General features: G+C 41.2%; 1 long non-coding RNA gene and 1 other non-coding gene across 2 annotated transcripts; both read left to right on the top strand.

Annotated features, from left to right (window-relative positions):
- Positions 1–32,877: 32,877 nt before the first annotated feature.
- Positions 32,878–32,951, top strand: TRNAI-AAU (transfer RNA isoleucine (anticodon AAU)). The gene has a single exon. It is a non-coding gene; the product is annotated as a tRNA-Ile (tRNA).
- Positions 32,952–41,579: 8,628 nt separating this feature from the next.
- On the top strand, positions 41,580–111,489 carry LOC138442472 (uncharacterized). Its single transcript, XR_011257696.1, has 4 exons — positions 41,580–41,656; positions 103,650–103,796; positions 108,082–108,226; positions 111,151–111,489. It is a non-coding gene; the product is annotated as an uncharacterized lncRNA (long non-coding RNA).
- The last annotated feature ends 5,926 nt before the right edge of the window (positions 111,490–117,415 follow it).

The following is a 117,415-nucleotide window of genomic DNA, read 5'->3' as shown; positions in this document are numbered from 1 at the left end:
ACGGTGCCGCGTCTCCAAGGTCATTCGCCATCCTCCAGCGCGCTTTCTTTGTGCCCGGGGCGCCAGGTCCCCCTTGTCGTCCGCCCCGGGGGGGAGGTGCGGCCCGGCCGGTGGCGCCCCCGCCTCCCGGGGACTTTTCTTTGAGGGCCCGAATACCCCCGAGCAAACTTCCCACGGCCGGGCCTGCAGCTGGAGCGAAACGGCGACCGGGCGCAGAGGCGTTTGCTCAGCCGGGCTTGTCGAAAAACTTGGCAAACTTCAGATCCTCCCGCTTCGAGGGAGACCTTGGGGCGAGCCGAGGGCTAAGAGTGGCGACATTTCCTTACAAGTCGCCTCCCCAGGACCGAGGGCGAGCGTTCTCGGGGGCCTTCCCAGGAGCCAGGCCCCCCGGGAGGACTTTGCAGAGCTTGGTACCCAAGTTTAATGCTTTTTGAGTTTCTTTTTAAACAGTATTAATGTAATAAAGAATGCAATAAAAAAAGAACAAAAGACAAATTGGTTCAATTGTTTTAGTCCTGTGCACTGTTTAAAAACGCCCCTGCTGCAGTCTATGGCTTGTTATTGCTTCAAGATGTTTTAAAGGCCCTTAAAGTTCATCATTTTCACTTTGATGCTTCATCCAGGCATGGTACTACTTAAAACATAGAGATACCGTATATTCGGAACCCCAGCGTGTAACTACACAATATTATAAAATTAGTACCGGGAAACCTCAAGTAGTGAAATTGCTTATTGTAAAAAAAAAAAATGCATATACATGAAAGACCACGTGGAAAATACCCAGAACTGACCCCAGTTCATGTGCCATCCTACTGTCCCATAAAATTAATCTTTAAAATGTAAAAGGATGAGGGTTTTTGTTTTGTTTTTCTTAGTGAATAAAGACATGTGCAAGGAAAAAAGTTGGCTTTGTGTCAGTTACTAATCGCAACTTATTGATCATTGACATCATTAAAAGTCTGATCAGATGCCTTAGATTTGTATTAGCTGAAAAAACATTAGTGACGACTGATGAACTTGTTTTGCATTTCCATGCCTGGTTCATAGTTGAGACTCAAAAAACACAGGCTTCACTCAAGGGACAGAGAATGATGAAAACCTGGAGTGAAGTAGTCTTATCTGAAAAAAAAGCGTTATTCAAGATTAAGTAGGGAGTGTCTTTGATGTGAAAGATGCAAGAGGGAAGAGAAAGTTGTAAAAAAGGTTAATTAATGAACACACCATGCTCAGTGCCCTGTGGGAGACTGCTCAAACATAACTTGCACAAAAATGAATCCATCCAGTGACTGACACCACCATCTCTCCAGGTGCCCAAACCAGAGCTGCCTGAAGTCATCCTTAACTCCTCTCCTCCCTTGCTGGCCACAGCCCTGCGGTTCACTCAATCCCAGACCTCCTCAGTCCCCACCCACTCCTTGGCTACCACCCAGTCCAACCCATTCCCACAGTGTCTTGTTGGTCATCCTGTTTGCAGCGTGGCTGAACTTTTAAGTTAGGGATTGGAGCAAAGGATTAAGACTGCCTTTTTCTAAAAGGCAAACCTAAACATGTCAAACCCTTCAGTGGCTTCTCTGCTGATAAAATCTGAGTTTAGCCTCCATATTGACCTGGCCTCCACTTACTATTGTAAACTCATTTCTCCCTGTTCTCCCCTTCCACTCTTTTCTCCAACACTTTCCTTTCTTCCAGCTCACTCTCTCCACCTCTGGCCCTTTGCATATGCTCATTTTTTTCTAGATGGACTAGCCTCAGCTTCTCCCGGACTCCTTACCTCCACTCTCGTTTCTCTACATTTCTATTCATCCTCTAAATAAATATTAAATTTATTTAGTTATTTAGTTAAATTTATTATTTAATAGATAAATATTAAATGACATTTTCAATAGCATGTCTTTTCTTACTGCTATCCCTTTGGACAAGTGGAGGCGGCTCCTTAGTGCTCTGAGAGCACCCAGGCTTCACCTCTTGTTAACGCTTTTTATTCTTTCTTGTAATTGACTATTTAACTCTTTACAGCACTGAACTAGAAACTCTGTGAGGGCATGGGCCGTGTCTTTTTAACAAAATTGTATCCCAATGACTCAGATGCTCGATGAATATTTGTAAAATGAATAAATGTGAGGCATGAATTGAGAAGTCATTCAGGCTGAAAAGATGAGAGGAGGCTTCAGGGTGGCAAGTGGCCATGTACCTCGGAAATAGTAAGGGGGAGGGTAAGGGAAGTAGAGTGAGATGGTGCAAGTGGTGTCTAAGTCTTCTTTTTATTCCTAACACTAGCACAATGACTTACACAAGCTGAGGCGCTGGATGAACCCATAAATCCTAGGTAAATGAAATATCCTGTGCGTGGTCCTTACAGTAGCTACTTCACTGTTGCTCTTTGAGGACAGCAGGCCAGTTTGGTTTAGGTTTGGGGCAGCATGTGCTCAGGGAAGGATACCCCTCCCTAGCCACAGCATTCTTGCTCCCAGCCAATCATTGATGTCTTTTGGGGGAGTGACTGTTCGGAGAGTAGACATGTGACCTTGTTCTAGCCACCAGTGGGACCTGAAGGGAAGTGTGCTGGGGCTTATGGGAAGTATGTTTCTTCCTGATGAAAGGAAACTCTTGCAAGGATAAACCATCAGACCTACTTTGGAAATTATGTGAGGATGTGATGCTTGAAGCTATGGCACCCATCTCGTATTAATAAGGAAAAGGCATGGTTTCAGATTTCCATACGGATAGCTTTCTTCAATATTAGTTTTCAGCTCAAATATAACCCCTTTAGGAATGACCACACAATCTAAAATAGCCCTCCTTTCCTCATTCGATGTCTAGCTGTCCTTGCTTCAAGCAAACAAACAAAAAAACAACCCAACTTCTTCCCCATTAGAACCGGGGATCCATGAGAGCAAGGACATTGTCTTCTTCACTTCTGTTTCCCAAACTTCTGGAACAGTTTCTGGCAAATATAAGTTTTCCAAAAGTATTTGTTCATTAATGGATGACAACTAAACAATAACACTACGTTGAGACTGATTCAGAGCCTAATGGATACAAGCCACAGTAAACCTCCACTTTCTCTTTCAGGGCTTGTATCACAGTTCTGTTTCAGGCAATCTCTTTCTGACACACAAACACATATTCTCGAGATTCTTTCTTCCTCCTCCACTCTCTTTCAGAGCTTTTCCATGTTCCTCCCAGGAAAGTTTCTTCTCCTTGTGTGATGATGGACCAAATTATGAAGGCAGAAAAGTGTCATGTGCTTGTGAAATTATGAGCAACACAGACACATCTACCCTAAAGGAAAACATGTTTTCTTGCTTGTTTCTTTGTATTCCAGCTTTATTGAGATGTTATTGGTTTATAACACATGTAAGTTTAAGCTGTACAGTATGGTGATTAGATAGACCTGTGTATTGCAAAACAGTACAACAATTACAATAAGTTAGTTAACACCTCCATCCTTTCACACTTTTTTTAAGGGGGATGGTGGTGATGGTGATAACATTTAAAACTTACTCTTAACAACTTTTAAGTATAGAATCAGTTCAGTTCAGTCGCTCAGTCATGTCTGACTCTGCGACCCCATGAATCGCAGCACACCAGGCCTCCATGTCCATCACCATCTCCCGGAGTTCACTCAGATTCACATCCATCGAGTCAGTGATGCCATCCAGCCATCTCATCCTCTGTCGTCCCCTTCTCCTCCTGCCCCCAATCCCTCCCAGCATCAAAGTCTTTTCCAATGAGTCAACTCTTTGCATGAGGTGGCCAAAGTACTGGAGTTTCAGCTTCAGCATCATTCCTTCCAAAGAAATCCCAGGGCTGATCTCCTTCAGAATGGACTGGTTGGATCTCCTTGCAGTCCAAGGGACTCTCAAGAGTCTTCTCCAACACCACAGTTCAAACGCATCAATTCTTCGGCACTCAGCCTTCTTCACAGCCCAACTCTCACATCCATACATGACCACAGGAAAAACCATAGCCTTGACTAGACGGACCTTAGTCGGCAAAGTAATGTCTCTGCTTTGAATATGCTATCTAGGTTGGTCATAACTTTTCTTCCAAGGAGTATAGAATACAATTTGTTTATTGTCTACACCATGCTGTACCTTCAGTCCCCAGACCTTCTTCATCTTAGAGCTGGAAGTTTTTATCCTTTGACCAGCATCTTTCCATTTCCCCCATCTCCCAGCTCCAGGCAACCACCACTCTACTGTTTTTGTGAGTTTGGCTTTTTCAGATTTCATGTGTAAGTGAGATTATACGGTATTTGTCTTTCTCTGTCTGACATTTTGCTTAGCATAATGCCCTCGGAATCCATCCATGTTGTTGCAAAAGGCAGAATTTCCTTTTCTTTGCCTGCATGGGGTCCTAGTTGCAGCACATAGGATCTTCTCTGTGTTATATGGGATCCCCCGCTGTGTCGAATAGACTCTTCAGTTGCGGTACATGGGCTTACTTGCTCTGAGGGCTGTGGGATCCTGGTTTCCTGACCAGGGAATGAACCTGTGTCTCCTGCATTGCAAGGCAGACTTCCAACCACTGGACCAGTAGTGAAGTCCCCAGAATTTCCTTCTTTTAAAGGGCTGAGTGATATTCTAGTGTGTGTGTGTGTGTGTGTGTATGTATCACATTTTCTTTACCCATGCATCTACTAATGGATACTTGAGTTGTTTCTATATCTTGCCTATTATAAATAATGATGCAGTGAGCATGGGAGTACAAATATCTCTTTGAGAAAGTGATTTCATTTCCCTTGGATGTACACCCAAAAGTGAGATTACTGAATAATATGGTAGTTCTATCTTTAGCTTTCTGAGAAATTTCCACACTGTTTTTCATAGTGGTTGTGTCAATTTACATCCTCATGAACAGCATACAAGGGTTCTCGTCTCTCTAGTCTTCACCAACACTTGTTATTCTTGTGTTTTTTTATAATAACCATTCTGACAGGTGTGAGGTGATACTCATTGTGGTTTTGATTTGTATTTCCCTATGATTAGTGATGTTGAGCACCTTTTCATGCACTTGTTGGCTATTTGTGTATCCTTTTTGGAAAAATGTTTATTCAAGTGCTTTGCCCACTTTAAAATTTATTTTTTGTTTGTTTTTGTTTTTTACTATTGAGTTATGTGAATTCCTTATATAATTTGGATATGAACCCATTATCAAATAGATAGTTTGCAAATGTTTTCTTCTCTTCTATAGGTTGCTTTTTCATTTTGTTGATTGTTTCCTTTGGTGTGGGAATCTTTTTAGTTTGATGCAGTCCTTCTTGTAAATTTTTTTCTTTTTTCGCTTGTGCTTTTGATGTCATAGCCAAAAAAATCGTTGCCAAGACCAGTGTCAAGGAGTTTTTCTCTTATGTTTTCTTCTAGTAGTTTTATGTTTTCATGTCTTATATTTAAGTCTTTAATCCATGTAGAGTTAACTTTTGTGAGGGATATAAAATAGGAGGCCAGGCTATTCTTTTGCATGTATGTATCCAGCTTTTCTAATACTTTTATTTAAGAGACTGTACTTTCTCCACTGAGTGTACTTGACTCCTTTGTCAAATATTACTTGACTGTATATTGTGAATTTATTTCTGGCTTTTCATTTCTGTTCCATGGTTCTATATATCTGTTTTTATGCCAGTGCCATATTATTTTGATTACTATGGCTTTGTAATATACTTTGAAACCAGGAGTTGTGATGCCTCCAACTTTTTTCTCTCTCAAAATTGCAAATCCACATGTTTTGAAGTAAAATTAGAAATGCTAAACTAAGGGTCACTCATCTTGAAAGCATCGCAAAGGTTGCAAAGTTTCTCTTTAGCATCTCTACAAGTTTTCACCTACATTATCCATCCAACCATCCAATTTAGGAATGCCAGGAAATACTGAGGTTGAGTTAGGTGACCATGACTTTTAATGAAGATCAAACTTGACATATGTCCTGGACTCCCACCCCAGGAACTCTCAGCATTTCTTGTGTCGGTGGACAATTGAAATTGTCCTGGATTATGTTTGTCAAAGCAATATAATTGAAGGACAGTAGTACCAATGGCAACCCACTCCAGTACTCTTGCCTGGAAAATCCCATGGATGGAGGAGCCTGGTGGGCTGCAGTCCATGGGGTCGCAAAGAGTCGGACACAACTGAGTGACTTCACTTTCACTTTTCACTTTCATGCATTGAAGAAGGCAATGGCAACCCACTCCAGTGTTCTTGCCTGGAGAATGCCAGGGACGGCAGAGCCTGGTGGGCTGCCATCTATGGGGTCGCACAGAGTCGGGCATGACTAAAGTGACTTAGCAGCAGCAGTAGCAGTACAAAAATAGTTGAAATGTTGGATCTTGGAATCTAAGTTGGAGAGATAAAACAGGAGGAGACTGTGGAGATCTGGTCAAAGGATCAGTGAACTGAACATTTCAAATAAGTTGAAGAGTGGATGTGTTGGGAATAATGAAGTCTGGAAGGTTAGGTGGTAAGTAACCAGAGAGTAGGGATATATGAGTCTAACATTTAAAATTGTTGCAGTCCCTGGGGATAGCATGGGTCAGGGTGTGCCTGTGGGAGTGGAGGGTGAGAAATGGGTGGAGGATATACCTGGAAATGAGGAGAAGAGGGAAAGAATGAATGGGATATTAAACATGGTTCCATGTGGGATCTTGAACTTACTCAGAATTGAGGCCAGACTTGAGAATCAAGATCAAGACCCAGGTCCTTGGGCCACATCTTCATTTCCCAAAAGACTGGTGAATATCAGCAACCAGGAGAGAATGATTCGATAGATTGTCCATTTCATATAGTTAAATTTACTTTCCTTGAATCATGATTATTCAAGTTAAAAATAATCACTTATATTTGGTTGTTTTTATTAGTTATTGTACTGATGAAATATGTAAGTAATTTTTTTACTTTCTCTTGCAGCATACTATTTCTGCTTCATTGAGAGTTGAATTTGGCTTTGGGAGACTTATTGGGGGTCTTAAACATTATTTATAATATGATTTCCTCCTTTTTAAATATTTATTTATTTGACTGCACCAAGTCTTAGTTGTGACATATGGGATCTTTAATTGTAGCATGTGAATTCTTAGTTGTGGCATGTGGCATATACTTCTGCAACCAGGGATTGAACTTGGGCCCTTTGCATTGGGAGCATGGAATCTTAGCCACCGGACCACCAGGAAAGTCCCTATAATACTATTTCAAAAGGAAATCCATTGTATTTTCCAAATCAGTGACCTACACATACAAAGGTGTAGAATGTAACTTATTTTTATTTTGGGGAATATTTAGATTTCTCTGTTCTAGGAGGCAGAGATTAGAGAATGGGAGACACGCAAAGTAAGATAAACTACTTCCCATTTTTCAGCTTGTTTTGGAATGAGGCTATGTTTCCAATCCTCTCCTTTGCATTGTGGAAATTTTATTGGCCTTTAAATCCTGGATGGAAGTTAGCTTGGTAAGTATTGGTGGAACATTCATGATCTGAGGTGGATATAGAAGAGCTAGAAAGATATATATGATCTCTGTATTCAAGGGATTTGAGATAATATATATATTTGCTTAATTATTACACAGTGTAGAATATAATGAGTAAACTTTAGAAACGAATCATGATATGGGCCCTAAAAGGATAAAAAGGTAAATTGCTTCATTCAAAAGCTATGAGTATTCTTGCATGGTTTGGGCCCTGTCTTCAAGGAGCTTATAGGTTTGCAAAAGAAATCACATTGGTCAGGAAATTCCCAAAAATCTTCATGGAGGAGGTGATAACAGTGCTATAACTTCATTACTGGAGTTAGAGGGGGGCTCCACACTGCATTTTGGAGTCTGCAGAGGGGCCCAGGGGCCTGGGGTGGGATGTGTGGAACACTCAGGTGTGGTGTAAGGCAAGCTAACTAAGGTCAGCTGAGGCCGCAGGGGTGGGGAAATGCAATGCCAAGTAGGTGCAACTTTTTCCAGCAGACTTTGGGAAACCATGGAAGGTTTCTAAACAAGGGAGTTACATGATAGCATATAAAGTGACATTAAATACAACTCTAATGGAAAGTTCCAACAGTGCAGTGCAGGAGGCAGCAACTATGGTACAAGTACCATGGGGAGAAATATATATATACACACATATATACGTACACCATCTCTTTGTCTCTCACTCTACACACACACGTTTTCTCCCTTCAGTAACCAAGCCAGCAGAGGGATGGTGTGCGAATTATACTCTTGGGAAGAGGCCTTGCTGCCTTCCTTTTTCAGCTGATGCAATTGTGTGTTGCATACTTACACCCAAACCCTGAACTGTGACATGTGAAGCATTTATCTCCATGTGAAAGCCCAGTTGCACCAGTTTCCCTGGTACTTATTGAGGAAGAAGGTTTCAACTTTCATTCCTTAGTTTCCCAACCTGGCAAGCCTATCCACACTCACAAATGCTTTAGAAGTTTGCTGATATGTCTAGAAAAATAATAAGCATATGGTAGAACCACATGAAGAGTAGAAAATTCTTCATTGCCCTTGTAATACAAAAAGACTTGCAAACAGCAGATGATATTAAAACCATAATATCATATCAAAGTGATAAGAGTGAGGGTAATTTTTTTTGTTTTTTGTTTTGCCTTTCAGTGCTCTTCTCTGTTTTTTTCTTTAGTGAGCATGTATTTGTGTGTGTGTGTGTGTGTGTGTGTGCTCAATTGCCTCTGACTCTGAGTATGTATTACTTTTGTAAAAAGTGTGCTTTTTCAAATAGCTAAGAAAGTAATGTGCACGCTATGTGTCATTAATTAAATGTAGGGCTTGAAGCACAGTTTTACAAGGTGGCCCCTTGAAGGCACCCAGACCCAGAGGTGTGGTTCTGTGCCTTGGAGTTTTAGGGGGGTGGTGGTGGAAGAGGAGGGGCTCTAGGAGGTGAGGCTGTGAGAGAGGGTGACCATCTCCCTTTATTGACTCTTTGTCTTTTTAACTACTGCTTGAATAGCTGGACCTGTGCAAGTTCTTGGAACCGAAGTTCTTCCTCAAAATCACATGTATTTACTTTAAAAGCTGCTCCAAAGAGCAAAAGTTAAAAAACAAAACCAAACCAAAAAACCAGAAAACCCAGCACACTGGACTGAATAGAGCCGAAGTTCCTATTTCTCAAGAGATAGAAATATACTTCCTGGAGCACAAAGTCCACTCAACCTCTCCCTGTGGCCTTGCACCAGGATCTGTTGATTCAGCGGGAAACAGACGTGTCAGCAGTTGCACTGGGTGTGAATATGTGGGAGATTATCTTCACCTCCCCAAGCTCCATTGATACAGGGGGCTGTGCGGTCCCAGCCAGCCGAGGGTAGCTTCTCTTGGGTTTCTTTAAGCTCCGTTTGTTTGTCTGTTATTGTTCTTAAAGTTTTCTGGGTAACTATAAGCAACAGACCTTGTTAGTTCCTCTTGAGATTGCCCACTACTCCCCACCCTTATTTCTCACCTCCTGGCATCCTGTTTGTCTCCCTGACTCTGTCCCCCGCCCCATCTCCACCCCAACTCAGTTACCAACCCTTTTAGCCATGTTTTTCTTCCCTCAGTTAGTTACTTTTGAATTTCTGTTTTTATGTGTTCTCATACCAAAGGAGGTATGCCATACCTTTAATTTTTAATTCATTGCTTTGTACTTTCTTCTATCATGAATACCTCTAAATTATGTCTCAGCGTGTATTCCAAGGTTCATCTCCCCTCACCCCTTTTCTTGAAGACACTGTATTTCCAGGAGGGGATATTCTTGCCTGGAGAATTCCATGGACAGAGGAGCCTGGCAGGTTACAGTTCATAGGGTCGCGAAGAGTGGAGTGCGACTGTAGCGACTTAGCATGCATGCACACGTAGAAGGAAATATGGAGAACTTTGAACTGTGTACAGGACTTTTGGGTGATCTTTGTCTATTTAAAGTTACTTACTTATGATAGAGACAAAAAAGATATAAAAATGTATGTTGTGTTCATGCTTGTATCAGTATAATATTTAGTTATATTTTAAAGAATATTTCAGCCACTCAGTTCTATATGAACTGCTTAGATTTACATTTCAATTTTGTTCTTTATTGTTGCAAATGAATCTGTTGCTTACTGAACGTTATGGATTCTCAGTTGTGTCCTAGTCTTTGTGACCCCATGGACTGTAGCCTGCCAGGCTCCTCCATCCATGGGATTTTCCAGGCAAGAATACTGGAGTGGATTTCCATTTACTTCTTGAGGGGATCTTCCCAACCCAGGGATTGGACTCGGGTCTCCCACGCTGCAGGCAGATTCTTTATCGTCTGAGCCACCAGGGAAGCCCAGTATGGAGTCTAGCACCTCTTGAGTTTAGCAGGTTTATGAGAAATATTGAAAAACTTTGAAGGACTTCCTTAGTGGTCCAGTGGTTAAGACCCTGCCTACCAACGTAGGGGGTTCAGTTAGATCCCTGCTCTGGGAGGATTCACTATGCCTCGGGGCAACTAAGCCTATGCGCCACATCTACTGAGCCCATGCTTTAGAGCCCAGGAACCACATCTACTGAGCCCGTGTGCCCTAGAGCCTGTGCTCTGCAACAAGAGAAGCAGAAGTGTTAGTCACTCCGTCGTGTTCAACTCTCTGTGACCCCGTGGACTGTAGCCTGCCAGGCTCTTCTGTCCTTGGAATTCTCCAGGCAAGAATACTGGAGTAGGTTGTCATTCCCTTCTCCAGGAGATCTTTCTGACCCAGGGATTGAACCTGGGTCTCCTGCAGTGCAGGCAGATTCTTTACTGTCTGAGCTACTGGGGAAACCCATCATTAATGTGTGCTGCAACTATGGAAGCCCATACGTCCTACAGCCCATGCTCTGCAACAAGAGAAACCACCACAATGAGAAGCCTGTACACCGCAGCTAGAGAGTAGCCCCTGTTCTCTGCAACTAGAGAAAGCCCACATGAACCAATGAAGACCCAGTGCAGTCAAAAATAAATGAATAGAACTTTAAAAGATTTTATTTGCAATACCATCATAAAGCAAGCCATCAGTACCAGTGAATATGTAAGTCTGCCTTGTAGTCACAATATCTTCTAGGAGAGGAAACTTACTTTCCGAAAAAAAGAGGGAAACATTTTCAAAACTCATGGAATACAATTTTTGCTACACAGTAATTTATCTGATCAGTTTCCTTTTCTGTGCTGGAGATAAGAAAGATGAAGATTTAAAAGAAGCTGAAATTAACAACAGTTGCATCCTAAACTCATTTCCCTAAATATTTTGTGGATTTATGAAAAATTATTTCTTCCAGAGTCACGGAAATTTTTCTCCTTTCCCATATGTTCATTTGGCAAAATTTTCAAATACATTTCACTATATTTCACTTAGTCCTGAGAAGATGAAAGCATGTTATAGAAGTTCCCAGATTCAAGAGGAGACAAAAAAGGTCCTGATGAGGATTTATTTACCATGTTTTAAGGAATCAAGATTGCCAGGAGAAATATCAATAACCTCAGATATGCAGATGACACCACCCTTATGGCAGAAAGTGAAGAGGAACTAAAAAGCCTCTTGATGAAAGTGAAAGAGGAGAGTGAAAAAGCTGGCTTAAAGCTCAACATTCAGAAAACGAAGATCATGGCATCTGGTCCCATCACTTCATGGAAAATAGATGGGGAAACAGTGTAAGACTTTATTTTTTGGGGCTCCAAAATCACTGCAGATGGTGATTGCAGCCATGAAATTAAAAGACACTTACTCCTTGGAAGGAAAGTTATGACCAACCTAAATAGCATATTGAAAAGCAGAGACATTACTTTGCCAACAAAGGTCCATCTATTTAAGGCTATGGTTTTTCCAGTAGTCATATATGGATGTGAGAGTTGGACTGTGAAGAAGGCTGAGCGCCGAAGAATTGATGCTTTTGAACTGTGGTGTTGGAGAAGACTCTTGCGAGTCCCTTGGACTGCAAGGAGATCCAACCAGTCCATTCTAAAGGAGATCAGTCCTGGGTGTTCTTTGGAAGGAAGGATGCTAAAGCTGAAACTCCAGTACTTTGGCCACTTCTTGCGAAGAGTTGACTCATTGGAAAAGACTCTGATGCTGGGAGGGATTGAGGGCAGGAGGAGAAGGGGACGACAGAGGATGAGATGGCTGGTTGGCATCACCGACTCAATGGACGTAAGTTTGAGTGAACTCTGGGAGATGGTGATGGACAGGGAGGCCTGGCGTGCTACGATTCATGGGGTCGCAAAGAGTCGGACACAACTGAGCAACTGAACTAAACTGAACTGCAGTTGCTTCAGTCGTGTCTAACTTTTTGCAGTCCTATGGACTGAAGCCCACCAGACTCCTCTGTCTATGGGAATTCTTCAGGCTTGAATACTGGAGGGGGTTGCCATGCCCTTCTCCAGAGGATCTTCCCAACCCAGGGACTGGTTTCGAGTCTCTTAACATCTCCTGCATTGGCAGCTCAGTTCAATTCAGTTGCTCAGTTGTGTCCAACTCTTTGTGACCCCATCGACTGCAGCATGCCAGGCTTCCTTGTTTATCACCAAATTCAGGAGCTTGCTCAAATTCATGTCCATCGAGTTGGTGATGCCATCCAACCATTTCATCCTCTGGCATCCCCTTCTCCTCCTGCCTTCAATCTTTCTCAGCATCAGGGTCTTTTCCAATGAGTCAATTCTTTGCATCAGGTGACCAAAGTATTGGAGCTTCAGTTTCAGCATTAGTTCTTCCAATGAATATTCAGGACTGATTTCCTTTAGAATTGACTGGTTGGATCTCCTTGCAGTTTAAAGGCCTCTCAAGAGTCTTCTCCAGCACCACAGTTCAGAAGCATCAATTCTTTGGCGCTTACTTTCTTTATGGTCCAACTCTCATATACATACATGACTACTGGTAAAAACCATAGCTTTGACTAGACAAACCTTTGTTGGCAAAGTACTGTCTCTGCTTTTTAATATGGCATTGAACAGGTGGGTTCTTTACCATTAGCACCACCCAGGAATCTCATTATATTTGCTTAGTTGCTCAGTCGTGTCTGATTCTTTGCAACCCCACAGACTGCAATGCCAGAGGAGCCTGCCAGGCTCTTCTGTCCATGGCAATTTCCCAGGCAAGAATACTGGAGTGGGTTGCCATGACCTCCTCCAGCAGATCTTCCCAATCCAGGGATCGATCCCAGGTCTCTCGCACTGCAGGTGCATTCTTTACTGTCTGAGCCACCTGGGAAGCCCATTATACTTATTAGAAAATTCTATATTATTCCAACAAATTTCCTTGATCATGTAAATGATCTTTTTATGTTTGAACTTATTATCTATAATAGGATGTCAATACTCTGATTTATATGGTATTGATTTTTATTTTGATATTTTATACATTATTGCATATCACTTGCTTTAGTATCTCTGAGTTATACTCCTGAAAATACAAGCTTTACTCAAAACAGTGTTATTAGAGTCTAATTCCCCAAAGAAAATATTGTAATTAAACATTATATTTAAACTGTTATAAATAAAAATTCCATTCAGAATGTCCTCTTATATCACATAAAAATGGAGAGAAAGTTAGACTGGGAATTAAGTGAGCAAAACATTGAAATAGTGGAAGATAGTGACATCCATACTTACCTGTGAGGTTAGGACCCTGCTTTCTCCTATTATCTTTATTTGTCATTATTGCCTGGTTCTATTTAAATGAAAAGAAGTATAGCAGCAGGATTCTGTAAAGGTCATATGAAGATGAGATCAAGTGGTCTGGAAACAAATTAAGGAATATCACACTCATTTTTCCTAGAAGTTTTGTGTTAAATCAAGACCTTTCCTTACATTGGGTCATGTTTCATATTAATATCATATCATATCATGTTTTCATGCCAGAAAACTGACTGATAGTATTTAATTCTGTGCAGGGTTTCTTTTGCCTATGATTGCCATAAACACATTCTAGTTGCTTCCCAAGCCCACAGAGGCAGAGATCAACCGTATTTCCACATCATGCTGCTGATTTGGTTATCTAAGGTGTCTAGTCGATCCAAAAAAGACAGTCAGATGAAAGAATAGTAATAATCCTTGGAAAGGAAACTACCAGCATTAATCAAATAGACATTATTCAAAAATAGGTTCTGATCCATGTTTATTAGAGTGGTGTTAATGGTGACATTAATGGCACCACCGTTCTCCATTAATAACTACAATTCTCTATTTCCCACTTTTAGGAGGACTTGTGCCCAAGTTGTTAAAGAGACTCGAAATTGCCACTGCCTTCTCTGGCTCTTTGTACTCAAGTTTGGGCTTCTGTGTAAGTGCTGACGATGCTGTTTTCCAGTGATTTAATTTAAAAATCTACAATATTTGCTGGACCTCTTAGATAGGAGCAGAATTAAGTAATTTACAACATCCTTGTTCTCAGAGACTTTCAATCTAAAATGGAAACCAGAAACAACTCTTCATGCAAAGATAACTGACGGTATGAGGAAATAGAAGATGTGTTTTTTTAAGCAGGTAGTCCAAGTAAAGAGCGGTATCACTTTGGCTTCATAGGGTCAGAAGAGGCTTCATGTGTGAGGAGGGGTTTGAACTGAGCAGGGTGTATCTAGAAGGGATGCAGAGAACACAGTTCAGTTCAGTTCAGTCGCTCAGTCTCTTTGCAACCCCATGGACTGCAGCACACCAGACCTCCCTGTCCATCACCATCTCTCAGAGTTTACCCACTGATGTCCATTGAGTCGGTGATGCCATCTACCCATCTCATCGTCTGTCGTCTCCTTCTCCTCCTGCCTTCAATCTTGCACAGCATCAGGGTCTTTTCAAATGACTCAGCTCTTTGCATCAGGTGGCCAAAATATTGGAGTTTCAGCTTCAACATCAGTCCTTCCAATGAACACAGTCGTTCCAACAAAATGTGGAAGAGAGAGGCTGGAAAAGCAATCGATAGCTTTAAGTACAGTACTTTAATTTAGGTCAAGGAGTAGGGGCATCAAACAGTTGGCAACTTATTCAAGCAAAGCTAGATTTTCCTAGACCGGCTTGAATTTCATGACATTTGCCCTTTTCAATTGAGGTGATTGTTAAGTGTGATTTCATATTAAACGTTTTACACTGCTTATACAAATATACTTACATAGCTTTTTTTTATCAGCCTATGTCCTGGTTTGATCTTTGGGAAATAGAATCATTTATTCAGTCTTCAAATATTTGCTCAATATTTTGTGCAGGTTCAGGAATGAACATTCGTGTAAAAGTTCAAAAATTACTTATTAGGTGCTTGCTATGTGTTAGGCTCTGTTCTAGGCACTGAGGGTACATCACTGAACAAATGGAAAAGAGAAATCTCTGCTCTCATGGAGTTTTTATTTCAGTGATATGTTAGTTTTCTAGAACCGCCATAGACTAAGTGTCTTGCATGTGTGTGTGTGTGTGAGCTCAATCATGTCCGACTCTTGGTGACCTCATGGACTGTAGCCTTCCAGGCTACTCTGTCCATGAGATTTCCCAGGCAGGAATACTGGAGTAGGTTGCCATTCCCTTCTCTAGAGGATCTTCCCAACTCAGGGATTGAACCTGTGTCTCCTGCATTGGCAAATGGATTCTTTATCACTGAGCCACCTGGGAAGCCTAAGTGTCTTAAACAACAGAAATTTATTTTCTGACGTATCTGGAGGCTGGAAGTATGAGATCAAGTGGTCAGTAGAATCCGTTCCTTGTTAGGGCCATGATCTATTCCAGACCTGGATCCTTGTCTCGGAGGATGGTTTCTCCTCATGTCTTAACATTGGTTTCCCTCTTTCCTTGTCTGTGTTTAGATTTCCCCTTCCTATAATGACAATACAAGGATATAATATGTAGGAATATCCTTATATTAGATAAGGGTCCACCCTAATCCTCATTTTAACTTAATTACTTCATTAAAGATCCCATCTCCTAATATGGTCATATTCTGAAGTAGGACTTCAGCATATCGATTTGGCCAGGGGGATGGCCATGGGACACAATCTGGCCCATCACAGGTGAGCACTGATGCAAAGCAGTGAATGATGCCTAGAACTCAGGTGTTCCTTATTGCTGTGTGCCAGGCACTGTACCTGGCACAGTCATACACATCATTGCATTTGGTGCTGTAGCCACCCCGTGAAGTAAGTATTGCTAGCCCCACTTTACAATGAGGAAACTGAGGGCACACCGCATTTAGTTTGTATGGGGGTTTGCTTCAGTGATACTGTGTTTAATGTTTTCACTAGGTTAAAACCTTAGAAATGGAAAGTGAGCCCTGGCTAAAAGTATAGAGTATGTATTTATGGCCTATTCAGATGCAGAACTGACAATTTCTGGGTGTGAGTATAGAGAGTGGAAATTGTTTTTTTGTTTTGTTTTGTCTTTTTGTATTGGATTCTAACAATAAAACCAAAAATAAGAGCAATCTTTGATAATTATCTTTTCTCTCTGTAGATAGTTCAATAAGTTGTATTACATAATAACATTATAGTATTACAAATAAATATAATTATTTATAGTATACATAAACACTAGATAATTACATATATATATATATATATATATATATATCTCCATCCATCCATCCATCATCCATCCACCCAACCTTCATTGAACATCACCCATGTCCTTGGCACTATTGTGCCCTGAATCGTTTACTTTTCTATCTTCTCTTTCCTCTCCTTCTCTCTCCTTTGACCTCCTTAACTTCTGCCCCTTTACTTGATTCTTGGATCTCCAATTTTTGATCCACATCTTCAATATTATGCCTTTCTCAATTCCTTTCAGTTATTTCCTTATCTCTGGCTAAACTATCACTTCTCATCTTATTTTCAACAAACAGATTGTTTCTCCACATTCTTTTGAAAATTTTCTAATCAGGTTCAAGAAAATGAGTTTTTTGGTGTGTGTGAGTGTGTGTAGTCAACTGATTATAGTTTCATGCTTTAACACATAAATGCTGCTAATATAAAACAAAATCTAAATATTTATCTGCATCTATCACCTATCTGTATTTTGGATCATTTCTTTCTTTTAATTATAAACTCCTGGAGAAAGTCAGTTCGATCTGTTTAATTTACTATAGCATCTGGCACTTGTGGTAATCACTTCCTAAATTTTAAAAGAGTCAGTCCTTTTTGGGTCTTCTAATAGAAGGCGACGACAGAGGATGAGATGACTGGATGGCATCACTGACTCGATGGACATGAGTCTGAGTGAACTCCGGGAGTTGGTGATGGACAGGGAGGCCTGGCATGCTGCGATTCATGGGGTCGCAAATAGTCAGACATGACTGAGTGACTGAACTGAACTGAATGTATTTGTTGCACCTCTGATATAAATGCAGAAATGAATTCAGAAATGCACAGCCCAAGATTAATGTGGTTTCAGATAACTGCTATAAAGTTATCTCTGTCCTTTCTGTCATAACCTGGACATGAGAAATCCAAGTCAGCAATAATACAGTAAATTATTGACTACTTAGGCAGACCCATCAGGAAAGGGTTTGTATTTACCCCGCTGTTTCCACACAAGTCAGTTCATTCAGTCACTCAGTCGTGTCCGAATCTTTGTGACCCCATAAATTGCAGCACGCCAGGCCTCTCTGTCCATCACCAACTCCTGGAGTTCACCCAAACTCATGTCCTTTGAGTCGGTGATGCCATCCAGCCATCTCATCCTCTGTCATCCCCTTCTCTTGCCCTCAATCTTTCTCAGCATCTGGGTCGTTTCCACTGAGTCAGCTCTTCACATCAGGTGGCCAAAGTGTTGGAGTTTCAACTTCAACATCAGTCCTTCCAAAGGACACCCAGGACTGATCTCTTTTAGAATGGACTGGTTGGATCTCCTTGCAGTTCAAGGGACTTTCAAGAATCTTCTCCAACACCACAGTTCAAAAGCATCAATTCTTTGGCACTCAGCTTTCTTTAATTAGTCCAACTCTCACATCCATACACGACCACTGGAAAAACCATAGCCTTGACTAGATGGACCTTTGTTGGCAAAGTTATATCTCTGCTTTTGAATATGCTACCTAGGTTGGTCATAACTTTCGTTCCAAGGAGTAAGCGTCTTTTAATTTCATGGCTGCAATCACCATCTGCAGTGATTTTGGAGCCCCCCAAAATAAAGTCTGATGCTATTTCCACTGTTTCCCCATCTATTTCCCATGAAGTAATGGGACCAGATGCCATGATCTTCGTTTTCTGAATGTTGAGCTTTAAGCCAACTTTTTCACTTTCCTGTTTCATTTTCATCAAGAGGCTTTTTAGTTCCTCTTCACTTTCTGCCATAAGGGTGGTGTCATCTGCATATCTGAGGTTACTGATAATTCTCCCAGCAATCTTGATTCCAGCTTGTGTTTCTTCCAGCCCAGCGTTTCTTATGATGTACTCTGCATGTAAGTCAAATAAGCTGGGTGACAGTATACAGCCTTGACGGACTCCTTTTCCTGTTTGGAACCAGTCTGTTTTTCCATGTCCAGTTCTAACTGATGCTTTCTGACCTGCATACAGGTTTCTCAAGAGGAAAGTCAGGTGGTCTGATATGCCCATCTCTTTCAGAATTTTCCACAATTTTATTGTGATCCACACAGTCAAAGGCTTTGGCATAGTCAATAAAACAGAAATAGATGTTTTTCTGGAACTCTCTTGTTTTTTCAGTGATCCAATGGATGTTGGCAATTTGATCTCTGGTTCCTCTGCCTTTTCTAAAACCAGCTTGAACATCTGGAAGTTCACTGTTCCTGTATTGCTGAAGCCTGGCTTGGAGAATTTTGAGCATTACTTTACTAGCGTGTGAGATGAATGCAATTGTGCAGTAGTTTGAGCATTCTTTGGCATTGCCTTTCTTTGGGACTGGAATGAAAACTGACCTTTTCTAGTCCTGTGGCCACTGCTGAGTTTTCCAAATTTGCTGGCATATTGAGTGCAGCACTTTCACAGCATCATCATCCAGGATTTGAAATAACTCTACTGGAATTCCATCACCTCCACTAGCTTTGTTGGTAGTGATGCTTCCTAAGGCCCATTTGACTTCACATTCCAGGATGTCTGGCTCTAGGTGAGTGATCACACCATCATGATTATCTGGGTCATGAAGATCTTTTTTGTACAATTCTTCTGTGTATTCTTGCCGCCTCTTCTTAATATCATCTGCTTCTGTTAGGTACGTACTATTTCTGACCTTTATTGAGCTCATCTTTGCATGAAATGTTCCCTTGGTATCTCTAATTTTCTTGAAGAGATCTCTAGTCTTTCCCATTCTATTGTTTTCCTCTATTTCTTTGCATTGATCACTGAGGAAGGCTTTCTTACTTCTCCTTGCTATTCTTTGGAACTCTGCATTCAAATGGGTATATCTTTCCTTTTCTCCTTTGCTTTTTGCTTCTCTTCTTTTCACAGCTATTTGTAGGCCTCCTCAGACAGCCATTTTGCTTTTTTTATATCTCTTTTTCTTGAGGATGGTCTTGATCCCTGTCTCCTGTACAATGTCACAAACCTCCATCCATAGTTCATCAGGCACTCTGTCTACCAGATCTAGTCCCTTAAATCTATTTCTCACTTCCACTGTATAATTATAAGGGATTTGATTTAGGTCATACCTGAGTGGTCTATTGGTTTTTCTCCACTTTCTTCAATTTAAGTCTGAATTTGGCAGTAAGGAGTTCATGATTTGAGCCACAGTCAGCTCCCAGTCTTGTTTTGTTGACTGTATAGAGCGTCTCCATCTTTGGCTGCAAAGAATATAATCAATCTGATTTCAGTGTTGGCCATCTGGTGATGTCCATGTGTAGAGTCTTCTCTTGTGTTGTTGGAAGAGGGTGTTTGCTATGACCAGTGCGTTCTCTTGGCAAAACTCTATTAGCCTTTGCCCTGCTTCATTCTGTACTTCAAGGCCAAATTTGCCTGTTACTCCAGGTGTTTCTTGACTTCCTACTTTTGCATTCCTGTCCCCTATAATGAAAAGGACATCTTTTCTGGGTGTTAGTTCTAAAAGGTCTTGTAGGTCAGTTATATTTAAGAAATATTCTTTGGAAAGTCTGAAGAGCTAGAGTACATTATCTAGAAGATTCCACGTATCAAAAGGTAAGTAGAGGGGATTTCCCCTTCAAGGCCTGTTGGAGCAACAAGGACCAGACCTAACTGCTCACTGTAATTAATGATGGTTGGATAAAATTTGAAACAGTGGTTTTCAAACATTAGACAACAGTCTGCATAAGATTGTGATCCTTGAGAGAAAAGAAACAAAGTGAACGTGATAATTACCCTGGCTTTCTGCCTGGAAGCAATTTCTAGAGTGTAGATTCAGACAGATCCTGGCAGCCTTGCTGAGTTGAGGAGATGGAGGTCAGCGTTTGGGGAGGCTAAGGTGAGTAGAGGTAATGTGGGATGGAATTCTGGGAAGGAGGGAGCGATGCAGAAAAATGTAGTGTCAATGTGTAGTGAAGCGTGTCTTGCTGATACCATGACACAAATGTACAGAATGATACTCCGCAGGGCTGGATAGAAAAGACTTTGAACTGTAAGTTGAATAAATCCCAGGGCATACATGAAATGAGAAAATGTCTGTGGCTTGATGAGCCAAATGGGTAAGTCCTTGTTCATCCTTGGAATATTCAGTGGAGACCCTAAAGTAATTATACGTTAGGAATGAGTCTGAACTATCCTTGGAGTGAAAGATCCTCTAGATCAGGGAAATATTTTCTTAAATTTACAGATAGCAAATATTTTTGGGTTGTGGGTCATATGGTCTCCATCACAACTACTCAGTTCTGCCATTATTATTGCCTGTGAAGGCAGCCACAGGCAATACATTAGTGAATGGGTGTGACTATGTTCCAGTAAAACTTTATTAACAAAAATAGATGGCCAACCTGTGGGTTGTAGTTTGACCTCTGCTCTAGACCAGCATTGACCTATAGAAATATAATTAATGCAAGCCATATATGTAAATTAAAATGTCTAGTAACTGTAGTAAAAAATTAATGATAAATAGGTAAAATTAATTTTAATAATATATTCTATTTAACCCAATATATCCAAAATATCAATTCAACATATAATCAATATAAAAATTATTAATGAGAAAGTTTGCATTCTTTTTCTCGCATTAAGTTTTCAAAATCTGTGTATTATAGATGAAGCAAAACCTTTATATTTTATACCTATAACACATTTTATTTCAGATTAGTCATAGTTCAGTAACCATATAGTAACTGCCATACTGGATAGCACAACGCCAATCTCTTAAAAACAAGTTTTGATGGAATCAAACTGATGAGCAATTAACTTCACCACCTATTGAAACCAAACCCAATGCTCTTTAAAAGAAGACGACACAATGCAGACACTTGCCAGTATAAAGACATGCTAGAAGGTGGACCAAAAAAAAAAATACACACACCAAAACACAAAAACAACCCAATAACAGAGAAGAACTAGCTAAGATAAAAAGAACTAGAAATGACAAGATAGTAGAATTAGCAGACAAGAGGACAAGAGTATTAAAATAGGCTTTATTATTATATAGAAGTATTTAATGGAAAATATTAAAAGAATCAGAAGAAAAATGAAAAATATAGAAAAGAACTAAGTGAAACATCTAGAGATGAAAAAAATACTATCTAAGATGAGGATTTCACTGAATGGGATTAATAGCAGATTAGGCGTAGTAAACCTGCAGACATAACAATTGATTTGATACAAGGTGAACCACAGAAAGAAAAAAAGACTGAAAAAAATAAAGGAAAAGAGGTTCAGTGATCTGTGGGATAATATAAAATGATCTACCGTAAATGGGGAAATGAAAAGGGGACAGAAAAAATATTTGAAGATATAATGCCGTAAACACTTTAAGGTTTGATGAAAACTATATTTCATAAATCCAAAAGCTTAAAAGCTCATTTTAAAAAAAGAAATTAAGACACATAATAGTCAAATTACTAAAAACTAGCATTGAAGAGAAACTTAAAAGCAGTTAGAGAAAAGTCCACCTCACACACAGAAGAACCGACCTGTACATGACAATAGATTTCATTCAGAACCTTTGCAGCCAGAAGACAATGAAATAACATCCTAAAAGTGCTAAAAAAGAAAAAAAAGTCAACTTACAATTCTGTATCCAATGAAAATATCTTGCAGAAACAAAAGTGAAATAAAAACCTTATCAGACAAACAAAATTTCAGGAAATTTGTTGCCAGCAAATATATACTATGAGAAGTATTAAAGAAAATCATTCAGGCTAAAACAAAATGATACCAGATGGAAATTTGGAATACAGTGTGCCAGAGACTAAATATGTGGATAAATAGATAATATTTTCTTTAAAAATTTCTTTAGAAGTTAACCTCATTAAGGAACAAATAATTACAATGCATTCTTGAAATGTATTAAATAATTAGAAGTAAAATATATGACAGTCACTTGAAGAACAGGGTGGGGAAAATGGCAATCCATAGTCGTAATACATGAAATGGCATAATATTATTTGAACATATATTATGAATTAAAAATACATATTGTAAAGTATAGAGCAATCACTAAAAATTTAGTAAGTTAAGAAAAAAAATAACACCAACAGTGCTATGTATAAAGAGAATACTAAGAATGTCAATTAATTTAAAGAACCAAGAAAAAAGGAAAGAGTAACAAGTTGAGACAAATAGAATGCAAATAGTAAATAGCATATTTGAACTTAACCATGCTGATAATTATATTAAATGTAAATATTCTAAATAGTTCAATGAAAAATCAGAGATTGTCAGACTAGATTTAAAGAGTAAGTCTATTACATGCTTTGTGTGAGAAAACCACTTTAAATATATAGACAAAATAGGTTAAAATGAACAGGATGGAAAAAGATGTGCTGTACAAACACTAATTGCAAGAATGCTATAGTGGCTATATTAAAATGTTGTGGACAAGCAACATGTTATTATGTCCTTTGTTCAGTTCAGTTCAGTTGCTCAGTCATGTCTGACTCTTTGCAACCTCATGGACTGCAGCACACCAGGCGTCCCTGTCCATCACCAACTCCCAGAGTTTCCTCAAACTCTTGTCCATTGAGTCAGTGATGCCATCCAACCATCTCATCCTCTGTCATCCCCTTCTCCTTCTGCCTTCAATCTTTCCTAGCATCAGGGTCTTTTCCAATGAGTCATTTCTTGGCATCAGGTGGCCAAAGTATTGGAGTTTCAGCTTCAGCATCAGTCCTTCCAATGAACACCCAGGACTGATTTCCTTTAGGATGGCCTGATTGGATCTCCTTGCAGTCCAAGGGACTCTCAAGAGTCTTCTCCAACACTGCAGTTCAAAAGCACCAATTCTTTGGCACTCAGCTTTCTTTATAGTCCAATTCTCACATCCATACATGACTACTGGAAAAACCATAGCCTTGACTAGACGGACCTTTGTTGGCAAAGTAATGTCTCTGCTTTTTAATAAGCTGTCTAGGTTGGTCATAACTTTTCTTCCAAGGAGTAAGCATTGTTTAATTTCATGACTGCAGTTATCATCTGCAGTGATTTTGGAGCCCCCAAAATAAAGTCTGACACTGTTTCCACTGTTTCCCCATCTATTTGCCATGAAGTGATGGGACTGGATGCCATGATCTTCGTTTTCTGAATGTTGAGGTTTAAGCCAACTTTTTCACTCTCCTCTTACACTTTTATCAAGAAGCTCTTTAGTTCTTCTTCACTTTCTGCCATAAGGGTGGTGTCATCTGCATATCTGAGGTTGTTGATATTTCTCACGGTAATCTTGATTCCAGCTTGTGCTTCATCCAGCCAAGCATTTCTCATGATGTACTCTGTATATAAGTTAAAGAAGCAGGGTGATAATATACAGCCTTGTCGTACTCCTTTCCCAATTTGAAACCAGTCTGTTGTTCCATGTCCAGTTTGAACTGTTGCTTCCTTACCTGCGTACAGATTTCTCAAGAGGCAGGTCAGGTGGTCTGGTATTCCCATCTCTTTCAGAATTTTCCACAGTTTGTGGTGATCCACACAGTCAAAGGCTTTGGCATAGTCAATAAAGCAGAAATAGATATTTTTCTGGAACTCTCTTGCCTTTTATACCCAAACATTATTGACTGGAGTGTTTCAATATTCACTTAGATAACAAATCACTGACCAGAGGCATTAGTTTCTGCAAAATCTCCTGGTCAATAATGTGTTAACATTAGACAAAGCAGACAACATAAAGAAAGAATATTGCTAGAAATGAGAAGGGATCTTTTATAATGATAAAGAGATCAGTTCATCAGGTAGATATGATAACCTTAAATGTAATAGCACTTCAAAATACATGAAGCAAAACCTGATAGAATGAGTCAGAGGTCTGGAAATAATTTAAATTCTTTGAAATTAATCAGTTGTGTGGCACTGGGGAAATTATTTGATCTATGAATGAAAGCTTGCTCCCTTATAAAATAAAAATGATAGCATGTATATCATGAGTATTTTATGAGAATTAGATAAAAGTACATGTGAAACTTTTTAAAAATCCAACTTGATGAACTAAAGGGAAAATTTAAAATCCACAATTACAATTGGATTAGTCAACATTCTTCAGTTAATAAGAAAGAAGACAACATCCACAAGGATATTGAAAACTTGAATGACACCATCAGTGAACTGGATCTAATTGGCATTCATAAAATACTTCGCCCAACAACAGTAGACTACACCTTCTTTTCAAGGTCACATGGAACATTAACCAAAAGAGACCATATGTTAGTCACAAGTGCTAACAAATTTAAAAGTATTGAAATCATAGAATTTGTCCTCTGACAATAGTGCAATTAAATTTGAAATTAATAAGAACTATTTGGGAAATCTCCCAATATTTAGGAATTAAACAGCACACTTCTAAACCACACACAGTTCAAAGAAGAAATCACAAGGAAATATAGAAGTATTTTGAATGAAAATAAAAACACATATCAAAGTTTATGTGATGTTAAAGCAGAATCTTGAGAGAGGTATATAGTTAAATGTTTATACTGGAAAAAAAGAAAGACCTGAAATCAATAATCAAGATTATAACTTTAAAAGAAAGGAAGAACAAATTAAATACAAATAAAGTAGAAGGGAGAAAATAAAGATACAGGCAGAAATTAACAACATATAAGACAAAAATAATAGAGAAAGTCAAAGAAATGAAAAGCTGGTTGGTAAACTTCAATAAACGGTATAAACCTCTAGCTAGACTCATTAAGGGAAAAAAAAAAAAGTAGAAGACACAAACTGTCAATTCAGGAATGAAAATGGGATGTACCGCAGGTGCTGTAGACATCATAAGGGTGATAAATAAATATGTGAATAATTTTATGTAGATAAATTCAACAATCAGAAGAATGGGCAAATACCTTAGAAGATACAATTAACCAGTATGACTGAAGAAGTAGGAAACCTGACTGTCCCAAATCTAGTAAAGAAATTAAATGTGTAAACTAAAAAATTTCCCACAAAGAAAATTGTAGGCCCATATGGCTTCACTTGTGAATTCTAGAAAATATTGTAAAAAGAAACATACCAATGTTTCACAAACTCAGAAAATAAGAAGATGGAATACTTCTGAACTCGTTTCAAGAGACCAGTATCACTTTGATATGAAAATCTGACAGTAACATCACGAGAGAGAGAGAAAGAAAAACAAGTGGAGACCGATATGCCTCATAAATATAACTACAAAAATTCTTAGCAAAATAATAGCAAGTTGAATTCAGCAATCTCTTTAAAAAAAATAATGCCTTGTGACCAAAGAGGTAGGAATTATTTCAGGAACGTAAGAAATTCTAGAGGAAAACCATTGAAGGTGAGGATGTATGACAATGGGAAGTAAAGATAAAAAGGGAATATCACAAGCTCCAATAGTCTTGATTTCCACTCTTATTTATAGCAGCTGACATTTCTGAGCATTTATCACATTCCAGAAAGCACTTTCAGAGTTGTATGTGAATTAATCTCGTTTAATCTTTGCAAGAACCCTATGGGGTAGGTACCATTTTATAAATAAGTAAACTAAAGCACAGAATGTTAAAACAACCTTCAAAAAACTAAGATCATGGCATCCGGTCCCATCACTTCATGGCAAATAGATGGGGAAACAATGGAAACTGTGACAGACTTTATTTTCTTGGGGTTCAAAATCACTGTGGATGGTGATTGCAGTCATGAAATTAAAAGACAGTTACTCCTTGGAAGTAAAGCAATGACAAACATAGACAGTGTATTAAAAAGTGGAGACATAATTTTGCCTACAAGGTCCATATAGTCAAAGCTGTGGTTTTTCCAGTAGTCATGTACTAATGTGAGAACTGGACAATAAAAAGGCTGAGTGCTGAAGAATTGATGCCTTCAAACTGTGATGCTGGAGAAGACGCTTTAGAGTCCCTTGGACTGCAAGGAGATCAAACCAGTCAATCCTAAAGAAATCAACCCTGAATATTCATTAGAAGGACTGATGCTGAGACTAAAGCTCCAATCCTTTGGCCACCTGATGGGAAGCGCCTACTGTTTGGAAAAGACCCTGATACTGGGAAAAACTGAAGGCAGGGGGAGAGGGGAGGACAGAGCATGAGACGGTTGGATGGCATCACCGACTCAATGTACATGAGTTTGAGCAAACTTTGGGAGATGGTGAAGGACAGGGAAGCCTGGTGTACTGCAGTCCATGGGGTCGCAAGGAGTCAGACACAACTGAGCGACTGAACAACAACAAAAAGCACAGAGAAACTTAACTTGTCCACAGTCCCGTAATGTTTGGACCTATAGTATCTGTCTCCAGATCCCTGGTGGCTCAGATGGCAAAGAATCTGCCTGCAATTAGAACCCGGAAGACCTGGGTTCGAATCCCTGGGTCAGGAAGATCCCCTGGAGAAGGGAATGGCTACCCACTCCAGTATTCTTGCCTGGAGAATTCCACAGAGAGTCCATGGGGTTGCAAAGAGTCAGACACGACTGAGAGACTAACACACTTTGCTAATGTACTCTTTATACAGAACTGCTCATTTTCTGTGCTTTTGCCTAGCAAGACTGTTTTCATCATTCCTGAAGTGGCTCATCAGTAAAGAATCTGCCTGCCAATACAAGAGACATACGATATGTGGGTTGGATCCCTGAGTCCAGAAAATCCCCTGGAGGAGGAAATGGCAACCCACTCCAATGTTCTTGCCTAGAGAATTCCATGGACAGAGGAGCCTGGTGGGCTACAGTCCATGGGGTTGCCAAGAGTCAGACATGACTGAACATACATATAGCACAACAAAAACATTTATGTACTTTTTCAGCTCATAGTTAAGAACTGCCTTCTGAGTCAAAGTATTAAGCAAAAAGCAGTTACAAAAGCAAAATATATTTCTAAAATAAAAGTATGTTTATTAAATTATAAACCTCACGATACTAGAGAGGGAGATATGCTACTTTATACCCTCCTAAATGTTTATGTGACTACAAATGTTGCCATCTCCAAGAAGTGGAAAAGATACTTTCCCTTTTTCAGGTGTAGAACAAAATGCTTGTACTTTTCCCCCTGTGTAGACTAGATTTCAGTGCTGGCACTGTGACTTGGGCAAGGTCTTTAAGCCCTGTGGGCTTTAGCTCTCAAATTTACAAAATGGAATGTGAGGATGAGGAAGATATCCAGGTATTCTTTTATTCTCTCTGATTCTCCCTAGCTTTTCTCCTCCACAGTGCTTGAGTTTCAGAAGTTTGACCTTCTCCAGAAAAGCCTTTTTCAAACTTTTTGGGCCATTGTCCACAAGAAATAACTTGACTTCACAAACCAATAGACACATGATGCACATATATATGTATAATGGAAGTGATCACCTAGTTTTTTGTACACATTAGGAAAATTATTACTTTTGAAAGTAACTATGCTGCACGTGGCTTCCCTTGTGGCTCAGACAGTAAAGCGTCTGCCTACAATGCGGGAGACCCGGGTTCGATCCCTGGGTCAGGAAGTTCCCCTGGAGAAGGAAATGGCAACCCACTCCAGTATTCCTGCCTGAAAAATCCCATGGACAGAGGACCCCAGTAGGCTACAGTCCATGGGGTCGCAAAGAGTTGGACACGACTGAGTGACTTCACTTCACTTCATGCTGCACCTATGGATTGAAGTCAATAGCTTTTCCATGGTTTAAATAAATAGATTATGGCTTGTATGTGTAAGTTTTTGAATGTTTCTATGAACCAAAATCACTATGGATTGTGACTGCAGCCACGGAATTAAGACACTTGCTACTTGGAAGAAAAGCTATGACAAACCTAGACAGTTTCTTAAAAAGCAGAGACATCATTTTGCTGACAGAAGTTCATATAGTCAAAGCTATGGTTTTTCCAGTAGTCATGTATGGATATGAGAGATGGACCATAAAGAAGGCTGAATGCCCAAGAAGTGATGCTTTTAAATTGTGGTGCTGAAGAGGAGTCTTGAGAGCTCCTTGGACATCAAGGAGATCAAACCAGTCAGTCCTGAATATTCATTGGAAGCACTGATGCTAAAGCTGAAGCTCCAATACTTTGGCCACCTGGATGCAAAGAGCTGATTAATTGGAAAAGACCTTGATGCTGGGAAAGATTGAAGATAGGAGGAGAAGCGGGAAACAGGGGATGAGATGGTTGGATGGCATCACCAGCTCAATGGACATGAGTTTGAGCAAACTCCGGGAGATAGTGAAGGACAGGGAAGCTTTGGCGTGCTGCAGTCCATGGGGTCACAAAGAGTCGGACATGACTTAGCAACTGAACAGCAACAACAATGAACCAAAATGTAGATAAAGAAGCATCTTGAGTAAACATTCTCTAAGATATGTATACAATATTAGAAAGAAGTAAACCCCATCTACTGTGACCTAGTAGCTCCTGTGCGGCTGGGGTGGAGACTTCCGGGGAGGGAAATGAGTGAGTGTTATTGGAAGGTTGATATTGATGAGGATAAGATAGTAAAAGTTGTGTGTGTGTGCACACTTGGGTATGTGTATATGCACCTAACCAGTCACAGAACCCTGCCATCACCCCTTTCACCTCCTTCCTTCTAGCCCTGCTTATTTCTTTCCACATGTTGCTCTTAGCCTACAGAGTTTAAGATCAGCGGTTCTTAATATTTCTTGGGCCTTATCCTGAAAACAATCCACATCCATTACACACAGAAAATTTCATATATATCAGGGGTTCTGGAACCCTAGATTTAGGAATATCTGACCTGTAGAGTTTGTAAAACAATTAATTCATAGATAAAACTATATTTAGCCAATAAATATATGAAAGATGGTCAAGCTCACTAGCAATGAGTTAAAGAACTCTATTAGAGAACTCATAAAAAGATCTGTGTTACATATAAATGCTTTTGTATATATTTAGAACATATATGCATTTGCCTATTAAGACATCCTCAGCTACCTAACACTCATCCTGTCCTTTAAGACTCAGTTTCAGCATCACCTTTCCCAGAATCTCTGGTCCACTAGCCACCTCCAGGCCAGTGGGTAGGGTGCTGCTGAGGGCTCCGTGTTCCAAGATGTATTTCCCATATTACACCACTTTTTGTGCCCTCCTGCCAGTTTGTTTTAGCATCTGTTTCCTTTAGGTAAGAACACTCTGAAGATAGAAGCAGGGCTTTGTGTCACTGTGTCTCCATTGCATAACCCAGTGCCTGGCCACAGTTGGCACCCACTATGTGGCTGTCTGAGGGTAAAATGGCCCACACTTGCTTCCTGGCATCCTTAAAGAACTATGAGACACTGAATTTTAAAAATTTCTTACCAATTACTTTTTTGCATAGAACCTAGATTGAAATTTCACTTTTCACTTTCATGCATTGGAGAAGGAAATGGCAACCCACTCCAGTATTCTTGCCTGGAGAATCCCAGGGACAGGGGAGCCTGGTGGGCTGCCATCTATGGGGTCACACAGAGTCGGACATGACTGAAGTGACTTAGCAGCAGCAGCAGCAGATTGAAATTTAGAATCACAAAACTACTGTACTTTTTAAGTGGAAATGACTTAGGAGGAGTTGTTTTCAATTAAGTGTCAATGCTACTGCTGCTGCTAAGTGTCAATAGATTAGTGCAAATTCTCACACTCAAAGAAAAAATGATAAAAATATGAGCAATGGAGCAGATTTTTAAAAAATAGGTTAAATGATGCTTTCTTATTCTGATATTATGTTTCCCTCTCATTTTAAGGTTATTTTTAAATTCTAGGCTAGTATTTTTTTAAAAGTTCTATTAAATAAAAAATTCTGAAAACTCCAGCTCTTATGTCGTTCTGCTCAGAACTAAAATCCATAGAGATTGTGACTTTGCCCATGGCCAAACCAAGAAATAAACATTTCAGTCCAGTATCTTTCTGCTATTATGTTTAATGCAATTGTGTACATTTAAAATTTTTACAGATATGTTTGGTGCAATTGGTTTTCTGTTCAGCCTTTTAAATTTAGAAATGAAACAGTCAGTTAACATGTTTGTTGTATTATAGTCAGAAACAGGTTTGCTCTCTGAGAAGTATGTATAACCATATGATATTGCTGACTGTCAGTGTTTGGTGAGGTTTTAAGAAATGTCAGAATCTTCAAATTATATATATATCTAATATTAATATTGGGGCTTCCCTTGTGGCTCAAATGGTAAAGAATCTGCCTGCAGTGCAGGAGACCTGGGTTTCAGGTCTTGGGTCAGGAAGATCCCCTGTAGAAGGAAATAGCAACCCACTCCAATATTTTTGCCTGGGAAATCCCATGGACAGAGGAGCCTGGTAGGCCACAGTCCTTGGGGTTGCAAAGAGTCGTACACAACTCAGCAACTAACACTTTAATATTGACTTTGATATGGAATCAAAAACTGTTTTCTTTCCATTTTTGGATGTGTCTTAATTTTGAAGGTGTTATAAGGACTTAAAAAAAGAATTTGAAGAGATTTTGAATTTGGCTATTGCTTTAATTCTGATTTTAAACATCTGAATACTGTCCATCTAAGAAGTTCCACTTCTAGGAGCTTATTATAAGAAAATAATGAGATGTGCAAAAATGCACGCATAAATGTGTTTATTAAAACATTTATGTTACTAAAGATTAGAAAAAAGCACAAATACCCAATAATAAAGAATTGGTTAAATACTTTGATATAGTCATTTTATGGAAAATGCTTTGGTTATTAAATATGGCTGTATTTTTATCTTCTTCTATATACCTGTATTTCCTGATTTTTATCTATCACAAATATTTTGTACTTATGTAACTTATTTGAAAAGTTGTAAAATTTGCTCAACTCAATATTTTGTCTGAAATTATGTTCCTTACTTGTTTTTTTTATGCTTTTTTCCAATTTGACATTTAATTTGACATTTTAATTGAATAGCCAAAGTTCAGTATAGGTGGACTCTAAGTTTTAATTTTTCAGTTTTACTTTTACATCTTCTGTGTTTATGTAGTTTAGCTTAACTTCAGCATCTGACACTGAGCTGCTTATAGAATAGCACAGAATCCAATGAAAAGCTGTCATTTTTGTCTGAACACTGTGCTCTCCTGCAAACTCATATCTGAGGCCTGTACATTCTAATTCTTGATAATTTAGTATCAAGTTGGACAAGCACAACCATAAACTCAAAGATCTAGAAAATATTTGAAGATGTAATCAGTTCAAATATTCTTTTTTTTCCTTTGTAGTTAGCTGCATCTTAGCTCAGAGTAGAAATTCTGGCTACAATTTTTTTGCCAGGATTGCAGCCTGTTGGCCTAAAAGCCAGTATGTATAGTATCTTTAGTATTTACAGCTCAAAAGTTGCCTCTTTGAAAGAGGAAGACAAGTGGTTCCTGATTACATCATAGCTCTGTATGCCTGTGTGTGCATCTGTGTGCATGTGCGTGTCTGAGGGAGGAGAAGGAGGGCGGGGCGGGGGCGTGGAGGAGAGGGAGAGAGAGTGGGCTGGTGTAAAGGGTTTCTGTTGTCTTTGGCAATAGGTTCATTTGCCCATGTAAAGTTCTTGTAAACTCCAGTAGTTCTTCCTAGTAGTTGTACTACTTTAATTAATTAATTAATGTCTGGCTCTATTTCTAGAAGTCAAGAGACATCAGAGCAGGAACCATGTCTCCACCCACCCCACTCTCTTTTTGCTTAGATTCCAACACAGTGCCTTTTGCATATGTAGTGAGGAGTTATGAATGTTAGTTAAGTAAATGCATGCGTGGGTCTTAGAAAACTTGATTTGTTTATTTTCTACTGTGTGTAACAGCTTCTATGGTTGTTTTAGCTCCTCTCCCCCCTCTTCCAATTGCTTCTTAAAGCCATGTTTAGAATGGGGTGGAGCGGGGGGTACCATTGCCTCAGACTGAAGGAGGTGCCTGCCGACACTCCATCCATTTGTGAGCTTCCAAAGGTGGGACCTGGGCTTCAACCCTGCTAGGATCAGTGTTTGTGCTTCCCTTCCTGGCTCCAGATAGTGTGATAGAAGCCAAGCATCTGTTTTACCATCTGCAGTAATGCAGAGGTGTAGCCTGCATTGGAGAAGGAAATGGCAACCCACTCCAGAGTTCTTGCCTGGAGAACCCCAGGGACGGGGGAGCCTGGTAGGCTGCCGTCTACAGGGTCACACATACACAACTGACGCGACTTAGCAGCAGCAGCAGCAGCCTTTTTAGGACAGCAGATTTGGATGCCAGTGTGACTGTGGGAACTCCAGCTCTCTCATAGACAAAGTGTACAGCATCTTTAATTTGTGCAACATGCTAGGCTTTGCCTCAAGAAGGCTTGGTGAAGGCAGGCATTTCTGTCTGTGTTGTTCATTGCCCCATCTTCATCCCTAAGGACAGGGCTTGAATGCCCACTCTGTGGGCACTCAGTAAATGTTTGTTGAATGAATGATGAATGATGAAATATCCTCATAGCTGATGAATGTCATCTTGTGTTTGATGTGCCATTTTGGCAATAGTTCCAGTTAAGCTGACTGGTTAGCTCAGTTGGTTAGAGTGTGGTACTAATAATGCCAAGGTCATGGGTTCGATCCCCATATGGGCCATTAAGTCTACTTTAGGGCTTCCCAGATGGTGCTAGTAGTAAAGCACCTGCCTGCCAATACAGGAGATGTAAGAGACACAGATTTGATGCCTGGGTCGGGAAGATCCCCTGGAGGAGGGCACTGCAGTCCACTTCAGTATTCTTGCCTGGAGAATCCCATGGACAGAGGAGCGTGGCAGTCTCCAGTCCATAGGATTGCACAGAGTAGGACATGCTTGAAGTGACTTAGCACACCAGTTAAGAACTTAAAATGTGTGCTGTTTATGAAGCGGCAACCTTTTGCTCACCCTTTCCCCCGACTCCCCCGCCCCCACCCATTACTGTTTCCATGCTCCCATACTCTGCTGCATGAGCCTTCTAACAAGATGCCAATTCTTGCATTTTCCTTTATAGGACAGGCCAAACCATTCATGTTGGCAATCATGTGCTAGTGAGTATGTTGTTACAAAATTTCCAAATCTTCTGATCAACCCACTGCTACTGCTGCTGCTAAGTCGCTTCAGTCGTGTCTGACTCTGTGCGACCCCATAGATGGCAGCCCACCAGGCTCCCCGTTCTTGAGATTCTCCAGGCAAGAACATTGGAGTGGGTTGCCACTTCCTTCTCCAATGCATGAAAATGAAAAGTGAAAGTGAAGTCGCTCAGTCGTGCCCAACTCTTAGCGACCCCATGGACTGCAGCCTACCAGGCTCCTCCGTCCATGGGATTTTCCAGGCAACCCACAAACTTTACAAATATAACAAATTCATTTTTTAAAATATAAAATGCATTTTCAAATCAATGTTTTCCATAAGAATACTGATTTTTGTTGTGTGGATTCAGAGAACAAATGGTGATAATATATGCTAAAATTAAAATTGGTCTGCTTCCTTTTATAAACCAGAATCTTGTCACTTCCCAGTTTATCTTGTCTCTCAGGAAGCTCAGAGCTAGGAGTTATGCCCACTTGTGCTTACCCTCAACTTTCTGAAACAGGGGTTTCATCTCTGTTTTCCTTCATTACTTTGTTTCTTGAACATGAAAAATATATATGGTATTATGCCTTGTTGAAAGTAGCCTCAAATTCTTTTTGGTAGATGGAAAATTATAATTAATGAAAAGAAAAATATTTGACTGTTCACAGGTGCTTTTCAAAGCCTGCCTTCCATGATGCTATCAATGCCTCCATCTAACTCACTGGGTATTGACCCTCTTCCTGAGCCCAATTTCTCCAGTGTAGAGGCACTGGGAAATAGAGGCGTTTTATGTTAGAATATTAGCATCCAGCAGAAAGAGTCCTAGGTTTGAAGTCAGCAGAGCTGGGTTCTTATTATAACTCCATGAACTGCTGGAGTGACCTCGGACAAGTCATTTAACCTGTTTCTCTTCTATACATTGAGTATAAGGTCACACGCTGTATCAACTACCTTAGGTTCTCCTGATGTTGAGATAAAACATGTTCGCATGTTTTGTAACGATTACAGTTGTCTACATGTCTGTGGCCCCACAAGTCTATAACATTCTTTAAGATCAGGGACTGCATCTTGTTCATCTTTGTGTCATCAGGGCTTGGCTTGTTGACCTGAAGATGCGGAGGGCATTGAATGTGGGTGACACTAACTTACTCATTGTTTTCTTTCAGCAAAGTTCCTCTGGTGTCTGTTCGTCAATAAACCTTCATTGGTCAGCTAATCTTAACTGAATACTTTCTGCATGCTTTCTACTACCCCTCAGATATTTAACTGTGGAAGAAGTACAGAGGATAAACACAGAATAATGAAAATGCACACATATGCACACATACATACACCTCCCCCCCATTATAGATTCCCAAATGTCAGAGGTCACAAAATAGTGGCTTAAGGGCTAAATCTGCCTTTAAATGTGATTTCTTTGGCTCAAACATGAATTTTTAAAATGTAAACCAATAACTTAAAATCCAGACATGGATTTTGCTTCTTTGTGAAGTTGTGAACAGCTGGTCACACCAGGCCAGCTGCAGTGTTTGCAGGGACAACTGGCAATGCAATGCTGGCCGTTACAGGCATTTCCTTGATGGGCCAGCCCAGATACAGCCCTGTCAGTCCCCATTGTCTCATGAACACCAAGGTAAATAGGAGCTACTATTTTTGATCACATTTATTATGCTTGCGCTTGGGTGGCAGCATTTACTGCGTACCAGGCACTATTCTAAGCTCTTTGCTTACCTATTCATCTTGACTGTTGTTTAGTTACTTAGTTGTGTCTGACTCTTTGAGACCCCATGGACTGTTAGCCTGCCAGGCTCCTCTGTCCATGGAATTCTCCAGGCAAGAATACTGGACTGGGTTGCCATTTCCTTCTCCAGAGGATCTTCCCGACCCAGGGATCGAACCCACATCTCCTGCATTGCAGGCAATCTCCTGTGGTTACAGGTGGATTCTTTCTGACTGAGCCACTTTATACACCTAAGAAGGACAGGTAGGGAGACTGAGGTGCAGTTAGTCTGTGGTGGATCAGGATTCAACCCCAGGCGTTGGGCTCCCAGGTTCTGGCTCTTAATTGCTCAGCTAGCTATATCATATCTTGGTGGGGAGGGAAGGATATAAAAAAAAAATCATACCTAAGAAGTGATTTTGTAGAGTTTCAAAGGTATAAAGAGTCATGAGTCCAGGCAGGTTAAATGTACTGTGCAGAGCCCTGGCTGGAGATCTGAGCACAGTCTTGGTTAACGCCCAGTGCAAGAGGGTGCAGATAGGAGACAGGCAGGAGGTGATGTGTGGCGGCAGGGGACTGGGAGCTTGGGTCACATTCCCTAGGGAAGGGGATGGCCCTCGGCCTCTTAGGGTGGCCTGAGCTAAGGTCAAAGTCCTGTGACCCACGTGGTGTGGGATGAGTCGGCGTTCTTACAGGAGTTCTGCTGAACTTCATTCATTGCTTTCACAATAGAAGAAAGTCGATTTTGAAACCCAGGTGTCCCTATAATACTGGCCTGACTGTTTACTTCTGCTTCGGTCCCTGGGTATATGAGCAAATACTTCAGGCACTACAACGAGCAGAAACTTGAGACAGAGCTTATCTTGTAATGCTGGGTTTTGCATCATATCCAGGGTGTGGTGTTACTTTAGAAGGCAAGTTCAATAATTACGTGTTTACGGATTGAGCAAACACTGCATGTGCCTGGGAGGGCTCAGGATTTATACTTTTAGAGCCTAGGGAACTTATTTAGCTGGTCAGCAGGCTTAGTGCCTGGATATAACAAATGGTCACAATATATTCAACACATTTATGTGTGTGTATGTGTATTTACATTGAATATTTATGTAACACCTGGTATTGAATCATACTTATTTACAAAATAGTCTAGGGAAGCTTGGAGATAAGTGAATCAATTAAAGCTAATCAGGCAAGCCCTGATCATTGACCCACCCCATGTGTCCTCTCTTGTTACATGTGATCTATTAAATAGCACATTTTGTGTTTTTGATGTAGCCTAATGATATAATAAAGGGACAAAAAATGAATGTTAAAAGCATTAGGGTCACCAAAACTGCCTTCTTTAGAAAATAAGGATGGCTATTAAATAGTTAGACTCTTTATTCTCTTGCCCTATTATTATGTCTCTCTTTAGGAGAGAGATTGAAAGCATGTTTATTGCTCTGTTCTTAACCAGGCTTGTCAACTACTGCCATACAGTAAGTGTTTAAAGCATCTGTAACAATGAATTGCAGCCCACACCCCTGCCTCAACTCTGTTTCCCTGCTTTATTGCCCTTTGATAATTTCTTCCATTTCTATTTTTGCATTTTCAAGGACAACACAAGGCAGAATAGTTATATGATTCAGGACTTTTAAACACACTTGAAATATGGCATCACTTGTTATTCTTGATAACAAACCTAAAGGCAAGCTTTCAAGCACTGACTTGTCTTCTCCCTCCTTATTCCAGCTACTCAGACTTAAAGAGAAGGACTTTGAAATTATCTTCTTAATTGGGTTGCATGTCACTGCTGTTGGTAAAAGTGGCTTTGGGATACAGGTGTTGGTTTTGGGGGGAGGGCTTTGCTGTGGTTTTACATGTCTTGTCTTCGTTGCTTTGCTAGCTTCGAGGACCAGGCAACATCCTTGGCTTGTTCTATTCCCTTTGAGGTTGATGCCGTCTGAGTCTGGCCTTTCTTTGCTCTGGCCGTTCAGGTGTTCTGGACTTGATATTCTACTCCTTTTGAAATGGACATCAGAGGTCCACATACAGGCTTTTGGTGCACTTAGAGTTATGCTAGGAGGAGCATGAAATGACTTCCCAAAGGATGTGGTTCCCACCCCCTTAAGAACTGAAAAAGGGAAGGTCATGGTTGGACCAGTAACCCATCCTACTTGACTGTCAGTTTCCTTATTTGTAAAGTGTGAGAGTCAGACAAGATCATCTCTAACATCCTTTTCTGCTCAAATATTCTGAGCCAAAGCAGGTTGAGAACACATCTACACTGAGAATTCTGTAATTTTAATAATTTTCTGGAAAAGCGTGATGGTGGTACCAGCCAACAAGACTGAAACAGAGTTTGCAGTCAAATGGAATTAAGGATAAACCCAGTTTTGCCAGTTTTTTTTGCTCTGTAACCTTTAGCATATCACTTTTCTTTGAGGCTTATGTTTCTCATCTTTAAATGAAAATACGACTACCTACCTAGCAGAGTTGTTGTACAGACTGAATACATACTTTAGCATATTTTTGGCGCTACATGCATAGCCAACACATAGGATTCATTCTGTACATGGTGGAAGTTACTCTAATGACAGTGATCTTATGAGTATGTGGTTTGGGGAATAGTTGAGGGTTTGGAATAGGTTCAGTCTAAGGAAGATGGCATATGGAGAAGTCTTTGAAGTTGAAAGAGTACTAAGAATGATTTTGAGGGTAGGGTAGCTGCTGAAAGAGATAATGCCAAGGATGTGATAAGAAGCAAGTGAAGGGCACTGATGGGCAAGACCATTCATTCACTTAATTCCAGTACTTGCTACAGGTGTAGGTACTTTCAGTGAGATCATTTCCTTGTGATCAGTGTTGTTTTGTGCCTTGTCTAGTATGTTATCTTCCAAACACAGAGTCAACCTTTGTGATTGAAGATGGCGGCACATTGGTGACACGTTGCTCCTCTTGCCATCGGTAATGGATATGGGCATGTCTGAAAAGACCAGCTCAAGATAAAACCCAAATATACTCCAAAACCCACAGATGGAGACTGTTTTTTATTTTGTAGCTACTGTCAATGCATGTAGTGCCTGTCACTTACTATTTCTGCCGACATCTGGATGCTTGAAAATTTCACTTTACTTTAGATCTTAACCTGGGCTTCTCTAGTCCAGCGGATTTTTGAAGTCCTTGAGATTCTTTGCAGAACTGCCTGGATATGAGCATGTGTGCGTTCTGGGAGGGCTCAGACTTGAAAAAGCCAACAAAGCTGCTGAAGGTGTCTTAGACTAAGAAAGAATTAAAATGATTTTACAAGATGAAAAAATGATCTAACACAAACACAGAGAGGTCCCCAATTACTTGTTTGTTTCCATAGCTGTCATAAGTCCACACTTTCTTCTTTCCTCTAACAAACAATGCAACGGATGAGTCTCTTTGGCAAAGTTTGCACATTTTCCGAGCAGCTCTTTACGACATGATCCGGGATCTGGTTGAATGGTTTGAAGGATTTCTGGTGAGTGGATGTGGAGACTTTGCGCTTTCTTCTTTGTTCCTAGAAAGAGCATTAACAAACAAACAAACAAAAAAATTTTTTTTTAAAAATTTCTTTAGGAAGACTAAAGACTCAGAGAATAAAGTTTCCTGGAAAAGAAAATGATTTGGATACCAGCAACCTCAAAGGGTAAAGTAAAAGTGGCAGGGTAATAAGATTTTTAAAGAAAAAGAAGGAATAGTGCTTGTTATCCAGATTTCGTTTACAAAGAGAATTAGTCCTTTGTGCCTGGCTTTGCCTCCAGGCCAGCAGGGCCGACAGGGCCACTCCTCAAAGAGGGTTTGGGAACCTTCTCTCTTCCTCCTCCCCTCCTCTCCCCCTCCCTCTCTTCTCTCCCTGTCTTTTTCTCTCTCTTTCTGTATTTCTGTCTCCATCTCTCTCTCCCCCTCTCTCAAACACACACACACACACACACACACACACACACACTCATCTTTAAAAGGCACAACCTTCATTGTATCACCAGGATTAGGATTTGGAACATCTTAAGGAGATGTTGACCCCCACAAATCTAGATTAGAAAAGGAAGTGAATTTTAGTTGAACCTGCTTTGAAAATACAGAACTTCTCTTTTAAGAAACCGGAGAAGGCAATGGCACCCTACACCAGTACTCCCGCCTGGAAAATCCCATGGACGGAGGAGCCTGGTGGGCTGCTGTCTATGGGGTCACACAGAGTCGGACATGACTGAAGTGACTTAGCAGCAGCAGCTTTTAAGAAACAAGAGGAAATAAATAACTAGATAGAATTTGTTGAGCCTCTGTGAGTCCAGAGCTCCTGTCGAAGCTTTCTGATAGAGTCAAAAGCCCCAAATTCATCATTCACCAAATTGTTACACAGATAAAATGATTCTCTTAGAAGCTGGCTGTAGAAGTTGCTCTTTAGATGTTTACTTTCTAGTCTGGGAGACAGATCTCACAAACATGGAACAATTAAGGAGAATAAAGTAAAGTCAGACTTCTGAGAAGGGAAAGCTTAAGTGGGCTGGAAGAATGCATCAGGTCAGCAATACACAAAAATTGATGTACTTCAGCAGGGGAATGGGTAAATAAAACTGATGGTTTCAAAAGATGGAATACTATTCAGTAGCCAGAAGTATTGAAATAAATCTATATGAGGTCACATGGATAAGTTTCAAAATATTGTTAAATGAATTTAAGTGAAAAATTAAGCAATTCGTTTAGGATGTGTATGGCATTATGGGTTTCCCAGCTGGTGCAGTAGTAAAGAATGCAGCTGGAGTGCAGGAGACGTGGGAGTCTCTGGTTTGATCCCTGGTTGAGGAAGGTTCCTTGGAGAAAGAAATGGCAACCCACTCCAGTCTTCTTGCCTGGGAAATCCCATGAACAGAGGAGCCTGGTGGACTACAGTCCATGGGGTCGCAAAGAGGTGGACACGACTGTTCATGCAAACACCAGCATAGCATTATACCATGTATGAAGAAAAACACATAAAATAACATCATTTATTCTTTGTGTGTGCGTGTGTGTATTTCTTTTTAAAGAGCTGGAAGGAAACACCTTCACTCAGAATCACGGTTCCTTTGTGAGGTTGGAGAAGGCTGACTGTCAAAGCTCGCTTTAGTCTCATCTGTTTCGTGCTGCTTTTGCCTTTGGTGATTTCCTCTGTTGACTGGGAGTCTGGAGGCCCAGCTTTCTTCTGCAGGAAGCAGTTGAGGGTTTTATAAAGATCTTGCCTTCTCCTAATACACCACATGACTTCCTGGTAGCCAGGGCCTCTCTAGGTCTTTTCCTTTTTTTTTTTTTTTTTGAGGGTTCCAGCAAAGTAATAAGTGAAGAAATGCCAGAAGAATGTTACAAGCGCACCATACATTTAAACTATGTTTAGCCGTTAAAGTTGTGTGATGATGTCTCTTCAACCCTGTCAGGGTATCTCTCATGATACCATCAGAAGTCTATATTTTAAGTCCCAACTGTCCCCCTGCTGTGCTCCTCCAAGTGGCCCCAGGGAGCCAGAGAAAGGCCCTGTGTGGAGCAGGCTGATGGACTGACAGTGGGAGGCCTCTGAAGGCAAACTGCAGGGCCTTCAGTCCCTCCCCAGGCTTAAGTTCTCCCCTCTACCTGGCATTTGCATCTAGAGGGAGGTCTTGCCTGCAAAAGGGTTGAGTTTCTGCTTTATGTGTGTGTTGTAGAACATCACATGGAGAAAATTTACCTTTCCTATGACTACTGAATCCTTCTCCCACAACACTTCCTCCATTCAGGGCATTTAAGGTCAAATAGGCTTTTAGAACAGATTCTGGGCAACTCAGCCCAACTTTGCATCCCCCCATGTCCAAGGAGAATTGGGGCCAAATGGGGCTTGTTACAGTTTCATAGGCTGTAAAATGTCCAATCGTTTTATTTTTTAAGTAGGAAATGTTTATCCTAAGAAAAAGTTGCAAAGGGGCATAAAATATTAAAACTTGCATCTATTTCACTTTATAAAATGGATTTCATCTTCCAGTCTTTTCACTTGGTGAAATTCTCATAAATATCTGGAGAATGTGATAGCCTTAGCCAATTGTGAACACACTTCTAAACCCTTTTGAAGAGGTTTGTCCCTCTGGTCTCCCTCTTTTTAATATTCTATGGAGAGTGGATGTCTAATCTAAAGCATTCTCATTATGACAGCACTACTAATCATTTGAAAGAATACATTCATCTAAACAAATACTACACTCCAAGGAGACCCAAATACTAATGCACATTTTATTGGACAAAAAGACAAACAATATAATTATACTTGAATTTCAGGGAATCAAAGAGTAAAGCAAAATTGACATCAGAGCCCAGAGCCAGGTTTAGGTAAGCCATACATGCATTCACTTTTCCAAGTTTGGAAAGTTTGTTCATTCAAGCTAAGGGCTACTTCACCAGACTAACAAAAAGGAAAATGTCTATCAGTTTTTTCTTTTGTTCTTTTCAGATCCTGTTCAAGTGCACACAGAACCAGCAGGTTCACCAGAAAAGCTATTGAGCGTTTGCTGGAACACATTATGCAGGGTAAATTTCTCCTGGAATGTTGCCAAGGGTTTTTTATGCTTCTGTGGTAGGCATTTCTGGAACATTGTCATTTAGCCAAGCAAAGAACATTTGCTTAAAGGATAGAAAATGTTAAAAAATTCTTGTTTGTTTAAAGGCAGGTTAAATAGCAATATGAGCTTAGGGTAGGGCAGCAAAAAGCACTTATTTCTCTAAGTGATCTGATTAGGTTATTTAATTTTGGGGGGGGTTGGGGTGGTTAAACAGATTTGTAGCTTCTCCTAAAATAATTATATATTAATATTTTTTTCTAGAAAGTATCTTCCAGTGCTTATTTTTCTTTGATGTGATTTAGCTTTTTTTTTCTTTATTTCAAAACTGAAATTTTACGTTAGCAATTTCTCATGTTTGTGTATATAGGAGCTACTAGTAATAGCTAAAAAAATTGGAAGTGCAGAGCACATGCTAAATTAGAATTTCTTTTTTGACTTATAGCTTCAGAACTAGATCATAAAAAATTAAAAAGGAAAACATGAAAATACTTTTAAATTAGAGCAGATAATATTTTTAAAGGATTACAAATTGAAGTAGAAATCCAAAGTTCAAATTTTGACACATTAAAAAAATATGACATAAACTCTCCCCAGAAATTATTTTCTAATGAGTAGTAAAATCTAATCCAAAACCACTTCACTTTAACAAAGTTTCATTAATACCAAAGTTAGCATCAGATTCTCTGCAATACTTACTGATATGTAAGGGATCTTATTAAATGTGGCAAGGAAATATCCTAAATATAAAAGTTTGAATTTTGTCTCTGCCATTTGCTGGCTGATCTTGGGTAAGTTACTTAGTGTCTCTGAGATTTAGTGCCTTCTGTGTAAGACAGGAATAATGATACCTATTTCAAGGATCAGAGAGGTGTGAGGATCAGAGATATTTGTAAGGAGTCTCAACAGTGCCTAGCATCTTGTAAAGGCTTAAAAAAGTATACATTCCTTCCTCATCTTCCCCAATCCATTCCACTAGAATAAACCAATTTGGAGATTAAAATAGTCAAAATTGTGATCTAAGTTAGAATCGTGTTGTTTTAGTGTTAGGATATTTCTGGCTGCTTCATTTCTACTTGGACCTTAAATATACAAGTTTCAATAAGCATTCTTTAACAAAGTTAATCTGTTTTTATTTTGATGAAGATAGGGCTGATTCTGATACAATGCTTGGAGAACTAAATGACGTGCAGGAGAATTTTGTCTTTATAGGGCTGACTCTGTTAATGAAATGTACTCAGTGAAAAGTAAGTATGGTGCTACTTTCACCTATTTAGTGTTGAAATTAACTCATAAGGAAAAATATGGCAATTCTCCTTTTATAACTAAATCCTAGGGAATTTGCTGCCTCCTGTATTCAAGTTTGGTTATGATCTTAAACTCGGCTCCCTTCAATTGAGTTTTGTTACATACGTGGCATGTTCCCACAGCTGAACCTCCCATCGGTAATTTGCACCTGCAGTTCACAATATTCAGCCCAGAGAGATCTGTACTTCCAGGCCACTCAGGTACCTATAAGCTCTGGCTGTGGACTTTCATGCCAGTTTCTTGGCCAGTTGAGACACTGCAAACATTTGGGCGTTCCAGTTTCTGCAACTTTGCTTTGGTTCTTTAAAAACAGCTCTTCCCCCAGCCCTGGCACATCACCATTTCTCTCCAAGGCACTCTTTGTGAAATGGGAAGGCTGGTGTCTGTCATTTGCATTCCAGATTGAAAAGAACAAAATCTAGACTTTCCTGCTCTCTCTCTCTTTGGAGTCATGACAAACTAAAGAGGATATGAGATGTATTTCTTTTTGTGTAAAATGCAGATGTTCATGTTCAATTTTCCTCATTTGCTTTCTGCTGTTTGTATAAACCATAGCCCCAGTCTCTAATAGATACATGGAAGGTATGAATTTGGTGAGATACTGGGAGGAGAAGACGGTGGTATGGAAAAACTATCTCTTTCTCATTACCATAAGACGTTTAATTCCTGGAAAGAAAATTTTGTTGTTGTTTAGTTGCTAAGTCATGTCCAACTCTTTTGCAACCCCATTGACTGTAGCCTGCCAGGCTCCTCTGTCTGTGGGATTTCCCAGGCAAGAACACTGGAGTGGGTTACCATTCCCTTCTCCACGGGATCTTCCCGACCCAGGGACCAAACCCAAATTTCCTGCATTGCATTAGGATTCTTTACCGCTGAGCCATCAGGGAAACCTAGAAAGAACGTATATAATGACAAATAGAGTGTCTTGGTCTCTGGGCCAGAATCTGTGTTATGTATGTGCAGGTTTGTACATTTAGAGCTGTCATAGCCTTGGTTTCTGTTGTTCTTCCCCCAGCACAGCACATTCTTTCAAGGTAAATCAGCTTGATGATGGACCAGGATTTTTGGATAAAGAAGAATAGATGCAACAGGCAAATTCATAACAATTTCTTAACAAACAAACAAACAAGCAAAAAACCTTAAAAAGGAGAATATTAGAAAAGAGCGTGACCAAAATGGCGCTCTTCCTCAAATGGATCCTGGACTGAGGGGTAGAGTTGGAGGCAGATGTGATATGATGTAAACGCAGGTTCTTAAATATTTAAAAATATTTTGGGGGAGGATAGTACTGAGAATCTATGGGTTAATGTAATGCCTTTTTTTTCTTTTTAATTTTTATTTGAGTACAGTTGCTTTACAATTTTATTTTGGTTTCTGCTGGATAGCAAAGTGAATCAGTTATCTGTGTACATATATCCCATCTTTTTTAGATTTCCTTCCCACTTAGATCACCACAGAGCACTGAGTAGAGTTCCCTGAGCTATACAGTAGGTCATCATTAGTTAGTTATTAGTTATCCATTTTATGCATCAGTATCAATAGTGTATATTTGTTGATCCCAATCTCCCAATTTATCCCATCTTCCTGTTGTCCTCCTTGGTGTCCATACATTTTTTTTTTCTCTGTCTGTGTCTCTATTTCTGCTTTGCAAATAGGTTTATCTGTACCATTTTTCTAGATTCCATATATGTGTGTTAATATATGGTATTTGTTTTTCTCTTTCTAACTTACTTCACTCTGCTTTTTAACACTGTAAGTTTTGGTTAAGGTAAGCCATTAAAATTTGAAGAGTTTACATTTCCAACATCAGTGGTACTTCCCACCTTCCCTCCCCACACCCCCATCTTCTTTCTTTCTTCTTTCTTGCTTGTAATGGGCAGGAAACTTGCCTTCTTCAAGATGCTCAGTTAAGAAAGCCTCCAGGAAAAAAAAAATGCAGATAGGCTAGAGCAGAAAGGGCTCTAGAGAAAAGATATATACCTGCCACAAAGGGAATTCAGAAGCATCAATCCAAAAGGGCTTCACGGAGGAGGTGTCTTGCAGATGACTAGACACACAGGAAGTGGAGAGGGAGTGGTGGCGATGGGATCCTGTGGAACTAGCTCAGGCAAAGGAAAAGAACAAATGAACACTAATGATAATGAGTGCCTAGTACTTGAAAGTTTATCCTGTGCAGACCCCTGCCAACTATCTTTCTTGGATTATCTCATTGAATTCTCACATATACGTTTTAGGGTAGATTTTCCCCCTGTTTTAATCAAGAGAAAATTGAGGCAGACCAAGGTTATGCTACTTCCCCACAGATACATGCTAGTGAGTGGGAGAGTCGGGAGCTGAACCCCAGCACCCTGGCTTTTATCATCTTCAGAAAGTTGCTGCTGTTTGGGGAATATTGAGTGGCTTGATGGAGTTAGAGTCCAGTCTGTTTCTTGTAGGTGTGGTGGGAGATGATTTCACTGCTATCTGGAGAGTAATATGTTTCCTAATGACACATCTGGTCAGAATTTGCAAATGGTTTTTCTTTGGGGGGTTGGGTAGGACATGAGGGGTGGGAGGTGAGGAGTGGGAGGGTGTAGTGAAATTTCAGTTTTAAAAATTAATTCACTTTTATTCTTTTGCTTATATTAATATGGAAGCAAAAATTTCCTTAAAATGTCCTCCATTTTTCTTCTACGTATGTGTGTTTGTGAAAGGTAATGTGGAGACAGCCTAGATGGGGGTAGGATGGTAGGGTGGAGGAGTGGAGGGGGTTGGGAGGAGACCCTCAGATAAGAGATAGGGGTGATGAAGATGAAGATGACAGTTACTGTTTAACTGAGTACTTACCATGTGCCGCTACATCCTCATTTAATCCTCACAGTGGTCTCATGAGATCGTCATACCCTCAATGTACAAAAGAAGGGATTGAGGCTCCCAGAGGTTAAATAACTTGACTAATGTCAGATATGCAGATGACACCACCCTTATGGCAGAAAGTGAAGAGGAACTAAAAAGCCTCTTGATGAAAGTGAAAGAGGAGAGTGAAAAACTTGGCTTAAAGCTCAACGTTTAGAAAACTAAGATCATGGCATCTGGTCTCATCACTTCATGGGAAATAGATGGGGAAACAGTGGAAACAGTGTCAAACTTTATTTTTTTGGGCTCCAGAATCACTGCAGTTGGTGATTGCAGCCATGAAATTAAAAGACACTTACTCCTTGGAAGGAAAGTTATGACCAACCTAGATAGCATATTAAAAAACAGAGACATTACTTTGCCAACAAAGATCTGCCTAGTCAAGGCTATGGTTTTTCCTGTGGTCATGTATGGACGTGAGAGTTGGACTGTGAAGAAAGCTGAGTGCCGAATTGATGCTTTTGAACTGTGGTATTGGAGAAGACTCTTGAGAGTCCCTTGGACTGCAAGGAGATCCAACCAGTCCATCCTAAAGGAGATCGGTCCTGGGTGTTCTTTGGAAGGAATGATGCTAAAGCTGAAACTCCAATACTTTGGCCACCTCATGCGAAGAGTTGACTCATTGGAAAAGACTCTGATGCTGGGAGGGATTGAGGGCAGGAGGAAAAGGGGGTGACAGAGGATGAAATGGCTAGATGGCATCACCGACTCAGTGGACATGGTTTTGGGTAAACTCCGGGAGTTGGTGATGGACAAGGAGCCCTGGCGTGCTGCAATTCATAGGGTTGCAAAGAGTTGGACATGACTGAGCGACTGAACTGAAATGAACTGAACTGAATGTCACATTGCAGGTTAAAGGCAGAGCTGGGATGTGGATAAGGGTCTGTCTGATTTCCGACTTTGAGGGAATGAATGTGTGCAGAGGAAAAATTTGGGTGAGGATGGTGTCCTGGGAACCACTCCACGGAGGGAGACGAGCTTGAGCATGAGTGACCCTTAGAAGCAGAGGTAGGGAATGAAGATCCTCCCCCTGGGCTTGTCACTCCACCACTGGGTGGCTGTGGACAAAACCTTTACCCGGCATCTCAACCTCAGCATCTGTGAAAATGTAGGAAACAACCCACTTCCCTAGACGACGTGAAAAGATGTTATGTGATTATCAGTGAGGTGTGGTACATAAACATGCTTTAGGAACTCCAAAGTCCTTTACGATAGAATATGCATGAAGGCAAGAAGGGAGCAGTGGAGGGTCTGAACCCAACAAGTGGGCTGACGATGCTGAGGGGATAGAGCTGTGAGCTTGTACATAGAACAAGCAGAAGTTACTGAGATGTGCGTGGATTTGCATGGAAACCCTGGAAGAAATAACTCTTTAAGGAAGATTTAAAAGTAGGATAAGAGAGAGGACCGGGTAGAAACTCTAAAGAATGTTAGTGATGAGACTGTTGTCAAAAGAGGAGCCTGGTCTTTGTCTCCAGGGTGGGAATTCCTGCACCACCTTGACCCTAACGGGCTTTTGCCCTTTAGCACATTGTCTCCATTTGGGGGGCTTATGTAAAAATGATGCATGTGGTTAGCATAAATGGACAAAACAGCCCAAACTGGGAATGCCAAGTACTGCTTTATCTTACTTCTGGTCCAGGGATCTATGGACGTTGTGTTGAGAAGAGGGGTGAGGCCAAGAGATCGGAAGTCAGGGTGGATGAGTGAAATCTGCTGATGGTGTGTGATGGGAGCAGTGCTTCATCCAGGCCTCTGACCCAGGCCTGATAAAACAGGAGACTCACCATCTAGGACACTGAGGAGAGCCCGAGGAAAGGCCTCTCTGGAATTCTGGGGACAAGGTAATTACTTGTGAGACGTCAGCCTTGTGGCTTTGTTCCTCCAGGGCAGACCTGGCCCTTTGGGACAAGTCTGTGCTCTGTGAGGAGACTGAGAGAGGGGCGCTGGGAGTGGCCATATTCTTCTGGAAGGTGACTCTTGGGGTCTGGGCCAAGAAAGGGTTTTGAACAGGAAAGGGGATTCACAACAGGGCATACTTGAGAGGAATTGTTTAAAGCTTTAAACTCACTCCAAGGCAAGTAACATGAGCTAGACCTGTGAGTTACTTTGGATCCATCTATCTATCTATCTATCTATCTATCTATCTATCTATCTATCTATCTATCTATTGTGTGTAAGTTGAAAATGCCTCCCCTGGCAGTATTTCTGTTTCTGAACTCCCAGAGAGTTCCTCTTGTGGAGTGGGGGAAGGGATTCCTCTGGGGATAGACAAAAGTGGGGATGCACTGGCTTTGAAGACTGCATTTCCTCCCTTTTTATGCCAGGGTGTAACCAGAGACCAGTGTCAACAAGGAATCTGGCTCAGGAACGCTTTTGTTTGCAGCTCTCCTTGGGGCGTGACTTGTTTTTTTCAGAGGTCAATGAATTGTAAATTGTGTAATTTCAGATTCTGCTGAACCAGAGTAGGGAGCATTTTTGAGGGAGGTGGGGGATGTCACTCAGGCATCTAGGAAACTCTTGCTGTCTGTCTGTAAGTCCAGACTTGGCCATGTGGAATCCTCCCGTTCACAGGAGAAAGAAAATTTATGTGGATTAGACTGTTTATGTCTGAATTTGCTATATTTTCTATGCAGATAGATCTTGTGTCAAAACTTCAAAATAAGATAATATCCTAAGTTCAGAGCAGCAAAAGCAATAAAACCAGTTATTTGGTATGCTTGATAACACTTTTCTGGTTAAAACTATTTGTTGTGGCCTATAAGGTCCATCTAGTCAAGGCTATGGTTTTTCCTGTGGTCATGTATGGATGTGAGAGTTGGACTGTGAAGAAGGCTGAGTGCCGAAGAATTGATGCTTTGGAACTGTGGTGTTGGAGAAGACTCTTGCGAGTCCCTTGGACTGCAAGGAGATCCAACCAGTCCATTCTGAAGGAGATCAACCCTGGGATTTCTTTGGAGGGAATGATGCTAAAGCTGAAACTCCAGTACTTTGGCCACCTCATGCGAAGAGCTGACTCATTGGAAAAGACTCTGATGCTGGGAGGGATTGGGGGCAAGAGGAGAAGGGGACGACCGAGGATGAGATGGCTGGATGGCATCACGGACTCGATGAACGTGAGTCTGAGTGAACTGCGGGAGTTGGTGATGGACAGGGAGGCCTGGCGTGCTGCAATTCATGGGGTCGCAAAGAGTCGGACACGACTGAGCGACTGAACTGAACTGATGAAGGTATATGGGCTTCCCTGGTGGCTCAATGGTAAAGAACCCACCTGCCAATGCAGGAGACACAGGAGACGTGGATTCAACTCCTGGATGGGGAAGATCCCCTGGAGAAAGAAATGGCAACCCACTTCAGTGTTCTTGGCTGGGAAATCCTGTGTACAGAGGGAGCCTGGTGGGCTACAGTCCATGGGGTGGCAAAAGTGTCGGACACGACTTAGCAACCAAACAACAACAACAACATGAAGGTATATACCTTGTGCTCTGGGGAAGGGTACCAAATTGGGAGCTTCTAAAGGTCTTAATCATTTTTTCAAAAACAATTTTATAGCTTCTATTTTTTCTTTTTAATTTTTAAATTAACGTGTAGGGGCTTCCCATGTGGCTCAGCTGGTAAGGAATCCGCCTGCAATGCGGGAGACCTGAGTTCAATCTCTGAGTTCAGAAGATCCCCTGGAGAAGGGAAAGGCTACCCACTCCAGTGTTCTGACCTGGAGAACTCCATGGACTGTATATTCCATGGGGTCGCAAAGAGTCGGACATGACTAAGCAACTTTCACTGACTTATAATATTAGTTTCAGGTGTGCAATGTAGTGATGTGACATTTATATACATTATAAATTGACACCATGATGAGTCTAGTAACCATCTAGACTCAACCACTACACAAAGTTTTTATAATATTATTGACTATATTCCCTGTGCTATATATTACATCCCCATGACTCATTTATTTTATGACGGAGTTTGTATTTCTGGATTTTTCTCACCTATTTTGGTATAAATTTACCTCTAGCAACTACCTGAATATTTGTTGGAAGGACTGACTCATCGGAAAAGACCCTGATGCTGGGAAAGATTAAAGGCGGGAGGAGAAAGGGACAACAGAGGATGAGATGGTTGGATGGCATCACTGACTCAGTGGGCATGAGTTTGAGTAAACTCTGGAAGTTGGTGATGGACAGGGAGGCCTGGCGTGCTGCGATTCATGGGGTCGCAAAGAGTTGGACACAACTGAACTGAACTGAACTAGCAACTACCAGTTTCTCTGTACCTATGAGTCTGTATCTATTTTGCTTTGCTTGTCTATTTTTTTTTTTTTTAGATTCCATATATAGTGAAATCATATAGTATTTGTCTTGCTCTGTCTGATTTATTTTACTTCGCACAATACCCTCTAGGTTCATCTGGGTTGTTGGAAAGGGCAGCATTTCATTGTCTGTGATGAGTGAGTAATGTCCTATTGTGTATATAGGTCTTAAGCATTTTTAATCTATATTTCCCCTCCTATACACTAGGATTAAAATTTCTCATGCACTCAACAAAAATCTATTCAATATTTACCTTATTCCAACCACTGTCTTAAGGGCTGAAGACATAGAAATTAAACAAGCTATTGCTCTCTCCAGGCTTACAATCTACTGGGTTGGGCCAGATAATAAAATTAATGTTGTTTAATCTACCAAGTAGTGAGACTTGCTAGGAAGAGAAATAGAGAGGGCTCCAGGAGATGGAAGGGAATAGTAGTATATCTGAGGAAGTGGAGTTGGAGCAGAAGTGAGGCAGTGAGCCCTGAGGCTGACTGAAGGAAGCATGTCTAAGAAAAAGGGGTGTCCAGAGAGGGTTCAGGGAAAGTGTTGGAGGTGAAGTCAGAGGGGATCTGGAATCATAGGTTGTGCAGATGTTGTGGGGCTTTGTGGGTCACTACAAGGACTTTGGATTTTATCCTGAAGGAGATGGGAAGCTTGTGGAAGGTTTTCAGTAGAAGTGGGACAAGATCATTGTGGCTACTGATTTTAAGATAAATTGAATAGGGCAAAGATGGAAGCATGAAAGCAGGATACGAGAATCTAAGCAAGGAGGATGGTGGCTGGCAAGATTTTCTGATGAATGGAATGTGAGCCTGGAAAGAAAGGAGCAAAAAATGAGTCAAGGTTTTGGGTCTGAGCAGCTGGACGAGTAGAGCTGTTGTTTACTAAGATGGGGAAGCCTAGAGGAGGAGCACATTTGGAAATGGGGGAGCCAGAATTCGTCTTTGGAATTAAGTCTGTCAGATGTCTCGTAGAGAGGTCTAATAGTCCGTTGGATGCATGAGGGAAGGAGGATGGGGTTAGAGGTATACATTTGGGAATGCAAAGCACGTAAAAGAATTGAAGCTGTGGATGAGATAATGTCACCTAGGAAGAGAGAGTATAGATGGAATGGAAAGTAACCTGGGGCAGTAGTCCCAGGGACAAGGGGAGAAGCTATTTCAAGAAAAGTGAAAGTGTTAGTCACTCAGTCGTGTTAGACTCTTTGCGATCTCATGAACTGTAAGCCTGCCAGGATCCTCTGTCCATGGAGTTCTCCAGGCAAGAATACTGGAGTGGGTTGCCATTCTCTTCTCCAGGAGATCTTCCTGACCCAGGGATCAAACCTGTGTCTCCTGCTTTGCAGGCAGATTCTTTATTTTCTAAGCTACCAGGGAAGCCCCAAGAAAGGGCATGTCCTAACGGATCAGAGGCTGCTGAGAGATCAAGTTCAAAGAGGACCTGAAGTTAGTCCTTGTATTTGGAACATGGAGGTTGCTGGTAAAGTTCACGAAAACCAATTTTAGTGAGATTGTGGGGATGAAAACCTGATTTGGAGTAGTTTTGAAACAAAGTCAGAAAGGAATAAGTGGAAATTGTGAAGATATAGATAATTTTTCAAGAAATTAAGTATAAAGAGAAGTAACCCCTGCCCTGTCCCCACCCCAGATTGAGGCAGTTGCCAGAGGGAGCAATGTGTCTCTAATATGGCCCTATCACATGCCAGGATTCAAATAGGAAGTCATCTTCCCTTCCAGAAGAGCTGTAAGAGTCTATCCTGTGGCCCTCCTACTGGGGGTTGCCAGAGACTCTACCCTGCATCCCTATCTGTCACAGATACCTCTGCCAGATCACACGAGCCAAGGGCACCTCACATGGTGGCCTGGATCTACTGCAGAGCCCTCTCTTGCTCCAGACCTCACTTAGAACTATAAACGACTTCAATCACCCAATACATAGGAATAGTCCCTATTATAGGTTATGTTTCTCCAAAACCTTAAGGGGCTTAGCTAGCATTGTATTTCTTTCTTAGTAGTAGTAAGCCCAACGTGTAATAATGTGTTCTTTATCTGTCAGGGGATGTCCTGACATGCCTTAGATCACTGAACTCCTAAAGACTTCACTAGTGTGGGAGACATTCTCAAGGGGACTCAGGTTAGGGGTCTGAGTACTGACTCAGATCTGGAAATTATGAGTACATCAACTTTCTTCTTGATAGCTCTTGGTGTTTTTTTTTTTTCCTTCTTGTTATACAAGTCACATGATACCTTTATTGGCTGATCATCTATCCCAGTCCCAGGAACACCACGGTCTATTAGCCTTCATCAAAACCTTGTGGGTGGAGGCACCAGACAACAGCTCTGGTTGTCCCTCTGGCCTTGTTGCCTTTGTGTTTAATGTTCACCTTGACTCTGGTGGTGAAGCACTGATGTCTTGGCCTTTGTTATTCTGGAATCCCATCATTCCCCCTGAGTCTAGGGAGCCCAGTTATATGGCAGTCACGTCTTCTTATCCTGGCCCACGATGGACAGTTATCTCCAAGCTTCTCAGGGATGTAGTTTCCCCTGACTGACATATTCCTTATTGCCCTAAAGCAGGGACTGTCCCCTGAACCCTCTCAGGAAGCATATGTCTCACATAAATTTGTTCTAACATTTCTGTCTCCCTGAACATTCTGATCCTGTCCTCAATTTTCTGCTGTGGTATTGCAGCCTCTCCCTGTGATTTACTGTAAAGCATCATGCCTAAGCTTCAAGGAACCATTCAGAAATGCATTCATTCTAACTTCAAGGGGGCTCCCAAGACAACAACCCCTCCCTCACCTTTGTATTCTGCTCTCCTTCCTTTCCTGTGTATCATCCTTGAACTTGCTCCCACATGTGTCCCCCTAGATCAGGCTGATATGTCTTCATCAAATTCTGCGGCTCTTTCTGAGGACAAGATGTTTTCTTCTGGACCAAGCTTTGTATTTCTTCATTTGGGCTACCTTGAAACCTAACCCCAGTTATTTGACTGGAAGTAAAGAATGGAGGTGAGGTAGATCATGAGGAAGGCAATATCTTTTTGGCATAGTCACTCTCAAGAAAAGTCTCACCCAGATCTGCAGAAGAAAATAAAAGCAACATTCAGGTAAATATCAGGCAACTAACAGAATATTTTGGGTGAAATAAGAGAAGCCAGGGAATGTACCCTCATGCTCCAGGCTTCTTTCTACAGGATTGGGAAGAAGCTGGTAGTGACAAAATGTGGATGAGGCAGGAGGAGACTTGGGAAGGAGGTTCAGATTTCTGGTTCTTGCAAATGAAACATCATTGATTCTTTCATTTGTCTATTAATTCATTCAGTATTTATTGGAAGCCCCTTGTGTCAATCACTCTGCTAGGTGCTTGGATTCAAAGACAAATACAACCCTGTCTTTACTTTTCAGAAATTCAGAGTGTCATGTGACTGGGTATAAGTGGACAGAAAAGCGAGTTCCTATTTATTGCCTTACACATGATGGGAAAGAGGGATGTTCAGGGTGCTGTGGGAGTCCAGACGAAATACAAAAACAAAACACTCTTGCCTGGTGTGTGTGCATATGAAGGAAGAGTTATAGAAAGCCTTGTCTAGCTTCTTGTCCCCCCACACTTCCATTCCTCATTTCTAGAGCCACTTGACCTTTGCTGGTCAGGGGTAATTTAAAGAATCCTGGTTTGGTAGCTCAGAGGACTAAGAAACCAACCCTCCTTTCTGTTTTCAGCATCTGTATGTAATTTCTTACTCTGTTTTTATGACCCATGTCCTCTTGCCTCCCAACACCATTGTCTTAGGGATCTTTCGGCTACTGTTGAGAAATTAGCTGTCAGTTTCGTCATTGGTCCTTTGATGGAAATCTGTCTTCTTCCTCTGGCTGCTTTTATCTTCTTTGTTCATGGTCTTTAGCAGTTTTGCTTTAAAGTACCTAAGTTTTACTTTATTTTCAGTTTTGGATTTCCTGGATCTAACAGTTGATATATTCAACTAGTTTTGGGAAAGTTTCAGTTATTACCTCTTCAAGTCTTATTTCTGTTCCTTTATCTCTGTCTTCACCCTACAGGAGTTCAATTAAACATACATAAAACTTTTCATGAGTCTTTTATGTCAGTGCTATGGTCTGAGAAAAGTTAAGCACAAAAATTGAGAGCAAGAATTTTGAAGGTTTCATAGCAACTGACAGAGTAATTTTATATCTTACAAATCTAATAAAAATTTGGCCTATATTTGAATATGTCTATTACTTATTTCATTGTTCTACTATGATTAAGTAAAGCCAATGCTTAAGAACAAAGAAAGGTATAGAGTAGCTATAAAAAGCAAGCACAAAAATCTCACAGAGAATAACCATTTTGAGACAATAAGTATAGGAACAAGTAGCTTTATCTGGTTTCCTAGACCCTCAGAACATGTCAGAGTTCACACAATGAGGATCATGAATTATTCATAAAAGGTCATATATTGTTTTTATTTCCTTTATTCCCTTTGTTTTTAAAAGATAGGAACCACACTGAAACATATAATGCCCATTTTCTTGTCTTCTTTAACAATGTGTTGTACTTACGGAAGTTTCAGTAGTCTAGAAAGTTATTGTCTCTGGAGCAGTAGTTCTCAAACTACCACGTATCAGAACTACCTGGTGCTGCTAACTCACTTCAGTCGTGTCCGACTCTGTGAGACCCCATAGACGGCAGCCCACCAGGCTCCCCCGTCCCTGGGATTCTCCAGGCAAGAACACTGGAGTGGGTTACCATTTCCTTCTCTAATGTATGAAAGTGAAAAGTGAAAGTGAAGTCGCTCAGTCATGTCCGACTCCCAGTGACCCCATGGACTGCAGCCCACCAGGCTCCTCCGTCCATGGGATTTTCCAGGCAAGAGTACTGGAGTAGGGTGCCATGGCCTGCAGGGCTTACTAAATACAGATTTCTGGACCCCCACCTTTAGAGTTTTTGATTCAGCAGGTTTGCATTTTTAATAAATTCCCAGAGAGATGCCAATGTTATTGGCCTGGGCACTACATTTTGAGGACCTTTGTTTGGGAGCATCCATGTCTCTGATGAATAAAGCATTGCAGTGCTAAAGAACCAGGAGTGGGAATATTTAGACAGAATATGGACTAAAATAAAGTTCAAATGCTTTGCTGTGATATTCAAGGCCCTGCATGATAGAGCCCTTGTCTATCTCACCCACGTTATCTCACACCATGTTTCTTAATTTTTGCATTGGCCTCCATTCTGTTACTTGAAGACAGCAGGCTCATTTCTGTCTCAGTGGTGTGCTTGCTGTCCCCTCTGCTTGGGGCTCTTCTTTCTCAGGTTATGGCTCTCTCTGTGTCATCACTGAAGGCTCCGAACGCCTCCTTTTCAGACAGGTGTTCTCTCCTTAAGCCATTCTCTATCACACTTCTCCTAGTTTATTCTCTTCATGTCACTTATGATCTAAAATTCCCTTTTTATTTCCTTGTTGGAGAATTCCAATATAGCAGACGTCTTGTCTCCTAGTTTCTTTTGCTAGCTCCATTCTGGAGGAGGGCCTGATATGTTTTAGGTGCTCATTAAATATCTGTTGGTTGGAAACACCGATGTTTGGCGTGGGTCTCTTACTTTTTACTTTGTTTCTAAGGGGAAATGAAGTGCACTGAAAAAGGAGCTGAGTAGCCTGAGGAATTTAAAATGTGGTCCCGCCTCCATCTGTCTATCTGTTATAGCTGCCAGGATTCTGCCTAGCTTATTAGGGGTCTGTGTTTTTCCCCGCCCTGACACTGTCTACCCCTGGTTGCCTCATAAAAAGGCAATATGGTGACTTGGGTGGCACTCTACATTTTCAGGGATTCTAGAGCGTTGCTAAATGGGTCATTTTCTCATGCATCCAGCACAGCCCTAACTTGTATAAGAGATTCTTTCCTGGGTGGCTAGCCTCTGCTGAGTTGTCCTCTGCTGCAGGGGGGGAAGAGGAGCTGCTTCCTACCTCTGTGAAGTGCCAGGTGGGCTCTGCGGCTGCTCCCCTCAGGTACCTCCAGCTATTTCAGATTCCAGGTTAGGAATGGACCTGATTGATCCTATTGGAGGAGGCCTGGGCCTCTAAGATGAACGAAAAAGTCAATTTGCTGACTCAGATATTTTAAAACTGTGTTTTCCTCCCAGTGGTTTCCTTGTTAAAAACTGAGAGCCTGTGCCCATGCTGGCTGTACACAGGGCCTGGACATTCTCTCTACAGACAGCTGCTGGTGGTCTGAGCTGACTCATTCATCCCCTTCCCCAAGGCAATGCCCCTGGAGTCTGCTCTTGGAAGGTTGGTATTCTGGTAGTAGTCTCAGGCTGCTGCCCTGAGCCATAGGCAAAAGAAACAGGGCTTTCCTTAGGCAATTCAGGAGTGAGCCTCATGGGCTAGACGCTGGCTTTTGTTACTGTTTGCGTGAGGTTGGGGTGAGGGTTTATCCCAAACAGGGAGAGCTGAGAGTCCTTTCACTTGGGGATGCTCTGGATCCCCATAGCACTAGGGTTGAACATATTTTTACACAGGTCAGTTTTTATTTTATCTACTACTTAGATAAGCCTATAGAACATTCCAACCACACTAACTTCTTTCACGTCTGCCCTTTATCTGTGTTAAAGCTGGTTACAGACACTGGTACTTGATTGATGACTTTGGCATTGCTTGCACTTTTTGTTGTGCTGGGAATGAACTGAAGATGGGTTTGATGAGAAGCAGAGGTCGTGGGTGGGAGGTTTTGACAGCTGCCAGAGGAGCTGCCTTGAGTGTTTTGTTAGGCCAGTTCACCTACTTCTAGAGCTTTCCATGTTTGGTGGGAGTTCACACATCAACTTGTTAAGCACCTACTCTAAACCAGGCAGTCCTCCCAGTTAGGTGCTGGGGGTACCAACACTAATACAGGATTACCTTTTTGCCTTCAAGGACCTCAGCATCTTAAGGGCAGAGGGACCTGTGGCTTCAAGATGGCTATACATTCTTTTTACTCCTGCTTTTGGATTTGAGCTTGTTCTATCACTTGCTTTGACTAGTAGAATGTGGTGTAAGCAATGTTGTGTAATTTTCGAGCTTGGGCCTTAAGGGAGCTACAGCTTTGGCTTTTGCCACTTGATATTGTTCTCCTTAGGAAGCCAGCCACCATGTAAGAAGCTGATCTACCCTAAGCCCACAATCCAGTGAAGAAGCCGAAGCTAGCCACACAGAGCAACAATGTGAGAGGACCACTGAGGGCATGTGAGTGCATACATCATGAGCCTTCTGTTCAGTCCAGTGGCTGAATGAATTCAGCTGAGTGAATGACCTCAGCTGATGCCATGTGGAGCAGAAGAACCACCCAACTAAGCTTTATCTAAAAGCTTGACCCATAGCATTTTGAACAAATAAAATGGCTATTCTTTGACCCCATTAAGTTTTGGGATACATTGTTATGCAGCTCTAGATAATTAACATATACACATATTTCCTTTCCTTTTTTCCCCCTCTTTTCAGTGGGAGTTTAGTTCCCTGACCAGAGATTGAACTTGGGCCCTTGGCAGTGAAAGTGCAGAGTCCTAATCACTGGGCTGCCAGGGAATTTCCTACACGTATTTTCTTGAAAGAGGTATGCATGGGATGTTATAGGAGCACAGAAGAAGTTACCTAAGCAAGCGTGTGTGATGAGAGGATGGACATGGACTGCCTCCCAGAGGAGGCTTGCTTGAGTAGAATCTTCTCTAAGGACCCAGATGTGAGTCAGGCTTAGGGGAGGGTAAAGTCTGTCTAGATACAGGGGAATTGAGCAAAATAGCATGGAAGTAATTAACAGCATGGTAAAATATGTGGCAAGAATACACAGAAGAATTTTACAAAAAGATCCTAAAGATCCTGATAACCTTAACGATATGCTCACTCATCTGGAGCCAGACATCCTGGAGTGTGAAGTCAAGTAGGCCTTAGGAAGCATTGCTATGAACAAAGCTAATGTAGGTGATGAAATTGCAGCTGAGCTATTTAAAATCCTAAAAGATGATGCTGTTAAAGTGTTGTACTCAATATGTCAGCAAATTTGGAAAACTTGCAGTGGTCACAGGACTGGAAAAGGTCAATTTTCATTCCAATCCCAAAGGAGGAGAGTGCCAAAGAATGTTCAGACTACCATACAGTTGCACTCATTTCACATGCTAGTAAAGTTATACTTAAAATCCTTCAAGCTAGGCTTCAGCAGTATACGAACCAAGAATTTCCAGATGTACAAGCTGGGATTAGAAAAGGCAGAGGAAACAGAGATCAAATTGCAACATTTGCTGCATCATAGAGAAAGCAACAGAATTCCAGAAAACCTCTACTTCTGCTTCATTGACTACACTAATGCTTTTGACTGTGTGGATCACAACAAAATGGAAAATTGTTTAAGAGATGGGAATACCAGACTATCTATCTGTCTCCCAAGAAACCTGTATGCAGGTTAAGAAGCAACAGCTAGAACCTTACATGGAACAATCAACTGGTTCAAAAAATTGGGAAAGGGGTATGCCAAGGCTGTATATTGTCACCCTGCTTATTTAACTTATATGCAGAGTACATCATGTGAAATGCCAGGCTAGATGAATCACAAGCTGGAATCAAGATTGCTGGGAGAAATATCAACAACCTCAGATATGCAGATGATACCACTCTAATGGTAAGAAAAAGTGAAGAGGAACTAAAAATCCTCTTGATGAGAGTGAAAGAGGAAAATGAAAAAGCTGACTTAAAACTCAATATTAACAAAACTAAGATCATGGTATCTGGTCCCATCACTTCATGGCAAATAGAAGGGGAAAAGTGTAAGCAGTGACAGCTTTTATTTTCTTGGTCTCCAAAATCACTGTAGATGGTGACTACAGCACAAAATTAAAAGACACTTTCTCCTTGGATCAAAATCTATGAGAAACCTAGACAGCATATTAAAAAGTAGAGACATCATTTCGCAAACAAAGTCTGCATAGTCAAAGCTATGGCTTTTCCAGTAGTCATATATTGATGTGAGAGTTGGACCATAGAGAAGGCTGAGCGCCAAAGAATTGATGCTTTTGAATGGTAGTGCTGAAGAAGAGTCTTGAGAGTCCCTTGGATAGCAAAGGAGATCAAAGCAATTGATCCTAAAAGAAATCAGCTCTGAATATTCATCGGAAAGACTGATGCTGAAGCTGAAACTATAATACTTTGACCACCTGATGGGCAGAGCTGGCTTATTCGAAAAGATCTTGAAGCAGGGAAAGATTGAAGGGAACAGGAGAAGGGGGAGGCAGAGGATGAAATGGTTAGATAGCATCACCAACTCAATGAACGTGAATTTGAGCAAACTACAGGAGATAGTGGAGGACAGAGGGGCCTGGTATGCTGCAGTCCATAGGATTGCAAAGAGTCAGATGTGGCTTAACTACTGAACAACAACAACAGCATATGTGAGGGTACTTCAAGGTCTGTAAGACAGGGAGTAATGGACAAGGTTGCAGAGATGTTCTTCATCATTATTATTGTCATCATCATCATCGTAATTGATTACATTTCTTGAACTTTACTATGTGCCAGATACTGACCTATGGTTATATATATATTAACTCATTTAATTCTCACAACTCTATATTATGATTCCTTTATTACATCAGAAGAAAATCAGACACAAAGAAATAACTTGTTCAAGTCCACATGGCTTGCAAGTGCAGAGTAGAGATTTAAGCCCAGACAAGACCTTGGAGAACTTTGTGCGCCTCCTGAAAGAGCTTGGGATTTGTTCTGTAGGTGATGGGATGTGACCCAAAGGAAAGGTTTTAAGTAAGGGGGTGACATGGCTGTGTTGAAAGGTTCTGTAGTCTTTGTAATTTCCCTGACTTTGGTTTTTTTTCTTTGCCTGCTATCTATTTCTCTACAGTGACTAGCAGTGAACTCTATAATAAGCAGAGTCTGTGATCTTATCTGTGAAGGCTACAAGGAAAGAGGGAGGTATGTGGGACACGTGCTACTCCACAGCTGGTCATGGGGGTGGAGGGGAGGACAGAACGCCCAGGGAGAGAGTGGGTGTGGTGGCCACCAAGAGAGAAAGTGGGCTGTACCCTTGACCCCATGGCGGGAGAACAGCAGCATATGGGAGCCAGCCTGTTCTGAAAAGATTCGTTTAGGCGGAGGCACAGATAGGCTCATGGCTGTGCAGACAATCTGGCTTTCTCTCTTTCCTCCTCCCCATGGCCTTTCAGGTGATTAGCATCAAAATATTAAAAACAGCTGTTTAAAAAAAAATGAAAAAATAAAAACAGCTGTTTAGTTCCCAGTGGAGGTTAGCAAGAGTGTGTTTCACGTTGGTTCAGAGGGGCTCATCCGGATGAGGCCGTTCCTTTGTGAAACAGCCCTCCTGGGTGAGCCACTGAATAGTCCCTCCTGCACACACCACACCCAGTTTCTCCCTGAGCCCTGCTCTGTCGACCATGGATGGGAGAACTGACTCGGTAGAGTCATAATCTGTAGGCAGACTCATCATGTTCTCACTTCAACAGATTTTGTGCAAGGAAAGAAGAGACAGAGTGAAGAAGAAAGAACTCTGGTTTAGGTTCTAGCAGAATCTAGGAGATCCAACCCTCAGACTTGGGTCAGCTCACACTTGCTTTGTGTGATAGGGACAAATGTCTGAAAGTCTCTAAGGTCTCAAGATCCTCGTCTGTAGTAGGAGGGTGTTGGGTGAAGACTAATCTTACCACAAATAATAAAAATAACCATAGCTAGTGTTTACTGAGCAGGTACCAAAAGTCTGACTCTGTGCTAACCATTTCGTACATCTTATTTATTTAATCTGCACAATAACCTAAGCTCAATGAAGCTCACTGAAGCCTTTCCTGATCATCCTATCTAAAACTCTCTGTATTAATTATTTATTGTCATGTACCAAATAGCTTCAAATCTTAGTAGCTTAAAAACCACAGTAAAAATGATAGTCTCATAGTTTTTGTGGGTCAGAATTCCAGCGCAAATTGGCTGACTTGTTATGGCTTGGAGTCTATTATGAATTTGCTAGGGTTGCAAGCATCACTTTCAACATGGCAGGTAGACATCGGCTATTGGCAAGGTCAGGACTAGCTGTTGGCAAGGTCAGCACTAGTCTTTCATCACCACCTTGCCATAGGATTGTCCATGAAACCATCTGAATGTTCTCACAACATGGCAGCTGGCTTCCCCCAGAGTAGGCGACCCAAGAAAGAGTGGGATAGAAGCTGCAATGTCTTTTGTGACCTGTCCTTGGAAACCACACACCATAATTTCCATAACATCCTATTGGTTACCTCAGCCATTCAGTGTAGTGAGAGGTATACAAGGACAGGAATACCAGGAGGTGACCATCATGAATGCCCTTCTTTGAGGCTAGCTATCACCTCCTCCCTAAACTTACCTTATATTACTGTGTATTACCTTTAATAAAAATTCTCTGAAATTATCAAATTTGTTTATTTGATGCTCATTTCCTCCCCACTGGAATATAACCATGCTAAGAGCAAGAATTTCTTTTCTTTTTTTTTTTAATTCTTGTATCCTCTGTACCTAGAACAAGGCCAGGTGCATGGTTGATGCTCAATGTTGAGCATAGGATAGGTACCATCATTATGTCAGTTTCAGATGCAGAGGCTCAGAGAAGTTAAATAATTTTTGCTGGAAGCCGCGGAGATAGTAAGTGTTGGAGCTGGGATACCAGTTTATTCATAGGGACTGATAGCAGTCTACATGGATAGCAGTCAATGAATAACTGAATAATTATAATTGAACTGGATAATTCCAGTGCTGCAATTATGCAAGTGGAATTATCTGTGGAAGTGGAGAGCAGGACAGCATGCAGGAGGACTGGGAGAATTCCTGGGTGATTGGGAGATACTAGGAGGAAATATGTAAGTGTGTATATAAATGAATGTGTGCATATGGTTGAGATGGTTGTGAGAAATAAATAGAGATGGGTAGATAGGTAGGTAGGTAGACAGATAGATAGGTAGATAGATAGAGAGGATATGTGGGCATGGTAGCTGGATCATTAAAGGGGAGATAATGTACTCTGAACAGCCCTTATGACATAGACCTAGAGATAATTCTTTGACCTTAGTCTTATTTGTTGCAAAATTCTTTGAAAAATTTGTCTCCCAGGAACATCCTTATTAAAATGACCAAGTAAATTTTCCTTTAAAAAATCTCCAAAGCAATTTAAGTTGTTATTTAACTAGAAAGTATATTGCCAAATTATACATGGATTGCTAACTTGATTATGTTTGTGGGAATTATCCATTTTCTGGATTACACACCAGAAAATAAAAGCACCGACTGTTGGCCACCCACTCTCCTTTCTTCTTCCCAGCCTCTTGAGGGAGGGGTCCTGGTATTTGTCAAACATACAATGGGTCCTCTTAGAACAATGCCACACCCATCCCCTCTCTTGGCCTGGGAGATGGAAATTTGGGGAGGGATGGAGGGAAATGATTATAAAAGTCCCTCACTTACTGTCCCTCCTCCGAAGCACTCTGCATCAAGAGTTTGGAGGCAAGAGGTCTTTGCTCTTAGGGCAAGATGAGGGTGAGACTCAGGAGAAATGCTATAGAAGGCTGATTCTGACCTAGCCTGGAAGCCAAGGTGGTGGTGGTCCCTGAGTTTCTTCGAGGTCCAGCTCAGTTCACCACAGCAAGAAAGCAAACAGTGATTCTACACCAGAGGCCCACTCAGGAAAACAAAAAAGAGTTTGAGTTTAACGTGAAAGAATCCTCTGGAACCTGTGGGTAGCTGTGATTAGTTGGAGCAAACCACACTTGGCTGAAAGATTGAAATAAGTTTCCCCTCAAACGACTGAGTTTCTCTTTATGAGCAGTATCTAGACAGAGACCCCATAGTCTTGTGTGAAGGGGAATAGCATTCCCTGAGCTTTCCACTGAGACTTGCCACTTGCTTTAGTCAAAGCAGATTCTAGGAGGGCCCGCCTTTCCCTTTACCATGATTCCTTTAGGAGGGGGTATTTGTTGTTGTTCAGTTGCTAAGTCTTGTCTGACTCTATGCAACCCCATGGACTGCAGCACACCAGGCCCCTCTGTCCTCCACTATCTCCTGGAGTTTGTTCAACTCTCGTCCGTTGAATTGGTGGTGTCATCCAACCATCTTGTTCTCTGTCATCCCCTTCTCCTTCTGCCTTCAATCTTTCCCAGCATCAGGGTCTTTCCTAATGAGTTGGCTCTTGGCATCAGACGGCCAAAGTATTGGAGCTTTAGCTTCAGCATCAGTCTTTCCAATGAATAGTCAGGGTTGATTTCCTTTATGATTGACTGCTTTGATCTCCTTGCTGTCCAAGGGACTCTCAAAACTCTTCTCCAACACTATAGTACAAAAGCACCAATTCTTCGGCTCTCAGCCTCTTTATGGTCCAACTCTCACATCCATACATGACTACTAAAAAAACCATAGCTTTGACTGTATACGCTTTGTTGGCAAAAGGTTGCCTCTGCTTTTTAACATGCTGTCTAGGTTTGTCACAGCTTTCCTCTTGAGGAGCAAGTGTCTTTGAATTCCATGGTTGCAGTCACCATCTTCAGTGATTTTGGAGCCTAAGAAAGTAAAATCTGTCACTGTTTCCACTGTTCCCCTTCTATTTGCAATGAATTGATGGGGCTGGATGCCATGATCTTAGTTTTGTTAGTGTTGAGTTTTAAGTCAGCTTTTTCACTCTCCTCTTTCACTTTCATCAAGAGGCTCTTTAGTTCCTCTTCACTTTCTGCCATGATGATGGTGTCATCTGCATATCTGAGGTTATTAATTTTTTTCCCTGCAGTCTTGATTCCAGCTTGTCCTTCATCCAGTCCAGCATTTCACATGATGTACTCTGCATATAAGTTAAATAAGCAGGGTGACAATATACAGCCTTGACGCACTCCATTCCAATTTGGAACCGGTTCATTGTTCCGTATCCGGTTCTAACTATTGCTTCTGGACCTGTGTACAGATTTCTCAGGAGGCAGGTAAGGTGGTCTGGTATTCCCATCTTGAAGAATTTCCCACTGTTTGTTGTGATCCACACAGTCAAAGGCTTTAGCATAGTCAGTGAAGCAGAGGTAGATGTTTTCCTGGAATTCTTCTTCACTTTCTGTTGTCAGAGTGTATTATCTGGTTATCTGAGGTTGTTGGTATTTCCCCTGGCAGTCTTGATTCCAGCTTGTGATTCATCTAGCCTGGCATTTTGCATGATGTACTCTGAATGTAAGTTAAATAAACAGAGTGACAACATACAGCCTTGATATACTCCTTTCCCAATTTTGAACCAGTCAGTTATTCCATGTCTGGTTCTGTTACTTCTTGACTCGCATACAGGTTTCTCAGGAGACAGATAAGATAGTCTGGTATTCCCATCTCTTTAAGAATTTTCCACAGTTCTTTGTGGTCCACACAGCCAAAGGCTTTAGTGTAGTCAATGAAGCAGACATAGATATTTTTCTGAAATTCGCTAGCTTTCTCCATGATCCAACAAATGTTGGCAGTCTGATCTCTGGTTCCTCTGCATCTTTGAAACCCAGGTTGTACATCTGGAAGTTCTTGGTTCACGTTCTGCTGAAGCCTAATTTGAAGGATCTTGAGCATAACCTCGCTAGCCTGTGAAATTAGAGAAACTGTACAGTAGTTTGAACATTCTTTGGCATTGCCCTTCTTTGGGATTGGAAAGAGAACTGACCTTTTCCAGTCACGTGGCCACTGATGAATTTTCCAAATTTGCTGATATATTGAGTGCAACACTTTAGCAGCATCATCTTTTAGGATTTTAAATAGCTCAGCTGCAATTTCATCACCTATACTAGCTTTGTTCATAGTAATGCTTCCTAAGGCCCACTTGACTCCACACTCCGCGATGTCTGGCTCTAGGTGAGGGACCACACCATCATGGTTATCTGTGTCATTAAGACCGTTCTTGTATAGTTCTTCTGTGTATTCTTGCCACCTCTTTTTAATCTCTTTGGCTTCTGTTTCTTACTATTTCTCTCCTTTATTGTGCCCATTCTTGCATGAAATGTTCCCTTGATATCTCCAATTTTCTTGAAGGGATCTCTAGTCCTTCTCATTCTATTGTCTTCCTCTATTACCTTGCGTTGTTCACTTACAAAGACCTTATCTCTCCTTGCTGTTCTCTGGAACTCTATATTCAGCTGAGTGTATCTTTCCTTTTCTCCCTTGCCTTTCAGTTCTCTTCTTTCCTCAGCTTTTTGTAAAGCCTCCTCAGACAACCATTTTGCCTTGTTGCATTTCTTTTTCTTGGGGATAGTTTTGGTCACCACTTCCTGTACAATGTTACAAACCTGTGTCCATAGTTCTTCAGGCACTCTGTCTACCAGATCGAATCCCTTGAATCTATCTGTTACCTCCACTGTACTATCATAAGGGATTTGATTTAGGTCATACCTTAATGGCCTAGTGGTTTTCCCTACTTTCTTCAATTTAAACCTCAATTTTGCAATAAAGAGCTCCTGATCTGAGCCACAGTCAGCTCCAGGTCTTGGTTTTGCTGACTGTATAGAGCTTCTCCATCTTCAGCCTCAAAGAATATAATCAATCTGATTTTGGTATTGACTATCTGGTAATATCCATGTGTAGGGTCATCTCTTGTGTTGTTGGATAAGGGTGCTTGCTATGACTAACATGTTCTCTTGACAAAACTCTGTTAGCCTTTGCCCTGCTTAATTTTGTACTCCAAGGCCAAAATTTCCTGTTATTCCAGGTATCTCTTGACTTTGTAATTTTGCATTCCAACTCCTGTGATGAGAAGGACATCTGTATTTTGGGGGAGGAGGGTGTTAGTTTTAAATAGTCTTGTAGGTCTTTATAGAGCCTGTCAACTTCAACTTCTTCAGGTTTAGTGGTTGGGGCATAGGCTAGGATTACTGTGATTTTGAATGGTTTGCCTTGGAAATGAACCAAGATCATTCTATTGTTTTGAGATGGCAGCCAAGTACTGCATTTTGGATACTTTTTGATTATGAGGGTAACTCCATTTCTTCTAATAATTCTCTGCCCGTAGTAGTAGATATTATGGTCATCTGAATTAAATCACCCATTCCTGTCCATTTTAGTTCACTGATACCTAAGATGCTGATGTTCATTTTTGCCGTCTCCTGCTTAATCATGTTCAATTTACCTTAATTCATGGACCTGACATTCCAAGTTCCTATGCAATATTGTTCTTTACATCACTGAACTTTACTTTCACCACCAGACACACCCACAACTGAGCATCGTTTCTGCTTTGGCCCATTCGCTTCACTCTTTCTGGAGCTGTTGCCCTCTGTTCTTCCCCAGTAGCATACTGGCCCCCTCCTGATCTGGGGAGCTCATCTTCCAGTGTCATATCTTTTTGCCTTTTCGTACTGTTCATGGGGTTCTCGCATCAAGAGTACCATGTGGGTTGTCGTTCCTTCCTCCAGTGGATCATTTTTTTGTCAGAACTCTTTACTATGACCTGTCCATCTTGGGTGGTCCTGTATGGCATAGCTCATAGCTTCATTGAGTTACACAAGCCCCTTTGCCACAAGAAGCCTGTGATCCATGAAGGGGATGAGGGGCATAGCATGGTGGTCAGAGCAAAGGCCTTAGAGTTTGCTTTAGTTTGTGCCCTGGACTCTGGCACTTACTATGCGGCCTTAAGCAAGTTACTTAACTTCCCTGTGCCTCCATTTTCTCAAATGTAAAATGGGAATAATGATTGATTTTACTTCATAGAGTAGTTGTGAAGATGAAATTGGGATAATATGTACAAAGCTCTTATAACAGTAGGTTGCATTAAGTATTCATTTAACAAGCATATATGGAGCAATATACATTGCCGTGTGCCAGGTGCAGGAGAATAGTGGCAAAGACCTGGTTCTGGCTCCCAGTAAAATTGCTATTTCAGTATGTGTGGAGGGTGGTAGGGAGAATAATGACCCCTGCCCCCAAGATGTCTGTGTTTGAATCCCCAGAACTGGTGAATATATTAGGCTACATGGGCAAAAGAGAATTAAGACTACAGATGGAATTGAGCTTGCTAATAAACTGGATTTAAAATAGAAGATTACTTTAGATTATCTATATGGGTCCAATGTAATAACAAAGATGGAAAGAGGCAGAGAGTATCAGAGTGACGCCATGTGAGCAAGACTTGACCTGCTGTTGCTGACTTAGAAGATGGAAGGAGGACACATGCCAGAGAATGCAGATGGACATTGTGAGATGACAAAGGCAAGGAAATGAATTCTTCAAAAAGAACACAGCCCTGCTGATATCTTGATTTTAGCCCAATGAGGCCCATTTCAGACATTCAACCTCCTGAACTCTAAGATAATAAGTTTGCATTGTTCAAGCCACCAAGTTTGTGGTAATTTATTACAACAGCAGTAGGAAACTAATAGTAATGCAGACAAAAATAAATCAGCGAGTGAGGGAGCCTGGTGGGCTGCCGTCTATGGGGTCGCACAGAGTTGAACACAACTGAAGCGACTTAGCAGCAGGAAGAAAATGAAGCAGATTAAAGGAATAGAAGGTGATGGGCGTGGGAGCTCTTTTAGATGGTCTGGGAAGGCATCTTTGGAGAGATGACATTTGAGAAGAGGCTTGAAGGAAATGAGAAGACAAGCCATGGGTCTGTACTGATGCTGCTGCTGCTAAGTCGCTTCAGTCGTGTCCGACCCTGTGTGACCCCACAGATGGTAGCCCACCAGGCTCCCCTGTCCCTGGGATTCTCCAGGCAAGAACACTGGAGGGGGTTGCCATTTCCTTCTCCAGTGCAGGAAAGTGAAAATGAAAGAAGTCGCTCAGTCGTGTCTGACTCTTTGCGACCCCATGGACTGCAGCCCACCAGGCTCCTCCGTCCATGGGATTTTCCAGGCAAGAGTACTGGAGTGGGCTGCCATTGCCCACTCTAGGCAAAAGGAATAGAGCCTACAAAGGCATCAAGGAGGGAAAGACCTTGATTCATTGAAGAGTCAGTGTGGCTAAGGTATAAGGGGCAAGTGGAAAAGCAGTAGGAGATGAGATCAGATGAGGCAGAAGTCAGATCTTACAAGCTCCCAGATTTTTTATTTCATGGTAAGAAAGTCAGATTTTATTCCCAGTGCAATAGGAAACTATTAGAGAGGAAACATTGGAAGGGTGATATGAAATGATTTAAGTTTTACAAAGCTCATGCAGGCTGCTGTGCATGAAATAAACTGGAAGGAGTTGAAGAGTGGAAGTAACAAGCCAAATCAGGAGGATGCCGTGGGAAACAATGGACTAGTCTCAGCTGGTGTGAGAAGGAGGTGCAATCTAGGCATATCTTGGTGATTAGAACTGACTGGACTTTATGCTGGTTTGGATGTGGGGTTAGGGGAAGGAAACAAATTAAGGGCACCTAGCTCTGGGCTGGAGAAGCTGGATGAATAGACATGCCATTTACTTACATGAAGAAAACAGGAGAGGGACAGGTTTGGAAGGTAAAAGTCCTGAATGTTCACCTGATAAATGCCTAGGATTATTTTCAGTATCTGATACTCCCGACTCACTGATCTCTTGTTATTTCTTATCTGTATCTATGCTCAAGCTTCCCTGGTGGCTCAATGGTAAAGAATCCACCTGCCAATGCAGGAGATACAGGAGACACAGTTTGATCCCTGGGTTGGGGAGATCCCCTGGTGGAGGAAATGGCAACCCACTCCAATATTCGTGCCTGGAAAATCCCATGGACAGAGGAGCCTGGTGGGCTACATTCCATGGGATCGCAAAAGAGTGGGACACGACTTAACAACTAAACAACGACAGCATCTATGCTTATTATATTTCCTTCATCTGGAGCTTCTTCCTTCCACTCTGTTGTCTCAATTCATTCCCATCCTTCAAAGCCCATATCCAATATCATCTGTTGCCTACTTCTGCTATAGAGGAGACTACTCTTGACTTCACAGAGGCTAGTGTTTGAGTCTCTGTTATCAGTTTGCTTCTGAACCTCCTCTGTAATGCCTCATCTTCCCTGCTGGGTAGTAATCTCCTTGAAGGCAGGGATGTGCATTTCTCTTCTTGGATTCTCTGCTGCTAGCACACAGGAGGGGCCCAGTAAATTATTGCTGAACGGAATTGGATGTTATGGAGAAGGCTGTGTTGTGTAAGGGAGTTGAACTAGGTGTTCTCTAAGGCTAGTTTCTGCTATAAGATTTCATGATTCATTTGAAACCATGGTTCACAGGTTTCCAAGTTGCCTAGTTTTGCACTTGATTAAGGAATATATGGAGAATGAAATTGTCCTTCAATGCCAGTCCAAGAAACATTTTATTAGGAAGGAAATTTTGGGTTTGTATTAATAGATACATTCAATGATGGTTTTCTGAGAGCAAATACAAATGGTTTCAGATTGTGTACAGTTTTATGCTATACCATATCCACCCTTTCTTTCTATTCTTTCCCCTCTCGAATTAATGGGGACAATCTTACAATAGGTCAAAATTAGGAAATGAAAGTAGGATTTCAATACTGCCTTCAATTATTCCATTTCCACAACTGTGCAAGAGTCTCACATGTACATGTATTTAATGATTTAATTTTGGCAGCACACGTATGTATCCATTTCTAATGCCAAGATTGCTTAATGAAAGTATATATTTAAAGATTGCTTAATGAAATGTGGTTAAGGGAAGTTATTCTTAGCAGCAATTTATACGGGAAGTTGTTCTTAGCAACAGTTTACATTTATGCATGTATCAGTTAGCTTTTGCTAGATGACAAATAATCCCAAAGCATCATAGCTTAAAATAATAGTCACTAATTTAATTCTTAATTCTGTAGTGTGCAGTTTGGGCTGGGATAGCCAAAAGTCTGGTCTGGGTTGGCTTGGCTGAATCCACTGTGTTTCTGTGATCAACTCATGTGTTGGTCGGGCCTGGATGGTTTGATGGCTCAGTAGAGGTGGCTGGGAAAAGTGAGTTACTCTCCACAGTTTTTCTCCTCCTGCATAGGCTAGCCTGGGCTTCTTTATATGGTGGCAGCAGGATTCCATTAAGTGAGAAACCAACTGTGAAAAGCCTCTTCAGGATCAGGCTCTGAACTTTTCAACATTGTCCAAAGCAATCACAAGCCCATGTTCAAGGGGTAGAGAAATTATCTCCTGCTAGAAGGAGAAGCAGAGTTGCATTTTGCACAGGCCATAGATACAGCAAGTGGTGAGGAACTACGGCCATTTTTACAGTCCGTCATCATCAGTTAGGGGGCTTCTGGCCTAAGTAACAGAAAATTCAATTCCAGTTGCATAAACAATAAGGACACATTATCTCACAAAATAAGGAGTTTGGAGGAAAAGTGATTATAGGCTTATTTCAGCTACTTAGCAATGCCATCATGGACCTAGAGTTTTCTTTCAATCAACTTTCAGCTCTGTCGTTCCCAACATGTTCATTTTTGTCCACATTTTAACAATATGTCCATGACAGTTTCAGGCTTTATTTATAGATGACAAAATCCAGAGAAGAATGGAATGTGTCTCCTTATAGAAATGAGAAAATCTACCCAGAAATGGAATCTTGTATCTCCTTTTAGAAATGAGAATCTACCCAGAAGCCCTTGTGGTCTTCCTGTTGGATCCCATTACATCATATCCCTGTGCCTAAGGACTGAATAGCCCTGCTTATCAATCTTATACTAGGAGCTTTTGGGCAGGAAAGATGGGGATTAGAGGTGGTGAGCTAGGGATACATTTCCCTCAATAATTACAGAAACTTAGGAATGTTGAGTGGAGGACAAATAATTCTACCCAGAAAGTGGTTTTGGATTTATCATTCTTCTATTCTTACCATTTTCAGTGATTCCTTTCATAATAATAATAACAACAACAATAACAATGACAACAGCAAAAATAGATGGTAAACATATGTGCAAGCATAAAACGAATTCAATTGGTAGGACGTCTTTGACCCAAGGCAATTTCAAGTAAATTAAAATAAACAAAAAAATACTCTTGTTAAGTGAGCCTTATTTTGACTACTTATGTGTGCTTCTTGAGCCATGTAACGCAAAGTATAATTCTTTAAATCTTAGAGGTCAGTGATAAAAATCTGATTTTCACAGTCTTAAACAGTCAAAGAATAAAGGGATGAAAAAAAACCAGCCACCAGCTATGAAACTTTGAAGCTTTTGTTTACAAAGTACATTTGGCCTTAATTTAATTAAGTCAAAACAACATCTACTAGTTCTCTTGTCTTTAAAACTTGACCTGGAGTGACATATATGGCAAATGCAAGTATCGTTTTTCTAGAAAGTCGTAAGTAAAATATGCCTCTCCTTTAACCATGCTCCATAAATAAAATGTCTTGTAAAAAGGCTATCACCTTAGCAACTGTCAACTGAATCAGCTTTATGAAGACAGAGTAAAACTACAAGTAAACCTGCAGATAAGGCCTGACTAATTTTTTTTTTAACCATTAAAGAAAGTGAATTTTTTAAAAAAAGTGATGTTTGACCATGCTTTGAGAAAGATTAAACTAAGTAATTTTAAAGTAAACACAGTTTTCAAAAAGAAGAAGTTACCCTGAAAGGCAAGCTTGAAAATCGCTTTGTTCTACAGTTTCCTTCCATTTATGACTTGTTTGACTATCTATTTTCTCTCCATGTTAAACTGCTTACACTTCAAAAGCTTTTCCTCTTTCTGTAAGTATTACCATTAAAGTGAAATCAGCCAGAGCGTTTAGTGAATCCCACACTTTGGATTTCTTTTATAGTGTTTTGATCCTTTGGTAGGATTTTGTCATGAGCATGCTTGTGCATATGGGGAATTGGGTTGTCAACCCTCCTGCCCAGACAACTTAAATATCTATGACAGGACTTTCAAAGGTAAACCACAATGATTTTAGAAAAGTATGAGCAACTTGGGTAATTGGTCAATGATCTAATGTATGATTGACTTTTTTTTTTTCCACAATCACATATTGCAGGGGTGATGTACTTCAGACACCAGGGTGTGATGCTGGTTAGGAGAAAATTTTGGGTAAATTTCACCTTAGAATATTCTTTCCTAAGAACAAAAAACTGCACTGAGAAATATAAAATCATCTTTTGCACTCTCACCGCCAGTATATATGCACGGAAGAAAGCCCCAAATCACTGCCTCCAAACTGTGTTAACTGTGTTTGATCTCTGAGGTGATTCCTCTTTGGGAATCCCCACTGTGTTGAGTTTTGGTAGAGTACCGTGCCCTAGTTGCCTGTGGAAGTGAAAAGTGGAACCCCTTCCATGCTCACAGCCTAGCAACTAGAATGTGGTTGTATGAATTGGGCTTGTACACTGGAGCTTCCATCTGGAATTTCAAAACTTGAGTGTGTGTCATAGGACCTGGAATAAGATGAGGCAAATGAGGCATCGAGGGTGTTAGAGTGTAAAATTTAAGGAGGCACACATTTTCAAAATCTTTGAAGTGCTGATATGCATTTGTATGACCCTTAAGGTATGTGCCTCCTTAAATGTGGTTCCCTAGGCACTTGACTTGCATCCTCAAGTCCCAGGCATGGTTTGACATCTGGACAGTCAGAAAGCAGGTCATCACAGTAGGGGTAGAGGTGATGGTAGTGAAACAATGATGGGGTTGTGCTTATGACAGAAGAAGTGATGATTGTGGCAGTGGCTGTGGTACTGCTGACTCCACTGGTGGCATCTTGTACCTTGGGATGAGCTCGGCACTGGATCCCATGGGAAGGACTGCGGGTTCTCCTGCCTTTGAATTTGTCCTTTCCTTAATAATCCTTCCAATACGTTATGTGCATGCTAAGTCACTTCGGTTGTGTCTGATTCTGTTCGACCCCATGGACTATAGCCTGCCAGGCTCTTCTCTCTATGGGATTTTCCAAGCAAGAATACTGGAGTGGGTTGCTGTTTCCTCCTTCAGGGGATCTTCCCGACCCAAGGATCCAAGCAGCAGCTCTTACATCTCCTGCATTGGCAAGCAGGTTCTTTACCACTAGTGCCACCTGACTGGAGTGTTAGTCACTCAGTCATGTCTGACTCTTTGCAAACCCATGGACTGTAGTCTGCCAGGCTCCTCTGTCCATGGGGTTCCCCAGGCAAGAATACTGGAGTGGGTTGCCATTCCCTTCTCCAGAGGATCTTCCTGACCTAAGGATAGAACCCAGGTCACCTGCATTGCAGCCAGATTCTTTACCATTTGAGCAACAGGGAGGTCCCTGAGCTACAGGGAAGCACCACTTGGAAGGCCCTCAATAGATTACATTTCTACTTAAATGAACCAGTGTTGGTTTCTATTGCTAGCAACCAAGATCTCTAATACAGCAAGATAGTGAGCAATTTATATTTTGTTCTCCTTTATCCTTTTCTGTGTTTTCCTGTTTCCCATACTTATAACCAGATTACTCTTTCATGGAAGGCCAGATATTTTTATCAACTTGTTCTGTCATCAAGTTGACCAAAGTGTGTAGGATGGGCTCCAGAGTGAGTTAATCCAGCATTTCAATGATGTTAACATGAAGAACCTACATTCTTTTCATCTCTCCACTGTTCCATAGTTGACGTTGGCTTTATCTTCAGGTTAGTGGCAGCCTGACAGTAGCAATTCCAAGAATTCCATGCAGAAATGACAGTGTGTAGAAGAGAAAGGGTCTCTTTTTATGGTTCTCCCCTAGGAATGAGGCATGGTCTTCCAGAAGCCCTACCAATTTCACTCTCATTTTTTTGGTCCAAATTGAGTCACATGCCTAGGGATGGCCTAACTCCTGACAAGGGCAATGTTCTCCTGAGACCAATCAGACCCATTCCTGGGGCTGAGGTTAGTTTCCCCTGAGGCACGTGACATTCTAGAGGAGAGAAGAGTAACTGAATAAAATGAACATTCTCTTAGGGAAGAAGAAAGATCGAATGAAGGTTGGATAGGCGACCTGCAGTATCCATAACTTATTTTGATTGCTTGTTGAATGCTTTTGCTCACTTTAGGGTATGTGGCTACAGTCTGAGCATTACTGTATATGTGTTCTCTTAGGCAAGAGTTAATCCCATTTTCTGAAACCAGCTTGAAAATGCTGACCAAATCATAGTAAAATAGTGCAGTCACTGGAAAACAGTATGGCAGTTCCTCAAAAAATTAAACAGAATTATCATATGATCAAGTAAGTCCACCTCTAGGTATTCGAGAGAATTGAATACAGGATCTCAAACAAATTTGCATACTCATATTCATAGCAGCATTATTCACAATAACCAAAAGATAAGAGCAACCCACGTGCTCATGAATGGAGAAACAAAGTGGAGTATATGCATGTAGTGGGATATTGTTGTTGTTGTTCAGTTGCTCAGTCATGTCCGACTCTTTGTGACCCGATGGACTGCAGTACACCAGTTTTCCCTGTCCTTCACCATCTCCTGGAGCTTGCTCAAACTCATGTCCATTGAGTCGGTGATGCCATCTAACCATCTCATCCTCTGTTGCCCTCTTCTCCTCCTGCCCTCAGTCTTACCCAGCATCAGGGTCTTTTCCAGTGAGCTGGCTTTTCATATCAGGTGACCAAAGTACTGAGGCTTCAGCTTCAGCATCAGTCTTTCCAGTAAATATTCAGGGTTGATTTCCTTTAGGATTGATTGGTTTGATCTCCTTGCAGTTCAAGGGGCTCTCCAACACCGCAGTTTGAAAGTATCAATTCTTTGGCGTTCAGCCTTCTTTATCTCTCACATCCATACACAGCTACTGGAAAAAGCTGAGTGGGCTATTACTTAGCTTTAAAAACGGAGGGAATTTTGACACACACCAAAACATGGGTGAACCTTGAGGATACCTTGAAGTGAAATAAGCCAGTCACAAAAGGACAAAGCTTGTTTGAGGCACTTTTGTGTGTGTGTGTGTGTGTGTGTGTGTGTGTTACTCGTTCAGTCATGTCTGACTCTTTGCGACCCCACAGACTGTAGCCTGCCAGGCTCCTCTGTCCATGGGATTCTCCAGGCAAGAATCTGGAGCGGGTTGCCATTCCTTTCTCCAGGGGATCTTCCTGACCCAGGGACTGAACCCTGGTCTCCTACATTGCAGACAGATTCTTTACCATCTGAGTCAGGAAAGCCTACATGTATGAGGTACTTAGACAGTCAAATTCAGAGACAGAACGTGGAACAGCTTTTGCCAGGGGCTGGAGGAGGGGAAATGGGGAGTCACTACTTAATAGACATGAGGTTTCAGTTTGGCCAGATGAAAAAAATTCTGCACAACAGTGTGAATGTACTCAATGTCACTGAACTACACACTTAAAAATTATTAAAATGGTAAATTTTATGTTGTATGCATTTCACTAGAATTTAAAAAACCATAAATTAAAAAAAGAAAAAAGGCCCTTTATGAGGGTTAATTTTACTTGTCAACTGGCTAGGCTATTGCACACCAGTTGTTTGGTCAAATACCAGTCTAGATGTTGCAGTGAAGATGTCTTTTAGGTCAGATTGACATTTAAATTACTGCCTTTGGTTCGGTTTCTCTGGAGACTAGAACCTCAGTTATTTCATAAGCATTATATGGTATTTACAGAAATTTTATGATTAAACAAATGCCCTCCTATTTGTGACTTGAGGATGTGCGACCCATGATTGTGAATCCCAACAGGGCTGGATCTAATGCCCATGGAATGGGTGGAAGTCACATAGGAACAGAGGAGGAAGTGTGTGTGTTGGGAAAACCCTGCAGAGCTTTACCCTTGGCCTTCCCTTGCCTTATGCAGTCCTCTACTCTATGCTTTATGAAACTACTCAAAGCAATAGCTGGAATGACGAGCGCTCAAACTATGTTAGTAACTTTTATTATTATTTTAGGGGAAGATGTGTCTTCCCCATTCATAATATTTCCTTTTATGTGAAGAAAGCTCTACAAGGGAAATAATCTGGCTTCTCCTTCCTCTCTCTTCTCACAGATGGTTAATTTAGAAGAAGAAATGGAGTTATTAGTCTCTGAGAATTGTTGTAACAAATTAGCACAGGTTGAGTGGCTTAAAACAAGAGGAGCTTATTCTTTTGCACTTCTGGAGGCCAGGGGTCTAAAGCCAAGTTGTGGACAGTGTGGTTCCTTTCAGAGGCTCCAAGGAACAACCTGTCCAGGGCCCCTCTCCTCACTTCTGATGGTCACCCACAATCCTGGGCTTGTAGGTATATCACTTTATTCTCTGGCCTTCTCCTCTCTATCTTCCGTCCTTTTCTCTTTTTTGGGAAAAATATTTATTTACTTGTTTGGCTGTGCTGGGTCTTAGTTGTGGCACATGGGATCTTTAGTTGAAGCATGCAAACTCTTAGTTACAGCATTGGGATTTAGTTCCCTGACCAGGGATTGAACCCAGGGCTCCTTCATTAGGATCATGGAGTCTTAGCCACTGGAACACCAGTGAAGTCTCTGCCCTATTCTTTTAAGGATGCTTGCCATTTGATTTAGGGCCCACCCTATCACAGGACTGATCTCATTTCAAAATCCTTAATTATGTCTGTGAAGAAGGTTTTTTCCAATAAGGTTACAGTCATAGATTCTGGGTGGACATATCTTTTGCAGGCCAGGGGCAGGAAGGTCACCATTCAACCTGCTACACCGAGCATGTATATTTCAGCCTCCTTCTCTCCGTTTTTTTTTGTTTCCTGAAGTGGGGTAGGGAATAAGCCTGCCTGCTGAGAATATGTGTTCTGCTCTGATTCTCCTATTGTAGGTTTTATCGGAGTTTTGCTATCCCTCAGAAAGCCTGTGTGGCAATGCAGTCCTTGTGACTGTATGGATAAATCTAATTCAGGGTTTAGACTTGAAAACCCACTTACCCACAGTCATAAAGCCTTATTCTTCAGTATCAACTTCATCAAGTAAAGGTGATAGTTTGGTCTCCCATCTACCCTATTCTTCTATTTCAACTAGTTTAGTATTTAGGAATAGAAATAAGGTGCCCTTTATCCAGCTCCCTTGAAAATTCAATTAATATTTCTAAGGCTCCCATCAGATGTCCACAACTTTCTAAATTGTTCCCTTACTCTCACAGGCAGAATTAGTCATCTTTTCTGAGCCTTCACCCTCCTCTGCATTATCTTCCTTTAGTATTTTTCCCTTGGGATTACAGTTGTTCACAAACCAGCTATTCCCCATTTTGCATCCCCTGAAACCCAATTCCATTGAGTTCTATGGATAAAGGATTGGGGCAAGCAGGAACTATATGTTGAAAACCCAGACATCCTCTTAAGAATACTACAGCATCGCACGTGTGGTTAGCCACCACCCCATTATTCTGTTATGCTTTTGATTTCATTGTTGCCTTTGTTTTCTTAGCTGTTACAGGTCATGAATAAGAAAAGAAATCTCTCTTTTTTTCCTGGAAGCAGGATCCAAATATCTTATATATATATATATATGTATTTTAGTCTAACTAAGTTATTTATTTTTGGCTGTGCTGGGTCTTCGTTACTCTTTTGTGGGTTTTCTCTAGTTTCGGAGAGCAGGGCCTACTCTTCAATGTGGTGCACAGGCTTCTCGTTGCAGAGCTTCTCCTTCTGTGGAGTGCAGGCTCTAGGGTGCACAGGCTTCAGTAGTTGCAGTACAAGGGCTCAGTAGTTGTGGCTCGCGGGCTCTAGAACTCACGCTCAGTAGTCGTGGCACACGGGCGTAGTTGCTCTGCGGCATGTGAAATCTTCCCAGATTAAGGATTGAACCCGTGTCCCCTGCATTGGCAGGCGGATACTTATCCACTATGCCTCCAGGGAAATCCCTTCTGTATTTTCTGTCAAACCAATTTGTGGGTTTTACCTACTCAGAAAGGAGGGTCTTTTATGCTATTTTATATATCTTACAATTGAGGTGTGTGTGTGTGTGTGTGTGTGTGTGTGTGTTTTGCCTTTGAAACACTGAGAAGTAAAAAAATGCACATGAAAGAACATAAAACTCAACATCACCCCATCATCCAGAATCCTTGTTAATTCATCTTTCTCAGTTCCAGAGGTGAATGTATAATTAATTCACTATAATACTATATATTATATAATTATGATACTATATAACTTATATGTACTGATTTTTATTTAACCTTGTATCAGTGAGCATTTTTCTTTATTATGATATATTCTCCAATTCATGATCCTTTGGAAGGCTCTATAGTATTTCATCTTATAAATACAATTTATTCAGCTATTTTGTTCTTATAGAGATATTCAAATTGCTTTTAATTTTTACGTATGTAAAGTAACTTTCAAGCTGTGCCAACAATTTAATAATTGTTATAACATTTTGTCTGACATTATTTGCAGCAAAGTTGAACAGCTGACATAGTCAAACTCAAGATGGCAAACAACACACTAGGACATTGTTCTGGAGAAAAGTCAGTTGTGATTGCCAGGCTGAGCCACACCCTCTCGCCATGCAAGCTGCTGCAGACAGTGCTCTATGCATGGGTTGACATGATGTAAGTCAGAGCCCTGCTTGCTTGGTCATAGCAGATTGAACCGAGAACTGCTGCTTGACCCAGAGGCTGTGGCACTCGGGAAGTCCAATAGCCAATGAGACTGGCTGATGCAAGAACTCCGCCCAGCGTGGTCACTGTATCCTGGATGATGACTGGCCAATCAAACACAGCCTCTTTCACACAATTTGAATTTGAGACCTATTGGCAGTACTAAGCCGAAAGGTTGGGCGGAAATGGGCAGATACCCAGAGAGGAGTCCGGAAGCCCTGGCTCCAGGCAGTGGGAGCCGTGACACAGCAGGGGCAATGGAGTCGAGAAAGAACTACAGAGAGGCCGTGGCAGCGCTAGGAGAGGAAGCAAAGGCAGAGTGTCGCTGAGTCACCATGTTGGCAGAGCAATAGAGAGGGAGCAGCAGATGCCCACTGCTGAAGCAATGTCAAGAAAAACAGGTGGCTGGAGATGTGCTATGTCCTGAGCGACATTCCCAGCTCCGCCAGGCAGCTGCTAAAACGGCTTCCTGCTCTTTCCCACTTCCTCGTGTATCCTTACAACACACCACATTCGCCCAAGTCACCAGAGCACGTCTCTTCTCCTGGCAACCTGAAAGAGCCTCATCAACACCACGTAATATTCATATCTCTCTTATGGCACATATCAGGTGGCATTACGATGATTTGTTTTTATGGTTTATTCTGACTAAACTTCTGAGATCAAGGACTGTGTGTTCTATGCCTTCTAAAAACATCCTCTGCAACTAGGACATACATTATCACATAGTAGGTGCATATTAATTGTTTCATGAATGAATGACTGGTGAGCAGTAGGAATGTGCAGGTGGGCAAAACAGCCTTCAAAGCGCAGGGAACTCAATTAGAGGACATTTCTCTAAGGGAAGTACACTTCTGGTTTTTTATTTTGTCTGCTGTTAATAGGGGTATCAAACATTTTAATCTCATAAATTTTATTTGAAACAATGGTTAGGCAAATATTATCCTTTAATTTTGGTGTAAATAAAAACATGTTTTAAAAAATATATTTATTCACTGAACATTTATTGAGTCTGCCTCATATCAGACATGGCCCTAAGCTCATAGTATACATTATACTAAGCTCTGTGGGAAGCAAGGACGTAAGGCAAAGCCCTGGTGCTTTGAGGTTTTCAGTCTAGGAAAGGAACCATGCCATCCACACCAAGGTAAATAAAACAATGTAGAATGCCTACAGTATTGCTGTAAAGTGCTAAGGAACTATATTCCTGAAATGTGATTTTAGGAAAGGCACTGGAAGGTTAGCTCTTAAGGTGATGGCATTTTAAAAAACAGTGGTTAATAGTACTCTCTACATTGTCAGTTTAATAGGGCATGATCCTTAAATTTCAGATTTTTCAAAGCTATTTGAAATGTAATAGATTGTGAGCACCAGAATATTTTTCCTATCTTAGGGAAACTTTGATCCACTGTCTAAGTGCGGCAAGGGGATGTTTTTCCTGTTTCAAATGAGAAGAAATCACTAATTATTTTTTCCCAAAGGAAATTTAGCAATATAGTACTTTGATGCAACAGAGTCACATCAGCTTGCTGCTGTTTTCACATGAGCTGAGTTCAGTTTGGCCATGTGGGGTTGCAGTATCACCGTCACACTCACTGTTGTTGAAAACCTGTCAGCAGTTAAGGTGAAACTTAAGATTGTGACTCAAATTGCAAAGCATTTATTTTGTTGTGTTCAGACTTTGAACCACAGTTACTTAGATATCTGAGTTTAAAAAATGATATTGAATGGCTATCATCTAAAAGAACACAAATAAATGTTGGTGAGGATATGGAGAAAAGAGAACCCTTTGTACATTATTGATGGGAATGTAAATTGGTGAGCTACTATGGAAAACAGTATGGTGATTTCTCAAAAAACTAAAATAGAACTAGCATATGACTTAGCAATTCCACTCCTTAGCATATATCTGAAAAAAATGAAAACACTAATTTGAAAATACATACATCCTAATGTTCATAGTAGCATTATTTACAATTGCCAAGATATGGAAGCAATCTAAATGTCCATTAACAGATGAATGGATAAACAAGATGTGGAATATATATATATATATATATATATAAAATATTATATATATAATGGAATACTACCCAGCCATAAAAAAGAATGTAATTTTGCCATTTGCAGCAACATGGATGCACTTGGAGGGCATATGTCAAGCCTATGCTCTTTCCAGTTGTCATGTGCAGTTGTGAGAGCTGGACCATAAAGAAGGCAGAGTACCAAGGAACCGATACTTTTGAACTGTGGTACTGGAGAGGACTCTTGAGAGCCCCTTGGACAACAAGGAGATCAAACCAGTCAATCTTAAAGGAAATCAACCTTGAATACTCATTGGAAAGACTGATACTGAAGCTGAAGCTTGAATACTTTGGTCACTTGATGAGAAGAGTCGACTTATTGGAAAAGACCCTGATGCTGGAAATGATTGAAAGCAGAAAAAGAGGGTGACAGAGGATGAGATGGTTGGATGGCATCGTTGATACAATGGACATGATTTTGGGCAAACTCTGGGAGATGGTAGGGCACAAGGAGGCCTGGTGTGCTTTGCAACATGGGATTATGAAGAGTCGGACGCAACTGAGCAACTGAAAAACAGCAATGCTAAGTCAAATCAGTCAGACAGAAAAAGACAAATACTGTATGATGTCACTTATATGCAGAATCTAAAAAATATAACAAACTAGTTAATATAACAAAAAATAAGCAGACTCACAGAGAACAAGCTAATGGTTACCTGGGCCAGAGTGGGAGGGAAGGGGCAAGGGGCAATATAAGGGTAGAGAATTAAGGTACAAACTATTGGGTATAAAATAAACTACAAGGATATGATGCACAATACAGGGAATATAGCCAATATTTTATAATAAATATAAATGGAATATAACCTTTAAAATTGTGATTCACTATGTTGTACACCTATAACATAAAATATTATATATGTCCACTATACTTCAATAAAAATAAATGAATAAAATAAATGAAAATATTGTTGAATTTCTCATCATATACTGCAGATATATTTGAAAAACCTCTTCCCAGTGAACACTTAAATTAGCAGAGGAGACTCTTCACAGTAGAGGGTAATCAAACTTTGAAATAGAATTGCCTAGTACTCAAACTTTTGGCCTGCTTTCAAATCTGCACAAATTTATTAAATAATTTAAAAGTATCCTAAATGTTCCAGTAGGCTGTTTGAAAAACTTGCTATTTGTAACTACTCACCTATGTGAATCAAGATTTTCTCAATACTGTGCAAATAAAATAAATGCAGAAGCAAACTGCAAGTTAAGGCTGATGTAAGCCTGCAGTTGTCATTCCTTAACCCAAATTTAGGATGTTTGCATATTATTTGCAAATTAGAGTAGACTGTGTTATTTTAACCTGTCCAGCATCTTTCCTTCTCCTGGCATTAGCACCTTGGTTTTCCTCTGAGACACCATCTGTCCCCACTCTCAGTTCATGGAGACTCTGGGAGGATGAAGAACCCACCACGACCATTCAGTGTGTACCGTGATCCAGGGCACAGCGAACAGGTCTGGGGATGGGTGTGTGAGTCAACCAGGCCACGGAAACTTAGTTCTGAGATTGTGTTGGGTTCTGTTAAGAAGGAGATTGCAGCTTGTAAAGATCGTTATCAGCCTAGATCTGCTGGGGACTGCCACAGGGAGGACACCTATCTTGAGAATGAAGCTGGCCAACACGGAGGGACACGGAGCTGAGAAATGGACAGAAAGCTTTGATGATATTCTTTCAGCCCCTCCATCAGCTGATTCCAGAATCCCAGAACCACTTCTAGATTTACATGAGTCTATATATCTTTCTCCTCCCTCACTTTTTGTTTTTCTTCCCTGAGTTAGTTTGGCTGGGGCTTTCTGTCATTTGTACTTGATTGATGTGCAAACGACTACACTTTTTTCTCATTAGTTAATTTAAGAATAAGCAAATGCAGTAAAGTTGAGATAATAAAAGTAAGTTTGTATTCATAAAACATCACTTCTCTTTGTTATATGGATTCAAGTTCCTCATAATATTGCTTGACAATATAAATATTTGAAGTATAAAGATTTAAAAATAAATATGGAACAAATATATGAAATGTTTACAATTTGCAGACTACAGAATAAGCTCAAGTACATGTGTTGCAAGTCATCACAGGCCATTTGCAGTCTCTCCTGACTTACTTTTCCAGTCTCAGGCCTTGAATTCCCTTCATGTCAGAATTCTAACATTCTCTCTCTAGCTGCCTCTGCCTCTCAATCTTCTGAGTCTTGCTTATCCTCTGAGTCTTATCCTCTGCTCAGAATACCACCCTTTTCTAGATCTTGAATTTTTTTTACTCATTCTTTATGGATCAGCTAACTAGTACTTCTTCTGTAAAGCCTTCTAGAATATTTTCAGTGCAGTTAGTTATTCTTTCTTCTGTTTAGACCTCATCACAGTCTGACCCGTACTGTGACTGGGAATGCACCAATGACCTCCTTCCAGTCTGGAGTTTCATGGGCTGGGCCTGCTTCTTACTCATCTGTGGATACTTCCTGCTTAAGCTCTGTCTGGCACCTGGTAGATGCTTGATGCTTATTGTCAAATAATATTTCAGTGCTAGGGCTGGGGTAGGTATTGCTTTTTATTTTCTCTCTGAGGTGGGCTTGCCAGGTGGCACAGTGGTAAAGAATCCACCTGATAAGGCAGGAGGTGCCAGAAATGCAGGTTCAATCCCTGAGTGGGGAAGCTTCCCTGGAGGAGGAAACGGCAACCCACTCCAGTATTCTTGCCTGGAAAATTCCGTGTACAGAGGAGCCTGGCAGGTTATAGTTCATGAGGTTGCAGACATGACTGAGCATGCACAATCTCAACCTCTGTTTGAGGTACTACAGACCCTTCTCATTTAGGGTGTAGAGGGAGGTATATATATTGTACTTAGTAGTATTACTGTCAGCACTCACAATCACCAAACACCATAAATGATCTGTGTTCCACTCATTCAGAGTCCTGGTCCAAGGGTGAGTCTTATTGGCTCTATTTATTGGCTCAGACATAAACTCCTTGATTTTAATGGGGCCTTGAGCCAAACTTAGAAATGCACCAGTCAAAAAGCTCCAAGGCCATTCAGTATTGTGGATGGTACCATTCTTCATCAGTTTTTATTTTGGCTTAGTTGTTTAGTATATTTTTCCCTTGGAAATTTCCATATTTCACAAAAATGGAAGATGCTTACCCAAGTAGTTTCCAAGTATTTCAAAACACATTTAGCTATCAGGAGGCTTGCTTTGTACCCAGCCACTCTGGGCGCGTCAACTTCTTTGGGCATCATTCATGACTCCTGTCACCTTCTTGGGCTGTTTAATTGACCTGCGTGCTTTGGGCCATCTGACCTGGTAGTGACTTCCCATGTTGCTTTCCTGAGTAACTAATGATAGATACTATACCTGCAAGTATTAACCACTCCCAATTTCAGTTGGACTTGTTGAACAACATTAAATGCTCTTAAAACTGGCCTTCTTTTGCTGATGGACTTTCTTGGGGATTGAGCACCTCACCCACTACCTCCCTGTTGAAGAGTATTGCTACCTTTACCTTGTATCACAGGATGCCTTCTATCTTCCCATCTGGAAGAGAATGCAGAGCCCATTCTATTGACCAGTGGGTAGTTAACTGTGAAGACCTAGTTCCTACTGAGTGATAAGGAACATTTTCTTTGTGGAAACAGCCATGCAGAGGGGAGTGACAATACAGATGCTAGGGTTGTTGGGCTGGCCCTGGGTCAGTCCACAGATATCAAGACTAAGTTCATCTCTTTGGGATTGAATTCTGCTGGATTTTCATGGGGAGTAAAGAGGAAGATTGGCAACAGAGGTGATAAGGTTCTGTTCCCTTGGGCCTTCCTACTTTGTTGGACAATGAAGGCAAATTATAGACTGGAAAACACTGTTTGGGACGCATGATGACTTGTTAAAAAGAGTCAGCTACTCTGATAATCCTGGAGTAGGAAATGACAGCCCACTCCAGTATTCATGCCTGGAAGAGTTCATGGACAGAGAAGCCTGGAAGGCTATAGTTCATGGAGTCACAAATAGCTGGACATGACTGAGTGACTGAACATGCATGCACTCTGCTTTTCCAGTAGTCCCATCATAAACCATTTTATTTTCAAAATGACCTTTTCTGTTGATTTGGTTGTCCATTGATAGCCCTCTATGAGTTTGCCCAATTGCCCCTTCCTAGCATCTGGGGCCGGAGAAGGCATGGCACCCCACTCCAGTACTCTTGCCTGGAAAATCCCATGGGCAGAGGAGCCTGGAGGGCTGCAGTCCACGGGGTCGCGAAGAGTGGGACACGACTGAGTGACTTCACTTTCACTTTTCACTTTCACGCATTGGAGAAGGAAATGGCAACCCACTCCAGTGTTCTTGCCTGGAGAATCCCAGGTACAGTGGAGCCTGTTGGGCTGCCGTCTCTGGGGTCGCACAGAGTCGGACACAACTGAAGCGACTTAGCAGCAGCAGCAGCATTTGGGGCTCGGTGAGTTTTACAGGAATCATAAAATCAGAGAGAGAGAGTGTGTTTGGAGTAGATATGCTGCTTTTCATGATTAAAGTCTGGAAAATAAAGAAAAAAGACTTCCCTCCCATTCTCTAGAACATTTTTGTGTTGTTTTCCTGAAAATGTAGAATTACACATATTTTAGAAGGTAGGATAAACTGATTAAGAAAATATGATCATAGATGACTACTCTGGATCTCTGGAATCCAGTAAGGGACAATCTGCTTTTTAGGAAAGGGCAGGAGCCTTGGGGTCTGCTGGACATGAGTTCAAATCCTATCATTGGTTCCTATTGCTGTGAATAGAAGGATTACTATGAGGTTCAGAGAGAGAATATATAGCAAAGTATCAGATTTCTAATAGTGTAGTTTACTGTATAATAAGAACATTTTAAAAGGTAAAATTAAGTATTCTTGAAACTTTGGTCAGTATATATACCATGCAAAAGTAAGCTGCTTGCTATTCCCAGGGATTCTGTTACTTTTGTAAGAAAAGGTGGTGGTGGGCAGCCTTTTCTTTGTTTGCAGCCTTTCTGTGGTGCATTTTGATCTTCAGATTGGTGGATGCCTTCCTGTATCCTCCAAGGACTTACGGTTTGGTGGACATTGAGAGCAGTACCCACTTGTTCCTGCAGAGATGGAAACAAGGGGCTTATTGGCCCTCCCACTCAAAAGGCTCTAGACAGAGAAGGAGAAAGAGGAAGTGAAGAGGTTTAGGATTTGGAAGGAGATGAGTGCTCTCTGTATCTGCCTGGCAGAGTGAAAACTCCTAAGTGCAGGAAACATAATGACTGCCTTTGTTGGCTGGAAGGTTGCTGGTGCCTTTGGTTTTCAAGTTTTTGCCTGCTTCATAGAGGCAGGCAGAAAGCAAGAGATGCTAGATTCCCTTGAGTTAAGCACTTTGTAGTGCCAGGATATTAAAAAATTTTTTAAATTTGTTGGATTGCAAATTCAAGAGGAAAATGTGAAATTGTTGCATAAATGCATGACATTTCTAAGTCTAATAAGTCCAAAGCATTATAACTTTGTGAGAAAACCATAAAACATAAATGCTATTAACCGAGCAAAGTCATTTTAATTATGTGCACTAATAATATTGCAAACATTTGTCTTCCCCCCCCCACCACATTTCTCTTAAAAGTGGGAGATGGTACAGAAATGTTCTTCCCCCCACCTTTATGCATTAAAACATTTTAGTAGCTCCCTTTGTATAATTGATTATTGTATGAAGGTAAATGCATGGATGTTGCCTCAGTTTGAGTGCCAGCTCCACCTTTTATAAGGAAATCCTTTAACCTCTCAGTGATGTGATTTCTTTTAAAATGGGATTATTGTAAGTATTAAATGAGTGAATACGTGAAGTGTTTGGCAAGTAAGTATTACGTAAGTGTAATACTTTCTTTTTCTTCTTATAGGCCAGTTTATTTGTGAGGAAGACAAAGTAGGAGTTACTAATGTCCTCTGTGGAATATAAAGCTCAGAATGACAGAGTACCTTCTGTGGGATCAAGTATTTAGTAAGCTAAAAAAGTGGGATTCAAATTTAAGCATTCTAGCTTTCTACTCTATCTTCCTTAACTTCTAGACATTTTACACTCTTGGTCTTCTCCGCTGGGAGTGAATTGAGCACAACTATTGATTGAATATGTCTTCTTCAAATATGTATTTATTAATTGAATAGAATGACTAAGAAGGAGATATTGCCTAAAGGAATACTAGCAAACATTCTCTGATATAATAACACAAACATTCAAGCATTTTATAGAATTTTTCCCCCTTAGAGTAACAAAGTGTTTTGTTATTATTATTATTTTTAGATAAGGTTGAATAAAGACAACTGATGCTCAAGTTATCACTATGCCAAGTTCAACAACCAAGAGTGAACAAGTCCGTATGCATGATGAAATGACACAAAAGCCATATTACAAATGATGTGGTCACTGAAAATGAAGCATTTGCACAATTCAAAAGTACGGTTAATCTTACAGGAGATCTCTTTCCATATCTTTTGTCCACATGTGGCTATCATTGCTTTTAATCAAAACACTGAAGCATGAATCACCCTGAACAACAGCACATAAGACTGAGAACAAGATTTCAGAAGAAATCCCTTCATTTTATCAGTGTGTCTACTTGGAACCTGTAGGAGTTGGAGAGGAGGAGTTGATGGCTATATTGTTTTCTACATTGTTATGCTGAACAATTATAGAGGGGGCAGGGAGAGGAGATTGATGATAACCTGAAAGAGCAAAGATGCTGCTTAGGGCACAGTGCTTGTTCAGTTCAGTTCAGTCGCTCAGTCGTGTCCAACTCTGCGACCCCATGGACTGCAGCACGCCAGGCCTCCCTGTCCATCACCAACTCCCGGAGTTTACTCAAACTCATGTCCATCGAGTCGGTGATGCCATCCAACCATCTCATCCTCTGTTATCCCCTTCTCCTCCCACCCCCAATCTTTCCCAGCATCAGGGTTCTTTTCCAATGAGTCAGTTCTTCACATCAGGTGGCCAAAGTATTGGAGTTTCAGCTTCAACATCAGTCCTTCCAATGAATATTCAGGACTGATTTCCTTTAGGATGGACTGGTTGGATCTCCTTGCAGTCCAAGGGACTCTCAAGAGTCTTCTCCAATACCACAGTTCAAAAGCATCAATTCTTTGGTGCTCAGCTTTCTTTATAGTCCAACTGTCACATCCATACATGACTACTGGAAAAACCATAGCCTTGACTAGACGGACCTTTGTTGGCAAAGTACTGTCTCTGCTTTTTAATATGCTGTCTATGTAGATCATAATTTTTCTTCCAAGGAGTAAGTGTGTTTTAATTTCATGACTGCAGTCACCATCTGCAGTGATTTTGGAGCCTCCCAAAATAAAGTCTGCCTCTGTTTCTGCTGTTTCTCCATGTATTTGCCATGAAGTGATGGGACCAGATGCCATGACCTTCGTTTTGTGAATGTTGAGCTTTAAGCCAACTTTTTCCCTCTCCTCTTTCACTTTCATCAAGGGGCTTTTTAGTTCCTCTTTACTTTCTGCCGTAAGGGTGGTGTCATCTGCATATCTGAGGTTATTGATATTTCTCCTGGCAATCTTGATTCCAGCTTGTGCTTCTTCCAGCCCAGCTTTGATGTACTCCTTTTCCTATTTGGAACCAGTCTGTTGTTCCATGTCCAGTTCTAACTGATGCTTCCTGACCTGCATACCGATTTCTCAAGAGACAGGTCAGGTGATCTGCTATTCCCATCTCTTTCAGAATTTTCCAGTTTGTGGTGATCCACACAGTCAAAGGCTTTGGCATAGTCAATAAAGCAGAAATAGATGTTTTCCTGGAACTCTCTTGTTTTTTCGATGATCCAACGGATGTTGGCAATTTGATCTCTGGTTCCTCTGCCTTTTCTGAAACCAGCTTGAACATCTGGAAGTTGACGGTTCACGTATTGTTGAAGTCTGGCTTGGCGAATTTTGAGCATTACTTTACTGGAGAAGGAAATGGCAACCCACTCCAGTACTCTTGCCTGGAAAATCCCATGGACAGAGGAGTCTGGTAGGCTACAGTCCATGGGATCGCAAAGAGTCGGACATCACTGAGCGACTTCACTTTAACTTTCACTTTCACTTACTAGTATGTGAGATGAGTGCAATTATGCGATAGTTTGAGCATTCATTGGCATTGCCTTTCTTTGGGATTAGAATGAAAACTGACCTTTTCCAGTCCTGTGGCCATTGCTGAGTTTTCCAGATTTGCTGGCATATTGAGTGCAACACTTTCAAAGCATCATCTTTCAGGATTTGAAATAGCTCAACTGGAATTCCATCACCTCCACTAGCTTTGTTCGTAGTGATGCTTTCTAAGGCCCACTTGACTTCACATTCCAGGATGCCTGGCTCTAGGTGAGTGATCACACCATCGTGATTATCTGGGTCGTGAAGACCTTTTTGTACAGTTCTTCCACGTATTCTTGCCACCTCTTCTTAATATCTTCTGCTTCTGTTAGGTCCATACCATTTCTGTCCTTTATCGAGCCCATCTTTGCATGAAATATTCCCTTGGTATCTCCAATTTTCTTGAAGAGATCTCTAGTCTTTCCCATTCTGTTCTTTTCCTCTATTTCTTTGCATTGATTGCTGAGGAAGGCTTTCTTATCTCTCCTTGCTATTCATTGGAACACTGCATTCAGATGCTTGTATCTTTCCTTTTCTCCTTTGCTTTTCGCTTTTCCCGTGCTTGTTAGGTGTAGATAAAGTTGCCATAAGGAAGTTTGTTTTAGTTCTTTTAAGGTTTTAGAAAAGATGTCTAAGTTAATTTCATAGAATTTTATTATTAAGAATTTTAGAACTTAATTGCTACAACCTTTTCACTTTTTTTGGTCAAGTAGACAATTGAGCTGTCTCTCTTTTTCTCACTGATGCAATGGACATGAACTTGGGCAGAATCTGGGAGATGATGAGGGACAGGGAGGCCTGGCATGCTGCAGTCCATGGAGGCACAAAGAGTCGGACATGACTTGGCAACTGAGCAACCATAGGCAATTGAGGTCTAGAGGGATCAGCAGTTCCTCCAATGTCACAAGTTGAGTGTAAACCAAGTCGTGATTAGGTCTTTTGATTCCCCTTTTAGCTCACTGTTGAATCCTGTGCCTGATATGTTGCTGGTATTCTGCAAATATTTGATGAAGGAAAGAAAGAAAAAAATGAATGAATGACTCTATCTCTCATCCCTTTGTTTTTGGACCATTTTGTACCCCAAATTAAGAACAAGTCAAAAGAGGTTGTCTTGTGCTTTGTAGTTGGACATGGAGATGGGGAAAGGAAAATTTCTAGTTCTGACACAAACATTTCAGAAAAATGACCCCATTTCTTTGTTATTTTCCTCTTTCTCAAGGGAGGAATCATTCAGCAGAAATGTGTCTGCTGGGAGGGCCAGGTTCTGGAGTTAGCCACAGGATGAAAATTACAGATAAGCAAAACTTACCTTGAGGCTGTCTTAGGGAGGTACCATGCTGGAGCCTGGTGGACTATTTCTCAGTCAGTTTTCCCTGTTTTTGGAGCAGACAGCTGTTTTCTAGATTGAGTACCAGTGAAGCAGTTAGCTTAAATTTTGGGGTCATGTATATGAAAAATGTGTCTTTTAAGCAAAAGACTGCACAGGGAAGGGTCTGTAGGCATGGAAACAAACCTAGGGCAAGACATACATGCTGGGGTTCTGTCTCATGGTCACGCTGGGACATATGCTTTTTAAAATCAATACTCTCTCTCTCTCTTTCTCTTGCATATAATCCAATATGTATAAATTTAACATATGTAAGATTGCACTCCACCATTCTATCTAGTACACTGGAAAAGCTGAATTAAACACTGACCCAATATCCAGAATTAAGATCCACATTAAAGGTATTTCTTTTATCTTGTAGAACATCTTAGATAAAGATGAGATGGCTAAACTCTAGAATGAGATAATTTTGCTGACTGTGCTATAAATTATTATTACTTTTTTTTTTTTTTTTTGCTGTGGAGGCTTAAAAAGGAATTTTTGGTATGGATATGCCTGGGAAAAGGAAAATATATGATGACTGAATTTAGAGAAATTTAAATGCGAAAGACAATCAGCTTCTGCTACTCTTGCCCTCTTCCCCCATCTCTGAAAAAAGCGAAACAAGATCCCTGGTTTGCTCAGACTCCCTCTTTAAGACTTGGTTCAGACATTCAAGCTTTCTATCTTCAATAGGGTGTTTGTTGCTTTTTCTGCTTCTCTCTCTCACTTCCCACTCATCTCTACTCCTAAATCTCCATTCCTGTTCTTTTTCATGCTGCAGCTTCACCATGGACACAGACCATAGTATCAAGGAGGCTTTTGTGAGAACTTCTTAAATTTACTAAAAAGTAATCAACTCTTGCAGACATTACAAAGGAGGCCTTTGGACAGAGACACCTAGCTGATATCCTGGAACAACACCTGGGGAATTATTTTTTGGCTCCAAGAGGATAATATTTTAAGTTGTTATATATTTGCTGATCTTGGGGGGATGGTTGGAACCATCCAGCATGCACAGGAAGCTTGGGCTCTTGGCCCAGTTGGCTCAGTCTAAATATTTGGAGGATGAATATTTGAAAATGCATTTAAACATTTAGAGCATTTTATTTGTTTTTCTAATAAGTTGCATTGTTAATGCAATACACTTCTGAAGCAGGATTCTGTCTGTGGGAGGAATGAACCTCCTGGACAAGCCCAGGCTCGAGTTTCATCTTAGGCCTTGGTGTGAAGCCAGAGATGTGCATGTCCATTGGTTAATGTCCACACCCATGAAGTGGGTTATTATTATAATCACTCACCTTCAATGCCTGTGTTCTAAAGTCATGCTAAGTATCTGACCCAACTCTGTACTGAAGCCAGGAATGGAACTTCTCACATACACACACATAGACACATACAGATACACACATAGACACAGACACATACACACACATGTACACACACACACATCATTTCTCAAACCATTTGCTGCAGTGTTTCCCTCCTTTTGTTAGTGAAGTAGCTTTATTATTATTGCCAGCTTTTAACTCTACACTGTGAGCATCTGTGGTCAGTTTTCCTCTCCCACCTACTAGAACATATCTTTGGACTGGTATGTGCTTAGAGAATTTAAACTAATACAACTGCATTAGATTATGTAAAATGTAATTAGGAAAGCAAATTTTCTATGTGTTTATAGAACTTGGAACCAATTATAAGCAACTAGGGGATTTTCCATGTTCTTTAGACCCACAGATATATCCAAGGACCTCAATTATATCAACTATTTGCCTATCTCAATCAAATGATCTAGATAATTGCCAAATATCTACTTTGCTATGCTATGGCGTCCTAGACTCTCATTGTCTCGGTGGAATGGGAGTGAGTGTCAGCTTCACTTCTGAAATTTGAAGTAGAGAGGACTGGGGAGGGCTGGTGGGGTGGGGTAGCATGGGTGTGTACCGGGCCTGTAATTACCATGGTAAGGTGTCTTAGACAACCAGATAATAACCCTCTCAATAGAATTGGGGACGCAGTAGCAACAGTAAAAATTATATTAAACTGGGCCCAATGCCCAGACTATCAGCCTCAGATAAACAAAGGGTAAGAGAAACATTTCAAGAGGGACTAGCTTGTGAATCAAGGAAGCTAAAACAGACCAGAGAGGTGCTCACTTGAGGAGCTTTTACCTCCTTGCAAAAGCTCTGCCCAAACTAATTAAAATGCCCAATCTAATTAGAAATCTAACCATAATCCCCCTGGTGGCCCCTCACTCCACCCTCTTCCATTGTTAAGATGCTAATAGGGCCGCCTGGCTGAAAAATTATTGAACTGGTGACCATGTGAGCACATACACATAATCCCCCGCCTACTGAGTTGGAGCAAAGATGCTAGTGATTTGTACAGTGATGGTGTTGTCTCCCTCAGCAATGATGTATGACATGGATTAATGCAGAGCGGCCATCTGCTGTTGAGGAGGGTGATAGACTCTGTTCCTCAGTGGCAGACGGCTCCGCGGTGCCAGCCAGCTGGCTCAGGGTGGACAAAATTGGACTGGGTAAGTGATGCCCCAGCAACTCTCTGGGGAAGTAACTCCAGGGCCTTCCCCTCAGGTGCCTATATTTCTCCCCATTGGCTTGATGCGTTCATATGCATCATAGAGCTGATACAATACAATCCACTTTGGAATGTGGAGAAGAGGAAAGAAGCACGTGCCCTCCATGAAGGGTAAAAGTTGCTGGTCTAGAGCATGAGATGCGCCCTCGAGTTTCATGGTGGTTATTGTTCATTTGCTCAGTCCTGTCTGACTCTTTGTGACCCCATGGACTGCAGCACGCCAGGCTTCCCTGTCCTTCACTATCTTCTGGAGCTTGGTCAAACTCATGTCCATTGAGGCAGTGATGCCATCCAACCAGCTAGTCCTCTGTCATCCCTTTCTCCTCCTGCCTTCAATCTTTCCCAGCATCAGGGTCTTTTCTAATGAGTCGGCTCTTGGCATCAGGTGGCCAAAGTATTGGAGCTTTAGCTTCAGTCCTTCCAGTGAATATTCAACACTGATTTCCTTTAGGATTGACTGGTTGGATCTCCTTGCAGTCCATGGAACTCTCAAGAGTTTTCTCCAGCACCACGGTTCAAAGCATCAATTCTTTGGCACTCAGCCTTCTTTATGGTCCAACTTCTTCATGGACAAAAAGAGGAAAACTGATAAACATATGGCTCATGTTATCTGGGAAAAGAAAGTCAGTTTCTCAGAAGAAATAAACTTTTTCTTACTTTTTCACATTTGACTTCATAAAGAGGAGAAACCGAATTTCTCAGGATGTTTATTACAAAAACGTCAAATTGATAGAGTGCTTGGCCTATTGACGGAGAAAGGACCTGAACGTGGGCCTCCAGTGATGAATGAAAAATAGGTAGCCCTCTGCAATTCCCTAACAAGATCATGATTTTTACCTTTTGCTCTTTGCACATCTGTGTATTTTCTAAAATATCCACTGTGAACGTGCATAATATTTTCTTTTTTTAAAAGCTTTTATTTATTTATTATTTTTTTTGACCGTGCTGGGTCTTTGTTGCCATGCGGGTTTTTCTCTAATTGGAGCAAGCCGGGGCAACTCTCTAGTTGCAGTGCATGGGTTTCTCTTCATGGTGGCTTCCCTTGTTGCAGAGCATGAGCTCTAGGGCAAGCACGCTCCAGTAGTTGCAGCTCCCAGGCTCTAGAGCACAGGCTCAATAGTTGTGGTGTACGGGTTTAATTGCTCCGCAGCATGTGGGATCTTTCTGGATTAGGGATCGAAATGGTGTCCCCTGCATTGGCAGGTGGATTCTTTACCATTGAGCCACCAGAGAAGCCCCTACAAGACATTTTCATGCAGGTGGGCCTGGTTCTGGGTCTGCTTGACCTGAGATCCATTCCTCACCCTTCCTTCCGGGGGTGTATTCAGCAGGCCTAACCCTTCAGACCGATGTTCTCAGGTCCCATGTCAGCTGGCTCCCAACTGGATTTGGTCCGTGAAGGCTCTGGTGGGAGTTTGGAGAACAGAAGGGAGGGAGAAGTTGGGGTATTTCTCTCTCTCTCTCTCTCAGTACTGGGTGATACCTCTGGCAGCTGCTGCCTCTCTTCCTTGGCTCCAGCTCTCACAGGAAACCTGCCATACTTCCCGCTTCCTCTGGGTAATTCCAGGCCCAGGGCTTGGGTAGCATCACCTCCTCCCTTTGTCCCTCCAGCCTGGGAGTGGCGGCGACTTCCTGCCATGGTTAGTCTCTGGATTGCCTCACCGTCCCTTGTTTGGGTTTTAAGTTTCTTTCATCTCAGTGCATTAAACTTCCTCTGTTTTAAATATTCAGAGTGGTTTCTGTCTTCCTGGTTGGGCACTGACACAAAGAAACAAAAAGGTGTTTGAAACAAAAATGAATGGGGCACAAGAATTTAGAGGACCATGAGTTGGGAAAATAACCAAAGAAGTAAAAGACAACAGATCATGGCAGCAGACACAGAGCGAAGTCCAGACTTGGTATGCACCAGCTGAAAGGGACTTCTGAACATGTAAGGGCCTTTTTAGGCACATTCACACACACAAATTAAAATTGCACTTCGGAGTTATCAGCTCCTGAAGTGAAGGATAACAATATGTCTGTTTAGAGAAAAAACAACCCCACCCTAAACCTCCATAGGATTTAGAGTCCTAAGTCTTTCAAGTCCTATAGAATTCAAGTCCTGCCTTGTGGTGGACTTTGCAGCCTCCATTTCACCCTTCCTGAGTGGCATAGCAGCCATGGAATTTGGAGAGCACTGACTAACTTCCAGCTTCTGGGTTATGGCCTTGATTGACATGGTCACTGGTTCTTGTACTCCAGGCCTGAGCCAATCAGTACATGGCATTCCCTTGGCCACTGGTGCAGTAGAAATGAAGCCTGGGTCCCATGTTTGATGACTGGAGAGAGAAAAGTCCTTTCTCCTTCTAGGTAGTGTTGTGGGCCCTGAAACTGTTCCAGCATTTGGCTACTAAATGGACAAAGAACCTGATAATAGAGCTGATGCAAAAAGAAGGATAAATTCAAGATAACCAAAATAAAACAGCTGGATTTCTGATCAAACTGTGCCCAAAGCCTACTGTACCACTGAACTTTTCTATTGCAGAGTTTCTATAGTCTATTTACTGTTTAGTGCATTTTGATTTGCGTTTTCTGTTACTTGCAACCAAAAACATGTGGTTCAGTGGTTAGGACTCTGCACTTTCACCGTTGAGCGCCTGGGTTAAATCCCTGGTTGTAGAATTAAGATCCCACAAGTCTCACAGTGCTCCTCCCTCCAAGCAAAACAAAACAAAAACATGCTGCTTGAGACACAGAAATGTTGTCTAGTTGGCTGTGTGGCCTTGGGCTAGTCACTGAATCTTTCTGACATCACTTCCCTCATCTATAAAATGGAACTATCAAGATAATTTATCTTCAGGAATTTTTGTGAGGATCTTGGTGGATCATCGAAAAAGCAAGAGAGTTCCAAAAAAACATCTATTTCTGCTTTATTGACTATACCAAAGCCTTTGACTGTGTGGATCACAATAAACTGTGGAAAATTCTGAAAGAGATGCGAATACCAGACCACCTGACTTGCCTCTTGAGAAACCTATGTGCAGGTCAGGAAGCAACAGTTAGAACTGGACATGGAACAACAGACTGGTTCCAAATAGGAAAAGGAATACATCAAGGCTGTATATTGTCACCCTGCTTATTTAACTTATATGCAGTTATAAGAAACGCTGGGCTGGAAGAATCACAAGCTGGAATCAAGATTGCCGGGAGAAATCTCAATAACCTCAGATATGCAGATGACACCACCCTTATGGCAGAAAGTGAAGAGGAACTAAAAAGCCTCTTGATGAAAGTGAAAGAGGAGAGCGAAAAAGCTGGCTTAAAGCTCAACATTCAGAAAACGAAGATCATGGCATCTGGTCCCATCACTTCATGGGAAATAGATGGGGAAGCAGTGGAAACAGTGTCAGACTTTATTTTTTTGGGCTCCAAAATCACTGCAGATGGTGATTGCAGCCATGAAATTAAAAGACGTTTACTCCTTGGAAAGAAAGTTATGACCAACCTAGATAGCATATTCAAAAGCAGAGACATTACTTTGCCAACAAAGGTCCGTCTAGTCAAGGCTATGGTTTTTCCTGTGGTCATGTATGGATATGAGAGTTGGACTGTGAAGAAGGCTGAGTGCCGAAGAATTGATGCTTTTGAACTGTGGTATTGGAGAAGACTCTTGAGAGTCCCTTGGACTGCAAGGAGATCCAACCAGTCCATTCTGGAGATCAGTCCTGGGATTTCTTTGGAGGGAATGATGCTGAAGCTGAAGCTCCAGTACTTTGGCCACCTCATGCGAAGAGTTGACTCACTGGAAAAGACTCTGATGCTGGGAGGGATTAGGGGCAGGAGGAAAAGGGGATGACAGAGGATGAGATGGCTGGATGGCATCACTGACTCGATGGACGTTGAGTCTGGGTGAACTCCGGGAGTTGGTGATGGACAGGGAGGCCTGGCGTGCTGTGATTCATGGGGTCTCAAAGAGTCAGACACAACTGAGCGACTGAACTGAACTGAACTGAATGAGGTAATAAATGAGAAGGTACTTTGTAAATTGCAAGCAGTTATTTGAATCTTCTTATCACACATATAATTTATTTCAATTGTTAATGCAGTTCTATATCTCTCCTACATATAAAAAATCAGTTTTATCAAGCATAAAGTTCTATAATACCTCACAACACAGTTCATTGCTGTGTTGTGAGTGTTCACCAAGGTTCATCAGTAATAGCCATTATTTCACTCTGATGGAGGTTTGGTCCCTAACTTATGTCTGACTATTGCAACCCTATGTACTATAGCCCATCAGGCTGCCTCCTCTATCCGTGGGATTTCCCAGGCAAGAATACTGGAGTGGGTTGCCATTTCCTTCTCCAGGGGGTCTTCCTGACCCAGGGATCAAACCTAGGTCTCCTGCATTGCAGGCAGATTTTTTGACTGAGCCACCAAGACTTCACTCTGTGTAGTCCTACGTAGCTTACTTTTTTTTTTTTTTCATAGCTTACTTTTGAAGTCCTGGGTGACCTATGTAAACTGGAAAGGATTTACCTCAAAACCCTCAGCCAGTGGACATGAGCTGAGTAATCCCTCTGCGTGACCGTGCATCACTCATTTGGAAAATGTGTGGTTTCATTGCTCCCCTGGAGCAGCCGTGAAAGTGGGTATGTTACATCCCTCTCACGGAGTGAAAGTTCAGGCGCATCCGAAAAGGACCAGCTGGTCAGTTCTGCCCTTGCATTTTCCTGGAGTTGCTGCCCTGAGGTTGTTTGGTAACCTGAGAGAGTGGTTTAGGCTTGAACCTTTAAAAGGGCTGCAAAATTGAAAGCTTCCAGGGAAACAACACTTAGTGTTTAGATTTTTGTAATAACAAAAGATTAAGGGTAATTAATTTATCAGGCCTAGTTAGATAAGCTGTCTAACATTTAGGGCAATGAAAATAAAAGTGCAAAAGAAGTATGTTTGTCTTCCAATAATGGTATATCTTGGGACAGGACTTGGGATGTTCTTGCAGGCTATGATGGATCAGGACAGACCCATAATGACTGGAAGTAAGAACCTGACCCACCTCCCCGCAGGGCTGGGACAAGCCCAGAGAACAGGAATTACAAGTTCAGACTTGATTTTTCTCACCAAGTACTGTGAAGTCTACCTCCCAATTTGACCTCACATCTCTCCCTTCTCTGTCTGCCTCATAACTGTGCTGGGCCAAGAGCTCATTACATGTCACCTGGGTTAATCTCCCTGCCCCCAGATTTAAACCCCTCAAGTTGCCCTCAACTGACCTCTATTCATCCTCCACCCTGCTATAGGAGTCATCTTTTAAAATTACACTATGTTGCCCCACTCTCTTCCTCCCTAAAAGCTTTTCACTGGCTCCCTATGGGCTGATCCTATAAAGGCCAGAGCCCTTAGCATGTCAAGGAATTGTGGGATCTGACTCCTCTTAACAATCAATCCAGCCGCTTTCCTTCCTACCTCCCTTTCCACTCCCCACCCCCTCACCCCCACCAAGTTCCTTCCTAACTGAACTAGAGACCTGGGACACAGCTCTTCAAGGCTGTGGTTATCAAGGTTTGATGGTCGTAAAAATTACTTGATCCTGTTTAAAATACAAATTCCTGGGCTATATCCTCACATGATTATGATCCAAGGGGCCTCGTCTAGGAATGTGAACTTTCATATGAACTTTCGTAAAGTCAGGTGCAGCTGGGAAGACTTGAAAGTTCAGGCTCAGCTGGGAATGTTGAACACCTACCTGTGGCCCCTGGTGTGGCTGGATTCTGAGAGGGACCATCTGGAGATGGAGCTCTGGAGAGTAAGTGCTGTCAGAGGACCAGGCAGAAGCAAGGCGACCTCCATATCTAACCTGCCTTTAGAGGCAGGCAGCATCTCCCAACCACCCTTCCAGTGAGTGGCTAAGGCCAGCACCAAGCCTAGAGAAGTGAATGTACACTTCGCCTCTTATAGGCAAGCTCACCTAAATGCATTTCTGGAAAATGCAATTTGCTACAACTATTAGATGGTATTAATAAATGATTGTCATTTTTTTCCTGTCCTGTTTTCATGGATTTTTTTGAAGTATTTATTGAATTTGTTACAATATTGTTTCTGTTTTCCATGTTTTGGTTTTTTGGCCACAAGGCATGTGGGTTCTCAGCTCCCCAACAAGGGATTGAACCTGCATCCCCTGCATTGGAAGGTGAAGTCTTAACCACTGACCTCCAGGGAAGTCCCTTGGATTTTTTTTTTTTTTTAAGTCCTTGATATATTAGAGAGTCATGCTAAGTATATATGAGTGAAATGATATATTTGATATTTGCTTTAAAATCCTACAAAAAACTATCTGCCATCATAATTACTCATGTTTACGTAGTTGTTGTTGTTTAGCCACTAAGTCATGTCCAACAGTTTTTGCAGCTCCATGGACTATAGACTGCCAGGCTGCTCTGTCCATGGGATTTTTCCAGGTAAAGAACAACTGGAGTGGGTTGCCATTCCTTCTCCAGGAGATCTTCCTGACCCAGGGATTGAACACACATCTTCTGTATTGGCAGGCAGATTCTTTACCACTGAGCTACTAGGGAAAGTCTTGTTTACATAAGTATCATAACTTATATGTGTGGTAACTTATAATTTCTGAACATTTACATTTAGAGCATTTTCAACTTTTTGATATTAAGCTTGTTGACTGGGATAAATATCTTTGTTTCAATATTTAGTCTCAATTTTATTTCCTTAGGGCTTACCTGGTGGCTCAGAGGTTAAAGCGTCTGCCTGCAATGAGGGAGACCTGGGTTCAATCCCTGGGTCGGGAAGATCCCTGGAGAAGGAAATGGCAACCGACTCCAGTATTCTTGCCTGGAGAATCCCATGGATGGAGGGGCCTGGTGGACTACAGTCCACGGGGTCGCAAAGAGTCAGACGTGACTGAGCGACTTAACCTTCAACTGTAACTTTATTTCCTTAGTGTAGACTCTAAAGCTACACATGGTATTATATGAAAAACATGACCTATAAAATGACTCTTGACATATTGCCAGATTTATTTTCAAAGAGTTTCTGTTCACTTATGGTTTTCCTCCTCATCCCCAGAACGTAGGAGTATCAAGTCTTAGGTGATATCGCAATCTCTCATGCTTGCCTATTATCTTTCCAAATGAACTTCAGAATAATCTAACTAAGTGAAAAGAAAGAGGAAGAGGGAGGGAGAAGAAGGAAAGAAAAAGAAAGCTCAAGAATTCCTATTAGGATTTTCATTGGGTTAAAAACAATCCTGTGGTGCTTAAAAATCTCATACATAATGCATGAATACACACCTCCTTAAGAAATCAAATCAGAGCTATGTGGAGAGGCAAACATTCATTTCTGTTTACCTCTCCTCTCTTGGTTGCTTTTCCTTCCAGAGACACAATTTTTAATGCCTATCACACCAGGCTTAAAAAATCCTTATGATTTTATATTTATATATGCAGACACATATACTTATTGTTAGATTGATTTTTTGTTTCTTGCTTCTATTTTATTCATACTATTTCTATACCTCTAATAATTATTCTTAAAAACCTAGTACATCTATTTATACATCTTATTCATTCGATGTCTAAAGTTAAACCATAGTTGTGTCCTTGCCACATAATAAGACAAATGTCATAGCAAGTTCTTGCTTCTCCCTTCTCTCCATTTCCTACTATAAGGAAATCATCTGGGGTTTTAATTCCAGATTTCATTAATTTATTTACATCGTGTATCAGAACTATTTAAACTTAAGCACCCATCTTTCTACATAAGGTTTTTTTTTTTTAATATATATATATTTATTGGCTGCTCTGGGTCTTAGTTGTGGGATCTTAAGTTGTGGCATGCGGGAACTAGTTCCCCTATCAGGGGTCGAACCCGGGCCCCCTGCATCAGGAGCTCCAAGTCTTAGCCACTGGACCACCAGGGAAGTTTTTTGTGCCCCATTGTTTTTTTTTTTTTTTCTTACAAGCTTCATTTGTCTGAAATATATTCTCAAGTAATTCTTTCAGAAAGGAGCTGAGCATGTTATACTTTCCCGTTCGAGAAAATCTGTTTTTTCCCTCCATTTGAATGCTGGCTAATGGGGTATATAATTTTAGGTTAAAATTCTTTTGTCTGAGAATTTTGAGGATTTGCTCTATTTTTTCCCATCATCCAGTGTTGTTGACAAGAAAGCTATTACCAATCAATTTTTTAATGGTTGTTGCTTAAAACATGTGATTGCCCCTCTCTGTAATCTTTCCAGCTTTATTTTCATGGTGTAAAGCATGAATCTCAAAGTGAGTGCCTCCTTACATCTCTGCCCTTGGCCCACCACGGAAGCCAGGCACTGCCTGCTCCTGTGTTCTCTAGAAATAATGGAAAACAAGGTAAACTCAGTCTCTGTCTGCATGGAGAGTATATTTGAGGGTTGGGGTTATGGAAGACAAGCCTGTAAACAAATGCATCAACAAAGTAATTGATGTGAAAAGAAGGAAAGGAACATGTTATAAATGAGAACAGTGGATTGGGTGTATAGCTTCTTAAGATGAAGGAACATTTAGGAACATATAGAATTAAAAAAATGCAAAACTGTATTTGATGGGTCTCTTCAATTTGAAGACTTGTGATTCACTTCAGCTCTGGGAATTCTCATTTTTGTTCAAAAAACTTCCAGTTTTGCTACCATATGCCTTTATTTCATTTAGGACTTTTGCAGGAGTTGGGGGCAACTTTAAAAGAATATTTATTGATTTGGCTGTGCAGAGTCTTAGTTACAGCGTGTGAGATCTTTTAATTGTGGCATGAGGGATCTAGTTCTCTGACCAGGGATTGGGCCCAGGCCCCCTGCATTGAAAGTGTGGTGTCTTAGCCACTGGACCACTGGGAAAATGAAAGTGTAAGTCACTCAGTTGTGTCTGACTTTTTTGTGACCCCATGGACTATGCAGTTCGTGGAATTCTCCAGGTCAGAATATTGGAGTGGATAGCTGTTCCCTTCTTTAAGGAATCTTCCCAATGCAGGGATGAACCTACGTCTCCCACACTGCAGGCGGATTCTCTACCAGCTGAGCCACTAGGGAAGCCTGACCACTGGGAAGTCCCTGTTTAATACAGTTGGCTGTCCTCTTTTTTTTTTCTACAACGGCATACCTATTAGGATTTTTCATTGCACCCTCTGTCTCGTGTTCTGTTTTCGTCTTCAACCTTTTGTTTTGCCATGCTACCCTTTGGCCATTTTATTCTTATGTATCTTTTAGTCCACTGATTCTTTACTCCTTTGTTTAATCTGCTGTTAAACGCGTTTTAAGAATGAAAGTTCTTAATTTTGGCCGTTGTATTTTCAGTTCTAGAATTTCTATTTGATCGCTTTTCAAAGCTGTAGTGTCACTTTTATAGTTTACAGATCTTTGCCAACATTTTAAAGCTTACCTTTTATCTCCTTGAACATAGTAAGCATTGTTGTTTCAGAATCTATGCCATATCTATTAGAATGTGGAGTATCTCTGGGTCTGTTTCTGTTGTCTGTTATTTCTGTTGGTTCTCACTTATGGTGTTTTGTCTTTTTTGTGTGTCTAGTTATTCTTAATTGTGTCCCAAACATCTTATTATAAAAACTTGTAGAAATAATTTGAGAACTGAGATGATATTTTCTTTTTACCATAAGACAAGTTTTATTTTTGTATCACATGAATGTATTAGCAGTCTGCTGCTGCTGCTGCTAAGTCGCTTCAGTTGTGTCCGACTCTGTGTGACCCCAGAGACGGAAGCCCACCAGGCTCCCCCGTTCCTGGGATTCTCCAAGCAAGAACACTGGAGTGGGTTGCCATTTTCTTCTCCAATGCATGAAAGTGAAAAGTGAAAGTGAAGTTGCTCAGCCGTGTCCAACTCTTAGCGACCCTATGGACTGCAGCCTACTGGGCTCCTCTGTCCATGGGATTTTCCAGGCAAGAGTACTAGAGTGGGGTGCCATTGCCTTCTCTGGCATCACCTTAATCCGAGTTATGCATTGACTGATATTTTTTAGCCTCTGGACGTTGTAAAACTGAGCTGCAGTCAGGGTGATGGCTGACTTGCTTCCAGTTTACCTTTACACTTCAGGGTCCCACTTTAAAGTAGTGGTAGAGCCTACATTTTATCAGAGAACTGAGCTGACTTTGTTTTTTGACTTTTTATTCCTTGTTCCCGAGAGGCTGTCAGTAGTGGATGTGTCTTCCCAGCCTTTTCTTCCAGATTGGCACACGTCTCCTCCATGCGATTTGAGTGGCAGAATCACTTTCCTGGCTTCATTTCTTTTCCCAGATCTTGTTTCTTAAAGTAGAAGTCTTTCTCTCTCTGGTAAACTGAAAGACAGTTTTCCTTGCTGAAAAGAGAATAAATTCTCCCTATGTAACCTCTCTATGAAATGAGAACTCCTCTTGCATTGTAAGCAAAGGCTTCCAAACCAGGTAATTAAGAGAATCACTAGAGGAACTTTTAAAAATGGCCCAACTCTGGGATGTGTATATGTCACTGAGTGAAGACTCTCTCGGGATTTGTGACTACAAATGATTTTAAGGTGATTTACAGATCCCTAATGTCCATAGATACTTCTCCCTTAGAAGCCACCTGTGGTTAGATACTCTCTTTTACAGAGCCCTTTTCCTATTAACAGCTACCTGGGTGGACATTGAAACCAATCAGAGTTCTCAGTCCTCCTGGTATTCATAGTTTTTTTCTGTCCATGAAACTGAATCAAGGTGAATCAGAATCCTACTTGAGATTTTTTTTTTTAAGGGCCATCAGAAAAGATTTGTACCTTCTGGACCTGTGATTACTGAGGTGGGGTGGATGTGAGTCTGGCATTACTAGTGGTCATTTTTCTTTCTCTACAGAAAATCTGTTTAAGAAAAGAAGAAAGGAAGAGAGAGAAATAGACTGCTGACTACATGATGAAACTTCCACATACCAGTTGCATCCCTGGACTCTGAAGTTAACAGACAATACATCCCATTTCTTCTGCTGCAGCTAGTTTGAGTTAGGTTTGTATCACTGGCAAACAATGAATGCTCTGTCTCTCCATTCCAAGGAGACTGGTGTGAACAGGCAGGTTGCCAAGACAAGAACTTGGGTCCAGGGAGAGAAGGCAGGTACTTAGCTATGATACCTGGAACATCTGGGATAGCACAAGATTGAACTGGGAGGATATAAAATAAAGTCAGTGCATAGATCCATCATCTCTGTCCTATACTCATAAAAGACATCACTAATTGATCACAGCATTCTTTCTACCAAGTCAGGACATCATCGTAATCCTACTTTTAATACTGAGCATCAGGCAATGACTATTACTGATTTGAATTTAATGCCTGGAGACTGAGATTTATTTGTCCCAGAGCTAGGCTTGAACTCGGAGATCAACCTAATTTTAGTTGGGATTTCTTTCTTGTGATACTTTCAGAGTATGCCTGGTCAATTATTATTATTAAAAATACTGTGAATATGTATGATGATAAATTATTGAGCTTTCTTTTATATATTTTAAATATTCTACATGAAACTATAAATCTGGGCTTTCCTGATAGCTCAGATGGTAAAGAATCTGCCTGCAATGCAGGAAACCAGGGTTCAGTCTCTGGGTTGGGAAGACCCCCTGGAGAAGGGAATGGCAACCCACTCCAGTATTCCTGCCTGGAGAATACCGTGGTCAGAGGAATGGGTGGCTACAGTCTATGGGGTCATAAAGAGTGGGACACAACTGAGTGACTAACACATACAGAACTATAAATCTGGTTCCTGAATCCATGTCTTCCCACTGGTAGCTTTGTTTCTTTTAGTTGTTCTAGAGAAGTGATATTTTCAGTTGGTTTTGAAAGTTGTCAAGCACTGCTGGTTTTGGAATTATCTCTGTCCTTTACAGAGAAAGCCCAGGAGATCTTGAAGCTGACACAATGGTACATCACTTGGCAGTTACAGATTTTCTTCCTGCAGTGGCATAATGCTTCCTTTTGCTAACCACCTTAATTTCCTGCCCTTATCAACTTGAAAATCAATGATACGTTTCTATTATGTGGGTTTTCATTGAATCTTTTATGTTTAAATTCAACCATTTCTCCATAACCAAGCCAACACAATGTCCTACTCAACGGATTCAATAGCAATTGCTAACTGTGGTGCTGGAGAAGACTCTTGAGAGTTCCTTGGACAGTAAGGAGATCAAATCAGTCAATCCTAAAGGAAATCAGCCCAGAATATTCATTGGAAGAACTGATGATGAAGCTGAAGTTCCAATACTTTGGCCACCTGATGGAAACAGCCAACTCATTGGAAAAGACCCTGATGCTGGAAAAGGTTGAGAGCAAGAGGAGAAGGGGCAACAGAGGATGAGATGCTTGAATAGCATTACTGATTCAATGGAGTTTGAGCAAACTCCAGGAGATAGTGAAGGACAAGGAAACCTGGTGTGCTTCAGTTCATAGGGTCACAAAGAGTTGGACTCGACAGCCACTGAACAACAACAAGAGCGTTTGTCACAGAGTTCCATGGGCTTTAGCAAAAAGTCAGTACAGCCAAATATCACTCAAGTCTCTACCTATTTCTAACCCTTCTTAAAATTTATTAAATATTACAGAAGAAATGTCAACTGTGTTATTGTAGGAACAGTAGCTTTTTTGTCTCTGAATTAACAACTCACCAATAGATTAAATTTAAGATGACTTAGGACAAAATATAAAAAATCATCCAATACTTAAAAAAAAACATTAGTACCTCAAAAAGATCCACATAAAATGTTCACTGACCACATTGAAAGTGCATTCACTTTGGCTGATTATAGTAGTTACTATGACTCATTATCATCAACCTCAGCTTTAGTAGTTAATATTTATTTAGCATTTGCCTGTGCTAGACACTCTACCAAGTGCTTTACTTGAATTATTATATTTAACTCTCACGTAAGAAGAATATACTTTTATTCTGTGCTTGAGATATGGAGAGATTGGGGAACTTACTCAGTGTTAGAAATGTTAATTAATTAATATACAACTGCATTCAAACCTAGATTTATATGAGTGTGGAGCCTACGAATAAAATGTAACTATGAAGACTTGCATATATTCTTTAGGATCAGACACAAGTCATAGAAAAACTCAAAATGACAGCAGGTTAGTTTATCCATTTCCCTTGTGTTTAAGGGGTCTGGAGAAAGTCCAGACCTGGTAAGGCGTTCCATGGTGTATGGGACTTAAGCTTATCTTGTTGCTCTGCCAATGTGTGACTTCTAGTCTTGAAATCACCTTAAGGATCAAAATGGCTGCTGGAGCACCAGTCATCACATCTGCATTCTAGAAAGCAGGAATTCACACATGAATTGTATTTCATGTTTTTGCTTTGAAGTTAGTCGTAGGGTCACACCTAGCTTCCAGGATGTCTAGGAAATATAGTCTCCATTCTGGGCAGCCATGTGTCCAGCTAGAAGTCAGGAAGAAGCAAGAATAAATATGGAGAGTAGCTTAAATAACAGTTTTTATAACATCATATTTTCAGCTGCTTTCTCATAATTCGTGTGAATACAGTAATTTTGTAGTTTTGCATTCAATACTTTTCAGATTATTTTTAAAAATCAAGAACTTCATTAAACTTTTGCTTATTATTATACATTCAGACATATCACAAAACAAGTTTATATTCTGAATCTAACATGACATGAAGCAAAAGCTTGGCATTATCATTTGTCTACTACACAGGAGTCAGTGTTGCCTTGAATACTAACATGAGAAAGGGTTCCGTTATTGAGAAATATATATATATATGTATTTAATTTTATATCGAAGTATAGTTGATTTATAATGTGTTAGTTCCTGGTGTACAGCAAAGTAATCCAGTTATATATATATGTATATATGAATACATATGTATATATATTCATATTCTTTTTCATGTTTTATTAAAGGATATTGTATATAGTTCCCTGTGCTGTATAGCTGAACCTTACTGTTTATCTATTTTATATGCAATAGTTTGTATCTACTAATCCTAAACTCCTTATTTATTCCTCCCCCACCCTCTTTCCTCTTTGGTAACCATAAGTTCGTTTTCTATGTTTGTGAGTATGTTTCTATTTCACAAATAAGTTCATTTGTGGCATATTTTAGATTCCACACATGAGTGCTATCATATGGTATTTGTCTTTCTCTCATTTCATTTAAAGTGATAATCTCTAGGTCCCTCCATGTTGCTGGAATGGCATTGTTTCATTCTCTTCTATGGCTGAGTAGCACTCCACTGTGTGTATATCCTACATCATCTTTATCCATTCATCTCTCAATGGACATTTAGGTTGCTTCCATGTCTTGGCTATTGTAAATAGAGCTGCTAAGAACATTGAAGTGCATGTATCTTTTTGAATTAGAGTTTTGTCTGAATACATGCCCGGGAGTGGGATTGCTGGATCATATTGCAACTCTAATTTTAGTTTTTAAGGAACCTCCATACTATTCTCCATAAAGAACATGCATTCCTACCATAGTGCCAACAGTGTAGGAGGGTTCCCTTTGCTACAATGGAATATTTTAACCAGCATTCTTTCATGCTCTGTCTGTAATTTTTTTTTTTTTTTCCTGCTTAACCATCCACTAGAAGCCATGAGAAAAAAAAATTTCCTAGTTGTTCACTCTTTCCTTTAAACTGTGCCAAAATCTGAGCTGGAAAGTGTATTACTTTAAACACTCATTCAGTCAATAAGAAATTCCAGGTACTTTGCTGGGTGTCTCACTGGTAGCGGTAATACTAATATAATTCTGTGCTGTTGTTTATTTGTCAAAGGTTTTACACTCCTACCATCTGCTTTGATCCATGTATATGGGAATATAAATGTCATAATCAGAGAAGTCCTGGAGCAATGATCGAACATTTTTTTCACTTACTTATTAAGCTCTCACTAGTCTCAGAACTGCTTAGACACAGAGAGAAGAGGTCCAGTCAATGATGACTCTTCACACTGCCGAGTTCAGAACTAATTCAGAGACAAAATAAAGGAGTAGGGCAGACAAGGATGAAACTCATTTTTGTGACTGATAAAGTTTATGTTAGGGTGTGGCTTAGGTTTGTGGCCCAGGACCCTCAAGCCCAGTGGGCGTCATACGTCGTCTCCGGCAATGCTAGTGATCATTATGGGGCTTGACCTTGTAAAACCTGTGGCACGAAGGAACCAGCCAATAGACTGGACTGAGATTTGCTCTACGTCCTAGAGGAAGGCTGAGGTTATACCAATGGAGTGGAGACATCAAGAGTGAGCAGTGCTTCCCTCATCTGTCTCTACCCCCACAGAGATCAACCTAGAACCATCTGGAAGCACCCCATCATCTACGGAAGAGCTGTTTCCTGTCTCTCCAGCTTTTCCCGTCACCATCCTCCAGCTCTTCGGATGGAGGCAGAGGTTTCCTAGAGGTTGAGGTCCTCTCTTCATCTCCAGGTACATCAGCAGTATATCTGTCTGTTGGTTCACTGTTTCTATGGGCTGACTGACCAGTCTCCTTCTACCATCTTTCTCCCTGATCTTCTTTCATTGAGAGATGGTCATGTGACATTTTCAGTTTGGGATACTGAGGGGCAAGTGTAAGTTCTTGGGGGAGGCTGCCATTCCCAATCTACAGGGCAGAATCTTTCTAGAGGAGAAACTTTTGTAAGGGTGGGCCCTTCATTGTTCTTCTATTTTCATGCCTGGAATGTGAAGATGAGGTCCAGAGGAACAGTGAGAAAACATTTCATAAAAGGATGAAAAATGCCCTGTGTTAAGAACGTGGAGCAGAGCTGGAAAGTGCTTGGATCCCTGATGGCACTGTGAAGTGCCTTTATGAGATCTGGACCAGTTATCTCACAGATCCCCAAATGAGACACACTGTGTACTATGGTCTGAATGTTCGTGTCCCCACCAAAGTCAAACGTTGAATCTTAACCCCTCAAAGTGAAAATGAAAGTGTTAGTTGCTCAGTCTTGTCTGACTCTTTGCAACCCCGTGGACTGTAGCCTGCCAGGCTCCTCTGTCCATGGGATTTTCTAGGCAAGAATACTGGAGTAGGTTGCTATTTCCTTCTCCAGGAGATCTTCCTGAATCAGGGATCGAATTCGGGTCTCCGGCATTGCAGGCAGACTCTACCGTGTGAGCCATCAGGGAAGCCCAGTTCCCCGAGGTGATGGCATTAAGAGATGTGGCCTTTGGGAGGTGATTGGGTCATGAGAGCCAAACCCTCATGAACAGGATTAGTGCCCTTATAAAAGAGGCCCAGAGAGCTCTCTTGCCCCTTTCACCATGTGGACATAGCAAAAGGGACAGTCATCTATCAACTAGAAAGCTTGCTGTCATCAGACACTCTGAATCTTGGACTTTCTGGCCTTCAGAACTATGAGAACTAAATTTCTATTATTTCACAGCCACTCAGTCTATGGTATTTTGCTATAGCATCCCACATGAACTAAGACATCTTATATCAAAGCCATAAAAATTCTGAATTTTGCTTATCAGAAGTTATACTTAATTTATAAAATATTATTTTGGAGACAGGTATTTGACTGGATGTGTTCTGATGTGAAGGCAAATATATGCTTTTGAAGTTAAATATTCATTAACTTTATTCTTTGAAGCATGTATTTATACAAGCTGGTATGTCAGACGGGGATGGGGATGCATAGGTTGGAGACTGAGAAAAATAAAGAACAGACCTCTACATCCAGCATCTCAATACCCTTAATGTCCAAGCCAGACGGGAACCTGGGGAGCTTCTAGTCTAGAGATCTCGGACTGTTTCACCAGGTCCTTGGACTTCCTGGAGGTGCTTCCAGAGCTGTCTTGAGGGGATGATAGGAAGTAGAGTAGACGGGCTCTAGCCTTCACCCTGGTTTAACCAGAACATCTCTACATTTATCTGTGCTCTCCACTGGGATTCCTTGTAAAATTCATACAGGAGGAAAAGGTGGAGAAGGTTTCGTTTGTCAAATTCAGTTTAAAGTGACTTGTTTAGTCAAAATTAAGTTTAAAAACCAACTTATGTTTCCTAACATCCTTATTTTATAAATAAGGAAGCTGACACCCAGCGAAGTTCAAATGATTTGATCAAGTGGCAGACAAGACCTGAGTTCCTCAATATCTTCCCTTCTTGTTAATAGTATAGTGCTATTCTGAATTAATGCTCAATTTCTACAGATTGTGCAAAAGAGAATTTCCTCCAAAGGTTCGTCTCTGCAGGAGTGGATTTCCTTGGGACAGCTCCACATACAGGAACCTCACATTAGGAAAGCCTCAGCATTGTAAACCCCAGTCATCAAAGGGAAGGATGCAGCCTGAAAATTCCAGATGTAGATGGACTTCAGATTTGCTCTGATCAGAGCTCTCATCCTGTAATCTTCCATGAGCAAATCCCAACCTTTGCTCTGGACCATCTATGAACCAATAACTGCAGCAAGCTGTCTTGGTTGCTCAGGACAATTGCCTCGTATTGTTGGTGTCTGCCTAATGTCTGCACAGGCATTGATCTTGCCTGTGCTTATTACAGTTTACAAGTATCTCTTTAACTCAATGATCTTACATGATCTAGTGATCAATTTCCTTATTTTGTTCCATTCTTCCTTTTCTGCTAAAGCATTACCTGAGGTGTTTTCTTCTTAGTACCTCATGATTCAGAGTTCCGCATTGTGTCCCTTTAGTGCCAGCTTCATTTTTAACATTGTCCAACCTGAAAATTGAGGTGGGCTTGCTCAGCTTTTGCAACTTTCACCATTCAGGTGATCTGGTGAGTGGTCCATTCATCTTCCCTAATTGATGGGGGTGAGTTTATATTCCCTGTGCACCATTTCATGAGTCTCCTCTCTATGGAGATGACTGTGGCGTGTGAGAAACACAGCAAGCATCATGGTGAGCTGAGGTTGCTCAGGGACACTCATATCACCAGATCTCTCTGACTTCAAACACTGTGTTTTCAAACCCCCTTCCCCACTTCCCCAGCCATGAGTAGGGACTTGCGATTGGGGCTGTGGGATACGTCCCAGACTCTGAACTGTCGGGACATCGCTGCACTTTCTATCTTGTCTGGATTAGCAGCTAATCCGGTAAATCAAAATGACCTGAGTCTTTGTTTCTAAGGATAAAGAAAAAGGATAAACCTGGCTTGAGGAAGAGGAACCTTAAAGCATGAGTGAGGGGTGATGAGGGAGGTTGGCTAGGAGAAAGAGATGAGAGTAAGGCTCCACCAGAGGATTCGGGAATGGAAGACCTGGGTTCTTGACAGAGTTCGTGGTTCTGAGGGTATGTAATGGGAGGATAAAAGAGACAGTTGAGGGGTTGGGGAAAACTTTGAGGAATATTTTCGTCAAAACACCACCCAGTTATAATTTCATTTGCAGGAGGTCGAACTTCCCAGGTGGCGCTAGTGGTCAAGAACATGCCTGCCAATGTAGGAGACATAAGAGGCGAGAGTTCGATCCCTGGGTTGGGAAGATCCCCTGGAGTAGGAAATGGAATCCACCCCAGCCTTCTTGCCTGGAGAATCCCATGGACAGAAGAGACTGGCAGGCTGCAGTCCATGGTGTCACAGAGGAGGACATGACTGAAGCAACTTAGCATGCATGCAAGAGCTAAACAAATACATCAAAAGAAAAAGATGCCATAAAACCAACCATTTTTTTAGCAGTGTCTATGTAACTGTACACTGTATTTGCTGAAATAACCAAAAAAAAAAAAAACCCACAAAGAAAGAAAGAAAAGCATTTTGAATACCCAAGGACAGAGAAATAATAAAATAAAATAAGATTCCAATACTATGAAATATTACATATCCATTGTAAGAAACACATACAATGAGTCTTTAGAACTGTGGTGGCCAATAGTAGAGTCATTTACCCACAAGTGGCTATCTACATTTGCATTTAAATGAATTAAAATTAAATAAGATAAGAATTCAGTCCCTCAGTTACATTAGCTCCACTTCAGATGCTCAAGAGCCACATGTGGCTAGTAGCTACCATTCAGGAGCAGGTATTAGGCATTTTCATTATCACAGAAAGTTCTTCTGGGATGCTCACTGTTTTCAGTGATACTCTAGAAAGCTGCGAAAGTGTTTAATGTGACTGTTCACATGGAACAAAAGAAGCATAAGGAGCACATGCACTGATTATGCCAACATAAAAATTATATATATGCCTGGATACATATTAATCAAGACAAGGAGCCGTTAAAATTATTTCCACAAGGGAAATAAATACACAATATGGATTTAAAAGTTGCTTAATGACACCCCACTCCAGTACTCTTGCCTGGAAAAACCCATGGACGGAGTAGCCCGGAAGGTTGCAGTCCATGGGGTCGCTGAGGTTTGGACACGACTGAGCGACTTCACTTTCACTTTTCACTTGCATGCATTGGAGAAGGAAATGGCAACCCACTCCAGTGTTCTTGCCTGGAGAATCCCAGGGACGGGGGAGGCTGGTGGGCTGCCGTCTCTGGGGTAGCACAGAGTCGGACACGACTGAAGCGACTTAGCAGTTAGAGTTGAACTACTAATACATGAATTATTAAGTACTATATTAATTTTGGAAGCCAACTGTTCCTGCCCCTCCTGGGCTAGACACTGAGAAGTTGTAGCGGTGGTCTCAGAACATGGGAGTAAGAGTCTTTTGCTAAAAGAGCTCTGCGATGTCATAGAAGTCACTGCAAGTCTCCTGGTTTCTTTGGTTAGTTAGTCTCTAAGATCTCTTCCAGCTTAAGGGAATGGTTGTCTTTGTTTTCCACGAAGGGCACATGTTCAAGGGACCTGTTAATACTAGTCCTTGAGAAGCTGCACAAATGGAGAGATGGGGGAAAGTTATCAAGAAGCAGGGGAGTTCAGCAGAGTCTGGGGATGGATCTGCAGATCTATCTGTAAATCTCAGGGACAAAGAAAGAGATGTAGAAAGGATTAGTCAAGCTTGAGAAGCTGGTCTTTGACACGATGGGGATTTATAGTCCCGACACTAAAGACCTATAAGAAAAATTGCATCTGTTTTTATTAATTGTTAGAGATGACTTTTATCAGAAGCTAAGTGAAACTGCAAACTCAGCTGAGAAAATCCCATTGCTGTCTGGTTCCTCAGAAACTCCACCCCCTCTTTTTCTGGCTGGGTCTCTAGTTACAAGTAGTTCAAATACCTTCCCATTGCCTCATTAATAACACTCCAAGGCAGGGCAATTCTTCCATTTTTTCAACAATTTCTCTGATGTCAGATCATAAAATCATACTTCTTGAAAATCAGTTATTCTTGGATATTTCCTCTCTGAATTGATTTTACAGTTATATCACTTTATTTAAATCATTTTATACGTCTTTTTAAAGTAGAAAAGTATGTAGTGTCTCATCTCATTTCCCTCCTTATATATTTTTCTATTAAACATCACATGGAGAAATGCTTCTACTAAATAAGTGATGTTATCATCTACCTTTATGGAGTTGTGATGCATAATAACTACCCATTCGCATGTCTTTGAGATGCCTCATATGGTGTGATTTCCTGTTTGTACTTTTACTGTATATATATATATGTGTGTGTGTGTGTGTGTGTGTGTGTGTGATCTACACATTCACTGAATAATGAGCCACCTACTATATGCCATGCCCTGTGGGAGATGGAAGTTGAAAACACATAATCCTGTCTGCCAAGGAGCTTATAATCAAATAGACAAATACTTTGATCATTTCAGAACAAGCTCCAAATTAAAAAAAAAAAATTAGGTCCCCCAATTTTTTTTTTTTTTTGGCTACGTGGCCTGGCAATTCCCAGACCAGGGAATTGAGTGGAAATGTGGCATCTTAATCACTGAACTGTCAGGGAAGTCCCCCCAAATGGATTTTAAAGCCAATATTTTGGAACCCCAAAGAATTTTTCCTTACAAAAATTTTACACATTTAATAGTTTTCAAGTTCAGTCTCCCTCAAATGACTGAATGCATACTGTACTCTGCTTGAGTACAATACAAGTTGTATTTAGTATAACTTAATTACCAATTATTTACTGACGTACCTTGTGAGGAACTAGAATGCAAAAATGTGTAAGACATATTTCTTGATTTCAGGCAACCGATAGTTCGGTAGGAAAGGCAAATCAGTAAACAGGTAAGTTCTAATAGGCACAAAGGGTGCCAAGTTGGTCTGGGAAACTTCCCAGTGAGCACTGATTACCAGCCTACCAAGTTCCAAGTTTCATGGACACCACTGTTTAGGGACAACATAGGAGGCTTGGAACACATTTTCTGCTGACAGAGCTCTGATGGTGAAAGAAGAAGAATCCATTTTTCTTACTCTTCAGACCTGCTGGTGAGGTTGTGGAGAAGCACAAGCTCCAAGATAGTAGGGTCATAGCCCAGCACAAAGGCTGAATGATCTGTCAAACCAGGACTTCCCGTCAGTGCCATCGTGCAGGCTGACTTCCTGTTTCCCCTTGCTCTACATCAGGAACCAGGAGTGACCCCTGGTTTTCTTCCACTGACAGCACCATTGACTCCTTTCCTGGCTCACTGTGCAGCAAAGAGTAGCCTAAGAAACCCATAAGAACTTCTCATTGTCTTTAGGATAAAATCCAACCTTCCTTCAGGGCTGGTCCGCGAGTACATCTCCATCTTCCCCAAACCACCCCACTGTGTTCTCTCTTCTACAGTCATGCTCCCCTCTCTGCAGTGCCTTCAGCTCTGCGCTCTGCAGTCTCTTCTCCAGTCTCTTAGTTATACTCTTCCTTTGACCTCATGACTTTCGCTCCTGCTCTAGGACAGAAGCCTAGTCATTCACCCATCCTCAGCTTACAGGTCATCTCCTTAAAGAGTTCTTCATTGATCCACTGTGAGCGAGCTTCCAGGTGACCTGGCACCTCCCTGACCTTAGTCCTCATCACGCTTCAGATGATTATTCCTTTCACTCTTTCTTCTGTGCACTGTAGAGGGAGGACACAGACCACGTGTCTAACTCACCACTGAATTCCATCACCTGGCCCGTCATTTGACGGATGCAGGATGGACTTCATGGGCGTGCAGCCTGGGTAGTTGCACCAAGTCTCACACTCACAAAGGTGAGTTTAATGCTTGATTTAACGGTTGCTATTGCCATCTTGGAAATTCTTAGTCATGCAGAACAGGCGGTCCCCATTTGAATGTCGCAGCAGAGCCACACAAATTGTGAGGCTGATCCTATGTGGATAAATAAGTGAATTAATGGATATGTATATCAATCTTCAGAATTTGTTGAACCAAAGCAATTAAGATTTCTGAAGTCCTAACTTCAAACAAGAAAAAATATTTTAGGAAGAAGTTTCAGTGTGCAGTTTAGGTATCTTTATGATCTGTTTTGCTACTTTTTGCATATTGTTTGTTAGAGAGGCAGTGCCTGAGAGATATACTTCCTTGTTTTTTGAGAAGTATTTTCATTTAAAATTACTTTTTATTCAACCACAATATTTATGAATTTCCAGAATGATTTACTTTGTCTTGTGTCTGTTTTGTTCTAGTAATTGGAAAGATGAGTCTAACTTCTTAGAAAAGAAAGACAAGGGAGCTGGAAAATTCTACAAACAGTGAGTGCTACCTAGATGGTACCTCCTTAGGATGCATGGGCGTCAGCAGGAATATCATAATTTGAGTAATAAAAGCAGTATTAGAAAATAATGAATCTCAAAGGAAAAAGATGCAAAGTGGGAACATTCCATTCATAAACTCAAGGATACCATTCAAGAGAAAAATGTCTGGGGCTGAGCTTTCAAGGTCTGTAAAGGAACTTGTGGTAAACTTTGTGAGGACAGCTCGGGAGTCTTTTAGTTTTTTTATTAAGGGCCTTTCCTAACCTTTACCACCTTCTCTAGCAACCTGTGACTGCCTTTACTATCTTTGACAGACTATGGAGAAAGCAGCTCTGTGGAGGAAGGAGGATAGGAATATGGATTCCAGCAGAGAGGGACCTGGAGCTCTTCACCATTTTGAGAAGCTAATTTCTTCTTACTCTTGTAGGTCCAGAGACGCAGCTTCAGGTCTGGCTATGCTGATCGCTCGCTGTATGACTTTAATGGTTTCTTGCCTCTATAGTTGTGCTTTCTTGTGTGTAATGCCAGAAGTGGATTAAGATTTCACATCACCTCCCACCTATCTTTCCAGTACCCCCAGTCTCCACTGAAGGACGTTCCCTTCCCTGGTCCCAGGAGCTTGGAACTCACTTCCTGATCTCGGGCTCTGGGTTCTTGCTCATCAGACCTCCTTTTGCCACTTCCTGACCCCCTGTCCTTTCTGGGATGTGCTGTGGTCTCTGTCTCTGTATCTTACTGAATACTCTTCCCTGATCTCCACACTTTCTTGATGTACCTGCCTAATACCTACGCAGCCTTCAAGAAGTTAAATTCCATCCTGCTCAGAGCTCTTTTCAGTTCAGCCTCTAGTCCCCATACTACCTTGTCCTGCACCGATTCCCATATGTTCTCACAGCCGACACTTCCCACTTCCAGCTCTCATCACACTTCATTGTTGTCTATTTCCTTCTGGAGTCCCAGAGTTCTTTGAGAGCCCAGGTTATGCCTCTTCAACATGCAGCACAGTCAATTGGACACAGTAGGTGTTCAATCAATGTTTGTAGAATGAATGAACCTATGAAGGAAGGAATGAGACTTCAGTATCATTCATCTGGCTTTTAGAAAGCAGTTCTTGCCTGGAGAATCCCAGGGACAGCGGAGCCTGGTGGGCTGCTGTCTATGGGGTCACACAGAGTCGGACACAACTGAAGCGACTTAGCAGCAGCAGCAGCAGCAGCATGCATTTAACTGGGCCTCCTGAAAACACAGTGTCTTAATGAGAGAGGGCCAAGTTGTAGAGGTTTGGGCTGAGGGGGAAAAGAGGTCTCTCTGCCCCTCAACTGGCCCTTCTGCTTGGCCTCAGCCCACCTGGCCCAGCTCATAGCGCAGTTGTAGGGAGTAGCAACAAGAGGCATCAGGAAGCTCCTTGGGTTTTATTGACCTTGCCCTCATTTACTGGATGTTTTCGCCCTGTCTTAATGGTACTGGCAGTAGGAAGGAGGGAAAGGGAGCAGTTATCCCCAGTCACCGTAGCTCTTGTCAGATTGGCACAATTCCTTTCTCAGACGTACCCAGGACTGTATGTTAGAGACATGATCTTCAGGCTTGGTGAGGAGAGTGATGTAGCTGATGGAGGTTATATTCAGCAAACACAGATGCAGCAGGCTCTGCGCTGGTGCTGGCATAGGTATGTGAGGACCAGACACAACTCCTGGCTTTGAGAAGCTATGGTCTATTTGGGGAGCCAGACAGAAACACTACAGTGGAATGACTATTATGGAAACTTTTCTTTCCTCAGTATGTAAATAGCTAGGAGAAAGATATACCCAACTGAATGCAGAGTTCCAAAGAATATCAAGGAGAGATGAGAAAGCCTTCTTAAATGAACAATGCAAAGAAACAGAGGAAAAAATAGAATGGGAAGGACTAGAGATCTCTTCAAGAAAATTGGAGATAACAAGGGAACATTTCATGCAAGGATGGGCATGATAAAGGACAGATACGGTAAGAACCTAACAGAAGCAGGGAGATGAAAAAGAGGTGGCAAGAATACACAAGAGATCTATACAAAAAAGGTCTTAATGACCCAGATAAC

Source organism: Ovis canadensis, chromosome 6 (genome assembly GCF_042477335.2).
Source record: "Ovis canadensis isolate MfBH-ARS-UI-01 breed Bighorn chromosome 6, ARS-UI_OviCan_v2, whole genome shotgun sequence".
NCBI lineage: Eukaryota > Metazoa > Chordata > Mammalia > Artiodactyla > Bovidae > Ovis > Ovis canadensis.
This window is presented reverse-complemented; position numbering and strand designations above follow the sequence as displayed.